We start from the raw sequence: 144,179 nt of genomic DNA on the forward strand, positions 1-144,179 counted from the left end.
CCACACACCACCATGCAATACCAGCTGGATGTTCCACAATTTAACTTAATTCTGACACTATCTACCCAGAGATAGCATCAGATCCCACAGGTAAGGGGTCAGTCCTACAAAACTGCTCCTCACCCCCTTCAGATGCCAGTTGCAAACCCAGGTTATCACCTGTGCTTCTGGCTGACCAGCTATAGTTTGGAGGTTCTAAAGACCTCCTTCAACTCAGGATGCCAATTCCAAGTCCAGGTTGTTACTGGTACTTCTGACAGAGTAGGTATAGATCAGTGGTTCCCATGACCCACTCCTTGGGTTTGATTAATTTGCTAGAGTGGCTCACAGAACTCAGAGAAACACTTTACTGACTAGATAACCAGTTTATTGTAAAAGCATATATCTCAGAGACAGCCAGATGGAAGAGATGGATAGGGCAAGGGATGGGGGAAGGGTGTGGTGCTTCCGTGCCCTCTCCAGGTAGGCCACTCTCCCCAAATCTCCATGTATTCACCAGCTCTGAAGCTCTCCAGACTGCATCCTTTGGGTTTTTATGGAGGCTTCATTACATAGGGATGAATGATTAATTCATTGGGCATGGGTGATTGATCAACCTCTAGCCCCTCTCCTTCCCTGGAGGTTAAGGTGGTGGGACTGAAAGTTCCAATTCTCTAAGCACACAGTAGGCTGCACTGGCAACCAACCCCCATCCTTCGGAGCTTTCCAAGAGTCAGCTCGTTAACATGACAAGAGACACGTTGACTGCACTCAGCACTTCGGAAATACCAAGGGTTTTAGGAGCTCTGTGCCAGAAATGGGATGAAGACCACATATATGTATATTTCTTATATAAATCACAATATCACACATGCATATGTGTGTATATACACAGTCCTATTTATCAAATATATCGAATATACTGTATATATCAAAATTTTGATCCATCATTGGTTGATGTGAGGATGCAAAACCCGTGGATGTAGGCCAACTGTATCTATAAATTTGCATGTCCTGAGATGTGATATACAATGTTTTTCTTAATATGTGACATGGTAAAAAATAGGTTTGAAAATCCCTGCTTTGGATGATATTTTTCTTCTATACTCCGTAAGTTTCATGTTAAAAGCCCATTGTTTTAAGTGTTCATTTTGTGGTAATTCAGATTGTATAAAAAGAAATATTGGAGGTGAATGGTCGCTCATAGCACACGACCTAATTTATCTGAATCAGAAACTTGATAGTGGCCCAGAAGCAAAGTTAGAAAATTCTGTGATGACATTAAACTCAAGCAAGGAACAACTATTCTTAACTGTTATTTTAACGTTGTCCAAAAGCCACAAAGTGACACACAGCTGAGAGCAAGGTCTGTGCCAAGGCACACTGAAGACTAATCCTCTAACTGATCCTGACACCACCAGACTCTAGAACCACTCAGGTCACTGACCTTCAGTTAGATGTTGACCAAAAAACCTGATGAGGAAGCAAACACTTCTTCACCACGTCTTCTAAATATTTCTCCTTACTTAATTTAGGAACTCCTTTTATTTTAGTGTTCTCTGTTCACCTTTGTCCCTGTGAATGAAAAATGTTACCAGCCATGTAAGCAAACTAAGGATGTTGCAGCCATCAAGCCATCAGCCACTACAGCTGTCCCCAACAGTGTACCCTGAGGCGACTCAGGATGGGAAAGAATGGGATACTGGCCCTAGATAGCTAAGGTGCATATGAGAGGAATGATTTCAATGAACCCTGATTCTTGCATCTTCCCATACATAGAAAAGTGCTAAATTCATTAACTTGAGATGTCTGGTTTTCTTTAATTAAACAGTAATCTTTTGAAGTTCCAACTACCTGGTCATCACTCCTATATATCCTGGCTTCTCCCCTACCACTTTGGAGCAGTGCCTCCTAGCTGAGAGGCTGCCTCCTGGGCTTGAAGTCCTCAGAATGTCTACCAAATAAGACATAATTCTCAACTTTAAGCTTGTGCATTTTTTTTTAGTTGACATCCCTAATGGCACAGGGGTTAGTTTCATTTCACATATGAAAGAGATTTTAAAGTTACCTTGACTCCGAATATTTCTCTTTCTAGCATAATGATCTTATTTATATACTGAATTATTTGGGGTCTATGAAAAAAACTCTTTAATATTATTAAAACAAATTTAAAAAGAGACCCAGGAGTATCCAGAGGTAAATCTTCCCTTACAAACTATATGTAAATAAAAGTTTTGTAAATTGATTATTTTTCCATTGCTTCATTGCTTAAGAGCACCTGACATTTTAACTTCACGCTTCCAGTCTTTTGTCTTCTTCAAGAAGCTAATGATAAAGGAATTCTGATGTGAATAACCACTCCCTAAGCAATCTATTTGACACACTTGAATTTTTTTTTTGATTGCTATAAATGAAGACAAAACTATATTCAGTTATTACATTTGTGGTAAGAACTGCTTGTCTATTGGCCCAAAGCTTAACACAAGTGCAGAAGCACATAATATGTGTATGTTATGAAGCTTTGTGAAGTGATTTGGTAGAGATAAATAGGAATAAAGACAAAATTCTGCTTGTGAACATAAATAGGCTAGGTCTCTTTTGAATTTCTTATGAGCACAAGCAATGGCCTGGCTGAATCCTGGATGGATGTAAAAGAGGCAGACATAGATTGAAAAGCAGGGAGAGCTGAATTTTGTATCTGATTCTACACAGAATCGATTACCCTTGATCAGCAGGACTTCTTTTCCTCAGAAGTTTCCATGGGAATGACATTCATAAAACGTTTTAACTTCTGAGAATAGTTTGCTCCATTTCTGAACTATGGAGCTGAATACTGCTGATGAAAAGAGAGGAAACATTTGGAGGGGAGATTAACTGTTTTTGGTTTTTTTTCCCCCAAAATACAAACACTACTGCTAATTTCTTACAAACTTGCAGTCTCCAGGAAGAGGATATAGTCCTGTTTTTAGACTTTAACAGGTACTTCCCTGGTGGTCCATTGGTTAATACTCCGCACTTCCACTGCAGAGGGCTCAGGTTCGATCTGTGGTCGGGGAACTAAGATCTCGCATGCCGATGGGCACCACCAAACTAAGATTAAAAAAGAAAAGAAGACCTCTGACAGGTTAGCACAGCATCACTGTCAGCTGCCTCCTCACAGAAGGCTTACCCATGTGCCAGATGCTGAGTAAGTCTTGCATCTGTGTATTTCCATTTTGTTTTCACAAGAAACTTATGAACTAGAAGTTGTTATTCTTATAAGGCTAGTTAAGCTCTGGATCTTCTTTTCTAACTCATGAATTTCTATACAACTCCAAAGCCTTATACTGCCATTTGACAGCATTTTGCTTCTCTTATGATGCTCTGTGCTACCAAAAAACAATTCAGAAACTTCAAGTAACTTAAAGGCAAGATGATATTTGTATCTAAAAATCATAAACTGCCCCTATATAATTATGTATTTGTTGGAAGGCCATCCTGTACACATAGCTATTATTTATAAGCTGTACAAATTGATGCAACATTTTACATTATTATTCAGAAATTTTATTAAGCACCTCATATTCTAACAAACTGTTAGAAAAAAATTATTGAAAAAAATTACTAGGTGATTTTTTTCATGCTGAAGTTTTTGCTTACTCTTCAAGTACTAATTTTAGGAGAGACTGCTGTTCAACAACACTCAGTGTAGGCTCACCACTAGACAGGACCCAGCATAAACAAGTACTGCGTGTCTTATTTCTTGTAGGGTGGATGATAGACCCTTTCATCTCTGAGATTATGTGTACTCAGCAGTGAGCTCATTATGTAAAACAAACTTGATAGCATGTATTGGCAGAAATTGGAAACCAAGAAGAAAATCAGTTACCTTTATACCTAAAAATTCCAAATGCATGTGGTTGTAGGATCTTTCTCTATTTTTTAAATTTACTTATTTATTTATTTATTTATTTATTTATTTATTTATTTATTTATTTATTTATTTATTTATTTATTTTGGCTGTGTTGGGTCTTTGTTGCTGTGTGCGGGCTTTCTCTAATTGCGGCAAGCGGGGGCTACTCTTCATTGCAGTGCGCGAGCTTCTCATTGCGGTGGTTTCTCTTGCTGCACAGCACGGGCTGTAGGCGCGTGGGCTTCAGTAGTTGCAGCATGTGGGCTCAGTAGTTGTGGCGCACGAGCTTAGTTGCTCCGGGGCATGTGGGATCTTCCCGGACCAGGGATCGAACCCGTGTTCCCTGCACTGACAGGCAGATTCTCAACCACTGTGCCACCAGGGAAGCCCCTCTCTATTCTTTATATTAGAGAATTCTTATCCTTCCTGATGAAAAAAAAAAAAAATAAGAGAAATACTCTCAAAGTATACTCTCAAGTATACTTTCAAAAGTCAAGTATTTGAAAAGTCAGAAAACAGGATCAGAAAGAATGTTAAATATTTCATTAGGCTACATGAGTATTCTCCTAAGATTTATTTTTTAAGATACTGGTCACTCAAAAGAATGCTTAAAGTGAAACTAGACATAATAGATCCCCACCCCAACTGACCAGAGTCTCAATTTAACCATAACAGTCTGACAGTGACATATTTTCGGAGAAAGGGGTAGATGATAAGAACAGGATGTCAATTTAAGTATTTTGTGAAAAAAAATCCCTAAATGTCAGGTGTTTCCTTGAGGTCAGTACACACTGTTTACTCTCTTACTGCTATACTTCTAGAGATTGAAACTTGGTATCAAGAATGGTAATCCTGAATCCTTACAAAATACTTCATCAGGAAAAAAGAGAGAGAGAGAGATTTAGTCATCTTTACTGTAATGAAGTATGCTATAACATCTTGAAATCATTTTTTTAATTGAAGTATAGTTGATTTACAATGTTGTGTTAGTTCTGCTGTACAGCAAAGTGATTCAGTACAACAAAGTGATTTAGTTATACATATATATACTCTTTTTCATATTCTTTTCCATTATGGTTTATCACAGGATATTGAATATAGTTCCCTGTAGGACCTTGTTGTTTATATATTATCTATATATAATAGCTTGCATCTGCTAACCCCAAACTCCCAATCCATCCCTCTTCCACCCCCCTTCCGGGTTGACAACCACGAGTCTGTTCTCTGTGTCTGTGAGTCTGTTTCTGTTTCCTAGATAGGTTCATTTAAGTCATATTTTATATTCCACATATTAGTGATATCATATGGTATTTGTCTTTCTCTTTCTGGCTTACTTAGTATGATAATCTCCAGGTCTAATCATGTTGCTGCAAATTACATTATTTCATTCCTTTTAATGGCTGAGTAATATTCCATTGTGTGTGTGTTTGTGTGTGTGTGTGTGTGTGTGTGTGTACACACACATATCTTCTTTATCCATTCATCTGTCAATGGACATTTAGGTTGTTTCCATGTCTTGGCTATTGTAAATAGTGCTGCTATGAACATAGGGGTGCATGTATCTTTTTGAATTGTAGTTTTGTTCAGATATATGCCCAGGAGTGGGATTGCTGGATCACATGGCAACTCTGTTTTAGTTTTTTGAGGAACCTCCATACTGTTTTCCATAATGACTTCACCAACTTACATTCCCGCCAACAGTGTAGGAGGGTTCCCTTTTCTCCACACCCTCTCTAGTATTTGTTATTTGTAGACTTTTTAATTATGGCCATTCTGACCAGTGTGAGGTGGTACCTCATTGTAGTTCTGACTTGCATTTCTCTAATAATTAGTGATGCTGAGCATCTTTTCATGGGCCTATTGGCCATCTGTGTATCTTCTTTGGAGAAATGTCTATTTAGGTCTAATGTACATTTTTTGATTGGGTTATTTTTTTGTGTTATTGAGTTGTATAAGCTGTTTATATATTTTGGAAATTAAGCCCTTATTGGTTGCATAATTTGCAAATATTTTCTCCCAGTCCATAGGTTGTCTTTTTGGTTTGTGGTTTCCGTTGCTTTACAAAAGCTTATAAGTTTGATTAGGTCCCATTTGTTTATTTTTGCTTTTATTTCTATTGCCTTGGGAGACTGACCTAAGAACACATTGGTACAATTTATGTCAGAGAATGTTTTGCCTATGTTCTCTTCTAAGAGTTTTATGGTGTCATGTCTTATATTTAAGTCTTTAAGCCATTCTGAGTTTATTTTTGTGTGTGGTGTGAGGGTGCGTTCTCACCTCATTGATTTACATGCGGCTATCCAGCTTTCCCAACACCACTTACTGAAGAGACTGTCTTTTTCTCATTGTATATTCTTGACTCTTTCGTCGAAGTCCACAGGTGTGTGGGTTTATTTCTGGGCTATTCTGTTCCATTGATCCATATGTCTGTTTTTATGCCAATAACATGCTGTTTTGATTACTGTAGCTTTGTAGTATAGTCTGAAGTCTGGGAGGGTTATGCCTCCTGCTTTGTTTTTTTTCCTCAGGATTGCTTTGGCAATTCTGGGTCTTTTACGGTTTCATACAAATTTTAGAATTATTTGTTCTAGTTCTGTGAAAAAATGTCATGGGTAATTTGATAGGGATTGCATTAAATCTGTAGATTGCTTTGGGTAGTATGGCCATTTTAACAATATTCTTCCAATCCAAGAGCATGGGATATTTTTCCATTTCTTTAAATGATCTTCAACTTCCTTTATTAATGTTTTATAGTTCTCAGTGCATAAATATTTCACCTCCTTGGTCAGGTTTATTGAAGTTATTTTTAATACAAGCATTGGTTAAAAAGCATTTTTTTTAGATTAACCAAAATTTATTCTGGGAAAAAAATCAACCAGAGCATCCTTCATTCCCCCAATTGAGAGGCTGTCTCATTAACAGCCTTTTTTTTGGGGGGGGGGCAGGGCGAGGGTGGTGGGTGGGGGAGGGGTGGTGTTGGTGGTCTGGGGCTTTCCACAGGAAGAATTAACAAATAGTTTCTACATTCGAGATTAAAGTCCTCCTCTTCTGGAGCCAAGGCAGGTAAAAGAAGCCTGTCACTGTTATCCATTATATTTTCCATGAGATCCAAAATTATTCAATAAGCAACAACAGTGTACTTTGTTTCATTATAAAGCTACTATTAATTATTTGTTATTGACAATCTCAAGCTGATAAATCAAAACAGTACAAGGATATTTACTAAAACCAGGCCCATGGGATACAGAGTACTTTTGTGGTTTAAAACAAAACAAAGCAAAACAAAACAGCAAAACACCTATACCCGTGAAGCAAGTACAAAAGTCCAAATCTCACAAGTGTATCTAGTCTCTGACAGAAGATATGTTGAATGACATTGTGGGTCTGGCTTTTTCCTGCTGTGTAACCAACCCTGGCATAGTCCCCAGAGCACAAGATTCAAAAGGCACTAATTCTCCTTGTGCAGTGTTTCAGGGCCGCAGCAGCTTCTGACAAGAGCACAGGGGTGGTGCCCACAGCCCACAGAATGAGGCAATCCAGGCTCTCTTGGACCTGACGCTGCATCTGGAAAATGGGAAGAAGGGGGTGTGATGTTTCTCCATTTCACCCCCATCCAGTGTTTTTAATTGCATACCCCTAACATGTAAAAATGATTGAGCACATCCCCCCAACATAGGTAGATGTATTTATTTACAAATTGTATACATACGTTACTATATTAATAAACGATGCACATAATAAAACTTATACAAATAGAATTTTTTAATAAAAATACATAAACCAAATTTCTCCTATTTTCCAGCTGTATCTCAATGGGTTGTTTTCAGCAATCCCTGGAGTGCACACACCCACCCTCCTCCCACTGAGTGCACCACTGGCCTGGATGGGACAAGTACAGGCTGGTCTGTCCTTCCTTTCAAATCTACGAGTTCCCTGATTAGCAACTATCTTGATGGCTTCAATTGTTAAGAACAATATGAAGCAACATTTGAAAAAATTACCACACTTATTTATTCAGGAACAACATTTCTAGAGACTGTGTGCCATGGTGAAAAAGAATTTCCCTGGTATCTAAGCTATTGGTCACATTGTGAAACATTCTGCTCAAGACAGAGTTAAAGCCAGTTTGAGAGCAGCCAGTAAAACAGATTCAGGGCTATACAAGATTTTAATACAAGTTTAGTAAAAAGAATGTACTGGACAGTTACAGAACGATAGAGAAGATGAAAAGGCAGAGGGCTATGTACCAGATGAAGGAACAAGAAAAAACCCCAGAAAAACAACTAAATGAAGTGGAGATAGGCAACCTTCCAGAAAAAGAATTCAGAATAATGATAGTGAAGATGATCCAGGACCTCGGAATAAGAATGGAGGCAAAGATTGAGAAGATGCAAGAAATGATTAACAAAGACCTAGAAGAATTAAAGAACAAACAAACAGAGATGACCAATACAATAACTGAAATGAAAACTACACTAGAAGGAATCAATAGCAGAATAACTGAGGCAGAAGAACGGATAAGTGACCTGGAAGACAGAATGGTGGAATTCACTGCTGTGGAACAGACTAAAGAAAAATGAATGAAAAGAAATGAAGACAGCCTAAGAGACCTCTGGGACAACATTAAATGCAACAACATTCGCATTATAGGGGTCCCAGAAGGAGAAGAGAGAGAGAAAGGACCAGAGAAAATATTTGAAGAGATTATAGTCGAAAACTTCCCTAACATGGGAAAGGAAATAGCCACCCAAGTCCAGGAAGCACAGAGAGTCCCATACAGAATAAACCCAAGGAGAAACACGCCGAGACACATAGTAATCAAAGTGGCAAAAATTAAAGACAAAGAAAAATTATTGAAAGCAGCAAGGGAAAAACGACAAATAACATACAAGGGAACTCCCATAAGGTTAACAGCTGATTTCTCAGCAGAAACTCTGCAAGCCAGAAGGGAGTGGCATGATATACTTAAAGTGATGAAAGGGAAGAACCTACAACCAAGATTACTCTACCCGGCAAGGATCTCATTTAGATTTGATGGAGAAATCAAAAGCTTTACAGACAAGCAAAAGCTAAGAGAATTCAGCACCACCAAACCAGCTCTACAACAAATGCTAAAGGAACTTCTCTAAGTGGGAAACACAAGAGAAGAAAAGGACCTACAAAAACAAACCCAAAACAATTAAGAAAATGGTCATAGGAACATACATATCGATAATTACCTTAAACGTGAATGGATTAAATGCCCCAACCAAAAGACATAGACTGGCTGAATGGATACAAAAACAAGACCCATATATATGCTGTCTACAAGAGACCCACTTTAGACCTAGGGACACATACAGACTGAAAGTGAGGGGATGGAAAAAGATATTCCATGCAAATGGAAATCAAAAGAAAGCTGGAGTAGCTATACTCATATCAGATAAAATAGACTTTAAAATAAAGAATGTTACAAGAGACAAGGAAGGACACTACATACTGATCCAATCCAAGAAGAAGATATAACAATTATAAATATATATGCACCCAACATAGGAGCACCTCAATACAGAAGGCAACTGCTAACAGCTATAAAAGAGGAAATCGACAGTAACACAATAATAGTGGGGGACTTTAACACTTCACTTACACCAATGGACAGATCATCCAAAATGAAAATAAATAAGGAAACAGAAGCTTTAAATGACACAATAGACCAGATAGATTTAATTGATATATATAGGACATTCCATCCAAAAACAGCAGATTACACGTTCTTCTCAAGTGCGCACGGAACATTCTCCAGGATAGATCACATCTTGGGTCACAAATCAAGCCTCAGTAAATTTAAGAAAATTGAAATCATATCAAGCATCTTTTCTGACCACAACACGATGAGATTAGAAATGAATTACAGGGAAAAAAACGTAAAAAAGACAAACACATGGAGGCTAAACAATACGTTACTAAATAACCAAGAGATCACTGAAGAAATCAAAGAAGAAATTAAAAAATGCCTAGAGACAAATGACAATGAAAACACGACGACCCAAAACCTATGGGATGCAGCAAAAGCGGTTCTAAGAGGGAAGTTTATAGCTATACAAGCCTACCTAAAGAAACAAGAAAAATCTCAAGTAAACAATCTAACCTTACACCTAAAGAAACTAGAGAAAGAAGAACAAACAAAACCCAAAGTTAGCAGAAGGAAAGAAATCATAAAGATCAGAGCAGAAATAAATGAAATAGAAACAAAGAAAACAATAGCAAAGATCAATAAAACTAAAAGTTGGTTCTTTGAGAAGATAAACAAAATTGATAAGCCATTAGCCAGACTCATAAAGAAAAAGAGGGAGAGGACTCAAATCAATAAAATCAGAAATGAAAAAGGAGAAGTTACAACAGACACCGCAGAAATACAAAGCATCCTAAGAGACTACTACAAGCAACTTTATGCCAATAAAATGGACAACCTGGAAGAAATGGACAAATTCTTAGAAAGGTATAACCTTCCAAGACTGAATCAGGAAGAAATAGAAAATATGAACAGACCAATCACAAGTAATGAAATTGAAACTGTGATTAAAAATCTTCCAACAAACAAAAGTCCAGGACCAGATGGCTTCACAGGTGAATTCTATCAAACATTTAGAGAAGAGCTAACACCCATCCTTCTCAAACTCTTCCAAAAAACTGCAGAGGAAGGAACACTCCCAAACTCATTCTATGAGGCCACCATCACCCTGATACCAAAACCAGACAAAGACACTACAAAAAAAGAAAATTACAGACCAATATCACTGATGGATATAGATGCAAAAATCCTCAACAAAATACTAGCAAACAGAATCCAACAACACATTAAAAGGATCATACACCACGATCAAGTGGGATTTATCCCAGGGATGCAAGGATTCTTCAATATACGCAAATCAATCAATGTGATACACCATATTAACAAATTGAAGAATAAAAACCATATGATCATCTCAATAGATGCAGAAAAAGCTTTTGACAAAATTCAACACCCATTTCTGATAAAAACTCTCCAGAAAGTGGGCATAGAGGGAACCTACCTCAACATAATAAAGGCCATATATGACAAACCCACAGCAAACATCATTCTCAATGGTGAAAAACTGAAAGCATTTCCTCTAAGATCAGGAACGAGACAAGGATGTCCACTCTCACCACTATTATTCAACATAGTTCTGGAAGTCCTAGCCACGGCAATCAGAGAAGAAAAAGAAATAAAAGGAATACAAATTGGAAAAGAAGAAGTAAAACTGTCACTGTTTGCAGATGACATGATACTATACATAGAGAATCCTAAAACTGCCACCAGAAAACTGCTAGAGCTAATTAATGAATATGGTAAAGTTGCAGGATACAAAATTAATGCACAGAAATCTCTTGCATTCCTATACACTAATGATGAAAAATCTGAAAGAGAAATTATGGAAACACTCCCATTTACCATTGCAACAAAAAGAATAAAATACCTAGGAATAAACCTACCTAGGGAGACAAAAGACCTGTATGCAGAAAAGTATAAGACACTGATGAAAGAAATTAAAGATGATACCAACAGATGGAGAGCTATACCATGTTCTTGGATTGGAAGAATCAACATTGTGAAAATGAGTATACTACCCAAAGCAATCTACAGATTCAATGCAATCCCTATCAAATTACCAATGGCATTTTTTACGGAGCTAGAACAAATCATCTTAAAATTTGTATGGAGACACAAAAGACCCCGAATAGCCAAAGCAGTCTTGAGGCAAAAAAATGGAGCTGGAGGAATCAGACTCCCTGACTTCAGACTCTACTACAAAGCTACAGTAATCAAGACAATATGGTACTGGCACAAAAACAGAAACATAGATCAATGCAACAAGATAGAAAGCCCAGAGATTAACCCACGCACCTCTGGTCAACTAATCTATGACAAAGGAGGCAAAGATATACAATGGAGAAAAGACAGTCTCTTCAATAAGTGGTGCTGGGAAAACTGGACAGCTACATGTAAAAGAATGAAATTAGAATACTCCCTAACACCATACACAAAAATAAACTCAAAATGGATTAGAGACCTAAATATAAGACTGGACACTATAAAACTCTTAGAGGAAAACATAGGAAGAACACTCTTTGACATAAATCACAGCAAGATCTTTTTTGATCCACCTCCTAGAGTAATGGAAATAAAAACAAAAATAAACAAGTGGGACCTAATGAAACTTCAAAGCTTTTGCACAGCAAAGGAAACCATAAACAAGACGAAAAGACAACCCTCAGAATGGGAGAAAATATTTGCAAATGAATCAACAGACAAAGGATTAATCTCCAAAATATATAAACAGCTCATTCAGCTCAATATCAAAGAAACAAACACCCCAATCCAAAAATGGGCAGAAGACCTAAATAGACATTTCTCCAAAGAAGACATACAGACGGCCACGAAGCACATGAAAAGATGCTCAACATCACTAATTATTAGAGAAATGCAAATCAAAACTACAATGAGGTATCACCTCACTCCTGTTAGAATGGGCATCATCAGAAAATCTACAAACAACAAATGCTGGAGAGGGTGTGGAGAAAAGGGAACCCTCTTGCACTGTTGGTGGGAATGTAAATTGATACAGCCACTATGGAGAACAATATGGAGGTTCCTTAAAAAACTAAAAATAGAATTACCATATGACCCAGCAATCCCACTACTGGGCATATACCCAGAGAAAACCGTAATTCAAAAAGACACATGCACCCGAATGTTCATTGCAGCACTATTTACAATAGCCAGGTCATGGAAGCAACCTAAATGCCCATCAGCAGACGAATGGATAAAGAAGATGTGGTACATATATACAATGGACTATTACTCAGCCATAAAAAGGAACGAAACTGAGTCATTTGTTGAGACGTGGATGGATCTAGAGACAGTCATACAGAGTGAAGTAAGTCAGAAAGAGAAAAACAAATATCGTATATTAATGCATGTATGTGGAACCTAGAAAAATGGTACAGATGAGCCAGTTTGCAGGGCAGAAGTTGAGACACAGATGTAGAGAATGGACATATGCACACCAAGGGGGTAAAACTGCGGTGAGGTGGGGATGGTGGTGTGCTGAATTGGGCGATTGGGATTGACATGTATACACTGATGTGTATAAAATTGATGCCTAATAAGAACCTGCAGTATAAAAAAACAAACAAAACAACTAATACTAAACTTTTATTGGGTTATTTGTATGGAAATATGTTAATATAAATGTTTCAGACATTATATGAAATTTCTAAAAATCTTAAAAAAAAAAAAAAAAAGAATGTACTGGATAGAGATGGGACTAATGTGTGGAATTCCTCAGTTTTTACTTTGAAAGTAATTTTTGGCTAATTATATATTATAGTGAGTTTAAAATGTATGTATTTTGGGTTATATCAGATCATAACTTTTTCACAGCATATTCATTTGGATATTTCACAAAATATAAACAATAAAATGGCAGATTTATGTATATATGTAGTCGTAAAATAACATTTATATCATTTAAATGTTTAAGTCAAATAATAAGGCATAAATATTTTTAAACTTTGAGTTTTATTCATAAACCAAACAATATTGTTTTTCTCCTGGCCCCGTTGCAGTTCCACCTTCTGTAGTCGTAGCCATGTTTCAAAGTTCCCCTCTAATTTTATTTCTTTATCAAGTACTTTGAAATCCCTCCTCACTATAGTCAGAACTAGTCACTTCCCTCTAGTCCACATGTTGCATATTGTGGCACTTTTCATCATCAGCCTGAATAATATCAGCTATTTTGCTCAAGATCATAGTTTGTAAATGACAGATCTAAGAAGAGCTCGAGTCTATGTGACTGCAGAGGCCAAACCCCTCTGCATACAGCATCTTATGAAGTACAGTGACTATACTGGGATCCCCAAAGGCCTGGCATGGTAGTATTGCAGCATCTAACCATCTAACCACTAATGTATCATTAACCATCTACTGTGAATTGGGAAGAGTCAAAGAAGAACAAAAATTTTAGACATAGATTGTAAAATGAGCCCATTCTCTCAAGTAATGAATTTATTTTCTTTTCAGTATCTCCCCATCTAAATTGTATTCCCTTGTTTCCTAATATTTTTCTTTAGAATAGTACATTACTGTAATCCACTGATTTTCTCCCCATGTTCCTTTCCATATTCTTTTCCTTAAAAAACTAACAAGGGTGTCCCTGGTGGCGCAGTGGTTAAGAAACCGCCTGCCAATGCAGGGGACACGGGTTCGATCTCTGGTCTGGGAAGATCCCACACGCTGCAGAGCAACTAAGCCCGTGCGCTGCAACTACTCAGCCTGTGCTCTAGAGCCCGTGAGCCACAACTACTGAGCCCATGTGCCACAACTACTGAAGCCCGCGCGCCCTAGAGCCTGTGCTCTGCAACAAGAGAAACCACCGCAATGAGAAGCCCATGCACCGCAATGAAGAGTAGCCCCCGTGCGCCGCAACTAGAGAAAGCCCGTGCAGAGCAACAAAGACCCAATGCTGTCAAAAGAAAAAACTAAGACAAGTATATTTAAGGAACAATATGAGTTTTAAGTGCCAATGCAATGACTTATTAAATTAAACATTAATACATATAATTTGAATATATATATTCAAAGTAGTTTTTTTTTTTTTTTCATTTATCATTTCAAATTACCAAACATTTGTGATTCCTCATTTTGTACAAGGTCCTATGCTAGAAGCCTGCAATACCTTGCCAGGCCTTTGCGGACCCAAATCCAGTCATTATATTTCATAAGTACTAGATATTAGTACTTGAACATATCTTTTGGGGGGATATAATTCAACCCACAATAGTTCCCAACAGAAATGTGAGTTTAAGAGATGTTGAGTTTATTTACATGATTATTTTTATTATTATCATTTTTCCCTACTGACTGTAATGTGTATTATATATTTTGACCCCTCTCTGGCAGGGGCTGACAAATTACAGCCTACACGTGAATTCCACCCAACCACTTGTTTTGATAAGACTCATAAGCTGAAAATAGATTTTTAAATGATTTTAAACAAATCAAAAGAAGAATATTTTATAACACGTGAAATCCCAAAATAGGTGCCCACAAATATTGTTCTATTGGAACACAGTCACTCATTTATTTGTGTATTTTCTATGGCTGTTTTTGTTCTGCAATGACAGAGTTGAGTAAATACAAGAGACTGCAGGCCCACAAAGCCTAAAATATTTACTGTGTCTTTACAGAAAAAGTTTGCCAATCTCTGATTGACAGTGATGAAGAAGAAAAGGGGAGGAATATAAAATGATGAATATGAATGCATAGAGAATTCTCCAGTGAGTTCATGTATTCATATTTAAGACTTGAAAAAATGTGAAAAGAAATATGAGGGAAAGGTTCATAAGAAGGAGGAGAGGAAGAAATAATTTGGAGAAGTAGCAGGAAATGTATGGAAATGTCAGTGAGGCTAAAAGCTCAGAAGATTCTGAAGCTTGTGACAACTATAAACAGCAAGAAAAATGACTCTTGTTTATAAGTTAACAAGAATGGTGTATAAGGCTACCACTTGGGGTGAATGGCACAATGCTACTGAATAGAGAAAATTAAGCTGATTACTTAACTCTCTAACTCTACTACCTCCCTAAGTATGTTTCTATCTTTTATATGACGATTTATCATCATCTGAGAAGAACAAAATTAATAGTAATAAGAAATGGAGATTAACAGAGTAAAATAGTGAAAAATACCCATCTTCTCTAGTTTACCTCGGGCTTGGGTGAACAATATCTCAAGATACCAAAAAGATATCATCATCTCAATCTACCAGAAAGCTATTGGTAATCTTCAGGAATTTGGAGAGAACTGAAAAGATGCTTAAAATATAGAGTTAGATTAAAAGTCTCATTAAAAAAAAAAAAAAAAGATGCTGCAAACTATGGGACTGAGAGCTTGCTATGACTCCCAGTAAAACTGTACAATAAATTGTTGAGTCTTTAAGAACTGAGGAAGGAAACTTGTGATCAGGAAGAGGATAGGTTTATTAAGAAAATCATACCAGATAAAACCTCATATCAGTTTTAGATAGGATTATAATATATATATCTTGATTTTAGAAAATCCTTTGATAGGTTCTCTCAAAATATCCTTTGTAGAAGATTTAGAAGGGATGATGTTTGCAGATTAGGAAGTATCATCAGTGCAGTTATGTGGATTTGTAATTAAAGTACTTGATTAACAATATTCTCCAAAGTGCTGATTAATGAATTAATGCCAAGCTATGGAGAATTCACCAGGAGTATGTTACTATTTCCCTCTCTCTCTCTCTCTCTCTCACACACACACACACAAATGATTTGGTTAAGGATATTGCTGCACGATACCTAAATTTGCAGAAACTCAGTAGTAGCAAGGGGTAGCTAGCATGTCTCATGGTAAAATCAAGATCCAAATAAGATCTTCAGAACCTGATGCAAATCCTACAATTAGATCCCAAACAAAACAAAGCAAAACATGAACAACAAAACCAAAAGCAAACAAGCAAAACAAAATTGTGGTTCTCAATGCCAGTTGCACATTAGAATTAGAGATTATTATTTAATTGGTCTTGGGTGCAGCCTGAGCATCAATGATTTTTAGAGGCATTCCAGTTGATTCTAAGTTCAGCCAGAGCTAAGAATAACTTGGAATACACTAACTATGAAAGATGAGGAGGGCGTGGTAAGTGGAATAACCACAGTCCAGTGCAAGTATGGAAATGTTTAGAGGATTCTGTGGACCGTAAAATCAATGAAGCAATGGCGAGATGCGGCAACTGAAAAAGCTAAAATGACCGTAAGTTATAAATATTGAACAGAATTAGGAAATGGTAAAAGTAGCACCCATTTGTCAGGCAATTACTCTTGTATCAGGCACAGTAAAAAGGACTTTTAGTGCATTATACAGTCATCCCCAATTTACAGTGGAGAAAACTGAAGTTTAATGAGGTTAACTAACTTGCCTAAATCACCCAGCTAGCATCTAGTGTGGCTAGAGTTTACTGAATTACTATATAGTAATGAATTGATGGCCTGAAGAGACTAATTGCACTGGGAATTTATTAGAAAGGGAAAATCTAAGTGACATTTTAATGAAGAATTGGTATTAAAGTGAATATAGATAATGAATATAGAATGTAGATAAATACAAAATTCAAATATTTTCCCAAGATTTTCAGTCTAGGAGATGGGAATATTTGTAGGACCTATGAAAAGAAATGTGGTGGTAGGCAAGAGGGTTCATTTCTTTGTAGAAAAATAATTTTGGTTTTTAATAATAGGTATTATTTATAAAGTACGTGTGCCAAGCATTTTACATTCATCTCATTGAAACCTCGTACAACCCTAGGTACTATTAGCATTATTCTATTTTAGGGAAGTTGTCCAGATGGAATAAGTGGTATAGCCAGGATTTGAACCTAGGTCTTTGTGAGTTAGAGCCTGCACTCTGAATCACCTGGCTATACAGTATCACACAGTGAGTGTAAGGTGACTGTGTAATATCTAAGCAGAAAAATGCCAGAACAGTTGGAAATATGGGAGTAGAACACAGGCAAAATGATTGGATTATATGTTCAGGTAACTAATAGTTTATAAATATATCTACTAAGTCCTTTTATTTATTTATTTATTTACCTATTTATTTAATTGAAGTATAGCTGATTTACGATGTTGTGTTAATTTCTGCTGTACAGCAAAGTGATTCAGTTATACATATATATACATTCTTTTTTGTATTCTTTTCCATTATGGTTTATCACAGGGCATTGAATACAGTTCCCTGTGCTATACAGTAGGACCTTGTTGTTTATGCCTTCTATATATAATAGCTTACATCTGCTAACCCCAGCCTCCCAATCCATCCCTCCCCCACCCCCTCCCCCTTGGCAACCACAAGCCTGTTCTCTATGTCTGTGAGTCTGTTTCTGTTTCATAAAAGTTCATTTGTGTCATATTTTAGATTCCACATACAAGTGATATCATATGGTGTTTGTCTTTCTCTTTCTGACTTACTTCACTTAGTATGATAATCTCTAGGTCCATTCATTTTGCTGAAAATAGCATTATTTCATTTTTTATGGCTGAGTAGTATTCCATTGTATATATGTACCACATCTTTTTTTTTCTAATTTTTTTTGTTTATTTTAATTAAATTAATTAATTAATTTATTTATTATTTTTGGCTGTGTTGGGTCTTCGTTTCTGCGAGGGTTTTCTCTAGTTGCGGCAAGCGGGGGCCACTCTTCATCGCGGTGCGCGGGCCTCTCACTATCGTGGCCTCTCTTGTTGCGGAGCACAGGCTCCAGACGCACAGGCTCAGTAGTTGTGGCTCACGGGCCTAGTTGCTCTGCGGCATGTGGGATCTTCCCAGACCAGGGCTCGAACCCATGTCCCCTGCATTAGCAGGCAGATTCTCAACCACTGCACCACCAGAGAAGCCCCTGGACCCTCCTTTATTAAGTCTATATTAGTGTACCACATCTTCTTTATTCATTCATCTGTCGATGGACATTTAAGTTGTTGCCATGTCTTGCCTATTGTGAATAGTGCTGCTATGAACACAGGGGTGCATGTATACCAACACTTGGTATGATCACCCTTTTTGATTTTAACTATTCTGATGCAGTAGTGTCTCATGTAGCTTTAAATTATCTTTCCCTGATACTAATGATATTGAGTGCCTTTTCATTTGTCATCCTGTAGCTTCTTCTGTGAAGTGTCTGGTCAAATCTTGCTCATTTTTAAGCAGGGATTTCTGTCTTCTTATTACGGAGTTATATAAGTTCTGAATAAAAGTTCTGAATAAAAGTCCTTTGTCAAATATATGTTCTACAAATATTTTTTCCTGTGTTAAGTCTTGGTTGTACTGTTAAAAGAAATAGTTTGCCCCAATCAATAAACATTTTCTTCTAAACCAATTCTAGGCTGCAACATATCTTAAGCGTTAATAACTACATCCATTATAACAAAACTCTCACATTTAGAAATTGTTGGAAAAATATTATTGCATTCTCCATGAAGTAAGAAGAGTTTACCTGATCACATAGAAAAGTCTGTATTTTCCAAAATGATATAAATAGAGCAAAAACACATTTTATATAATTGGCAACTTTTTTCTAGAATGTGATATTTTTACCACTTTATCTAATAGTATAAGTAATAATGATGGACTTATTTCATTGTATAAATATTCATTGCTGAGGGAATCTCAGTATCACTTCATTAAACTTCTTTTCACTAAAGTTCGTATTTTTCCCCTGCCTCATTTTTTTTCAGTTTTTTCCAATCCCTGATCCTGTGGGCTAATGATTTCTCTTTAATTAGTCTTTCACACCTTTTTTTCCCCCAATCAAAACTTTCACTTGGTGGTAAGCAGAATATCTTTTTAAGCAGTGCTTCAAGTCATCAGCAAACATCTGTATTTAAAGCAAAATGCAGCATTTTCTGAATTCTAGCCTTTTCTTCTGCCTCCTTCTGCCAAAACTGATAACCAGCTTTACATATGTAAAGTTATATTTTTAGTTGTTTGGAAATCCTGGACAGTGCTTTTATAAATTCATATCGGAAAATGTTACGATTTTAAAATGCCAGATGATGGTTAATACTACTATAAAAGTCAAAAGTGAGAATGAAATGGAAGATATTCCAAATGAAGCAACTTTGTTACTTTGTAATTTTCACTAATATGATGCAAATGTATTTCTTTTTTTTTTTTTTAATTAATTAATTATTTTATTTTTGGCTGCATTGGGTCTTCGTTTCTGTGCGAGGGCTTTCTCGACTTGCGGCGTGCGAGGGCCACTCTTCATCGCGGTGCGCAGGCCTCTCAGTGTCGCGGCCTCTCTTGTTGCGGAGCACAGGCTCCAGACGCGCAGGCTCAGTAGTTGTGGCTCACGGGCCCAGTCGCTCCGCGGCATGTGGGATCCTCCCAGACCAGGGCTCGAACCCGTGTGCCCTGCATTGGCAGGCGGACTCTCAACCACTGCGCCACCAGGGAAGCCCCGCAAATGTATTTCTAACTCTAAAAAAAATAATTCCTTCATAGGGTAACAATTCCTTCATAGAGTAACAATTAAATTTGATTTAGAGTGCCACTAAAAATTAACCAAGAGCTTCTAGCAGTTGTTTAGAAGAGAGTAAATCATAGAAAAACTCTAGTTGCTGGGCTGTTTTCAATCAAATGGAAATCTTCTTAAGATTAGTGTTATATAGCATTTACTTCCTTTAGCATCTAAGTTGAATTCAGTATTGACAAATGGTCTGTAACAGGAAGCATTTTGTGTCTGTTTATTTGTGTGCAAAGCTGTCTACACTGAAATGCAAATCAGAGCTGCCCTTTTCCTCCCTCATTAACATATCAGCTTTGACATTCAACAAAGAACTATGTTTCAGAAACTAATAACTAGTTGAATAAATAGCTCTATTTTCTTTATTTCCTTTAACTCAATTTATAGCAAATGTATGAAGTAAGCACAGTCCACATTTACTTAGCATAAGGCTGTGCTAAAGTGAACATCAAATAAACTTATTTTCTACCAAGACTCTCCTCCTCCACATCACCCATTCATCATTCAGTTCAGAAAAAAAAAAAAAAAATTACCAATGGAACAGTGATTTCCAAATTATGTTTTATGGTACTCTCATCCCTTGAGATGATAATAGGTAGGACCTTAAAAAATTCTACACTTGAATATGTCAGGTAGCTGCACACTTGTATTAGTCAGCTTGGGCTGCCATAACAAAATACCATAGAGTTCTCTTCCTGGCTTTCAGATGGCTGCCTTCTTTCTGTGTCTTCATATGGCAGAGAGAGAGGGGGGGTGGGGGGGAACGCTCAAACCGAACTTACTTTGGAGGGAGTTGTCTACTTTGCCCGCTGGAGACTCATGCATCCTTGCCACACTAAATGGAGGGAGTTGGTGGTATGACGGTAACAAGTCATTTCTAAAAGGGGTGATTGGCACTCCCCTTGGTGTGTGTCTTTAAAAATAGGAGGGAGTGCAGCTGCTACAATGCAGTACCCCTCTCTATCCTCCATTTCTCTTCTTTCCTCCTCAAATGGGCACAAATAAGTAGGTGGCCAGCCAAGGGATGAATAATCTGAAGCTTTGAGGCTACCAAAGTGAAATATTTGTTTCTTGTTTTGTTTTCCAATTACTGCTTTCTAACACACTCCATCAAATATTTTCCTTCACCCGGAATAACATCTTGGGCAAACCTCAAAGCTTTCAAGGTCCTTCTCTTCCTATAGGGATTCTCATTTCCTCTGAGTGGTGGGTTTTTTTGTTTGTTTAGGGTTTTTTTTTTTTTTTTTTTTTGAGTGGGAAGGGAAGGAAAGACCCAGCACCCAGCACTCTGCCAACTAATAACCATATTTCTCTTAGAATCCTCTCTTCCCACGGTGGTCCTGATATAGACAGGAGGGTGTGCTTGGCACAGTGTAGACACTCAATAAATGAGAAACAAGTTAAACTACTGGTTGATATTTGAAGAACCTCCCAACAGCTTAAAAGACTCCATTTTTTTTTTTTTTTTTACTTTTATCAAATTTCTTATCTCAGTCTTGCATTATAACCACTAAATAGAAAGAAAATTCTTAGAGGATAGCCTTATCTAGACTTATTTCCTTTTGCACTTAACATTAATTTAGCATTTACAGATCCTTAAAGGAAAACATTTTCCCACTGTTTAGCAACAAGCTATATTCAGTGATACACAAATCAAATTTCTAAGTGGTCAAGAATACAAAATAAAATTAAGTACTATTGAGTGCCTATTACGAATTTGGCATGGGCTAAGTACTTGAAAGAAGCAGAAGTGACTTCAAGTTGGTATAAGCTCTTAAGGAACTTAACACTGTAGTTGGAGACTAGCATATAAACACTATGATTGGTTCAAGATCTTAGAAAGTGAGATAGGGGAGGTGGGAGGCATTCCAGGTAGGGAGAGGCATTCCAGTACAGAGGTTTGGAGTATGGGCTCTGAAGCAACACTGCCTGGGTTTTCATCCTGACTGCTCTTTATTGCCGATCTTTGGCAAGCTACATAACCAATCTGTGCCTCTCATACTTATAAAGCAGATTAAATGAGTTAATGCAGCACCTCACCTATAAGTAAGTGCTCATTATTATGATGACAATAATGATGTACAAAAACTTGGAGCTGGTTCTTTGAGGTACTCAAAAAAACTGACCCGAGCAATTCCTATACTGTATTAGAATAGTGGGAGAAAGATCAGAAAGGGTTAGGGACAGATGAAGGAGGTCACTGATTGCAAACATTTGGACTTTATTTAGTAGCAGAAACCTGCTGGACTTTTAAAATTGGTGAGTAGCACTATAAAAACAATGTTTTGGGAAACTCTAAACTGGCTATGTAGGATGGTTTGGGATAGGGACAAAACTGAGAATGTAGTGATAATAACAATAGCCAACTTTTATTAGATGCGTTCCATGACCTTTGTAAGTATGCAAAAAAATTAGTTATAAATATTATTATTATGTTCTGGACAATGTGCTGAGCACTTTATATGGGATATCTGTTATGGACTGAATTGTGTCGTTCCCGCCCCCCATTCATATATTGAAGCCCTAACCTCCAGTATGACAGTATTTGGAGATAGGGCCTTTAAAGAGGTAATTAAGGTTACATGAAGACACAATAAAGGCTAAATGAGGTTAAAAAGGTGGGGCCCTAATCCAGTATGATTGGTGTCCTTATAAGAAGAGAAAGAGATACCAGGCTGTGGGTGCATAGAGAAAAGGCTTTGTGAGAACAAAGTGAAAAGGTGGCTGTCTGCAAGCCAAGGCCTCAGGAGAAACTCATCTTGCTAGCTCACTGACCTTGGACCTCCAGCCTCAAGTGAGAAAATAAATTTCTGTTGTTTAAGCCACCCAATCCGTGGTATTTTGTTATGGCAACCCTGGCTGACTAAGGCAATAGCTAAGTTGACTCTTAAAACAGCCCTATGGGGAAATACTCTGATGATCATTGTGCTACCCGTGAAGAAAGAGAGGTTCAGAGAGCTTAAAATGAATTACCTACAACAGCTAATAAGTGGCAGTAAACAGGATTTATATTTAAGCTAACTACAAAGATTATAGTTCAGTTGGAAATTGATAAATGAAAGATTTGTACACACAAAAGGAAAAAACATGACTTGGTTCTCATTAGATTCAGGCTAAAAAAAAGGGTTATCACTAGATGATTGAGACTTTAGGCCTTGGGGTTCACACAAGATAAATGACTGGCTTGTTTGTGTGTGATGTGTGTGGGGTGTGTGTGTATAGTTTATATTAAATACTGTGAAAAGGTTGTTCAGAGCAGAAAGGAATTGTGGCTGAAGCACTCATGGAACCTAATAATAGCTAACTTGGGTAAAGTAGAGGATACACGTGGGTAAACGAGTAATGAGGGGAAATTTAAATATGAATTACGAGGTCAGAAAGTGTTTCATCTATTTTGTTATTGCCTATAACTATGCCTGTCTTTTCTAAGACAGTAAATAAAATTTGGTGAATATAGGAAAGAACGGTAAAGAAATGTTGAGATTTAATACCTGGAAGAAAGGAGCTATTTAAATTCTTTTTTCCCCCAACTAGAGCAATAACAGATTTAGACTGAATTTTCCTCGTCTCTTAACTGGGCTTTCTCTCTCTCTCTTTTTCTTATTTTTTATTTTTAGGAAGGCCAGCTCCAATTCGAATGAAGGAGATAAAAACGTGGATACTGAAACACATGATTCGGTATTTCCGATTGCTGTGTGTGTATGTTTTAGGGAACAATAAAATAGCTGCAGGATTATTAATTCCACAAATGCTGAATACAGAGAGTAATCGTTTAGCTATTCCAGATAAAAGGAATAAGCCCTGAATACAATCATCGGTCATCTGCCCTTGGTCTTACTATGGTCCTTCTTGCTTTAGGGGGCTGGCTCCTCAATGCACGTGGGGAGTGCCCAGAAGAGGCTCAGCTGCCTTCGGAGGATGAGGTGACCATCACTCTCATGGATTAGTGCTAGGAAGCCGCTACTAGGCCTCTGCCAAGAACATCAACTCATCCGCAATGCGCCTGCCCAGACCATAGCAGCCTAGCTCTGCAGACACCCCACAACAGCCAAAAACAACTGGAAGAGAAAATTCGAATCTGCTGCAGAAACCTAGTCCACCGTACTCCAAAGGATTTACTCAACACAGCTGCCTCGCCAGACTACCAGACTACAAATCCCAGCATTCACGACTCCCATGGAGCCAATGAGGAAGCTACAAGTTCCTTCAGCCAATCATACCTTGACCCAGTGTAACATGCGGGCTGAATTCTGGGATTTGTGGTTTTCACGTGGCAACATTACACCATCGTGGTTAAGGCAATGTAGGCCACGCGTCCGATTCAGAACGAAAGCTCCTTCTAATAACTCTTCTGTTGGCCCCGAGTCTAACCTGTTAATTAGCTTTACTCCTAGGCCTTATGCGCCTTAAAAATCGTAATCTTTTTCTCTTACTGTCGTACAGGAAAAACAAGTTATTTTCGGAAGAAGGCATCCTCGTCCCACTGGTCCCCAATCCTTTAACCGCCGCTTTCAAGGCTCGCGAGAACAGCGCCTTTTGGCCGTTGTCATACCTCCTGAAGGGCGGGCCACGCAAAGATTGACACAGGCTTCAGCCAACAGGATTGTCCTTTACCTAGCGTCTCCGCAGCGTGCGTGGGGAGACTTCCTTGAACCCTGACCTCAGCTTTCCGTAGCGTCCCGCGTCTGCCGCGCCCTCCCCCGGAGTGAAGGAGGCGGGTTTTGGCCTCTTGCCATAGGGAGCGAGTGCGGAGGCAGTGGGACGGCCCCGAGTGGAAGTGTCTGCCTCTCCTGAGAGAGCCTGCTGTACTCTTCGCTGCTCATGAGCTCGTTTTCCGGCGAGCAGCGCCGTCGTTAGGCCGGCCCGGTAGCCTCTGCTTCCCCCGGGACAGGCCCACGCCTCGCCGGGGAGGGGCAGCCCGTCGAGGCGCCTCCCTTGTCAGCGTCTGCGTCGCGCTGCGACCGTGGAAGCGGGAGCCGCGGCGAGCGAGAGGAGGAGCCCCAGCGGCGGCGGCGGCGGCGGGCAGCAGCACCAGCAGCGCCGGCGGGCGGGATCGAGGCCGGCAACATGGCGAGCGCCTCGTACCACATTTCCAATTTGCTGGAAAAAATGACATCCAGCGACAAGGATTTCAGGTGAGGCCGAAATCCGACCCTCAGCTCCCCTCGGGGTCCCCCATCCGCGGCCCTGGCCCTCACACAGGCCTTGCCCCAACCCTTTGGCCTTAACTGGTTGCTCGGCTTTGCGGAGGTCTCTAGGCCATCCTCCGCTCCCCTATCCCGGCAGGTCCCTTTCCTCGCCCACCTTCTAACCCCCTTCCCCCATTCTTTCCTCTAGGCCGTTGACCGTCTCCGGTCCTAGGCCTCTTCTGCGTCCCCCACCGCATGCTCTGCCCTCCCAGGACGTGACTTTCGCGTCCCAGGTAGCGTGAAGGGGCGAGATCACGCACCATTGTGGGCAAGGGAGTCGCTCTAGGCTTGGAGCCCCGGAGGCCAGGCCTACCCGCCAGCCTGCCCGAGGCGCTAGGCCGTTATGCTTCCGGGGCCAGAGCTGCTGTTGCTGCCCACTCGGGGTCCCAGCTGCCGCCTCCTTTCCCGCAGATGTGAGCGGGCCTAGGTGCATTCAGCTCGAACGATTTGCTTGCTTTTCCAGCCCTTCGGGGATTGGGCTATGAACTTTTCTTTGGATTATCCCTTTCGTCAAGGTGGGAAGAAGGTGGAGGGGGAGCCAGGATGGTGGAAACTTGACTCGTAGGGTTTTCCCGCCAGCATTTCTTGTCATTTTCCCTCGTCAGGTAAAAACCCAAGCAGGATCTCGGGGTTTCAGTCTCGTTTCCTTATATCCAAAATTACTGCCAGAAAGGTGAATTACTGAACCTGAAACAAAAAGGTGCAACAAGCAAATGGGTCTTATTGAAAGGAGTTTTCTAATATGGGGATGGTGAATGTGGAGGTTTGTTATAAAGTTCTGTTCCAGGAGACTTGTACGGTTGGTTCCAAACCTTGGTCACATCCATATTGAAGAATTGTTATATTTTCACGGGTAATCTTGGTTTCTCTCCCTCTTTTTTTTTTTTTTTTTTTGCACTACAGTAATTGTTACATTCCTTCCTTCCCGCCTTCTATCCCATCACAAAATCAATCAACTCCCGATCTAATTAGCTTTTTATAGCTTTGATACTTGTTTTGTTCTCTAGTGGTTTTATTTTCTGCATTTTAAAGGGAAGAACAAATAGTCTTCAATTTAAATTGTGGCTGACGGGCTTATTTGTTTTTTTTGTGTGTGAACGGTACGTTTTAACACCTGAAAACACGCCCAAACCTTATGTACTGGGGAAAAATTTTTTGATTTGTGAAAGGAGAACCAAGAAAAATGTAATAATCTGTTCCTAATTAAATTAATATGCTGGCATATTAAAATGGCCAATGAAATACATTTTGGTTCTGTGACTTCATAGCCAGAAATGATTCTCAAAAAGTTTTGCTATCTAGGGAGTTTTTAAGGATTGTATTCAAAAGTTTTAAAATTAGTTTGCTAATAATAAAGGTTCGAGTGTTCGTTTTTGGAAGAGACGTGTTTATTTTGGGCATTAATATTTTTAGATTTGTTAGTTTTAGGGTCAAAATCAAGATTAAAATAAATAAAAGGTTTTGTTTTTAGAATGCTGTTTACTTCCCTTTGGAGCTTTGCTTGCTCCCAATGCAAGCCATTAAAATTTAAATAAACATTTGAATGGAACATATATAAAAAACTTTAAGTAGTGTAGAATGTGTGGTGTGATTTTACCCCCTCCCATTTCTGTCAGTTTGGCTCATTCTTTAAAAGTACTGAATTTCATTCTGATGGTGTTCAGTTTTAGTCTAAAGATAGGACTTTCCGTATAATAGTACAGTTTTGTTCCACTAGTCAGACTTGTGTATGGATAATATGTTTAGAATAAAGAAGTCAAGTCATGTGATAATACTGCATATGTGATTATTGACTGAAGCTTCCTTTCTTATGTTTCTTCTAGAGGAAAGGTAATACGCACATGCTTGAGGAGTTTTTTGTTTTTGTTTTTTGTTTTTTCTAATTATATGGAAGAGTAATGCTCTGATGTTAAGGTATACTAGTGTTGAACTTGAGAAGGATTATCTACTAATGTGGGCTTGAATAAATTAAAACATTGCTTGGAGGATTACTCCTAAAAATGTGATACTGATATATTTCTAATAGTTGATGAATATTATAGAAGATATGCCTAAGAACAGTAAGTGACTTCCAGTAGTTTGTCATTAAGATATTTTTAACAACTATGTTTTTAAGACTTAATACACTCAAGCCATTCAGTAATAGACAAGTCTTGGGAACCAAAGCACTATATATATTAAATTACTGACATTTAAGAGATTAATTAAAATAGCATTTGCAGTCAAGTATCTTGAAGATTTTACTGTATTTGAATACATGTGTTCTATTTTTAAATGATGCTTTCTAATTTCTCATTAGAAATTTATTTACTTGTTTATTTTGCTGGAAATATCATAGCTGTTGTTACATGTTTTAAAATACCTAGTGCTAGAAGGATCTTGAGGACAAGATTAATTAACATTATAGAAAATCTAACATGTGCAGACCACTGTACCTTGTGCTAAGGGGAGAAGAAGATAGTACATCTAAAAGGAAGAAAAAAACATTTTTCTCATGGTGGAATCCAAAGAGAATATGACCTCCCAGTTACAAATATGGGTTCTAGTCCTGTAGGATTCTTTGCTGTGAACTATCTGATATCTTGGGCAGGCTACTTAGTTTGGGATTAAATTCACTTTCGAGAGACTTGTACATGCGTGATTACAAAAGGTCCCTTATAGGCCCAAATTTTCAGGTCTCTGAATAACTAAATAGTTTTTTTAATGTAAAGAAGGTAAAGAAATGGATTCAGACTTCAAAATTTTGGAATGTCAACATTTTTCAAGATTTTTTTTTTTCGGTAGGACTTAAATTATATAGTGTCCTTTTTTCTTTCATGTTTTAGTGTTCTGTGTTCTTCGAAGGTAGGATACTATGGTTTAGTGCCAGTAAGTAGTGATTCTGTAGATAACAGAATGAAAACTTTAATGTGTATAAACAAAGTGAACGCTGCACCTATAAATATTAATACTGAATATTCAGTGGGTTGAGGTAACTAATAAGGTTCTGCTTTTATTTTCATATGCTTCATCACCAGCTGAATTCCAGTATTCCAAGGAATCAAGAGCTAAAAAAAAATTTTTTACCGTTCTTTTATTTCTCTGTACATAATTGTTAATGCTTTCTGTGGACTTTATACACTTGATCCTTACAGCTTTAGTAAAGTGGATACTAGCAATCTCTGTTTCAGCTGAGGAAACTTCAATCTGGTGATGCTAAGTGCTTGCCCAAGGCCAGTTAAACAGTAGTAGATCAGGGATTTCCAGATACCCCCAGAGCGTGAACTCTAAACTACCATATTCTACTTCTGCAAGATTTTGACTAGGGGACATTAAGAGTAAGACCTTAAATTTCAGTTCCCTCTAAGTTAGGCTTAGGGAGTATTTTGTGCTAGAAGATTAAATAATTCCCTGAGAGGGACTACAAAAAGTTGACGATAGTGCTTGCCTTCAGTATTGTCTGCATGCTTGTTGAGTGGTTAAGGCATTTGTAAAAACATAAATAACCCAGGGCAGTATGTAGTGTTCAGGCTTAAGTGGCAGAGAAGATGAAAGCAAGGAGATTCATTCATGTTCAAGGAGTGATCTGAGCTAGGTCTTGAAGTTCTAGGTAGGTGTGAAAGCACACAATACAAACACCACTCTGGCGGTGGGGTAGGAATGGGTAGGGACCTTGTCTTACTGAACTGAATCCTCCACTTTATTTAGTGCCTTGGCCATGTGGGTTCTAAATAGATAACTTGTTTTAGTTGAATTTGATTTTAATTCCAGAGTTAAAAAAGCATGTAAGGATTGGGGAAGTTTAAGAAGTCATTGTAAAATCTACCAATCTATTTTTTTAAAATACCATTTGATACAATGTTAAAATAATTCACTGCATTGTAGAATTTCCTAGCTTGATTATGGTTTATGTCACCAAATATATTTATGTGTTTTGACTATTGGAAGGCATTTGCCCTTGGAAACTGTTTAAAATGCTAATAAAAATCTCGGGCCTGTTACAGAATCATCAGTTTTCAGAGTTGGAAGGGAGCTTAGAGATCCTATAACATAGCTGAAAGTACTGTGTGGGCACTTACAATAATGTAACAGGAAAGACTACATTATCTGGACTGCTTGTGCTTGAAGAAAAGTAAGTTTAATCAGAAGAAATAGGTTTGTAGAGATTAAGAAGGTGATTACTGAGCATTTTCTAAGTTCTTTGTGCATTGATGGCATTAAGTTACATGATTTCACTTGTGATTTGGTGGGGAGGGATACAGGTATAGTACTGCTAACACTCATTATCAGCAATCATTAGGGCTCACTACTGAAAAAGAGGAGAAAGGGACCTCACTGAGGAAACTGTGAAGAAGATGACTAAAAATTAGTTTTATTTACGTGAACGATATTAAGACTGTCCCAAGTTAATTCATAACTCTAAGAGAATAAATGAGAAAAAGTGAGACAGCAGTGGGGTGTGTACAAGATATATGAAAGATAATTGGTTCACTGGGTGATGCATTTGGCCCATAGCATGTAGATTTCTGTTGGAAACAAGGGTAAAATTGTGTTTATATATTAGGGGAAGGGTTTTGGAAACCACTCATTGTTCAGTACAAAGTATCTATTTCTACCATTATTTTTTCTTCTCTAATTGGATTTACTAAAGATGAATAGGTTCTCTTCTCAGTGAACTTTCAGTCGCCAAGTGTGTGTGTTGCAGTCTGACTGTCTTGCTCATACCTTTTGCAGAGCCTGGCACAGTTTCTAATGATGGTACCCCCCAAAATACTTGAATAAATGAATGAGATGGCACTGCCTGTAGGTTAATCCACCTGGGACTCCCATAAAAGTCTGAAAGTTAACATCTTAACTTTCTCCTCTCCCACCTTAAACCTCTTTTATTCTTATTTTGTTGTGTCACATTACCATCTACCAAATGTCCCAGTTGGAAAGCTTGATGTCACCCTTTCCTCTTTACCTTAGTTCCCTGATGAGTATTTCTCAAATTGGTCTCTCTATCTCAGGCCTCTTTTTAATCCAATCTTTTGGTAATTCTTCCATTAGAATTTTCTTCCTAAATATCACAGCTGATCATTGCCTTCTGCACTAATTCCCATAGACTATGAGATAAACTCTAAACTTAGAGGTTGCCCACCTAGGCTTACTGAAATTACTCTCCCTCAAATCCTTAACAATCTGCAGGTAACTAATTTAGTGGGTGTTTTCTTTGCTCTTTTATTTGGTATGTAATGATATGTAACGTAAGCACTGTTTACCACTTTTTTCTTCTTGATATTCTCTTATATGTATAGATGTCTCTCACACAGGTTTGGTTTGTTACCATTTAGTGAGGGAGAACACATACTATGGGATATCTTAGTAAGAGGGTGTTAGGACCTATTTGGGTAATTTTGGGAAGGAAGCAGAGGTTTGCTTTAGATTGGATGTTGTCAGAAAGGGGCAATTCTTTTTTTTTTTATACAGCAGGTTCTTACTAGTCATCAATTTTATACACATCAGTGTATACATGTCAATCCCAATCGCCCAATTCAGCACACCACCTTCCCCACCCCCCCGGGGTTTTCCCCCCTTGGTGTCCATACGTTTGTTCTCTACATCTGTGTCTCAACTTCTGCCCTGCAAACCAGTTCATCTGTACCATTTTTCTAGGTTCCACATACATGTGTTAATATATGATACTTGTTTTTCTGACTTACTTCACTCTGTATGACAGTCTCTAGGTCCATCCATTTCTCAACAAATGACTTAATTTCGTTCCTTTTTATGGCTGAGTGATATTCCATTGTATATATGTACCACAATTTCTTTATCCATTCGTCTGTCGATGGGCATTTAGGTTGCTTCCATGACCTGGCTATTGTAAACAGTGCTGCAGTGAACGTTGGGGTGCATGTGTCTTTTTGAATTATGGTTTTCTCTGGGTATATGCCCAGTAGTGGGATTGCTGGATCATATGGTAATTCTATTTTTAGTTTTTCCAAGAGGGTTCTCTTTTCTCCACACCCTCTCCAGCATTTGTTGTTTGTAGATTTTCTGATGGTGCCCATTCTAACTGGTGTGAGGTGATACCTCATTGTAGTTTTGATTTGCATTTCTCTAATAATTAGTGATGTTGAGCAACTTTTCATGTGCTTCTTGGCCATGTCTTCTTTGGAGAAATGTCTATTTAGGTCTTCTGCCCATTTTTGGATTGGGTTGTTTGTTTCTTTAATATTGAGTTGCATGAGCTGTTTATATATTTTGGAGATTAATCCTTTGTCCCTTGATTCGTTTGCAAATATTTTCTCCCATTCTGAGGGTTGTCTTTTCGTCTTGTTTATGGTTTCCTTTGCTGTGCAAAAGCTTTGAAGTTTCATTAGGTCCCATTTGTTTATTTTTGTTTTCATTTCCATGACTCCAGGAGGTGGTTCAAAAAAGATCTTGCTGTGATTTATGTCAAAGAGTGTTCTTCCTATGTTTTCCTCTAAGAGTTTTATAGTGTCCGGTCTTACATTTAGGTCTCGAATCCATTTTGAGTTTATTTTTGCATATGGTGTTAGGGAGTGTTCTAATTTCATTCATTTACATGTAGCTGTCCAGTTTTCCCAGCACCACTTATTGAAGAGACTGTCTTTTCTCCATTGTATATCTTTGCCTCCTTTGTCATAGATTAGTTGACCATAGGTGCGTGGGTTTATCTCTGGGCTTTCTATCTTGTTCCATTGATCTATGTTTCTGTTTTTGTGCCAGTACCATATTGTCTTGATTACTGTAGCTTTGTAATATAGTCTGAAGTCAGGGAGTCTGATTCCTCCAGCCCCGTTTTATTCCTTCAAGACTGCTTTGGCTATTCGGGGTCTTTTGTGTCTCCATACAAATTTTAAGATGATTTGTTCTAGTTCCGTAAAAAATGCCATTGGTAGTTTGATAGGGATTGCATTGAATCTGTAGATTCCTTTGGGTAGTATAGCCATTTTCACAATATTGATTCTTCCAATCCAAGAACATGGTATATCTCTCCATCTCTTGGTATCATCTTTAATTTCTTTCATCAGTGTCTTATAGTTTTCTGCATACAGGTCTTTTGTCTCCCTAGGTAGGTTTATTCCTAGGTATTTTATTTTTTTTGTTGCAATGGTAAATGGGAGTGTTTCCTTAATTTCTCTTTCGGGTTTTTCATCATTAGTGTATAGGAATGCAGGAGATTTCTGTGCATTAATTTTGTATCCTGCAACTTTACCAAATTCATTGATGAGCCCTAGTAGTTTTCTGGTGGCATCTTTAGGATTCTCTATGTATAGTATCATGTCATCTGCAAACGGTGACAGCTTTACTTCTTCTTTTCCGATTTGGATTCCTTTTATTTCTTTGTCTTCTCTGATTGCTGTGGCTAACACTTCCAAAACTATGTTGAATAATAATGGTGAGAGTGGACATCCTTGTCTCATTCCTGATCTTAGAGGAAATGCTTTCAGTTTTTCACCATTGAGAATGTTTACTGTGGGTTTGTCGTATATGGCCTTTATCATGTTGAGGTAGGTTCCCTCTGTGCCCACTTTCTGGAGAGTTTTTATCATAAATGGGTGTTGAATTTTGTCAAAAGCTTTTTCTGCATCTATTGAGATGATCATATGGTTTTTCTTCTTCAGTTTGTTAATATGGTGTATCACATTGATTGATTTGCGTATATTGAAGAATCCTTGCATCCCTGGGATAAATCCCACTTGATCATGGTGTATGATCCTTTTAGTGTTTTGTTGGATTCTGTTTGCTAGTATTTTGTTGAGGATTTGTGCATCTATATCCATCAGTGATATTGGTCTGTAATTTTCTTTTTTTGTAGTATCTTTGTCTGGTTTTGGTTTCAGGGTGATGGTGGCCTCATAGAATGAGTGTTGGAGTGTTCCTTCCTCTGCAATTTTTTGGAATAGTTTGAGAAGGATGGGTGTTAGCTCTTCTCTAAATGTTTGATAGAATTCACCTGTGAAGCCATCTGGTCCTGGACTTTCGTTTGTTGGAAGACTTTTAATCACAGTTTCAATTTCATTACTTGTGATTGGTCTGTTCATATTCTCTATTTCTTCCTGGTTTAGTCTTGGAAGGTTATACCTTTCTAAGAATTTGTCCATTTCTTCCAGGTTGTCCATTTTATTAGCATAGAGTTGCTTGTAGTAGTCTCTTAGGATGCTTTGTATTTCTGCGGTGTCTGTTGTAACTTCTCCTTTTTCATTTCTAATTTTATTGATTTGAGTCCTCTCCCTCTTTTTCTTGATGAGTCTGGCTAATGGTTTATCAATTTTGTTTATCTTCTCAAAGAACCAGCTTTTAGTTTTATTGATCTTTGCTATTGTTTTCTTTGTTTGTATTCCGTTTATTTCTGCTCTGATCTTTATGATTTCTTTCCTTCTGCTAACTTTGGGTTTTGTTTGTTCTTCTTTCTCTAGTTCCTTTAGGTGTAAGGCTAGATTTGAGATATTTCTTGTTTCTTGAGGTAGGCTTGTGTAGCTATAAACTTCCCTCTTAGAACTGCTTTTGCTGCATCCCATAGGTTTTGGATCATCGTGTGTTCATTGTCATTTGTTTCTAGGTATTTTTTGATTTCCTCTTGGATTTCTTCAGTGATCTCCTGGTTATTTAGTAATGTATTGTTTAGCCTCCATGTGTTTGTGTTTTTTACGCTTTTTTCCCTGTAATTCATTTCTAATCTCATAGTGTTGTGGTCAGAAAAGATGCTTGATATGATTTCAATTTTCTTAAATTTACTGAGGCTTGATTTGTGACCCAAGATGTGATCTCTCCTGGAGAATGTTCTGTGCACACTTGAGAAGAAAGTGTAATCTGCTGTTTTGGATGGAATGTCCTATAAATATCAATTAAATCTATCTGGTCTATTGTGTCATTTAAGCCTTCTGTTTAAGGCTTCTATTTATTTTCATTTTGGATGATCTGTCCATTGGTGTAGGAGAGGTGTTAAAGTCTCCCAGTATTATTGTGTTACTGTCAATTTCCTCTTTTATAGCTGTTAGCAGTTGCCTTATGTATCGAGGTGCTCCTATATTGGGTGCATATATATTTATAATTGTTATATCTTCTTCTTGGATTTATCTCTTGATCATTATGTGGTGTCTTTCCTTGTCTCTTGTAACATTCTTTATTTTAAAGTCTATTTTATCTGATATGAGTATAGCTACTCCAGCTTTCTTTTGATTTCCATTTGCATGGAATATCTTTTTCCATCCCCTCATTTTCAGTCTGTATGTGTCCCTAGGTCTGAAGTGGGTCTCTTGTAGACAGCATATATATGGGTGTTGTTTTTGTATCCATTTAGCGAGCCTGTGTCTTTTGGTTGGAGCATTTAATCCATTCGCGTTTAAGGTAATTATCGATATGTATGTTCCTATTACCATTTTCCTAATTGTTTTGGGTTTGTTTTTGTAGGTCCTTTTCTTCTCTTGTGTTTCCCACTTAGAGAAGTTCCTTTAGCATTTGTTGTAGAGCTGGTTTGGTGGTGCTGAATTCTCGTAGCTTTTGCTTGTCTGTAAAGCTTTTGATTTCTCCATCAAATCTAAATGAGATCCTTGCCGGGTAGAGTAATCTTGGTTGTAGGTTCTTCCCTTTCATCACTTTAAGTATATCATGCCACTCCCTTCTGGCTTGTAGAGTTTCTGCTGAGAAATCAGCTGTTAACCTTATGGGAGTTCCCTTGTATGTTATTTGTCGTTTTTCCCTTGCTGCTTTCAATAATTTTTCTTTGTCTTTAATTTTTGCCACTTTGATTACTATGTGTCTCGGCGTGTTTCTCTTTGGGTTTATCCTGTATGGGACTCTCTGCGCTTCCTGGACTTGGGTGGCTATTTCCTTTCCTATGTTAGGGAAGTTTTCGACTATAATCTCTTCTAATATTTTCTCTGGTCCTTTCTCTCTTCTCCTTCTGGGATGCCTACAATATGAATGTTGTTGCGTTTAATGTTGTCCCAGAGGTCTCTTAGGTTTTCTTCATTTCTTTTCCTTCTTTTTTCTTTATTCTGTTCTGTAGCAGTGAATTCCACCATTCTGTCTTCCAGGTCACTTATCCGTTCTTCTGCCTCAGTTATTCTGCTATTGATTCCTTCTAGTGTAGTTTTCACTTCAGTTATTGTATTGTTCATCTGTTTGTTTGTTCTTTAATTCTTCTAGGTCTTTGTTAAACATTTTTTGCATCTTCTTGATCTTTGTCTCCATTGTTTTTCCGAGGTCCTGGATCATCTTCACTATCATTATTCTGAATTCTTTTTCTGGCAGGTTGCCTATCTCCGCTTCATTTAGTTGTTTTTCTGGGGTTTTATCTTGTTCCTTCATCTGGTACATAGCCCTCTGCCTTTTCATCTTGTCTATCTTTCTGTGAATGTCAGAAAGGGGCAATTCTATCATTTGACATCTTAATAAATGTTATAAGGAGGGCACAGTAAAGCAGAGGAAAAGCTATAATTGGTAAAGCAGTAGCAGTCACTCATTTAGTTAGGAGGATGTTTGGTGTTTTATGTTGCTAAGTGAACTTACCTGAAATGGATGTTCTGTGTGTTTATGCCCAGGAAAAAAATATGCTTTCCCTGAAAGCATCAGATCTGTTTGGGTTATTCATTTGGATGTTATCATTGAAGTTCAGGTATGAGCCTTAGAACAGTTCCTGGACTGTAGGGGCTGCTGGGTCACCCCCACCCCCCCGCCAGTCCTTACTTTTGGCCAAGGGCAGACAAAGTTGGTCTGCAGGGCACTAAGTCACATTGTTGATGTCTTCACTTTGGCTGGGATTTTGCTGATCAGGATCAGAGGAGTGGCCATTCAGTATAGTCTGTAGTTGAATCAGGCTTGTTAAATCTCTCTTCCTGTGTTGTAAGATGAGTGGTTGAACCGTCTAATGTGTGACAGTGGTTATTCAATAACACTAAGACTGGACAGGATGTATACCGACTATAACACCCAAGTCCTGTGGTTTCCCTTCTACTTCTTTGTCCTTTTCCTAACTCGTCCTTTACCATCTCCATATCTAATCCATTTCAAAGACCTATAAACTTTAACCTTGTAAATCTCAAATAGGGTTTGTTCTCATTATATTATTCGCAGTAGTTACTTATCTAACATGTATTTTTTCTGGAAGACACATCATGGCCTTCGTGTATTTAGGAACACTAGATAGCACTTCATCACCACGCTTGAGGGTCATTTTAAGCAGCACAATTACCAACAAAAAGCACAAACATGCAAAAGAAAAAACAACAAAAAACGTGGCACCAGAGAGACTGAGAAGAGGATGCTTGTTTACAGTATGAGAGCTGAAATAGGCAGAGTGTCACCTGGTGCAGTGTCAGCTGGGAGTGTGTGCGGAATGTGTGCTTTGGGTGATTCAAATATTTCCTGGTTCTTCGCATGTCTGCAAATGTCATGAAAGCGCTGGAGAATTGATTTGGGGGTTCCAACAAATTTTACTCTGCTAATAATGAGAACTGACTGTGTGTCCATTTTTTCCATCTCCATTTACTGTCGTAACCCTTATTCTGGCTACCATCATTTCTCACTTAATCTGCTCCCATAGCTCTCCTAACTGTTCTCTATCCAGTCTGCTAAATGAAGTTTGGTTCTCTCAAACTGTTTTCCACAGTGTAGCTGGAGTAATACTTCTGAAATGCAAATCTGATCATTCCATTTACCCCCCATCTCTACCTCAGATGAGTAGCTTTCCATCACTTTTATTTTATTATTATTATTTTTTTTTAATTTTAAAACATTGTCTGGCCACGCTGCGCGGCATGTGGATCTTAGTTCCCGGACCAGGGATCGAACCTGCTCCACCTGCATTGGAAGCGTGGAGTGTTAACCAGTGGACTGCCAGGGAAGTCCCTCCCATCACTTTTATTTATTTATTTATTTTAAAACATCTTGATTGGAGTATAGTTGCTTTACAATGGTGTGTTAGTTTCTGCTTTATAACAAAGTGAATCAGCTATACATATACATATATCCCCATATCCCCTCCCTCTTGCGTCTCCCACCCTCCCCATCCCACCCCTCTAGGTGGTCACAAAGCACCGAGCTGATTCCCTGTGCTGTGTGGCTGCTTCCCACTAGCTATCTATTTTACATTTGGTAGTGTATATATGTCCGTGCCACTCTCTCACTTCATCCCAGCTTACCTTTCCCCCACCCCGTGTCCTCAAGTCCGTTCTCTGCGGCTGCGTCTTTATTCCTGTCCTGCCCCTAGGTTCTTCAGAACCATCCTCCCATCACTTTCAGAATAAAGACTAGAATCCTAGTAAGATCTTCAAATCTCTTTAATCTTTTGGCCCCTGCCTACTTGGCCATAACCTCCCCACTCCCCACACACAGTTCCTTTTCATGCTTAAGATCTCAGTCTTCCCTGATACACAACTTTCATTCCAGTCTAGGTCATGTTACTTTGTTATCCCATTATCTTTTCTTTGTGCCACATTCCTTTCCTTCATAGCATTTATCTCAGTTCATAACTACGTATGTAAGTACTCATATATGTAGTTTTAAAAAATCAATATGCCTCTATTCAACTGTTATGTAAGTTCCAAGATAGCAGGAAGCAATTGTGTTTGCTTTTGCCAGCCCTTGTATCCATAGCACCTAGCACAGTACCTGACAAATAAAAGGTTCTCAGTACATAGTGAATGAGTATATACAACCTTTCCCATCTTGACCTCAGCCTACATTTCCATCTTCCTGTTAGGTTTCTATTTCCCTGTGCCTCAGACACGCTGAATTGCTTCACTCTGAGGTATTATGCCCCTCACCACCACCACCACCACCACCATGCACACAAATACACTTAAAATCCCGAACCAGCTTTCCCCATGCAAGCCCTGGTAATCCTTTGAGATCCAAACTAACTATCGGTTCTTTGGTGTGATCATTGCCAAACACCCTTGAGTGTTTTAGAAAATTTGTGTGAGATTCTTCCATTTACCTGTCTGCTGTGTTAGATGAATAAGTTAAGAGGAGGGGACTGAGTATAAATTTATCATCTCAGTCCTTAGCCCCATACCTAAAGCAGTAAATGCCTAAGAGATGTTTTACAAATTGACTTTTGAATCTTCCATAGACAGCTTTCAAACTGGTCAAACAACTTCCTTATAAGATTTATAGTGCAAACCTTTTAACACATGAACAGAAGGAACTTTCTGGTTTCAGGGTCACAATTAAGTTCTTCTTATAACCTCATAGTATCTCAATCCAGGTTTTCTGAGTTTTAAAAATATTATCTATTGCTAATTTTGCTGGTGCTCATTTCAACTTTTAAAAAATGTTTAACCGTTAATTATTGATTTTTGAAAATCAGTAGACTTCTTTATTAGAGAATAAGCTCTCTGAGGCTAGGAGTCAAGAGACTCCTATCTTATCTGTTCTTTGCTCATAGTCCAGCCTTCGTAGCATCATAACAGGCAGTGAATAAATAAATGGTAAATAAAGGAAGGATTCTGTGTACCGGTATAGTTTCTTCAGAACTATAAAGTAACTTTTTTTTTTTTTATTGGGATTACATGCTTTTTTACTTAAATTGATGATCACTCTGTTTTCTCTTCAACCAGATGATTAACATTTCAGGGGTTCTTAGAGGTCCTAACTGGTATGGTTGTTTAATGGATTTTATCTAAGTAAAATAGTTAAGGTGCTTTTCATGCTTTGTGTGTAGACGTGCCTGCATTAGTGTTCTATTCAGTTTGTTTTTTTAACTTTCTGGAGTATTGTGTGGTTTTAATTTCATTTTGTCATCATATAAAATGGGGAGGGGCTTCCAATTAGGAGAACAATGTTAATTTTTAAAAGGCTCATGCTTAATTTACCTTGTATTATCCCAATTGGAACGTATGCTTTTCTTTATAAGCAGTTAAATAAGACTTGATAAGAACTGTGCTAGCGCATAGTTTAAAACTTTGTCCTTTGGTAGTGGTTCTTAAGGAAAGGGGGCTGGATGTCAGTTGGAATAACTTTTTGGAATCACCTCTTCATCGTTTTGAAAATACATTTGATCCTGGTGGTGGGAGTTGGGGTGGAGGTGAGAATTTGCATTTTGGAATTTTCCCAGTGATTTGTAATATGTAACCCCCAATCCAACACAACAGTATTACACAGGAAGGTATTCTTAATGTTAGTTAAAGACTTCTAGGTAAAATTCAAATCACATGCAAAGAAAAAGTAAAGAGAAGCTTTTCTTTCCCTAAAAGCAGTGATGCAATTACAGCTGACCCCTGAACAATGGGTTTGATCTGTGTGGGTCCACTTATATGGGAAATGTTTTCAATAAATACGTACTACATGTACTACACGATCTGTGGTCAGTTGAATCTGCAGATGCGGAAGTGCAGATGTGAACGGTGACTGTAAAGTTATACATGGATTTTTAGCGAGGTGGGGGGAGGGTGACCCCCTTGACCCCCACGTTGTTCAGTGGTCAACTTTATTAGAATGAAAGAGCATTCATTGAAGGTCCGGTCAGTAAATTTGAAATCAAGACTAACCCGGGGAAAATAATTTTAGCCATGATACCTTATTTAGAAGAGTAGATCAGGACTTAGATATGAATGATAGCATTGGATTTGAAAACGGTGATTTTTTTTATTAGTGCTTAAAAAATTTTAATTACCAACAAATTTTAATTTTTTCATAGGTTTATGGCTACAAATGATTTGATGACAGAACTGCAGAAAGATTCCATCAAGTTGGATGATGATAGTGAAAGGAAGGTAGTGAAAATGATTTTGAAGTTACTGGAAGATAAAAATGGAGAGGTACAGAATTTAGCTGTCAAATGGTAAGTTGTTTTTTACTTGCTTCCTACCGCCTTCACTTTCCGTTAAAAAATTCAGTATAACTGGTAAATTATCTTAGTCTTGTACTATGTCTTTCTGGAGTTTTTCTTTAGAATTTGTAGGTGACTTGGTTTAGTATTTGTAGTTGGTACATGAGACACATTTCCTTATATGTAGTTTCTGTATTGGCTGGACATGTTATTTTAATTCTTATGAAATACATGTAGGAAACTCCAGAAAGAGTAGTTCTCTTACTTGTTTGGCCAGGTTTTTAAGCTAGGTTAAAAGGCCTGTCCATCTCTGTATTAGTTAAAAGGCTCTCCATCTCTGTATTCCGGGGAGGAGGGGTGGTTTTAAGAACCAATGACAAGGAAGTAAAAAATAAGACTTGATAAAGGATAACAACAGTTAAAACCATAGTTAAATTAACACTGATGATACAATAGTTACAAAGAATCTTTCCTAAAAATTGAGAATTTCAGTTACCTTTGTGTGTATGGGGGAATTGATGGCATCTTGTTAGGTGTGATTTTGACAGCTGGACTGTTATTCTTAGTTAAAGGTACAGAATTTGAGTTCTTGGTAAATTGTATTAGTGCATCTATTTAATTTATGCATACCAAATATTAGAAACCCTTAAAAATTTACAAGTAAGTTATTAGTAAGTATAACTTCTGGTTTCATATAAAAATTAAAGTATAGAATTTTATGTCATTTTGTATGGCATATAATATCTGGTATCAATTTAAATAAAGTCTTGTCATTATTACCTTTGTTGGATTTTCTTATAAAGGTTTTACATTTATTTTAGGCTAAGGTTTTACATATCTGCTGTAAAAACAGGCAAAAGTATGAGAAATCACTGGTCAGCATAGAATTTCTAGACAGGTAGTACAACTTTCTTTAACTTGGGACATTAGCAAGTTTAAAATCAAACGGGTCTTCAGAAGATGGTAAGTTGCAGAATAATGCGAATGAGTCTAGTTTTACTTAATTATTTTTCATCTTTTGTTTCTTTTGCCATGTGCTTATTAATAAACAAAATTGTTTGGTTCAAATTATGTGCTGAGCAATAAGCAGCCTTTGAAAATGGTAATAAAATGTAGGCTTTGTCCCAGATTGAGAGGTGAGAGGTACGAGGTACACAGGTCTTCTTTATTCACTTGAGTATGAATCTTGTTAGAAACCCGAGCGTTTGAGCTTTTGATGATCTTTTGTACTTAAAATTTAACAGGTTGGGGGGAAAATGACGTATATTCAGGAAAATAAGAAAGGAATTAAGATATTAACAAAAGTAATATATTAGGTGATAAAACCCAAGAACTGATTCTTGGAGGAGGGAAAATCCTAATAGATAGAAATTGGAAAATTTATCAAAGACTCATCACCCAAAAGAAACTCATGCCCAGAAATCTTTCACACAACTCTTTGAAACCTCAAAGAGCAGACAATTCCAGTATAGATAGTTTTTGAACTATTTCAGAACATAAAGTATGAAAACCTTGCAGTCTTTTTTTTAAACCAAATACTGATGATAAATTCTGACTAAATACAACACTATAAAAGAAAACTACACACCAGTTTCATTTAAATGTTCAAAATAAAATCCAGCAATACATTAAGTATAGTATACTTTGACCAAGTGAGGTTCATTTATCCCAGGAGTATAAGGACAGTTAAATATTATGTGCTTTATTAATATTTTTATTCCATCATGTTAATAGATCAGAGGAAGAAAAAAATAATGTAAACGATAAGAATTCAGTGAAGGAACTGGATGTAAAATTAATGAACAAAAATAAGTAGCCTTCACATAAGCAAATAACCAGTTAGAAGATATGGAAGCAAATGTCCATTTATTATAGTAACAGAAAGGCAATTAATGCCTAGCAATAAATGTGACAAGAAATGTTACATTGGTGACCTTGGGTGAGGGTGTTGCGTGGTTTACGGTAAGGTTACAATTTTCTTTTTAAAAACTTTCTTTTATAGAAGAAAAACTTTACTCTTGACCAATAACAAAAACGTACTTGCAGAAAAATGTAACCAATGGAAAGACATCTCAGGTCCTTGGATGGGATAACTCAACAGGGTTGTCAGTTCTCTCCGGGTTATTTTAATGCTAACTTAATTCTAAAAATCAGTAAGTTTTTTCCACAAGCTAGACAAGTTGATTCTAAAGTATATTTTGGTGGAAGGGAGAAGAGGGACAGGGTGTTTGCTCAAGATAGACAAAAAATTCCCTGAAAATTTCTGGAGTTGGAGGTGTGTTGGCTAGCCCTACTAGATACGAAAACATACTCTTATGTTTATCTAAGGAAAGCAGTGAGGTAGTGAGGCATTAATAGACCAGTAGTGTAAAATGGAATGGAAAGTATTCGATACATGATGCAGTTGGTGGCATCATGAGAAAAGCTGGACCTTTTTTCAAAGCACTGGATAACCATTTGAAAAAGATAAAATTGTGTCCTTACCTCACAACTTCCCTACTTAAGGTCAACATTGTTCACCTTAAATTGGTTTTTATGTTGGATGTATTAGTGTTTTGTGACTTTTTATTACTGATTAGTAGTTCATTGATAGCACAATGATATCTTCCTAGGTTTGGCTATTGTGAATAAAGAGACAGTGAACATTCTTGTGTGAGTCCTTTTCAGGACATGTGTCTTTATTTCTTAGGAAGAGTGAAATTGCTGTTGTCCATTTAGATTTTTAAGAAACTGTGGAATTGTTTGCCAAAGTATTTTTACCATTTTACATGAAAGTACCAGTTTTTCCACATTATCATCAGCAGTTGGTTGTGTCACTCTTCTTTTTTTTTTGGGCCGCGGCATGCGGGATCTTAGTTCCCCTACCAGGGGTGGAAGCACGGAGTCTTAACCACTGGACCACCAAGGAAATCCCAGTTGTGTCACTCTTTAGTTTTAGCTATTCCAGTTGGTGTATAGGTGTAGTTTTAATTTACATTTCCCTGATGACTAATGATGTCTAATGTTATTTTGTTTATTGGCCATTTATTTATTTTTTTTGTGGACTTTTCCCTGTTTTTAAAATTGAGGCTGTCTTTTTACTGTTGAATTATAGGAGTTCATATATTCTGGATATAGGTCCTTTGGCACATATATGTCTTATAGTATTTTCTCCCAATTTGATGATCTTAAGTTTTTAATTTATTTTAAAATTTAGTTTAGTTTGATTTAATTTATAAATTAATTTCAACTTTTATGGTTATTGCTTTCTGTGCTGAAGAAATCTTTGTTTATGTTGCAAAGATTTTTCTCTTGTGTTTTCATCTAAAAGCTTTGTAGTTTCAGCTTTTATTTTTAGTCCTGTGATCTAGAATTAATTTTTGTCAAGTGGGAATTGAGCTGTTTTTTTTCCATATGGAAATACAGTTGTTGAAGTACCAATTTATTGAAAACATCTTCGTTTTGGTACTGAATTGCTTTGATATCTCTGTCAAAGTCAGTTGACTATAAAAGTGTAAGTCTATTTCTAGACTCTATTCTGTTCCACTGATCTATTTGTCTGTTCTAATGCCAGTACCATACAGTTTTATTAGCATAGCTCAGGCTTTTTCAGGCTTGGCGCTGTTGAGTTTTGGGGTCAGATAATTCTTTGTTATGGTGAGGTATCTTGTGTATTGCGTGTGTTGTTGGATGTTTAGCAGTATCTAAGCCTTTACCCACTATTTTTGCCAGTAGCATTCCTTCATCCTCCAGTAGGAACAACCAAAAATGTCTCCAGACTTTGCCAAATGTCTGTTGAAGGGCAAAAGTCATCCCTGGTTGAGAAACGCTGGTGTAGATCTATAGAAGTCTGAAGTAAGGTAGTGTAAGTTCTCTAGCTTCATTCTTTTCTCAAGAATATTTTGATTTTTTAAGTTCTCTGTATTTCCATGTAAATTTTAGAATGTTAATTTCTGTTTTAAAAGTAAGCTTGCTCAAATTTTGATTGAGATTGTGTTGACGCTATAGAAATATTAGAAGAGAATCAACAATTAACAATACTGAATCTTTTAACTGCAAACCGTAGTATCTCATAATTATTACAGTAATTTTTGTTGATTCCTCGGGATAGTCTGTGTAAACAATCGTCATCAGTGAATATCCCCCTCTTTCGATCCTGATTTTGGTAATTTGTGATTTCTCTTTTTTTTCCCCCTCAATTCACTTAATCAGGGATTTACCAACTTTACTAATCTTATCAAAGAACTGACTTTAGGGTTTGTTATTTTCCGTATTGTCTGTTGCCTTATTTAACTGATTGCTTCTCTTTTATTATTCCTTCCTTTCCACTCATTTTTTTCCTTTCTAATTCTTAAACATTTAAAGGTATATATTCTCCTCTAAGTAAATTGTGGTATTTTTATTATCATTCAGTTTGAAATATTTTTAATCTCCATTGTGATTATTTAGAAGCAATTTTCAAATACTTGGAGGCTATCTAGATCTTTATTTTTATTTTTAATGGTTTCTAACTTAATTGCATATGGTCAGAGAACCATACTCTCTAAGGTTTCAGGGAAATTTATTTGTTTGTTTTGGTTTCTTTTGTCTGCTCATTGAGATTGGTTTTATGGTTCAGCATATGATAGGTCTTGGTGGATGTGGATGTTCCCTGTCCACTTGAAAGCGTATTCTACAGTAGCTGGGTATGGTATATTATAAATGGTAGGTCAGGGTAGCTGGTAGTGTTGTTCAAATTTATATCCTTTGTGATTTTTTTTTTCTTTTCTTAATATTAAATACTGAGAAAAGAGTGTTAAAATTTCCAACTATAATTGTCAATTTATCTGTTTTTCTCTTTAATGCCAATTTTTGCTTCATGTATTTTAAAGTTGTATGATTAGGGGCATACGCATTTATAATTATGTCTTCCTAATGTTTGATGTTTTTATGAGTATAAAATGTTTCTTTTTAAATACATTTGGAATATATTTTTCCTTGGAATATATTTTTTCTTATGTTCATATAGCTGCTCCAGTTTTTTTTTAAGATTAGTGTATTCTTCTATTTCAGTTTTTAATCTGTGTTTGTATTTGTTTATTTTTTGGCTGCATTGGGTCTTTGGTGCTGCTCACGTGGGCTTTCTCTAGTTGAGGCGAGTGGGGGCTATTCTTCGTTGCGGTGCACCAACTTCTTTCTCATTGCGGTGGCTTCCCTTGTTGCGGAGCACCGGCTTTAGGTGTGCGGGCTTCAGTAGTTGTGGCACGTGGGCTCAGTAGCTGTGGCTCATGGGCTCTAGAGCGCAGGCTCAGTGGTTGTGGTGCATGGGTTTAGTTGCTCCGCAGCATGTGGGATCTTCCTGGACCAGGGATCGAACCCGTGTCCCCTGCATTGGCAGGCGGATTCTTAACCACTGTGCCAGCAGGGGAGTCCTGTGTTTTAAAATTATGTGTCTTGTAGACAGCAGATGGTTGGGTCTTGCTTTTTTTCCTTCTATTCAGTTTCATAATTTCTTCCCGTTGATATGAGTGTTTTAGTCCATTGTTGTTTATTGTAAGTATTGATGTAGTTAGATTTAGGTGTGCCATTTCACTTTTTTTTTTTTTTTCATTTGTTTCTTTTGTTGTGTGTTTTTTTGGGGGGGTTTGTTTTTAATTGTTTTTTTTCATGCCTTCTTTTGGGTTAATCAGATATTTTATAGCAGCAGTTCTCAAAGTTTGATTTGGGGGTCCCTGGGACATCTGTGACCATGAAAGTTCAAAACTGTAATATGAGTAATACTAAGGTGTTATTTACCCTTTGATGCTCATTTTCCCATAAGTATACGGTATAATTTGCTCATTTTCCCATAAGTATACGGTATAATTTCCACAGGCTACATGACATGTAATATCACAAAAAATTGAATGCAAAAGCAGATGTGAGAATCCAGTTGTTTTAAGCCGAAACATTAATTTGCAAAAATGTGAAACAGCTATTGTTCTCATTTTTTGTTTTTTGGAAAATATAGTTATTCCTTAAAAATGTTAAATTTATGTTAACATGTGCCTTTATTATTGTTACTTTTAATTTTTAATGTGGTAAGCATTGACAGATACATACAGCCCACGTAAAGAAAAATTCTTTGGGGTCTTCATTGATTTTCAGAGTGTTAAAAGGGTTCCTGAAATCAAAAGTTGGGAAGTGTCTTGTTTTATAATATTTAATTTTGATTTCGTCTTTTGACTTTTCAGATACATCATCTTTGTGTTATTTTTAAAATTGTCACTCTAGGCTATGGATTATAAATTGCATCTTAAATTTACCACAGTCTTAAAAGTTAATATTGTACCACTTGATATAAATTATGTAAACCTTGAAATAACATTTTTCCATTTACCTTCCTCCTGGCTATGTGCTACTATTGTTTTTTAAATTTGTGTGTGTGTGTCCATAATACAGTATTATTGATAGTTGGGAGAAAAAATATATAGTCTCTTAAATGTAGCCTTTTCTACACATTTACCATTTCTGGTGATCTTTATTCCTTTCTGTAAATCTGAGTTATCATCTGGTTTAATTTTCCTTTAGCCTAAAGAACTTCCCTTGGCAATTTCTGTAGTATAGGTCTGGTTGCCATGTAGTCTCAGCTTTTATCTGAAGTTGTCTTTAATATAAATTTTTATTATTCTTCATTTTTAAAGGGTGATTTCATGGAATATGGAATTCTGGGTAGACACTTTTTATCCGTTTTTTTTCTTTTTTAAAGTTAATTAATTAATTTATTTATTTTTGGCTGTGTTGGGTCTTCGTTTCTGTGCGAGGGCTTTCTCTAGTTGTGGCAAGCGGGGGCCACGCTTCATCGCGGTGCGCGGGCCTCTCACTGTCGCGGCTTCTCTTGTTGCGGAGCACAGGCTCCAGACGTGCAGGCTCAGTAGTTGTGGCTCACGGGCCTAGTTGCTCCACGGCACGTGGGATCTTCCCAGATCAGGGCTCAAACCCGTGTCCCCTGCATTGGCAGGCAGATTCTCAACCACTGCGCCACCAGGGAAGCCCCATCTGTTTTTAGTTCCATCATTATGCATTCAAATTGTTGTTTTCTAAAATACAGTTTTAGAGATTTTGTAATTGTTATCTGCAGGAGGTTTAGTCCAACAGAGCTGTTTTGCCATTTTAGAAGCTAGAAGTCTTTAAATTCATTTTTGGAATTCCTTTTATTTTCAATCCCAATTTGTATTATTTCACATTAGGTCTCTACATATATGCCGTGTGCCTTATTATCATTTCCATCCATTTGGATTGAGCTGTTCATGGATTTCTCCAACTTCTTTGTTTATTTTTCTTCTTTCTTAATTCTCCAAATCATACTGCCTACTACTTTTCTAGTCAAGCAGTCAGCTGTTATTTATTGAGAATCTGTATGTGAAACATTGATCTGAGCATTTATCAAATTAAATTATTTTCATCATGTCACTAATGCTTGAGAAAATGCATTGGCTCCCAACTTTACCATATCACATTTAAATTCATTGGCCTAACTTTAAAGATTCTCCTTAATGTCCCAGGTGTTTGCCTTTCCTATTTTGTGTTTCATCTGTCTTTTGCATCAAGCAATTCTTTTGACTTCTCATTTCTTTCAGCATGTATTCTATTCATTCTAGTCTCTCATTTGAAATGCTCTTTTTTTCTAACTATACCCCATAAATACAAGTACCTAAAAACTTGTCTCCGAGGTGCAGTCTCCTGTCTGTAAATAAATACTAACATTGAATTTAAAAGTTTTTTTTTATTTTTTTTAATTGTGCAGAGTAGTGAATGCCTGCATAATTTCTAAAGTAGTTATGTGAGTTCCTTACCTCACCAACCAGATGGTAAATTTTTGAAGATGGGGGCCATACTTTTGTTATTCAATACAGTCTTGAATACAGTGGCTCCTCAATGAATAGTCATGCACCAAACATTATCTCCGATGTGCTAAATTCTGTGGAAAGGACACAGTGGAAGAGCTTTTCCCAGTCACTTGATGCTTTTAAAATTTAAACAAGAAAATAAAAAGAATATAAATTTTTTGATTCATGAGTTGGAGTTGGTGATAGATGGTAGGAAGGAAAGGTCACAGTTGGCAAAATGTGATATACTGGATGGAATTTCTATTGCAGGTAAATCATAGGATCCTTGTTAGGAGCAGACTCCTAATTAGCCTTTTTATTATTAAAAGATGTGTGTATTTGAGGTGTTTGGCGGGAGAGGGTGAAAGCATCTTGAGTTTCATGATACTGTGATGAAAGTAAGTGGGAAAAAATTGGAAACTGCAAAGAGCTTATTAAGAATTTTTTAACACCCTTATTCGTATACTATCTATGTTACAGGCATAGCATTTATTTCGTGTTGACAGTTGCTAGGCAGAAAAGTTAATGTTTTCACTCATCTGTTTTTCTGTTTTTGTTTATCTAGATTAAAAAAATGTTTTTTCTTTTTTATGTTACAGTCTTGGCCCTTTAGTGAGTAAAGTGAAAGAATACCAAGTAGAGACAATTGTAGATACCCTCTGCACTAACATGCTTTCTGATAAAGAGCAACTTCGAGATATTTCGAGTATTGGCCTTAAAACAGTAATTGGAGAACTCCCTCCAGCTTCCAGTGGTAAGCAAGAATGCTTTTTTCTCCTATTTCCCTTTTATGAATGGAGGTATTTCTCCTCCACCTTTTTTTTTTTCCTCCTGACCGGGGAGGGAGAGAGGTATCTATCCCTAAAAGATCTTTGTGTAAGCATCCCTTTGAATAGTGAAGAAAAAAAAGTCTGGAGTCTTATTTTTGCTTAAAAATATTATTTTGATTGAATTTAAGTATCTCTTTGGAATACCAGTTCTGAAGGATTTTTATGTTGGAGCAAGATTTTATATTGTATTAACGTGACTTGCAGAGTAGAGTTAAGCCAGCCTATGCAATGAGAGAAAAGATAACCAAAATCATGAATTATTTCCGATTAGCTTTCTATTTTCAGTGTTAGTTTTGCTTTGCTTTAGAATTTATGATGTAAAACTTGGCACCATTAAGACAGCTGTGAAAGAGTTCAGTTTACTAGTATATTTAATTAAGGCTGAGCCTTTTATAGCTACTTATAATTTTTTTAAAATTTAAAACTACAATTAACGAATTTGTCAAGTAATTAGCTTTTGACCTCTGACAGATGTTTATGTAATGTAAGTTTTAGAATTTGTCTTGACTGCTAAGCTATAGGCTAAAATTGCAGGCTAAAGTTACTGTCTCATCTGCAAATGGGGTGAAATTACTCTCTCTTTCATGGAAAGATATATATTGGTAATAATGTAGTCTTCACTCATTTACTTAATAAATATTTATTATTCTCTATGCTAGGTATCATGCTAGATAGTGCGTGTATATTATTTCACTTTGTCTAAAAATGTCAGTCATATGGGAGGTCTTAATGTAGATTGTTGATAAGGGAACTGAAATTCAGAGATTAAGTTAATTCATCCAAAGTTTTGATTACCTGGTTGGATGAAGATTCATACCCATTATCTTTTTTAAAAAAATTTATGTATTTATTTATTTATTTTTTGGCTGTGTTGGGTCTTCGTTTCTGTGCGAGGGCTTTCTCTAGCTGTGGCAAGCGGGGGCCACTCCTCACCGTGGTGCGTGGGCCTCTCACCATCACGGCCCCTCCCGTTGCAGAGCACAGGCTCCAGACGCGCAGGCTCAGCAGCCGTGGCTCACTGGCCCAGTTGCTCTGCGGCATGTGGGATCCTCCCAGACCAGGGCCCGAACCCATGTCCCCTGCATTAGCAGGCAGACTCCCAACCACTGTGCCACCAGGGAAGCCCCCCATTATCTTTTAATGCAAAGGTGATGGGTTTTTTTCACTATATCATGCCAGTGTTACTTTATTTCACCAACTCTGAAGTATGTTATTTATAGTTGTATTAGCTACATTGATATTTTCCTCATTTTTTTCCCTCTCATTGAAACATGTTTGTTTTTAGCTGATTTCTGGCTCTAACAAGAATTCTATTAACCATTCAGATTTTTACTGTCACAGTTTCTTGCTTCCTTTTTTTTCCTCCCTGGTCAGTAACAACACAGATCTACTTTAAAATAGTCATAATCTTTATTGATGAGTCTCCTGGAACAACATTTCTACTTTGTTTGGATTGGAAAGGATCTTATTAGGTTATTAGTAAAGAGGACTTAAATAGAGAAAAATGTCATCGCTGCTTTCCAACCTAGAGGTGTAAGCACTACACTTACTATTAGCTCCATAGCTGGCATTCGTGCCAGTGCACAGAAATAGTTGTCCAGTAGAGTTTACTGAATCCATACTGTTTTCCCTGTGTCATGTACTTCTGCAGCGGGGTCTAATTCTTACTTATGTCTAATAAATTATTTGATTGAAAAACAACGTGTTTTGAAACATATTTTTCTTTTTTAAGATTTTTTTTGATGTGGACCATTTTTAAAGTCTTTATTGAACTTGTTACAATATTGCTTCTGTTTTATGTTTTGGTTTTTTGGCCTCGAGGCATGTAGGATCTTAGCTCCCCAACCAGGAATCGAACCCTTGCCACCTGCGTTGGAAGGCGAAGTCTTAACCACTGGACCGCCAGGGAAGTCCCTTGAAACATATTTTTCTGACATGGATCTCTTGAGTCAGTTTTAAAATCAAGTTTAGAGTTGCTGAATATTTGCTAACTAGCATGAATATGAGGTGGAATTCAACATACTTGCCTTGAAATCATAATCGGTTTCTTATTCATGCAGGCTCTGCATTAGCTGCTAATGTATGTAAAAAGATTACTGGGCGTCTTACCAGTGCAATAGCAAAGCAGGAAGATGTCTCTGTTCAGCTAGAAGCCTTGGATATTATGGCTGATATGTTGAGCAGGTAAACATGACTATTGTTTGTATTACTTATAATACAAATATTTGTGCATTTGTTAAGAACCCTTTCTGATAAATATAATAAAACTTGGTCTAAAATTATTCATGTTTAAATTGTGTCTGTTTTATAAATGTGTGTGGTTAGGAGTGAGGGAAGAAAAAAGCTAATTATATTATCATGTAATACTGCATAGCAAGCATATTTCTTGTAGTTTTGAAAAATAATAAAATTTGTGATTTAAATATTTCAGCAGAGTTTTTATATTTTGTTTTACTCTTTGGTATTCTTGAATACAATGATCTACTTGGATAAGGAGATGTGCTGGTAGGAGTGGCAAGTTTTCCAGTTAAAATAATGCTGGTATTCTTCAGCAACCATGTTTTTAGAGCATGTGTTGTGAGGGTGGAAGGAACTTGGCTTTATATATTTGTTGCTTTTCTACTTTTCCTTTGGAAGTCAAACTTCGGAAGATAGAAAGAGATCTAAGCAAGTCCAAGGGGGAAGTAACCGTAAAAGACCTGTCAGTTTCAGTTTGTCCCTGATTCTTATAATCATTATATGTCATCATTATTTGTCTGTTATTTGTGGCTAATTCACTTGAACTTGAAAATAATCAAGTGCCTTCATGTGGTAGAAATATATAGTAAAAGTGAAGAGCTATCATCCTAGCACACAAAGAGCTTATACTTTGCTATAGGAGGTAAGAACACAAATGGCTATAATGTAAGGCAGAATTGGACTAAATATTAACGGAGAGTATAGTGTATTTGGGGGTTTAAAATGGAAGGATCCAAGAAAGTTTGTTATGGAAACAGTGGCGTTTGAATTTAGTTTTGAAAAGTGGGTAGGGCAGTGGTGTCTATGCTTAAACATAGAATATATCAGAATATGTAAGTAGTCTTGAGTTGGGAAACATTGTATTCTAATTTTCCAGAATATAGAATGAATAGAAAAGTGGTAGGAGATCATTTTGATACATTGGAGTCTTGTTGAGGAGGGTGAGGAATTTATGCTTAATTTGATAAGTAGTGAAAATTCAGTTAGACCTTTTGTCCTGTGTGTGACTTGATCACTAGCACTATCCTGGCAGGACACAGATGTTTGACTGCTATTGAGTCATTGAACTGCACATGTGAAATGATTTGAAAGAGAGGGTTGGACCACAAGATCGTTGAAACTTAGTGCGTAGATTTGTAGAGGAAAGACAATAGGGAGAAGGGGTAATCAAGAGATGGTCAGAGGGCAGACATTTCAGTAGTACTTGGACATCTTGTATTTATTTGTTTTCTTTTTATTTTATTTTAAGGCAAGGAGGACTTCTTGTTAATTTCCATCCTTCAATTCTGACCTGTCTGCTCCCCCAGTTGACCAGCCCTAGACTTGCAGTGAGGAAAAGAACCATTATTGCTCTTGGCCATCTGGTTATGAGCTGTGGAAATATAGTTTTTGTTGATCTTATTGAACATCTTTTGTCAGAGTTGTCCAAAAATGATTCCATGTCAACAACAAGAACCTACATACAATGTATTGCTGCTATTAGTAGGCAAGCTGGTCATAGAATAGGTAAGAAATATTTATGTATTGAAAAGTTTTCTTTAAAAAATATTAACGAATGTTTATAAGAACTAATATGCTTTTCTTAGGTGAATACCTTGAGAAGATAATTCCTTTGGTGGTAAAATTTTGTAATGTAGATGACGATGAATTAAGAGAGTACTGCATTCAAGCCTTTGAATCATTTGTGAGAAGGCAAGTTTTTAAGATCTATATTTTTCAAATAAAAATTTTTCTTAAGAATAGAGTAATAATTAAGATCTAGATTAGGTGGGTGAGGAGAAATGGGTTTTACTGACAGCTGGGATTGAGTTTTGGATTTCAAATGTGTTTTAATTAAGTTTTTATTAAACAATAACTGATAACCAATACAGTATTTGAAGCGAATATCATCTTTATTTTAAAATAAAATCCTTACATTTATTTTGAAATGTTTCCTTCTTATTGTGTTAGGACTTTTCTTAAAAAACTTGGGAAAGGTATTTATAATTGTCTTTCAGTTTACTTTAATGATGTAGTCTTTATCCTGAGAGAGTACCAGGATAAATTAATTAATCTGGTCAGAATTAATTAATCTGGTCAGTAATGTATACTAGTGAATTTCATATCTCTTCAGCAGTTTTTGAGATGTGTTACAGCCATTTTGCTAGGGCAGTGATTCTCAGCTTTGGAACCTTGGTTCTAATAATAAAAACTGTATTTATGTACAAGAAGGCCATACTGGCTAAGTAGTGAGATTTGGGGTTTTTTTTTTTTTTTGCTTTTGGCTAGAATTGACAGTGTAGTAGCACAGTGTCTTGAGACTTCACTGTTGTTATTTTCAGTAATTATGAGTAGTTATTTGCCACTCATGGTTTTTGATCGGGAGCTTTTATAGTCGTACCAAATTGTTAAAATCAGAAATTGTGGGATTCAGTTCTGTCCTTTAATTGAGAAACACAAATTATTTATTGTTGGGCATTTATTATATGTTCTGTCTTTTCTCAACATAAAGTTAGAAGACCAAGCCTAGATGAATGTACACTGGCATTTTCACCAATAATCCTAGTTACTGAAGAATACATTTATCTGGACTTGGTGTTCTAGTCGTGTGTTGAGAAGCTGGAGCATATTCAGATTTCTCTCTGTATGACGCCACACTAACTACGTCATACCATTTATTATAGGAATCATCTGACTTGCGAGATGTTAAAGTGTGTGTGGGGGGGTGGAGTTCATCTTAAACTTGATTAAATAAGAGTAATTTGAAAAGTAAGTCTTTTTTAAAACCTGAAGTCAGTGGGAGGGAAGGATGAAGGATCACTGGTGTTGGGGGCTGGAAACCACTTTACTGTGTTAAAGGGAAGGGAAAAAAATCTGGTAGTAAAGCGAAATTGGCAGATACTGAATCAAGGAGAAAAGTATAATTATTCAAGGCAGCTTTTGGTTTTTTCTTCAGATGTCCCAAGGAAGTATATCCTCATGTTTCTACCATTATAAATATATGTCTTAAGTATCTTACCTACGATCCAAATTATAATTACGATGATGAAGATGAAGATGAAAATGCCATGGATGCGGATGGTGGTGATGATGATGACCAAGGTATTTCAAATTTTAAGTAGAAGGAATTCGTTACATTTTCATGAAAGACCCAGTGTTATAGATGGAGGTGATTCTTACCCAGATTGTACTGTGTTTGTTTGTTTGTTTGTTTGTTTATGATAGTGAAAGTGGAAGTAACCACAATATTCAACAAGAGCAAATTGATTTAAAAAGTTATGGGGCATCCGTGTATTGAACTGCTATGCAACATGTTCAAAATCATGTCCTTGTTAAAGCAGTTAATAAGTTGAATGAAAAGTGGGTAGCAAAAATTACTCTGTCCCACGTTTATTTTCTTAAATACGGTGAAAAAAATGTTACTAGTGTTTTTCTCTTGGCAAGCAATTGTAAGTGACTTTTGTTCTTTATTTTTCAAATTTTCTACAGTGTTTTTGTAAGGAGGGAAATGAATGTTACTTTAAAAATTATACCTATAGATAACATATTCATAGCAGTTTGGTTGGTTTCATACATAGTTACTTTAATGAGAAATCCTAAATATTGTTTGAGGCTCCATTTAACTTTCGTGAATAATTTAAGCATTTCTGAGGCTCGTATGATTGATGTCATTGTGCTGTGATTTGTGGTATTTACTCTGGAAAGGAGTAGCACTTCAAGGACACAGGGTTGCTCATGTTTAGTTGTTTCTGCTAGTATTAAAAGAATCATAATAGAAACCTTTAAGTTATTGGGTACATGCATCTGTGGATTTCCTGTTGTTTATACTTTTAAGTTTGATTCTTTGAATGAATTTAGGTAATGACTTTGCTCTAAAGTCTGTAATTTCATCCATCTTTTTTTTTAAAAAAAAAGGTGCAAAAAAACCTCTCTTAATCCCATTTTAGAGTCAAGCAGATACTGCCCAATTTCTTTCCACTACAACAGAACTCTTCAAAAGAATGAATGCTCTCCAGCTCCTTTTTTCCCCTTTTCTCTTAAATCCAGTCTTCCAGTGATTGCCAGTGACCTCAAATGTTTGAGTCTGCCTACTCCTCAGTTCTCAGCAGCATTTCTTTATTTAACTTCCAGGATACCACACCCTCCTATCTTTGTGATTACTCCTTTTCAGTCTCTGTGCTGGTTCCTCTTCATCACCCTGACCACTATACTTTGGAGTATTTCTGGGCTTAGTCCTTGACTTCTCTGTTATGTTCTTATGATCTTGTTGATCTCATCTAGTCTCTTAGCTTTAATATCAGTATGCTGAAAAGCCAAATTTTACCTTTATCCCAGACCTTTCCTGTGAATTCCAGGTTCATATATTGCAACTGCTCAATTGATTTACTGCTTAGATGTCTAAAATATCTTCTCTCCACCCTTCCCCGACTGCCTGCCCGAACCTGTTTCTTCTTTAGACTTCTCCATCTCAGAATGGCACCTCCATTCTTCTTCGTTTTTCAGGCCAAAAACTTTGGGGTTATACCTGATCACTTCTTTTACACACCCTCCTCATCCAGTCTCCCATCTCAGGGCTTTCCCCTTACTTCATACTCATATCTATCTCCCTTTGCAGCATTTTTATTTTCTTCATTACACCTAGTCATTTTCTGATACACTGAAATTATTTTCTACCGTACCAGGTTGTAAGCTTCATGAAGGAAGAGATTTTAATTTTAGTCTTCTTTATCAATTGCTTTATCCCAGTGCCTGGGACAGTGCTTGACACACATTAGACACTCAGTAAATGTGTTATATTAGCGAAGGGAAACCTTAGCTTATAATAGGAATATCCTTTGAAAAAGGAGTAGCATTTTATGTTCCAGATTTTTTGATTGTTGGTTTTTTTAGTGTGGTAAGTACTGATGCTGAATAACAAACCAGGTCCTTCGGCTGCTTTATCAGGTACGTGGATTATACCTAATATCTTTTTATCATAGTGTTATTGTAACTTATAAAACCAACATAATTTTCGTGATTAGGCTATTTCATTTTTTATAACCTTTAAGTATATTTCTGTAAAGTAATTCCTATAGTTGGGTTGCCATTGGAAATTTTTCATTTATTTATGTGCTTTAAAATAATCTATTTGGTAGTACCCTATAATTTTTCTTCAAATAGGTATTGGTGAATAAATCAAATGCCTTGGTTTAGCAGTATTTGGTTGGGTTTTACTATAAAGCGCTAAGATGAAATTAAGTGAGCCTTCTGGAGATTGGAAAATTTTCCAAGGCATAGTTGGCTACATTTAGCTGTCACTAAGCTAATTGGAATATAAGCCAAAGAAGTGATGATATCTTTTTTCCCCCACTGAGGAATCATTTCAGGACTATAGTTCTTACATCTAAGAATAACGAAATTATTGTTAGTAATTTTAGACTGTCCTGAGAACTGCTAATATGTAGGCCATCCTCCTGACTTCATGTTACCCAACTGATTCGGCTTGATGGTGTTAGAAGGAAATAATTTTCAGAGATTTCACACACACAGAAGTTAGCAAGAATATGTAAGTGAGAGAGAATTGTTAATGCTTATGCTTGGAATATTGTTTTAAATGTTTAACAGGAGTTTGGAGAAGCTGGTGCTCTGTTATGTGGGCAGAATTTTCTTGTTATAATTGAGAAAGTATAGTTTATTTAAGCTATATTAAGATAATATCTTGAAAGGTTGAGAATATGCATATTTGTTCCTAATAGCCCATCAACAAATTTAGTGAAAAGCCTTGTAGTCACAAAGAAAGCTGATGTCAGGATTCTTTTTCTCCCCTGAAAGATTAGTTTCACAGCATGACCTGGGATTGGTGATCATTCTTTTCAACACATCATCTATACCACAAATCTATTTTATAGTTTATCTTATAAACTCCCCAGTTGTTTGTTTGATTTTCCTGTAGTGTCAAGTGAACCTTTTGAATTGAACTTCTATTCACGTTATTTTAAAAGGCTGGGACATTTATGACTTTACAAATATTTATAATCTGAAGAAGTTTCATGTGTTAATAAATGATCTTAAAGAGTTAATAAGCAGCTCATTGCCCATAAATAAGAAAATGTTGAACAAATTAAAAACACAATCAGATAATTTTTCTTTAGAGGTTTGTTTATGTGTAAATTTTTATAAGTAAATTCTGCCTCCGATTTAAGTACTAGTTCTTTTTAAACCTATCTATTGCTGTATATCTTAGTGGAAAGTTAGAAAACTGTCTTAGTTATGAATATCAGTTCACTTTCTATATTAAACTTTTCTTATGATTAATAGCCTGTTAACATTAAAACTTCTCTTTAGGGAGTGATGATGAATACAGTGACGATGATGACATGAGTTGGAAAGTGAGACGTGCAGCTGCTAAGTGCTTGGATGCTGTAGTTAGCACAAGGCATGAAATGCTTCCAGAATTCTACAAGACCGTCTCTCCTGCACTGATATCCAGATTTAAAGAGCGTGAAGAGAATGTAAAGGCAGATGTTTTTCATGCATACCTTTCTCTTTTGAAGCAAACTCGTCCTGTGCAAAGTTGGCTGTGTGACCCTGATGCAATGGAACAGGGAGAAACACCTTTAACAATGCTTCAGAGTCAGGTCAGTTGAAAAGTGTGTTTTAAAAGTCATGCTAGTAAATGTGATCTTTTAAAGTGGTGTTTTTATATGGAAATACGAGTTCCAGAATAGCTTTAGAGAAACAGTTCTGGGATATGTTTGTATAGTAGTTTATGGATGCTCATATTACATTACTTGTAAATAATTTATTCTGATTGAAGTTTTCTTGATTTTTCCTGGCTAAACAATATTAGCTTTAAGATTCAGTGAAGTAGTCTTTATCTTTGATTAATGGAGAAGTCTTAAGGCGGTGGAATTAGACTACTTGTGTTCATAGCTTCCTTCCCTCCTAATTTAGCTGTGTGATCTTGGACAAGTTATTTAGACATTTTATTAAGGCTTACTCTTCTCATTTGTAGTTAGGGTTTACGTAGAACTGTCTACCCAAGGTAGAGATGATATGATCTATGTAAACATACAATGAAGCCTGCTACATAGTATTTATATATACCAGCTATTGTTATTGATAAAATACATATTTTTTTCACTTGAGGACATCTTTTCTGAGACCCTAAATGTTAGCTCTATATAGCCCCCATTTGTTGAATATTTAGTACATGCTAGGTATTTTCCTATCTTACATGCAGTCTCTACAGCAGCCCTATGGGGTACATATTTGTCCATTTTTGTAGATTACAAAACAGATCTTGAGAGGGACTAAACAACTAAACCAGAGGAGGGGGATGTACATGCCATATCTATCTTGTTTTCAAGTAGTAAAAATTTTAAAAGTTTGTGGTGAACTTAAAGGTGAACACTGAAGATTAATTGTAGAAGAAAAAGATAAAGTGTATGGAGGACATAAGCAATTGACTAAGTATATGGAAAGCAGATAAAAATCACAGGAAATTTTGATGATGCTGTGGTGAATTAATTAGATAGATGTTTTCTTTTGCCTCTAGTTCTCTCACATCATTGTTCGATATGGTATGTGTCTGTATCCTGGCATCCATAAGATTTATTGGTAAATTCCCTGTTTAGTATTTACTGACTGACATTAGAAAGTTTAGAAGCAGATGTCTTTGAATCTTATTCCTGCCGCTTATAACTACATTTGAAGTGAGGTTGATTTCATTGTAACAGCCAACAAAAAGCAAACACAAGGACCCATTTAATGGTTTCTTTTCCATAATTTGTCTTTTTTCTTTAACTGCTTGTATGTGCTATTTCAGTTTCAAAAACCATTTATAAATTATGCTCCTAAAGTTTTGGTTGAAAATTATTTTAGATCTCTATTTAGTCTTGTGCATTTCATAAGTAAAATTAATCAAGGAAGACTTTTGTTGCTCTGTAGAAAGCTAATGATAGCTTTTCTCTGCTCTCTTATTTATCAGTATCAAGCTAATATAGTTTCAAGAGAACATATACAGTAGATGCAACAAAGTTTGTATTGTACAAATTGTTGACAGTTAGTGGAATTAGGAATTTGACCAAAAAAATTCTTCCATTTGTCCCCATCCCCTGTAATTTGTGTTAAGTGTACTGAGGAAGTAGCAATAGCTGAACCAGCTAATAAGCACTTGATAATTACAGGTTCCCAACATTGTTAAAGCTCTGCACAAACAGATGAAAGAAAAAAGTGTGAAGACCCGACAGTGTTGTTTTAACATGTTAACTGAACTGGTAAATGTATTACCTGGGGCCCTAACACAACACATTCCTGTACTTGTACCAGGTATGAAAGAAATAGTAAATCACTCTTGGGACTTATTATGGACTTTATTAAGACTTAGATAAGCTTAAATAATTGTTTCCTTGAAAAGGATAATTTGTGACAACTTTGCACATGGAACTAACTTTTTTGCAGAACCACTGAATACCTAAAGTTAAAAGTAAAAAGTTTAAAATCGTACCCTAAAATTTTTTACTTTAATATTTATCATAGCTTGTGGAATTTCAACTGCTTTAGAGAGGATATATAGTGGGAACTTTAGCAATCTTTTAGGGATTAGTTTTAAATTTTAAAACTAGCTTTAAATTCATAAAGGTGCCATGGATAAAAATACTGGATTTTTCTTTTTTGGTTGGGTTTTAGGAATCATTTTCTCACTGAATGATAAATCAAGCTCGTCAAATTTGAAGATTGATGCTTTGTCCTGTCTATATGTAATCCTCTGTAACCACTCTCCTCAAGTCTTCCATCCTCATGTTCAAGCTTTGGTCCCTCCAGTGGTGGCTTGTGTTGGAGATCCATTTTACAAGATTACATCTGAAGCGCTTCTTGTTACTCAACAGCTTGTCAAAGTAATTCGTCCTTTAGATCAGCCTTCCTCGTTTGATGCAACTCCTTACATCAAAGATCTATTTACCTGTACCATTAAGAGGTTAAAAGCAGCTGACATTGATCAGGAAGTCAAGGAAAGGGCTATTTCCTGTATGGGACAAATTATTTGCAACCTTGGAGACAATTTGGGCTCTGACTTGCCTAATACCCTTCAGATTTTCTTGGAGAGGCTGAAGAATGAGATTACGCGGTTAACTACAGTGAAGGCGTTGACACTGATTGCTGGGTCGCCTTTGAAGATAGATTTGAGGCCTGTCCTGGGAGAAGGGGTTCCTATCCTTGCTTCATTTCTCAGGAAAAACCAGAGAGCTTTGAAACTGGGTACCCTTTCTGCTCTAGATATTCTAATTAAAAACTATAGTGATAGCCTGACAGCTGCCATGATTGATGCAGTTCTAGATGAGCTCCCACCTCTTATCAGCGAAAGTGATATGCATGTTTCACAGATGGCTATCAGTTTTCTTACCACACTGGCAAAAGTGTATCCCTCCTCCCTTTCAAAGATAAGTGGATCCATTCTCAATGAACTTATTGGACTTGTTAGATCACCTTTATTGCAAGGGGGAGCTCTTAGCGCCATGCTGGACTTTTTCCAAGCTCTGGTTGTCACTGGAACAAATAATCTAGGATACATGGATTTGTTGCGCATGCTGACCGGTCCAGTTTATTCTCAGAGCACAGCTCTTACTCATAAGCAGTCTTATTATTCCATTGCCAAATGTGTAGCTGCTCTTACTCGAGCATGCCCTAAAGAAGGACCAGCTGTAGTGGGTCAGTTTATTCAAGATGTCAAGAACTCAAGGTCTACAGATTCTATTCGCCTCCTAGCTCTACTTTCTCTTGGAGAAGTTGGGCATCATATTGACTTAAGTGGGCAGCTGGAACTAAAATCTGTCATATTAGAAGCCTTCTCATCGCCTAGTGAAGAAGTCAAATCAGCTGCGTCCTATGCATTAGGCAGCATTAGTGTGGGCAACCTTCCTGAATATCTACCATTTGTCTTACAAGAAATAACCAGTCAACCCAAAAGGCAGTATCTACTGCTTCATTCCTTGAAGGAAATTATTAGCTCTGCATCAGTGGTGGGCCTTAAACCATATGTTGAAAACATCTGGGCCTTATTGCTAAAGCACTGTGAGTGTGCAGAAGAAGGAACCAGAAATGTTGTTGCTGAATGTCTAGGCAAACTCACTCTAATTGATCCAGAAACTCTCCTTCCACGGCTTAAGGGGTACTTAATATCAGGTGGGTACCTAGATTTTCTTATCTAAAGAATTTTTGTTTATTAGCAGTTGTTGCCTGGAAAGATGGGCCGAAGTTAAAACATTTCTGTATCTTGTTATATGTAGAACCTGTTGCCTTATGTTACGATATGGAGCCATATTCATACGACACCTTGTTGTTTAAAAGGATGAAGAGAGTGTAGTTAGATAATGATTAAATAAATCTGTTGTAGTTTCTAGTGTTTAATGTATTTTAATGTTACTCTTGTCTTAATGTGGGACAGATGTCTCTTGAATTAATATAGCCAGAGGAGCTTGCTAGAATTAATTACAGTACTAAAATTGGTGAACTAACCTGGTTCAAATGAAAGATTCAAGAAGAGTTTTCAGATTACCAGTGTCAACCCCTGTTGCCCAAGGAGAAGGTAATAAAGGCCATTCATTCTTAGAAATTGCTTTCGTTTTTAATAAAAAACTTGACAGTCATACAGGGGTTTAACCAGTTCCCTTTTGTGAGGGATAGATCCTCCACTGCTGGTCTCTCAGGCCGCCTCCTTCCTGGAAGAAATTGTTCCTTTCGAAATCTAATGGGATTATGTTTCATAAGATGAGTAAACTTTGCTTCATTAGTATCCTGGAAGTAATAAGAAATACCCCTCTTGACCAAAGAGAGGTTTTTTTTTTGTTTTATATTATTTTTGGCTGTATTGGGTCTTCATTGCTGTGCGTGGGCTTTCTCTAGTTGTGGCAAGCGGGGGCTACTCTTCGTTGCAGTGTGCGGGCTTCTCATTGTGGCGGCTTCTCTTGTTGCGGAGCACGGGCTCTAGGCACGTGGGCTTCAGTAGTTGTGGCACATGGGCTCAGTAGCTGTGGATTGCGGGCTCTAGAGCACAGGCTCAGTAGTTGTGGCGCACGGGCTTGATTGCTCCGCAGCATGTGGGATCTTCCCGGACCAGGGATCGAACCCGTGTCCCCTGCATTGGCAGGCAGATTCTCAACCACTGCGCCACCAGGGGAGCCCAACCAAAGAGAGTTTTAAGGAATTAAAGACCCTGGTGTTATTTGAAGTGGTTTGAAAATGATAAAGGTGTCCATGGATTTTAGTTGACTTAAATACCAATAGACTTACAATTTATTTTTAATTAGGCTCATCATATGCCCGAAGCTCAGTGGTTACAGCTGTGAAGTTTACTATTTCTGATCATCCACAGCCTATTGATCCACTATTAAAGAACTGCATAGGTAAGTGGAAATGAAGATGAACATACTGAATAACTAGTTAATAGTTAACTGTCAAAAACCGAATCATTTCAATAGCTAAATATATCACCAAGGAACTAAAATGCTTTTAAGGGTCTGGTAATTCTTGCATTAAAAAAATAATTTTGCAAATAGCTGGAATTAGTAAATATGCTAGGATGTCTTTAAAGTCAACTACACATTTGATAATCACATTTTGGGGATGACCTAAAGTAAACTAATGGGTAAAGGAAAAAGATACATGATCTATCTGACTAATCTGAAGTTCTTCCCAGCTGTAAATGAATCTCATTTGAGCTTCTGATGGCCCCAGTTCTTCGTTATTACTTGTATCCCTCCAGCTCCCAAGGGGATCTTTGGAGGCTTTTAAATTTAAGGTAGAAATTTAAGAATAAAAAAGATAATTCGTGTGGTAATTAGTTCTACCAACCTAAGAGGAGCTATCCAAGAAAGAAGAGGGCCATCTCTTTCTATGAAGACAAGAATTAGCTTTTAGTGTTATTTTTCATGATTTTGTAACTTCCCTGTGTTGTTTTCATCATCAGTTTTCCTAGAGCTTTTAGTAACCAAACTCTCTGGTGTTTTCTTGAGGACAGAAGAATGGGGATACCAGCAGAGAGGATAGAGGGATATGGCAAAGAAGCTTTGCAGTTTCATGCCATTTAAAAAACACAGTCTAAAAGAAAAGAACTACAGCAAAGGGTTACCAATTCAGAGTAAGGGGGACACGGGGGATAAATGGGTGCCAATGCTGAGACCTAGAGTTAATTCAAAGAAAGTCTCTATCAGAAGATTCTTGCCTTTGTTCCCCTCCTCTCTTTTTGCTTTGATATATTTACTCACATTTTTGTCATTGTACAAGATACAGCAAAGGAAGAGACCTGTGCCAGATCTTGAGAGACATCTTTCTAGGTTGACAACAGTCAACCAGTGTGCATCGTTGGTATAGTTATTCAGTCAGATGATTATCATTCTGTTTGTTTAAAATTGAAATTCCTAGACCACGTCACCATCTGTCTATCATAATAGCAATACTTTTTGTGCTTTACTGAAAGCAATTCACCATGATAGTACTTCTAAGCAAACAGAGGTGAGGAGGTTTAGTCTGGTACATTTAAATTCTTTTTGAACCCAAGCTACCTCTTAACCTTTTTTGTAGTCAGAACTTTCCTGGGTGGTCAGCCTTGAGTTTACCAACCTATGGTGTCTGAAGGGGTTTTTTTTTCCCTCCCATTTCTTCAAATTGCTGTTGTGATACATTTAAGTCTTCTCATACCTTTTTTCCCCTGTGTATTATAAAAGATTGCTTATGGTAGGGTTGAGATTACATAATGATGAGTAGCTCTGTGTGAATATCACATGTGTACCAGACACTGTGTTCAGTAATGTACGTATAAAATTCTCATTTTATAAACTGGGAAACTGAAGCTCTTGCCTACAGTAACTTGCCAGAAGTCGGTCATACAGTTGACAAGTGAAGCAGTGTGGATCACCGTCTGGATGACTCCAAAGGTCTTTGCGCTATAATTTCTTTCCCCCGTGTGGAAGAACAACCAGACTTATATCTGTGTTTAAAGTGGCTAGGTGCTTTCTTTAGCTTTTTGTCCTATGGTAGGTTTCAGTTTCCTCCTTTTTGTATCCTTAGACCTCTTACCTATTTCTTGTTAAAGGTAAAAATAGGCTTTTGGAGGCACATTTCTCCGTCATCTGATAAATTGTATACTTGTTAACAGTATTCCATCTTTATCAAGCAGTGGCTCTGTCTCCACCTTGCTTATCTTTTGAACGCAGGTTTTTAAATTTCACTTTGGGAATTTAAAATTTAAAGTAAATATAATGTAAACTTCATCTGAGCATAAATTTATTTGACTTGTCCACAGCTGTATCCCCACTGCCTCATGCCATAAATGCTCAATAAATGTTTTTTGAATGAGTGAAAAAAAGAAAATTCCACTTTTGTTGGTGCTTTTTTAGTGCGAGTACTAATTTTGAATTTTAAGGAGAATCATTCAAATTAGTAGTTCTTGTGGTTGCTGGCTCCGTCACTTTTCTGTGTCACCCACCTGTTAAATCAACTATCTTTAAAAGTAATGGGGAGCTTTTGGGGCTCTCACTCCGTACCTTTTGCATTTAAAGGTGCTGAGAATAGGTTTATCAATTAAGTCCACTCACATTCAGACGTAATAGTTTACCTGTTGTCAAAAGAAATTACATAGCTCACTTAGGATTTCATCATATTCCATGACCCACATTGAAGAAATAACAATAATACCAACAATAATAAACTATCAATTTAGGAAAATAATATAATGCATATTTTATTTTAAGCTTACCATAACTGTGTTGCCTTCTCTTTCAATTTTTCAGGTGATTTCCTAAAAACGTTGGAAGACCCAGATTTGAATGTAAGAAGAGTGGCCTTGGTCACATTCAACTCAGCAGCACATAATAAGCCATCATTAATAAGGGATCTTCTAGATACTGTTCTTCCACATCTTTATAATGAAACAAAAGTTAGAAAGGAGCTTATAAGAGAGGTAAGTTAGATTGCACTGTTTACCTAAGCTTGTCTTTTACTTTCTAGTATATCTACGTATTCTGTTCTATTTCAACAGGTAGAAATGGGTCCATTTAAGCATACAGTTGATGACGGCCTGGATATTAGAAAGGCAGCTTTTGAGTGTATGTACACACTTCTAGACAGTTGTCTGGATAGACTTGATATCTTTGAATTTCTAAATCATGTTGAGGATGGTTTGAAGGACCATTATGATATTAAGGTAAGATGTTTGTGCCTGTTTATAGAATGTTTTAGAAGAAGACTTTACTAGTGACTTTCACCTTTGTAATTTACTCTTGTTATTAAGTGAGAAAGATTGGTTTGCTTGTCATGATTTTAGTGTGTTATAAACTAATATGCAAAAGTAATAGTGTTGCAATGTGACATCGGTTGACAAACAGGAAAAATCCAGAAACCTTTTCATTGGAGGAGGAAGTCAATATCAAGAGTTTTGTTAAAGGATAAGAGGAAGAACTGTTTTCCGATACACAAAGCAATCTGTAGAAGCAACCATAGAGAAATTATACTGCTTCTTAGGTTTAGAGCATGAACTTTGTTCATAACTGCTTTTTGTTTTCCTATTTGCTTAAGTCCGTTTAAAATGTGAACTGTAAAAGGGTGATTTGAAAAATCTTTTTCTTTTACTCAGGACCTTTGATCAAGCAGGGCGAAAGTGGTAGTTGAGCAGTAATTCATCCATACTATCAGAACTCCAACTTTCATGTTTCCATAATGTAATATGGAATAACCTGACCCCTCCGGAACTCAGTGAAAAGAGCCCTGAAAGAATAGGATCCTTTTATTTCTACAGTTTATGGTCTAAGAGAAAAGATAATGGGTTGCTGGACTTTATATGGATTAATCTGAATAAGCAGGCTTTTTGTTTTGTTTTTTTAGTGAAGTTTGCAAAGACAATAGAAACTTCTTATAAAGCTTTTCTTCTAGTTCAATTATTTTCTTATTCACTGATTGTTCCATCTGGTGCACATGAGCTTTTTAAAAAATACTGAGTCTGTGGCCCTATCCCGATGAGTGAAGTAAAAATAGATATATTTGTAAAGCTCCCCAGCTGTAATGTGTGGTCAAGATTGAGAAGCACTTTTTTAGTTCTGTACTCTAGGACCGTGACCATCTATCAATCATGATAGATAAGGTAACGCTAGTACTTGTAGGTAAAATTCCCTAGACAAGATTTGAGGCAATTCTGTGTGATTCCAATGGCAGATTACATTAAAATGAAACTTAATGGTACAGGTTAGTCATTTTCCTTTCAAAAGCTTTGTCAGAATTTGGGATTTGTCTTTAGAAAATAATGCAAAATCTAAATTTTGTCTCTTTTATTCATAATAGATGCTAACATTTTTAATGTTGGTGAGACTCTCTACCCTTTGTCCAAGTGCAGTACTGCAGAGGTTGGACCGACTTGTTGAGCCATTACGTGCTACATGTACAACTAAGGTAATACTGATGTCATCGATTTAGGCCAGACTTAGTATGTTCAGGATCCCTAGTTGGTTCTATACTGTGGTTTTCCAAATTTAACTACGCTGGCACCCTTATGTAGCAGTTTGTTTCAAAGGTTAAATTATTATTCCTATTCCTCACTTCCTTCAAATGTGGATGTTTTAGAAAGCTTAGCACTGTTAAATGCTATTCTTAAAAGTTTGTTAAAACCATCTGACACATATTTTTAAAGTACTGATACGGGTTAAAGTGTGATAGGGCCACAAAGGAGGAGGAAATGTTTAATTCTGGTGGAGGAGGGGGTGGGGGGTCACAGAAGGCTTCATATGCACATGACAGCATTTAAAATGCACCTTGAGAAGTCAGGATTGTTTTAGGTCCAGAAGGTGAAACAGGACTTTTCATACAAAAATAATTATGTGAATTAAGGCACAGAGATGTCAGTACATGACATGTTTGAAGAATAATGAATAAACAAGGTAGCTAGAGGGGTAGTTTCTTGATGGAGGACAAAGTAGGACTTGCTAATAAGCAGATCCCACTCTTGGTTTTTATAATGGGCCTTGTATAGAATACTCCCTTGAAAGGAGATACATAGCTACTACTAAAAAGAAGTTTCAGAGCAGCTCTGCTTGAAGAATAATGTGCCTTTTGGATCTATGAAAGAGTAGCTTTGCTTTATTTATATGTGCTTAAGTTTTGTTTGTATAAGAACTGCCTTTTATAGCATGTAATATAAATTTACTCATTGTTACAGGTAAAAGCAAACTCAGTAAAGCAGGAGTTTGAAAAGCAAGATGAACTAAAGCGATCTGCCATGAGAGCAGTAGCAGCACTGCTGACCATTCCAGAAGCAGAGAAGAGTCCCCTGATGAGTGAATTCCAGTCACAGATCAGCTCTAACCCTGAGCTGGCAGCCATCTTTGAAAGTATCCAAAAAGATTCATCATCCACTAACTTGGAATCAATGGACACTAGTTAGATGTTGGTTCAACCTGGGGACCATTACATTGACCATATGATGCACTGAATTGACAGGTTAATCATAAGACATGGAAAGAGAAGTAAAGCTTCAAAATGTTCCACTTTTTTTTTTTTTTCCTTCATGGAGACAGTTTGACTTTCTTCCATTGTTGTTTTTGTAGCATTTATTTCAGAAATAACATATTTCCATAATCCAGAGGTTGTAAAACCACTAATGTTTTAGTGGTTAGGGCAACATTTAAAATGACATCTAAAAGTTAGGATTGATGGAGATAGGGTCCAGTATCTATTTACCCTGTAATGTTTAGGATTAAAATGTTAAAATTCTGTGACCATGAATTTTCTTTCTTTTATAAATTTTCTCTTATTTAAAAATCAAAAATTCTGCAAGACAAAAACCATGTTTCTTTTTCTTGTATAACTTTTTGTTTCAGCAACACAAATTGAGTTTTAGCTGGCAGACAGACAAGAATATCTGTGTAAGATTTGTTACATTTCGGAGGGGTTGGCAGTTTAAAAGAGATAATAAGGTATCATTTTTTTAGGTATGGGGATTAACAGTATCCCTGTTGCGCACACTAATTTTGCATGAGCAAGTTTACAAATATGTATTGTCTGTAAAGCAGCATGTGCAGATTATTCATAATACAAAAGTAAAAATAAGTATTACTGTATTAGTGCAATTTTCAGATATTTATTTTTGCACAGAAAACATATCTGGAGAGAAAGAGAGGAGTAAATTTTTGAAACTTTGGTTTTCTTAATGCCAGTGTGAATTTGCAGATGTTTTCAGCAAATCAAGTCATAATAACAATTCGCCACTTCTTTTTCTATTATAAATTTTCGTATACATTTAAAATTTGAATATTTAAGTAAGTACTCAGTTTTGCTCAGTAACCCATTTGTGTGCGTGTGTTTCCACTTAGAAATTCTTAAAGCCAGATTTTTCTTTCATTTCCTTTGGATCTCTACGTTCCTTATCAAAAGAGTCAAATAACTATATGCTTTTGAATTTTACTTTTAGGACAATTCTGAAGCTGGCCATCACAGGTTTGTTAGCTAGTAATAGTATTTTCTTTCAGTTGAGTTAGATTTTCCCCCTTTCTTGTAGAGCTCACTTACATGTTGTATTCGGTAAGCGTTGACTACTTTTCCTGATTCAAGGGTCTGTGCTTGGGGGAACAGTACCTTATATTGTAGTTGAAATTTTATTTAACATATCCTTCAGTGAGCTCATTTCACACTGTAGCCTCTTCCTTCAAATTTGTGGTGCTCCTGTAACAGTAAGAACTAATTTCTGAAATAAAAGACATCTCCTAATGCTGTGCAAACATAGTTTACATGTATTGAAGGAGGCAGTTGTTAAATTGAGTGACCAATTTTAAGCATTCAGATATTTGAAAACTGCACCCTTTATTTTTGAAACTGTGAATTAGAAATATTTTTCCTGCTGTATTACTTAACCTGCTTTAACATCCAAATATGCGGTGATTTTAATTGGTGGTAACATACTGTGGTTATTAGATTAACAGCTTGACTTCAGATATTCAGATGATAATGCATAAGACATCATTACCAGTAAGGATTTTGATTAGGACATGGACATGGACCGTTACATGAAGTTGGTGCCATTTCAGAATGTGGCAGGTGATAATCATACCATAATTTGCATAAAACTGTAATAGAAATTTATTTTGAGATGTTGGTATATTATGTACTATGCATTACCGTGATATAGATGTTGTGGATATATTTAAGTATTTGGTTACGTGGTTTCACAATAAATTACAATACTGCAGGCTCTAGGACCATATAGGAGACTGACATGCATATGTTGTGTGAATGTCTTAGTTAAGTGTCCGAAGTTAAATCCAAATACTTTTCATGTATTTTTGATTTCTCCATTCTGTAACTTCTAAAATGCTTACAGTTTTTTTTTTTTTTTTTTGAGTCTTGCAAAATGGCTAACTTTTCTAATATAGCTGAAATTCTATCTTCTAACAGAAGAAAGATTCTGCTCTTTTCTAGTAGTAGATATGGATTTAGTGTTTATATATGTATAATATATATTATATGTATATATTCACATGTATAACAAAATTAGTAAAAGTAGAATACTCAGATTTTAAATGCTGAGTCATACTGATTAACTTCATACTTCTAGTGGTAATGTCCTGATATTGGAATGGAAGTTGCAAGGTGTGGCGCTCAGTCATAATCTGCCACTCATACTGCTTACTGGTCTTTAAAATATTATTAGGAAGTTCTGCTTAGCAATTCTGCATATGTAGGTTCCTCAGGAGATCTACAATAGTAAGAGAACAGCTGCTCTCTGATTTTCTTGAGAATGTTTAAATTGTTTAGATCTACCCAATTTCTTTTTAAAGAAAGCTCGGTATGGGGTTGTGTTTTTAGGTTAGGTTATTTTATGAAACTAAGGTAGAAAGGAAATTCGGTATGGCAAAGCCTAAACTAAAAATTTAAAATCAGCACTGAATGATTTTTTTAAATGTGGCCATGTATTCATTAATGAATCTAAATCTGCTTAACCCCTGGGAATTAGAATTCTTAAAAAACTGGAGTATGGAGACTTCAACAAATGTTTGAATATTTATATAATTTTTATGTAACCATAAGTAACCAAATCATGGGTTTTTTTACACTTTTGTTGGGTAAATGGTAAAGAAATAACATATGGGCATATCTAATTTAACCAGTTTTAAGGGATGTTCTGATATCTTTATATCTAGCTCAGTCTCAGATATATGAATATGATTATATAGGCATGATTGAAGCTTAAAATGATGAAATATACAAAATCCTCAGTCACTGAAAAATTCAGTTAACTGGTTAACTAATAAACCTTGTAAGGTGTGTTTAGCCACATGTCGAAGTATGTAGTAATACTTGACAATTTTTTAGAAGTTGAAATAACATTTTCTGCCCAAATCAAAAATTTTACCAAAAGTTTCAGTTGTTAAAATTAACTGCCAATCTCTAGATAAATTATGCTTAGTAAATATTTTGATATTAAAGAGCTTAAAAATTTCAGTAAATGTTGATTCTAGCTCTATCTTAAATACTGAATCCCAATTTTCAAACTACTGCCACCCCAGATTCACATCTGTTTTTGAAATCTTAATTAATCCTCTGTGAAATGGAAAATGGACAAGAACAACAGTTCATTTTACTGTTTGGGGAAAGGATATTCTGGTTTTAACTGGTTTTCTTCCAGTTAATTAAGTAAAACTCCTCTGATGCCTTCGGCTGCAAAATGCAACACACTGGAAGTATTACGTGGCAAGCTGCCAAAATCTCACCAGCTATGGCCATTTTCTTAAGAAACATGTACAATGAAATTACATATTTTCCCTTTACAATACAGTAAGTTGCTTATTTTCCTATTAATACTAGAAAAATAGGACTTTGTGAACACCTACACTGTAATTTAGGACAAGAGTTACCAACAACATGTTTTTGGCTCTTTGTAACAACTTTGAAAGTTAGCACTTTTCATAAAAACCAACTTCAATTAAAACGAAGGGGAGTATTGCAGATAATTTTACTTTGTTAGACTCTGTAATGTTAATGTGTCAGAGTGCTTTTTTAGTAGAGGGAGTCTCAATACCCTGACCTCTTTGTACTTTTTAGTTCTGATAAGTGATTATCAGTGATTTTGGCAAATTGAATTGTTTCACTTAAGTCTTAGATGAGACAAAGCTATCTGTGAACTGAAATTCTTTCTCGATTAGGATGTATTGGAATTAGTGTGTTTAGCCATTATCAGTAAATAATGGCTGATGCACACTGCGTGATTTTATTCTAGAATGCTCTCTCACTCACAAGAAAAATCTGAAGAACTGTATTTTAGAACTGGTTAATATATGATAACCATGATAACCTCATGATTTAGTAGCCCGTAATAATCCTGTTACTTTGAAAAACTATTTTACTTGTTTCATAGACATTTCACTTTTAATATAAACCCAACTGCTTACTTAGGTAAGAGCAGCTAAATGTGTGTGATGGTATTTTACTGTAATCCTAATGTAGTATTTTTAAGACACCAAATGTGTACTTTACTTGGAGTCCTTACCATCCATGAACTAAATTAGGCTTTCCTAAAAGGTCTGGAAATAAACACCTAGTTTCTTATTCTAGAAATAAAACCCATGCTTTCCTCCAGACTTTAGACTTAAGTAGGAAAACGCATGTTCTTTTTAGATCAGGATTTCTCAACCTAGCACTATGACATTTTGGACTGAATAATTCTGTCATGGCGGCTGCCCTGTGCATTGTAAGATAATAACATCCCTCGCCTCTACCCACTTAGATACCAGTAGTACCATCACCACCCCCAGTTGTGACAACCAAAATTGTCTCCAGATATTGCCAAATGTCCCCAGTGGAGTAGGGGAAGAGGGAGAGAGTACAAAATTGCCCCAGTTAAGAACCACTACTCTAGAGAGCTTTTTCTTGTTTCTTGTTAGTAGGTAAAACCAACTGAGATTCTATATATGCAGAAGTTTTCAGACAGAATTTAGTGTCGGTTCTTCATCTTCCTAACTAAATTTAAGTACTGTTTTTAACCTGTTTTCTTCCTCCAGTTAATTAGAACTATCATGATTTAGTGAAAATAGGTTTCTATTCTATATATTACCTCCTCTGATTTAAATGGATGGTCTTTATTAAATCCCTTAACATTTTTTTTTTTTTTCTGGCTATAAAATGCTTTCTCTTACTTAAAGAAATATGAGTATAAAGGGGGCTTCTACTACACAGGGGAATATGAGGCAATGTGAGTGCTTTGCAATTGGTGTACTATATAAAAAGGCAACTAGTACATTTTACTTGAATTCTTAAAAAAGAATAAGTGGATTTTCAAAATTACTCATTTACATTCTCTTCAAGAGAACAGTTTGTTCCTTAATTTACTTTCTTGAACTAAAGACTTGCTTTCAGTACAGGTAATTTCCTGTTTAGCTGTAATATTTAAAGACATGCCAAATAGTGATGGGGGGGGGTATTAGGTATTATTTCAAAACTATATATTTGAACTTTGAAAGTAAATTGTAAAAGTAAAGGTGACTCTGGCAGATTTTTACTATTTTTCTAGGATTAGTTGATGTTTAGAGACAATAAAATCCTTCTTATGAATCTTGATAACCACCCACGAGATTTTAAAGACTGAATGGTGGTAGGCAAGTGGCAGAAAAACTTATCACAAATCAAATTGCTTACTCTTTGAAACAAGACCATTGAATGAGTCATCTTTCAAGCTTCTGAACCATTTTAGTCCCACTTAGCAGAATTGGCATAAACAAAAATAAAAGTTAATTTCCTTTTACATGATTTTTTTTTTTTTTTGAAGTATTAATGAGGCTGATTGGTCAGCAGTTTTAGTAAGTTCAGAATGCTGAGCTTGGAAACCTTGGAAAATCATAGTCTTTAAAACCTACATTTAAAAGACTTTGAAATTTGTTTCAGCATCAGTTGCCCTCTGAAGTAGAGTCAAGCATTGTCAGATGACCACGTGTGTATGAGAGGCCCCCCTGCTAATGTGCATTGCTGTAGCCCCTGCTCACAGTGCTCTACGTGTCAAGCTTTCTGTAAAACTACTACCGTGCCTCCATCCTTGTAAACGGATCAAAGGCAAAGCTAATTACCTTTTTCCCTCCTTCCTTCGGTGCCTCTCTACTCTTTAGTACTATGTGCTTAACACTGGGGACAGTATGGGGGAAACACTACATAATTACTATTAAGTAGTGTTTCAATAGGGGAAATACTGTTAGGGCTCTGTATGATTTGTGGCACAGATTCCTGGTCTGGGGATCAGGACAAGCCTAAGCCAAGGATGTCGTGTGCTCCATGTAGTGGGAACAGAATTAGCAAAAGCATAGAGACAAGAGGTCATGCTGTATTCAGAAGCTGAATATGGCTGTAGTCTGGAATATGAGGGAGAACAGTAAGAAGCTAGGAAGGGCAGATTATAGAGGGCCTTGTAAACATTTTGGATTTAATTTCAGGGATGATGGCAAGCCTAGAAATACTTAAAAGCCAGTCATGTGATCAGATTTGTAATTTTGAAAGATGAGCTGCCGTATAGAGAATGGACTGGAAGGAAGGAAGGACATTTGTTGGTGAGTTCGGATGTTAATGGAATAATATATGTCAAAGGGAATGTTGTGCTGAACCAGTGTAGATTCGGAGGGGAAGTCAGGGTGTTTGAGAGAAAACTGACGGGACAACAATTGATTGGATGTTGGAAGTACGGACAATTATGCTGCAATACATACGGTCCCCCAAATAGGTGGTTTAGAATACATTATTCTACATAGCCATGGTGGATAGCATGGGGGTCTGCTTCCCACCTCACTGGGACCCTGGATAACGAAGCTGCCACTGGGAATGTGGTCAGTTGCTGTGGCAGAGGGAAAGTGAGAAGTGAGTCACATCTGTCACACAGTGCTTTTGCTTGACAATGACACACACCACTGCTGATCACATTTTGGTGGCCAAGAAGTCTTATGGTCATACCTAACAGCTGAACACTCATTCACGAGGCATTGGTAAGAATAGTCAGCTCAGTTGAGCTGTGGAGCGGTCCTTTTTTGAGAGGCGAAATGTGGGCAGAAGAGTTAGGTCACGTTGCACACCCCACTGCAAACAACTCAAAATTAGATGTTCCCACCTATTCTTACAAGTTCTTTTCAACCACCCTGCCACTGAGTTTCTCCTAAGCTCCTTCTCCACTCACTGTCTGGCTCCTCTCCTTCCTTCATCTTTTCTTTCTTCCGTACCCTCCACAACCATCCTCACACCTTCCAGAGTAACAATCAAATTTTGTTAGCAACTTTTTAAGCTGTGGCACCCAGGGCCATGGGAAGTGGCTCATCTACCTCAAGCATTTCCCCCCACCCCGAGTTCAGCTGTATTTTTCCAAACAAAAACAGTCTCCTAAAAGTGCCAGCAATTTTGATATTTTCTGAAATGTACTTATGTAGGTATCATTCAATATTCCAACCCCATAATTCTTGCTTTTATCAACGTTTATCTCTGCTATTTCGACCAACCACTCTGAAGGCTACAAGCTAAGATACTTTCATCCAGAGCTGTTTGAAACTCTAATATCCTACTCTAACTATAACATCAAGTTCTGCCCTCACTTGCTCTCAACTGATTTTTGACCTCACAGAGTCCTGTGATCGATATTTCCCACCATTTTCTCTCAGTTTCTGTCAGCCTTCTGTCATTACCTAATCTGGATCTCCTGGTTTTTGTAAATGATTTATGCATAAAATTACTTGTCCTTTTACTGCATCTAGGGATGCTCCCTCTCTCACTCCCTAAATCTTGCTTTAAGTGTTACGCTTAAGCCTGCCTCCACACCCAGTGGGCTGCCATTAACATCATTTTGTCAATAAAATTAAGGCCATCGCTCTTGTCCCTCCACCTAAGAATCTCCTATCCATTCCCATCCTCATGTCCTCATCTCAGAGGCTGAGTTGGTTGTTCTTTGCTCAAGTCCAACCTTCCTCCCAGAGCCCAGCTTCCTCTAGCCTCTCCCAGGTTTTGGTTAAATTGGTCCTCCGTCTCTTCCCTTTATCCTCAATACCACTTCCCCTAGTTCCATCCGCTGAACTCTCAAAGATACATTGAAGTCTCGTCTAAAAAGACAAAAAAAAAATTTTTTATTGCATCTTCCACAAGATGTCATCTCTCTGTAGAGAATTAGATATGCTTTCCCAATTTCTTGCCTTCTTTTCACTTCTTAACCTATTCTAATCTGGCTCTCATCCCTCTGTAGGTGGTCATAGCAAACCAATTTCAGTGAAGTCCTTTATGCCAAAACGGCCTTCAGTCTTTTTCTTACTTGAACTCATTGATATCAATACTGCTGGATCACTCCCTCCATGAGACTACCTGTTGCCTTAGCTTCTAGGATGTTACCGTCTAGGGGCTTCCTTATACCTGTGAGACCACTGCATCTTAGTTTCCCTTAAATATTGTTCACTAGGGCCTTCAGTTCACATGTCTTCTCATTTATAATCCTTCCTGGATCATCTCATCCATTTCTCATGGTTTACATGTTGATTTCTAAATCTGTATACCCAGCTCAGTCCAGTATTTCAGACTATGATATCAAACCACTTGCTGGACACACCATAAATATATCCCAAACACAGCATAGCTAGAGCTGAACTCAGCATCTTCCCCTGGTTTTTCCCTGTCTCTATGTCTTTGCTGATGACACCCCATTTACCCAATCACTCAAGCTGGAAATCTTAACACAAATTTGGAGGCAGAAACTGTAAATAGCAAAGAACACAGACACGTCTGCTGCCAGACATCGTCTGGGTTTGAATCTCGGCTCAATATTAGCTATTTGACTTGGGTAAATTACTTAGCCTCAGTTTCTTCGTCTAAAACATGGGGATAAACGTAGTAGCTACCTCATAGGATAATTGTGAGGATTAAATAGGAATACTTGTAAAGCACTTAAAACTGCCTGGTACATAGTTTGTGCTATATAATTGTTAGCTCTTGTTAACATTCTGCCCATTTTATTTCCTAAATATTTCTCATGTCCATCTCCAGTACTCTTCTGGTTCAAGACCTCATTTCCTCGCCTATTGACTGGACTACTACAGATGCCTCCTAGCTGGTATTTAGGTTCATTCATCCAGGAAGCTAATTTATTAAGTACTTTGCTAGGTCCTGCCAGACCTGCAAAGCCAGACCTGAGAGGCCATACCTGACATAAAGAAGTGTGCCGGTTTCCAGGAGAGACCTGACATAGGAAGCACCATAGAGTTCTACTGTATGAGAAGTATATTCAGGAGACAGAGTAGGTGACAATGGAATATATGATCCATTCTACATTGGTGGGGCAGGAAAGGTTCTTGGAAGAGATGAAATGTCTTGAGATAAGAGGTATTCTACCTTAGAACGGTTGTTTTCAAATGCTTGCGCAGGGCCCAATAATTCGCTTTTTTTTTTTTTTTTTTAACGTTCCCAGGTCCTGATGCCTTCCCAGACCACACTTTGGGACCCGCTGCCTTAGGATACCCAGAGAGCATGCATTCCCAGGTCCTCTCAACTGCCAAAACGATGGTCTTGACCATTTCATACCCTTGCACTACATCCTTCAATGGCTCCTTTTTGCCTGTAGGGCAAGTACAAGCTCTAGATCTGGCTACTGTTTGCTCCTCTAGCCTCAGCATCTGTCACACCTAAGACTGACCTTTGTCCTCGGGCAAGAGTGAAATATTTTCCTCAGCCACCATGCTGCTCCTAACCTTTATACCTTTGCTCAGGTTATACCGTTTGCCTGGAATATCTTGCTTTTTCTTCCCTTTACGTAGCTGGCTACTATCTTGTAAGCTGAGTCAAGGATTTCAAAAGCCTCCCATGATGCCAGGTGACAAGAAGGACATAACCTAGGGGCCAACTCCCATCTTTAAAGCCTGTCCCCTTTTCATGCATGTAATATAGTCCAATTTCTTTAAAAAGCACCTCTCTGTTAACATTGTACAGATATTGCTGAGTGGGGGAGGGTAGGTGGGAAGAGCTGACTGGTCCAACTGTTCACAGACAGCCCTTGAAGTAAAACTGAGTACTGCCAGCAACCCTGTCCCTCTCTGTACCTAATGTCTCACAGGTTGGAGTCCTTTCTGGGGCTTGGCTGGACTAAAAGGATCCCTGCTTTTCTGGTTTGTGACTTCTCTAATGCCTCCTGCTTCTTGTCTTCTAGGAATCTGTCAGAATTTTTGAACTACGTGGGCCTTCCCTTCTGCTCTCTATATTATTTTGGATTTATTTCCATTTATAGATGTTTACTGTCATTTCAGTAAAATTTGGAGACTGAATAAATAGCACACTAAATTTGTCTGCCATCTTGGAGCTTCTGTTATTTTTTGATCTTCTCTAATGCTTTAATGAGAAACATTATAATATGGTTGTTAAGAGTTCAGGCTCTAAACCTGGGTTCAATCCTACCACTTCTCAGCTGTGGGACTTTGGGCAAATTGTTAACGTCTTTAGATCTGTTCTCTCATCTGTAAAATGCAGTTGTATGCACCAGCCTCAAAGAATTAAGAAGGTTAACACACATACACACAATAAAGAGGATGGTACATAGTAAGCACTCAAATATATCTGGAAAAATATATTAATTCTTGAATGACTGACTATAGGAGCTTAATAGTCCACTCAGATTTTTCCTATGTTATTCTCAATGATTAATTTGGCTTTTTCTAGAGGGGAGAGAGGGATGTTATGAAATGTACATTGAAAGAAACTTTTTACCCGATATTTTGAGAATGCTAGGATGACTCAATGTTAGAAACTATCAGCATAAACTTATATTAGTAAACTAAAATAGTAAAACTATGAAGAAGGGTTATCAAAAACCAATAAATAGTATCCTAAATGGTGAAACATTCAGCTAATTTGATTTAAAGCCAGACGCTAGACTGCCAGCATTATATGCCATGTCTTGGAAGTTTTCAAAAAACAAAACAAAAGGTAATGAATGACATGAATTAGAAGAGGTACAGGAGGGCAGTCCAAGATGGCAACACAAGAAAATCATGGACTTAGCTCCTCCCACTGACACGCCAAGTCTACAGCTACCTATGGAACAATTTCCTCTGAAAAAGACCTGAAAACTAGCGGAGCAGCTCCTTCACATGGGCAAATGAGAAAAGGGTCACGTTGAGGTGGGTAGGAGAGGCTGAGACGTAGTCTAGCCATCAACCCTATCCCTGGTATGGTGACCTACAGTGCGGAGGGAACTCAAACCTGGAGCTCTTCCCTGGGCCACCCCACATGAGGCACCCCAACTTTTAAAGACCTGCACCTGAGACAAGCCCCCAAAACACCTGGCTTTGAAAACCAAAGGGGCTTCACGAGACACAAAGGGCTGTCGTGAACAGAATCACTCGCCTCAGGGCCCAGCGAAAAGGCAGCTGTTTGAAAGTGCCTAAACTTGATGTGAAAGAGAATCATTAGCTAATCTTAAAGCAACCACCAGAGGGGCAGGGGCCTGCAGGGATACTTTTCCAGGGACAGAGGCCCTGGCAGGTGCCGTATTTTTTTTCTTTTTCCTCAGTGGGTGCCATCCTCGCCTTCTCCCTCTGGCCCGCTCCATGGCACCAGTATCTCCCAGAAGGGAGCCTTTACACATGTCTGGTGCCCCAGTTTTTGTGGCTGGAACCCAGAGAATGCCCCTGATCACCTGGCTCTGGAGGCCAGGGTGGGGCTTGCATTCCTGAGTCCCTTGAGACTGTGACAATCGAAGAGACAGTTCTTGGAAAACTACCATCCCCAGGGCACTCTGCAGACTGAAAAACACCCTGTCTTTCTGAGAAAGAGGCCCAAGGGGCAGGCTTCTGGGCTGACACTTCTAGAGGCCAAAGAGGTGCTCTCAGGGAACAGAGGCTGGTAGACCCAATCTTTGTGCTTTACCTTGGCCTTGCTTCGTCTCCCAAAATTCAGCTTAGGCCCTTATCTGGTGCCCTCAGTTTTGCAGCTGCTGCCCTGGGACACCTCTGCACGGCCCGGCTCTGGTGGCCAGCAGGGCTTATGCTCGTAGGTCCCACGGAACGGTAACAAACAGAGAGAGAATTCTTCAAAAGCTACCATCCTCATGGCACAGCATGAAGCAAAGGATCCAGGGGTTCAGTCTTTCTGTGAAGGAGGCCTATAAGCTAATCATCATGACTGCAGCCTGAGGGGCAGGCTTCTAATTGAACGCACATCAAAGGGCTGACTGTAAAGCTTTCCTGAGACCTTGGAAGGTGAGCGCTATCTTTGTACTCTCCCTCTGCCCGGCTCCAGAGCACAAGCATCTCTTGGAGGGGAGCCCTCACACATGTCTGATGCCCTGGTTTTTATGGCAGGGGCCTGGTCTGTGTGGCTGCCGCCCAGGAGCCACCCTTTGAACAGCTGGATCTGGTGGGCAAGGGGGTTGGTATTCCTGGGTCTCATGGGGACTGCACAGTCAGAGAGATAGCGCTTGTCAGAGCACTGCACAGGTGGCAGACTGAAACACACCCCTAGGCTTTCTGTGAAAGGGGCCCATTGGCTTGTCCTAGAGTTTTGACCTGAGGGGCAGACTTCAGGTTTGACAGACATCTAGAGGTCTACAGAGGTGCTCTCAGGGAACGTAGGGCGGGGGATGCCATCTTTGCACTCTCCCTCTGCCTTGCTACAGCTCACCAGTATCTCTCAGAAAGAAGCTTATCTACTCACCTGGGGCCCCAATTTAGGTGACTGTAGCCCAGGGCCCACTTCCAGATTGCCTGGTCTTGTGGCCAGGAGGGCTTACACTTGTGGTCTCACAGGACTGTATTTATTTGCATACTTTAAAAGCTGCTGCCTGAGTGTCTGGCTTCCAATCAGCCTGAACCTAGGTGCTGACTGAGAACCCTACCCTTTTAGCACGTCCACAAGTGGCAGTGATTAAAAATAAAATAGACTGCTTGGACAATCACAAAGGCTCTAGAGACAACCAAGAGCTAAGGTGAGGTTGAATAAGTTCAACTAATACATATGACCACTCCTTCAAGACTGGGAGCGATGGCTGTTTCATCTAATACATAGAAACCAAAACAGAGACTCAAGAAAAATGAGGACATAGAGGAATATGTTCTAAATGAAATAACAAGATAAAACCTGGGTGTGGGGGGAACCCTTATGATACAGAGATAAGTAATTTACCTGATAAAGAGTTCAAAGTAATGGTCATAAATATGCTCACTGAACATGGGAGAAAAATGGATGAACACAGTGAGAAATTCAGCAAAAGACAGAAAATAAGTATCAAAGAGAAGTCACAGAGCTGAAGAATACGATAACTGAACTGAAAAATATGCTAGAGGGACCAATACAGGCTAGCTGAAGCAGAGGAAAGGATTAGTCAACTTGAAAACAGGGCATTGGAATTTACCTAATCAGAGCAGCAAAAGGAAAAAAGAATGAAAAAGTGAAGATAGCTTAAGGAACTTATGGGACAACATTAAATGGACTAATATTCATATTATAAGGGCCCCAGAATGAGAAGAGAGAAAAGGACAGAAAACTTATTCGAAAAAATAATGGCTGAAAGCTTCCTTGACCTGGGGAAGGAAACAGACATCTAGATCCAGGAAGCCCAGGGAGTTCCAAATAAGCTGAACCCAAAGAAACTCACATCAAGACACATTATAATTAAAATGTCAAAAGTTAAAGACAAGGAGAAAATATTAAACTGCAAGGGAAAAACTACTTGTTACATACAAGGGACCCCTCATAACAATGAGCAGATTTTTCACCAGAAACTTTGTAGGCCATAAGGGATTGACATGATACACTCAAAGTGCTTAAAGAAAAAAATCCTTCTAAGCAAGAATACTCTACCCCACAAAGTTATAATTCAGAAGTGAAGGAGAGAGTTTTTCAGACAAGTGAGGGCAAAGGAATTCATCACCACTAAACCAACCTTATAAATGTTAAAAGGACTTTAAGCTCAAGAGCACTAATTAGTAACAAGCAAACATATATGACAGTATAAATTTCACTGATAAAGGTAAATAAATATATAAAGCTAGCATTAAGGTTAAAAGACAAAAGTAGTAAAATAACTATAATTACAAAATCAGATAAGGAATACACAAGATAAAATAATGTAAAATGTAACATTGAAAACAAAATGTGGAGGGGGAATAAAAATGTAGAGCTTTAGAATGCATTCAAACTTAAAATAGACTGTTTTAAATACAGGTTATATGTAAGCCTCATGGTAATCACAAAGCAAAAACCTATGGCAGATACGCAAAAGAGAAAGGAATCTAAGCATACCACTAAAGAAAGTCATCAAACCACAGAAGAAGAGAGCAGGAGAAGAACAAAGGAACACAGAGGAATTACAAAACACCCAGAAAACAGTTATTAACAAAATAGGTATAAGCACATACCATCAATAATTAAATATAAGTGAACTAAATTCTTCAAAAGATTAAGCAGCTGAATGGATTTTTAGAAAACCTGTCTACATGCTGCCTCCAATAGATTCACTTCAGATTTAACAACATACACAGACTGAAAGTGAAGAAATAGAAAAAGGTGTTCCATGCAAACGGAAACCAAAAGAAAGCTGAGATAGCTATAATTATCAGACAAAATAGACCTTAAAACAAAGACTCTAATAAGAGACAAAGAAGGACATTATATAATGATAAAGTGTCAATCCAGCAAGAGGATATAAAATTTGGAATATTTATGCACCCAACCTAGGAGCACCTAAATATACGAAGCAAATATTAACAGAACTGAAGAGAGAAAAAGGCAATAATGGTAGGGAACTTTAATATTCCATTTATATCAATGGATAGATCATCAAGCTATAAAATCAATAAGGAAACATCAGCCTGAAATGACATGTTAGACCAGATGACCAGGTTAGACCAGGTTTCTATGTATGTATTTTCTTGCCATACATAGAAAATCCCACCCCAAAGCAGCAGAATACACATTTTTCTCAAGTGCACATGGAATATTTTCCAAGATAGATTATATGTTAGGCCACAAAAAGTGTAAATAAATTTAAGAATATTGAAATAATATCAGACATCTTTTTCAACCACAACGGTATGAAAGCAGAAATTACACAAAGGAAACTAGAAAATTAACAAATAAGTAGAGATTAAATGACATGCTCTTGAACAACCAATGGGTCAAAGAAGAAATAAGAAATTTAAAAAATACTTTAAGGCAAATGAAAATGAAACTAAAACATACCAAAATTTATGGGATACAGCAAAAGCAGTTCTAAAAGGGAAGTTCATAGCAATAAATGTCTACCTCAAGAAACAAGTCTCAAATAAACAACCTAGTTTTACACCTCAAGAAACTAGAAAAAGAAAAACAAATGAAGCCCAGAGTTAGTAGAAGGAAGGAAATAAAGCTTAGAGCAGAAATAAATGACATAGAGACTAAAAAGACAATAGAAAGGCTCAGTGAAACTAAGAGCTGTTTCTTTGAAAATAGAAAAACAAAACTGACAAACCTTTAGCTAGACTAACCAAGAAAAAAAGAACTGAAAATCAGAATTGAAAGAGATGTTACAATGGATACCACAGAAATACAAAGAACCATAAGAGACTACTATGAACAATTATATGCCAATAAATTGGACAACCAAGGAGAAATAAATTCCCAGAAACATACAATGTCTAAAGACTAAATCATGATGAAATAGGAAATCTGAATCAACTGATAGTAAGGAGACTGAATCAGTAATCAAAAACCTACCAGTAAACACAAGTCCAGGATCAGATAGCTTCCCTGGTAAATTCTACAACACAATTAATTAATACAAATTAATACAAATTCTTCTCAAACTCTTCCAAAAAAAAAAAAAAAAAAAGAAGAGGTGGGGCTTCCCTGGTGGCGCAGTGGTTGAGAATCCGCCTGCCAATGCACGGGACACGGGTTCGAGCCCTGGTCTGGGAAGATCCTACATGCCGCGGAGCGACTAGGCCCGTGAGCCACAACTACTGAGCCTGCGTGTCTGGAGCCTGTGCTCCCAACAAGAGAGGCCGCGACGGTGAGAGGCCCGCGCACTGCAATGAAGAGTGGCCCCCGCTCGCTGCAACCAGAGGAGGCCCTCGCACAGAAACGGAGACCCAACACAGCCATAAATAAATAAATAAATAAATAAATTTTAAAAAATAAGAAAAGATGACTACTATCTTAAAAAAAAAAAAAAAAAAAAAAAGAAGCGGGAACTCTTCCAAACTCATTTTATGAGGCCAGAATTACCCTGGATCCAAAACCAGACAAGGATGCCACGAGGAAAGAAAATTACAGGCCAGTATTCCTGATGAACATAGATTTAAAAACTCTCAGCAAAATATTAGCAAACCAAATTTGACAGTACATTAAAAGGATCATACACCATGATCAACTGGGATTTATCCCAGGGATACAACAATGGTTCTACATCAGCAAGTCAGTCAATGTGATATGCCACATTAACAAAATGAAAGATAAAAGTCAGATGATCATCTCAATAGATGCAGAAAAAGTATTTAACAAAATTCAACATCCATTTATGATAAAAACTCTCAACAAAACAGGTGTAGAGGGAATGTAACTCAACATAATAAAGGCCATATATAACAAGCCCATAGCTAACATCATATTCAGCAACAAAAAGCTGAAAGCTTTTCCTCTAAGATCAGGGACAAGACAAGGATGCTCACTCTCACCACTTTTACTCAACACAGTATTGGAATTCCTAGCCAGAGCCATTAGGCACAAAAAATAAAAGGCATCCAAATTGGAAAGGAAAAAGTAAAACTGCACTATTTGCAGATGACACGATATTATATGTAGAAACCATAAAGACTCCACCAAAAAACTGTTAAAATAAACATATTCAATAAAATTGCAGAATATAAAAATCAACACTCAAATAAGTTACATTTTTATATACTAATAACAAACTATCAGAAACACAAATTAAGAAAACAATATCATTTACAGTTGCATCAAAAACAATAAAATACCTAGGAACAAATTTAACCAAGGAGGTGAAAGACCTGTATATATTGAAAAGTACAAGACATTAATGAAAGAAATTGAGGAAGACACAAATAAATGGGAAGATACTCTCTGCTCATGGATTGGAAGAATTAATATTGTTAAAACGTCCATAATATCCAAAGCAAACTATAGATTCAATGTAATCCTTATCAAAATTCCAATGGTATTTTTCACATTAATGGAACAAATAATCCTAAAATTTGTCTGGAACCATAGCCAAAACTCTGAATAGCCAAAACAATCTTGAGAAAGAAGAATAAAACAGGAGGCATTATGCCCCCTGATTTCAAACTATATTACAAACCTATAACATTTAAAACTGTGAGGTACTGACATAAAAACAGACACATAGATCTTGAAACAGAATAGAGAACCCAGAAATAAACCCACACATATATATCAATTAATATTTGACAAAGTAGCCAAGAATATATAAAGGAGAAAAGACAGCCTCTTCAACAAATGATGCTGGGAAAATTAGACAGCCACATGCAAAAGAATGAAACTGGACCACTATTTTACACCATACACAAAAATTAATTCAAAATAGATTAAAGACTTGAATGCAAGACCTGAAACCATAAAACTCCTAGAACAAAACATAGGCAGCAAGCTCCTTGACACAGGTCTTTGTGATGATTTTTTGAACCTAAAAAAGCAAAGGAAAGGCAACAAAAGAAAACAAAAAATGAACAAGTGGTACCACATCAAATTAAAAAGCTTCTGCACAGCCAAGAATCCATCAACAAAATGAGAAAGTAACCCACAGAATGGGAGAAAATATTTGCAAATCATATATGACAAGGGGTTAATATCCAAAATGTATAAAGAACTCGTATAAAGCAACAGTAAAAAAAAAAATCTGATTAAAAATAGGCAGAAGAGGGCTTCCCTGGTGGCACAGACATTAAGAATCCGCCTGCCAATGCAGGAAACATGGGTTCAAGCCCTGGTCCGGGAAGATCCCACATGCCGCGGAGCAACTAAGCCCATGCGCCACAACTACTGAGCCTGCGTTCTAGAGTCCATGAGCCACAACTACTGAAGCCTGTGTGCCTAGAGCCCGTGCTCTGCAACAAGAGAAGCCACTGCAATGAGAAGCCTGCACACCACAACGAAGAGTAGTCCCCGCTTGCCACAACTAGAGGAAAGCCCGCGTTCAGCAATGAAAACCCAATGCAGCCAAAAATAAAATTAAAAAAAAAAAATAGGCACAAGATGTGAATAGACATTTTTTTCATAGAAGACATACAGATGGCCAACAGGCACATGAAAAGATGCTCAATGTCACTAATCATCAGGGAAATTCAAATCAAAACCACAATGAGATATCAGCTCACACCTGTTAGAATGGCTATTATCAAAAAGATAAGAAATAAGTGTTGACAAGGATATGGAGAAAACGGAATCCCTGTGCACTGTTGGTGGGAATGTAAATTGGTACAGCCACTATGGAAAGCAGTATGGAGGTTCCTCAAAAAATTAAAAATAGAACTACCATGTGATCCAGCAATACTATTTCTAGGTATTTCTCAGAAGAAAATGAAAACACTAAACAAAATATATGTACCCCCATGTTGAATGCAGCATTACTTATAATGGTCAAGATATGGAAACAACTTAGTGTCCACTGATGAATGAAATACACACACAAATACACACACACAGAGAAATATTATTCTGCCATTAAAAAGAATGAAGGACTTCCCTGGTGGCACAGTGGTTAAGAATCCGCCTGCCAATGCAGGAGACAGGGGTTCAAGCCCTGGTCCGGGAAGATCCCACATGCCGCAGAGCAACTAAGCCCATGTACCACAACTACTGAGCCCGCATGCCACAACTACTGAAGCCTGCGCGCCTAGAGCCCGTGCTCTGCAACAAGAGAAGCCACTGCAATGAGAAGCCCACGCACCGCAACGAAGAGTAGCCCCCACTCGCTGCAACTAGAGGAAGCCCACGTGCAGCAATGAAGACCTAACACAGCCAAACATACATACATACATACATAAATAAAAAGAATGAAATCTTGCCATTTGCAACAACATGGATGGACCTCAAGAGCATTGTGCTAAGTGCAATAAGTCAGATAGAGAAAGACAAATGCTGTATACTATCTCTGATATGCAAAATAAAATAAAACAAAACAAAACAAAATAAAATAAACCAGGCACATAGATACAGAAAACAGATTTGTGGTTGCCAGAGGTTGGGGAGTGGGAGAAATGGGTGAGCTGCTTTTTTTTTTTTCTATTTTTTTGTAATTTGTAAATGAGATGTTCTTTTCTTTCCTTTTTGGTTTGTTTTGACCACATTAAAATGTTCCCATGATAAGTACAAGATATTTAGCCTTAACTCCTCATCAGCTACCATCTCTAGGGTTTGAATCAGGTCAGTATGGGTCAGATGGTCTCTGCGATTTCCCTGTTAGTATTTAAGCTCCTTCCTTACTATGGTCCATCTGCCCTCCAGTGCTCAAATGGTCTACTCTGCCTCACCAGGGAGCTATCCTTCAGGCGAGCTGTATAACCAGGTGGTTACTGTACTGTCGTCCACCATTCTAGGCAAACTGTCTGCACATTCTTTTATCCTGAACTTTTTGCAAATTACCTTAGTTCTCTTTTAAACTAACTAATATGCATTTTTACTAATGAGTTACTGCTTTATGAAACATTCTGTTTTTAATCTGAAAATCATGACACTGGATTCTAGGTTCTAGGAGTCATGATTATATTATTGTTGAACTTCTTACACCCTGAGGGTGAGAAGTTGGGGGCTGGACCTCTGGAGCACAATATGATCCCTTATTCTCAAGTCTGGATGGCACAGGCAATCCTCAGATTTCTTTCTTCTTTTTTTTGGCTGCGTTAGGTCTTTTGTTGCTGCGTGCGGGCTTTCTCTAGTTGCGGCGAGCGGGGGCTACTCTTCTTTGTGGTGCGCGGGCTTCTCATTGCGGTAGCTTCTCTTGTTGCAGAGCACGGGCTCTAGGCGCGCGGGCTTCAGTAGTTGCGGCACGTGGGCTCAGTAGTTGTGGCTCGCGGGCTCTAGAGCACAGGCTCAGTAGTTGTGGTGCACAGGGCTTATTTGCTCCGCAGCATGTGGGATCTTCCTGGACCAGGGCTCGAACCCGTGTCCCCTGCATTGGTAGGCGGATTCTTAACCACTGCGCCACCAGGAAAGTCCCCTCAGATTTCTAAGAGATGCCTTGTTTCTCTAAGCTATAAACCTGCTTTATAGTTAAGATTCAAAAACTCTTTTAAAATTGTGTTATGGGAAAGAACTGTGACATCCTTGGAGGCTAATTCAGCTTTAACAGACCTAAAATATAATATATACTTTATAACGGTAATGACACATACTGTGAAAAATATCCAGACAATAGAGACTTAAGGAAAATAAAAGTCTCCTACAGTCAGGGTTGAGTAAATGCATGCAGTAAAAAGTCAGCTATGCCTGTTTCGCATATTATTATTTTTGAAAACCCAGAGATTTATGTTTTTGATGGGGCTACTTTGATTCAGGTGTGGCAAAATGGACTGGTTTGTCAGCATTTTATTTTGGTGACTGCAATAACAGCTTTAGGTGTAGGGATATGAGAATAACTAAACAATTCTAATTAACTATGGAGGAACTGAAGTGATTAATGGGGATAGAAAGGAGTTTTCTCTAGAAATAAACATCAGAAATAGTTTATGCCACCCAATGTGATACTAAACTCTTGGAATTCATATGTTTAACATAGTAATGAAAAAATGGAAAAAGAATATTGTTTATTATGTGATATTTAAAAGTTAAAATGAAGTATTTTCTAGATTAAAGGAATTCTAGAACATAATAATTATATGATATTGGTATGTTTCAAAACCTGGAAAATCTTAAGGCTATTTCAGAATGCTTACAGACTTCTTAAAATTATTTTAGAGATCTCTAACAGTTTTTGCTTATTGAGGTTAATTTTTCCTTTAAGGAAATGATAGTAAAAATGTATATATATGTATATATATATATATACATTTTTAATAAATTTATTTATTTACTTTTGGCTGCATTGGGTCTTTGTTGCTGCAAGTGGGCTTTCTCTAGTTGTGGCACATGGGCTCAGTACTTGTGGCTCGTGGGCTCTAGAGTGCAGGCTCAGTAGTTGTGGCACACGGGCTTAGTTGCTCCGTGGCATGTGGGATCTTTCCGGACCAGGGCTCGAACCTGTGTCCCCTGCACTGGCAGGCAGATTCTTAACCACTGTGCTACCAGGGAAGCCCTGAAAATGTATATTTAATATTATGCTATAAAATACTTATAGGAAAAGAATGACTTAGAATGTTGCTTATATTTAAAATTCTATAATTCCATAAGACAAATAGGGCTAAAAATACCTAACTGAAACAAAAGTATGCCGAGGAGGATGATATCCTATGTTATTTATTTCATTAAACCATTTAAATGGCATTTGAAAATTATTTATCAACTTTTGATTAGAAGTTGCCATAAACATCTACATGTAAAAGAATGAAATTAGAATGTTTTCTCACCCCATATACAAAAATAAACTCAAAATGGGTTAAAGACCAATGTAAGACCAGAAACCATAAAACTCCTAGAAGAAAACATAGGCAGAACACTCTTTGACACAAATCGTAGCAATATTTTTTGGGGTCTCCTGAGGCAAAGGAAATTAAAGCAAAAATAAACAAATGGGACCTAATTAGACTTAAAGCTTTTGCACAAAAGAAACTGTCAACAAAACAAAAAGAACCTACTGAATGGGAGAAAATATTTGCAAACGACTGATAAGGGATTAACATTCAAAATATATAAACAGCTCATACAACTAAATATCAAAAAAGAAAGCCAAAACCAAAACCAAAACAAACAACCCAATTAAAAAATGGGCAGAAGGGCTTTCTTGGTGGCGCAGTAGTTAAGAATCTACCTGTCAGTGCAGGGGACACGAGTTCGAACCCTGGCCAGGGAAGATCCCACATGCTGCAGAGCAACTAAGCCCGTGCGCCACAACTCCTGAGCCTGTACTCTAGAGCCCGTGCTCTGCAACAAGAGAAGCCACGACAGTGAGAAGCCCATGCACCACAACAAAGAGTAGCCCTTGCTTGCCTCAACTAGAGAAAGCCCACGCACAGCAACGAACACCCAACATGGCCAAAACAAACAAACAAACAAAATAAATCAATTTATTTAAAAAAAAAAAAAAGGCAGAAAACTGAACAGACATTTTTCCAAAGAAGACATACAGATGGCCATCAGGCACTTAAAAAGATACTGAACATCACTAATCAGAGAAATGCAAGTTAAAACCACAATGAGATGTCACCTCACACCTGTCAGAATGACTATCATCAAAAAGAGGACAAATAACAAATGATGTGGAAAAAAGGGAACCCTTGTACACTGTTGATGAGAATGTAAGTTGGTGCAGCCATTGTGGAAAACAGTAAGGAAGTTCCTCAAAAAACTAAAAATAGAACTACCATATGAACCAGCAATTCCACCCCTGGGTACATATTCGAAGAAACAAAAACACTAATTCAAAAACATACATGCACCCCAATGTTCATAGCAGCATTATTTACAATAGCCAAGGTATGGAAACAACCTAAGTGTCCATGAACAGATGCATGGAGAAAGATGTGGTATAAATAACACATACATGTATACACACACACACAGACTACTACTCAACCATAAAAAAGAACAAAATGTTGCCATTTGCAACAACATGCATGAATCTGGAGGGCATTATGCTTAGTGAAATAGGTCAGACAGAGAAAGACAAATACATTGCTATCAGTTACATGTGGAATCTAAAAAATAAAACGAATGAATATAACAAAACAGAAACAGACTCACAGATACAGAGAACAAACTAGTGGTTGCCAGTGGGGAGAGAGAACGGGGGATGGGCAAGACCGGGGTAGGGGATTAAGAAGCACAAACTACTATGCATAAAATAAGCTATAAGAATACACTGTACAGCACAGGGAATATAGCCAATACTTTATAATAACTTTAAATGGAGTGTAATCTATAAAAATGTTGAATCACTATGTTGTACACCTGAAACTAATATAATATTGTAAATGAACTATACCTTAGTTTAAAAAAGTTGGCATGAAAGTTCATTGTTTTTATTTGATAACATTATTAAATGTTTTAATATAACAAAACAGCTTCATTATCACAATGCTCAGAAGCTTTTATTTAATGGTTCGAGGCAAGTGTAGTCTAAAATAATAGTCTAAAATAATGTTTTTATTCTAAATATACTAATGTCATTGAAAATTTAAAAATACAAACAAAAAAATAATTTTAATTTGATCCCTTAAAATAAGTTACTGTGGTGAATCTGTCCAGAATTTTCTATGAATAGATTTTTTATACAATTGTCAACAGTGTAAACAATTTTAAACTGTACTTTTTACATTTACCATTATATATATAGTAATAATTTTCCCATTCATTAAAACCTATTTTTAATTTAATTTTAGTAGATCATAGAATGGATGTCCCACTGTTTACTTACTGATTCTCTTAGTTTGGTTAATTATATTGTTTCAATTTACTCTTGCATACATGAAAAAAATCTGTCATCACTCTATCTAGTTATGGTTATAATGTGCATGTTTCAGGCTTTTGCTGTTAGAATAAACTTCCATAAAATTACTGGGTCAAAATGGTTTAATAGTTTATACCACCAGCAACTACACAATGATACCAACTATAGATCAAAATGCTTCTAAATTTGGCTTGTAGAGACTAAACTCATAAGCAAAGACTGTATCTTCAGTTTTATGATCCATATATCAATTTCAAATATTTGTCTTCATTTCAGTGCAAAGAATAAAGATGATTGTGTTATCCTACAAAAAAAAACTGGTATTCATTTGCTATTATTGCTTTCTTATGAATATGTGAGATTTTGATATTTTACCCACTAAATCACTTTCATTGTTTCTAGAAAATTTTATACTTTCTAAATCTTGGAAGTTTTTCAAAGGGACCAGAGCTAATCCTGTAGCAGAGACCAAACATTTGTGCTCCTCCTTCCACATTGTGGAATTGACATTGGGAAGCAGCTGCCATGTACTACATTTCAGTCCTGTCTTCATCCAGGTATGGCTGTGGATGAGCTCCTGCCAGGAGGATGTGAGCAGAGTGGACTATGCCCTTTGGGCCTCTTTGGCTTTATAAGAGGCAGATATGCCTTCTCTTGGCCCCTTTCTCCATCTTCCATGAGAAATCTGAGTAGTTGCAGCTGTGCACTCACCCCACACCTCTCTGCTTAGTGCTCCTTCATCCTGGGGGCAAGACCCTGGGCAGACCCACTAATTTTTTCCTTCCTCTCTCCTGGGGCTTGACAATGATACTCTCACATCAGCCCTTGAGTGCCACCCAGAGTGTTTCTGCAATGAGGGAAACGTGGGAGGAGGTTTTGCCCCTCTCGTGGCTAGCCTCATACTATGGTCCTTCCTTTGCCTTTGTGGGGCAGAACTGCGACACCGAGGACTGCCAAAATTCAGACGGGAAGATGAGCCCCATCACCCTACTCTCAGATCCCCCGATGTAAGAGGGAGTCTACCTACAGTATTCAGCCCACGGAGGACGGGCAGCCGGCAGTCGAATCCACGTTCCATCCTTCTTGAATCCTCTCTTCCTCCTTTCAGCCCGAAGTCTTTTCTTGAAGGGACAGGAAAAAAGCTGCTTTGGCCACCTCATATCCATTTCCAAATCTTCACTTTCTCATTCCTAAAACTTTCCTTTTTGAGCTTAGAAGATTTTCTTGTTTTTTTAAATTTATTTTTTTGGGGGGAGGGGTTGTTTCTTTCTTAGTCTATTTCTAAAACTTCTTTTTGTGTATTGATGGCCCAGCATTTTAGACTGAGTGGGAGATAGTCACAGGGGTGGGTAATTGATATTTCCAATCAGTATTCTACTTTACTTTTTCTTTCAAGAAAATAGCACTAGACTGTACCTCTGTTCTTAATGTGTCGTATCTTTCCTAAAATGTCAAAAATTCCTCGTCATTAACACATATACATCTCTATTTTTACTGTAATATCTTCATTGAAAGTGGTTATCTGAGTGAAGTCTACTACATTGAAAATAATCTACATATTTTTATTGTTGGATATTTAGGTTATTTCCAGTATTCCTTTATGATAAATACCCTTGGATGTGCATGTAATAAATCTTTGCACATTTGCACAGTCCCTGAAAGTGGAATTGCTAGAGAAAAGCTTAAGTCCATATGAAGGCTTCCTAACACATATGGTCAAAATGGCCACAAAGGCTCAACAAATTTGCACTTGAACCTGCAATCTGGAGAGTATTCATTTCCCTCCACTCCCACTAACATTGGGTATTATCATGAATAACTCCTGAAAAACAGGATGCTATTAGGTAAAATTGATTGAAAAGGCAAATCTTGATGCCAGGATAACATTTAATAGTGTTCTACCAGGAGTGTGATTCCCCCATATATACAGGGGATTGGTTTCCATCAACTCCAAACAGGAAGTTAATCCTTCCAATAAAAGTGCTTTAAAATCCCTCCCATTAGCAGTTGGTCAAGATGGCAGAGTAGAAAGACCCTGAGCTCACCTCCTCTCATGGGCACACCAAAATTGCCACTGTTAGCATAGCAGCTACTGATGAGAAAGACCAGACTACCAGAAAAGATTTTCTACAAAGATATAAAGAAGGAACCACAATGAGATGGGTAGAAGGGGCTGAGTCACCATATAGTCAAGACCCATACCCCTGGCTGGGTGATCCACAAACAGGAGGATAATTACAATCACAGAGGTTCTCCCCCAGAACCGAGGAGTCCGAGCCCCACATCAAGCTCCCCAGTCTGGGGGTCTGGCACCAGGAAGAGGAGCCCCCAGAACATTTGGCTTTGAAGGCCAGCAGGGCTTAACCTTGGGAGACCTAGAGAGCTGTGGGAAATAGACTCCACTCTTATAGGGCACACACAAAATCTCACATGATCTAGCACCCAGGACAGAAGCAGTAATTTGATAAGGGCCTGGGTCAGACCTACCTGCTGATCTTGAAGATTCTTCCAGAAAGGCAGGAGCAATTGGAGCTTACTCTGGGGACACAGACACTGGTGGCAGCCGTTTGGGGAGCTAGTTCTACCACGTGGATATTGGTGCTGCCATTTTGGAGTCCTCTTATAAGCCTTGGGATCCAGCCCGGTCCCTGCCCACCAGCCTGTAGACACCAGTACTAGAATGCCTCAGACCAAGCAACTAACTGGGTGGAACATGGCCTTACCCACCAGAGACAGGTTGTCTTAAGACCCCCTAAGCCCTCAGGCACCCCTGGATATAGCCCTGTCCACCAGAAGGCCCAGGACCTGGTCTCACAAACCAGTGCGCAGGCACTAGACCTTGGACCCCCAGGGCCCTGCAGCCAGAGATGCTAGGACCCAGCTCTACCAACCTATGGGCAGGCACCAGCCCCAGAACCCCCTGGGCCCTGACTCTGCCCACCAGCAAGCCAGCTCTAGCCTTGGGACCAGCCTCACCCCCCAGTGAACAGGCACCAGCCCCAGGACACCCTGGGTCCTGGTCCTACCCACCCTCAGATGGATATCAGCCCCAGGACAAATGCAACCCTGCAGCTACCCTGGCAGGACCCAGCCCACTCACAGCAGGTCAACACCAGCTCTGAGACACCATGGGCCCTTCAACCAGGTGTGTCAGGAACTAGCCCCACCCACAAGCAGTTTGACACCAGCTCTGGGACCCATGGGACCTGCAGCCAGAGACCCCCCTAGGACCTGGCTCTGCCTGTGAGTGGGCTGGCACTAGCCCTAGGATCTGGCTTCACCCCCAGGGGTTGGACACCAGCCCCAGGACCATTGCAGTCCTGCATCTTGCATTGTCAGGACCCAGCAAACATGCCCACCCCAGGCCTTGGCCCTACCCGCCAGCAGGCCAATACCAGCTCTGAGATACCTTGGACTCCTCAGCCAACTACCCTGGAATACAGTCCCACTCATCAGCACCAGCTTTGGGACACACCAAAACCAGGAACCAGCCACACCCACCACTAGGCTGACACTAGATCGGAGAACCCTGGCCATGCAATGACCCACCCCAGAACCCAGCTCTGCCCACTAGAGAACCAGAACTAGTCCCAGGACCCACCAGGGCTCTGCAGCCAACTGCCTCGTGACCCAGGCCTGCCAACCAGTAACTGGCAGCCTTGGCACAAGGCAGGGCCTGGCAACCAACTGGACTGGGGGCCAGCCACGCCTACCAGATGGTGCACCGTAGTCTGCCCACCACAACAGAAGGACCCATGCAACCCACAGAGGGGGCCCCTGTAGAGCATACAGCTCTGGTGACCAGAGGGGAGTGCACTACTGGGACACAGAGGATATCTCTTACAAAAGACCACTTCTCTAAGGTTGGGGAACATAACCAATCTACCAGATATAGAAATAAAAGCAGTGAATGAGGCAAATTTAGGTGATAGAGGAACATGTTCCAAACGAAGGAACAAGATAAAACCCCAGAAGAACTAAGTGAAGTGGAGATAGGCAATCTACCCAATACAGAGTTCAAGGTAATGATTGTAAAGATGATCAAAGAATTCAGGAGCAGAATGGATGTACAGAGTGAGAAGTTGAAGTTTTCAACAAAGAGTTAGAAATATAAAGAAGAACCAAACAGAGATGAAGAATACAATATGTGAAATGAAAAATACACTAGAAGGAATCAATATATACACAATGGAATACTACTCAGCTGTAAAAAAAAAAAAAAAAAAAGGATGAAAGAATGCCATTTGCAGCAACATGGATGAACCTGGAGATTATCATACTAAGTGAAGTAAATCAGACAGAGAAAGACAAACATTATATGATACCGCTTATATGTTGAATCTAAAAAAATGATACAAATGAACTTATTTACAAAACAGAAACAAATTCAGATGTAGAAAACAAACTTATGGTTACCAAAGGGGAAAGGGGTGGGGGGAGGGATAAATTAGGAGTTTGGGGTTAGCAGATGCAAACTATTATATATAGAATGGATAAACAACAAGGTCCTACTGTATAGCACAGGGAATTACAACTATATTCAATATGTTGTAATGAACTATTATGGAAAAGAATCTGAAAAAGAATACATATATATGTATAACTGAATCACTCTGGTGTACACTTAAAATTAACATAACATTGTAAATCAACTATACTTCAATTTAAAAAAAAAAAGAGCACAAGGAACATTCTCCAGGATAGATCACATGGGAGGCCACAAAACAAGTCTCAGTAAATTTAAGAAAACTGAAATCATATCAAGTATCTTTTCCAGCCACAATGCTATGAGACTAGAAATCAAGTATAAGGAAAAAACATGCAAAAACCACAAACATGTGAAGGCTAAACAATATGTTACTAAACAACCAACGGATCACTGAAGAAATCAAAGAGGAAATTTAAAAAGTACCTAGAGACAAATGAAAACAAAACATGGTCATCCAAAATCTATGGGAGGCAGCAAAAGCAGTTCTAAGAGGGAAGTTTATAGTGATACAGACCTAACTCAGAAACAAACAAAAAGAATCTCAAATAAACAACCTAGCCTTACACCTAAAGAAACTAGAGAAAGAACAAACAAAACCCAAAGTTAGTAGAAGGAAAGAAATCATAAAGATCAGAACAGACATAAATGAAATAGAGACTAAAAAAAAAATAAATAAATAGAAAAGATGAAACTAAGAGGTGGTTCTTTGAAAAGATAAAACAGAATGGATAAACCTTTAGCTAGACTAATCAAGAAAAAAAGAAGGCCCACATCAATAAAATTAGAAATGAAAAAGGAAAATTTACAACTGACACCACAGAAATACAAAGTTTCAATATCTGCAAATCAATATGATACACCACATTAACAATTAAATAATAAAAATCATATGATGATCTCAATAGATGAAGAAAAATTTTTGACAAAATTCAATATCATTTTATGATAAAAACTCTCCACAAAGTGGGTATAATAAAGGCCATAATAAAGGCCATATATGATAAACCCTCAGCTAACATCATACAGTAAGTGCCCTACATACAAACCTTCAAGTTGCAAACCTGTGTTCACATGTCCAATCAAGTAAGTTAGTTCACGTCTGGTGTACATTGTCACGTGAGTGCATCCTCTACAAGTGGTTATGCTTTTGTGTACTTTACCGTACAGTACTGTACAGAGTACAGTATCTTTATTTCAAGCTCAGGATGTCCAGAAGCAAGCATAAAAGCAGTGGTGATGTAGCTAGTACTGCTACTGGCCCCTGTATGCCTGCTGTTGTACTGTACTACTGTACTTTTCAAGGTACTGTAATGTAAGATTAAAAATGTTTTCTTTATATTTTGTGTTCGTTTTTTTATGTATTATTTGTGTGAAAAGTAATATTTTAAACCTATTACAGTACAGTACTATATAGCCAATTGTGTTAGTTGGGTACCTAGGCTAACTTTGGTGGACTTACGAACACGCTCTTGGAATGGAACTCATTCGTATGTAGGGGACTTACTGTACTCAGTAGTATGATGAGGAAGGAGGAAGTAAAACTCTCACTGTTTGCAGATGACATGATGCTGTACATAGAAAACCCTAAAGATGACACTAAAAAACCAGAGCTCATCAATGAATTCCGTGAAGTTGCAGGATATAAAGTTAATATACAGAAATCTGTTGCATTTCTATACCCTAACAATGAATTATCAGAAAGAGAAATTAAGGAAACGATCCCATTTACAACTGCATCAAAAAGAATAAAATACCTAGGAATAAATCTAACTAAGGAGGTAAAACATCTGTACTTGGACAACTATAAGACACTGATGAAAGAAACTGAAGATGACACAAACGATGGAAAGACATACCATGTTCAGGAATTGAAGAACTAATATTGTTAAAGTGACCATACTACCCAGAGCAATGTACAGATTCAATGCAATTCCTATCAGTATACCAATGGCATTTTTCACAGAACTAAAAAAAGTAATTTTAAAATTTGTATGGAAACACAAGAGACCCCAAATAGCCAAAACAACCTTGAGAAAGAAGAACAGAGCTGGAGGAATCACACTCCACGACTTCAGACTATGCTACAAAGTTACAGTAAAAAACAGTATGGTACTGGCACAAAAACAGACACATTGGTCAATGGACAGAATGGAGAGCCCGGAACTAAATCCACACACTTATGGTCAATTAATCTATGACAAAGTAGGCAATAATATACAATGGGGAGAAAGTCTCTTCAGTAGTGCTGGAAAAACTGAATAGCTACATGTAAGTAAGTGAAATTAGAACATTTTCTCACACCATATACAAAAATAAACTCAGAATGGATTAAAGACCTAAATGTAAAACCAGAAACCATAAAACTCATAGAAGAAAACATAGGCAGAACACTTTTTGACACAAATTGTAGCAATATTTTTTTGGATCTGTCTCCTAAGACAAAGGAAATAAAAGCAAAAACAAACAAATGGGACCTAATTAAACTTTTAAAAATTTGATTTGCACAGCAAAGGAAACCATCGAGAAAAAGAAAAGACAATCTACTGAATGGGAGAAAATATCTGCAAATGATATGACTGATAAGGGGTTAATATTCAAAATATATAAACAACCCATACAACTCAATATCAAAAAAACAACTCAGTTAAAGAAAGGGGCAGAAGACCTGAATGGACATTTATCGAAAGAAGGCATACAGATGGCCATGAGGCACATGACAAGATGCTCAACATCCCTAATCAGAGAAATGCAAATCAAAACTACAATGAGATATCACCTCACACCTGTCAGAATGGCTATTGTCAAAAAGAACAAAAATAACAAATGTTGGTGAGGATGTGGAGAAAAGGGAACCCTTATACACAGTTGCTGGGAATGTAAATTGGTTCAGCCACTGTAGAAATGGTATGGAGGTTCCTCAAAAAACTAAAAATAGAACTACCATATGATCCTGCAATTCCACCCCTGGATATACAATATATCTGAAAAAAAAGAAAACATTAATTGAAAAGATACATGCACCCCAACATTCATAGCAGCACTATTTACAATAGCCAAGATATGGAAGCAACCTAAGTGTCCATCAGCAGATGAATGGAGAAAGATGTGGTAATATATTATATACTTATATATACACACATATATATGTATATATACACATACATACAATGGAATACTACTCAGCCATAGAAAAGAATGAAATTTTACTATTTGCAGCAAATAGTATGGACCTGGAGGGCATTATGCTAAGTGGATGGATGGACCGGGAGGGCATTATGCTAAGTGAAATGAGTCAGACAGAGTAAGACAAATACTGTATGTTATCACTTGTATGTGGAATCTAAAAAGTAAAACAGGGAGTTCCCTGGTGGTCCAGTGGTTAGGACTCGGCACTTTCACTGCTGTGGCCTGGGTTCAATCCCTGGGTGGGGAACTAAGATACCACAAGCTGTGTGGTGTGGCAAAAAAAAAAAAAAAAAAGAAAAAGAAAGAAAAAGAATAAAAAGTAAAACAAATGAGTGAATATAACAAAGCAGAAACAGACTCACAGATACAGAGAACAAACTAGTGGTTGCCAGTGCAGAGAGGGAAAGGGTAGGGTTAAGATAGGGGGAGGGGATTAAGAGGTACAAACTAGGGGCTTCCCTGGTGGCGCAGTGGTTGAGAATCTGCCTGCCAATGCAGGGGACACGGGTTCGAGCCCTGGTCTGGGAAGATCCCACATGCCACGGAGCAACTGGGCCCGTGAGCCACAATTACTGAGCCTGCGCGTCTGGAGCCTGTGCTCCGCAACAAGAGAGGCCGCGATGGTGAGAGGCCCGCGCACCGCGATGAAGAGTGGTCCCCACTTGCCGCAACTGGAGAAAGCCCTCGCACAGAAACGAAGACTCAACACAGTCATAAATAAATAAATAAATAAATAAATAAATAAATAAATAAAAGAACGTAAATTTCTTAAAAAAAAAGAGGTACAAACTACTTTGTATAAAATAAATAAGCTACAAGGATATATTGTACAACACAAGGAATATAGTCAATACTTTATAACTTTAAATGGAGTATAATCTAAAAACGTTGAATCACATTGTACATCTGAAATGAATAAATTGTACATCAGCTATGCCTCAATAAAAGCAAAATAAGATCCTTCCCATCAATAGAGCACCCAGAGTGCCCTGTCAGATGAGAATCCTACAATACAATACTCTAACAAAAGTCAGCTATTGTCAGCTAATGCAGGATTAGAACTCACCCTGGCTGCTGTCCCTCATCTCCTCCATTGCAATGACTTGGTCTTATGGTTAGATTTCTCAAACCTCCTATTTCCAATTGTGCTCTCCTGGGGAAAATTATACCTCTATACAGGTGAATTTATGCCAAAACCCTTCTTTACAGGTTTCTAGAAACCTCATTCCATATTTATCCTTGGAGCCTTGGCAAGATAGTTATCAATTTGGGGGAGATCTTACATAACCATGTTGCACATAGTAGGTGTTAAATGTTTCCTTGAATTGAAAAAGCAAAGCAAAAAGAAGGAAAAAGAGGCATATTTCAGAATGCCTTCCTTTTTCTGTGTTCCTTATCCTTGTTGCTGGCACTGTCATCTACCTTGTCAGACAATCTGATACTTTCCTACATTCTCTCATGTGTCCATCTCTAAGTGCATGTGATCACTATCAGTTCTTAATTTTACTTCCTAGAAATACTTCTTGATTTCCCTTATATTCTCTGGATCGATTAGGTATCAGTCTCCTAATTGGTTTCTTGACTCTCACAGCAGTGGGGAGGATAGATTGGAAGAGGAAAGAAATCAATGTTGTCTTTTAAAGTAAGATACTCAGTTATATTAATCCTTCATTCAAAATCATGCAGTGATTCTCCGTTGCCTAGAGATACATACAAATCTTTAGGTTTTTAATTATTTATTTATTTGTTTGTTTGTCTTTAACAAGCTGCCCGCAATCTCCTTGTCCTGTTCCATCTCCTGCTAATTATCTCCTGCTTCTCCTAATCTAGATGATTTAGGCTTAAACGTTCCATGCTGGCCTATGTGTTTTCATAGGCTATTACTTCTTTCGGATGCCCTTCCTGCTATTTACCCCGCTCCTGGTGCGCTCACACTCATTGCCAGACCTGTCTGAAGGGCTTCCTCCTCCTGGAAACCTCCCCCAACTTCCCCAAGCAGTTAGTTGCTGCCTCTACTGTTTTCCTATAGGCATGTTGTTCATCCAATACATGCTACTGAGTGCTCAATATGTTTAAGGCATTAAGGTACTAAAATAAAAAAGATATAGCCGCTGACCTCAAAGATCTCAGTCTCGTGAGGATGCTTAAACTGAGTCTTAAAAAAATAATAGGGCTTCCCTGGTGGCGCAGTGGTTGAGAATCTGCCTGCCAATGCAGGGGACACGGGTTCGAGCCCTGGTCTGGGAAGATCCCACATGCCACGGAGCACCTGGGCCCGTGAGCCACAATTACTGAGCCTGCGCGTCTGGAGCCTGTGCTCTGCAACAAGAGAGGCTGCGATGGTGAGAGGCCCGCGCACCGCGATGAAGAGTGGTCCCCACTTGCCGCAACTAGAGAAAGCGCTTGCACAGAAACGAAGACCCAACACAGCCATAAATAAATAAATAAATAAATAAATAAAAGAATGTGAATTTCTAAAAAAAAAAAAATAATACAGTGGATAAATGTGTTTTAGTCATCTAGTAGCCATTTGCCTTACTTAGGGTAATAGTCCTTGGTTTTCATCAGGGCATCCATCCCTCTTCCATTCTTGGTCCTTGTGGTCTGGGGGAATAATGGGATAGGACCATGGGTGACAAATAGTGTGTAACCAAGATCTAAGCCAATAAATGCTTTCTGTTTCTCTGGGCACAGCAATTGGGTCAGGGGTGGCCATGTGATTGAAGTCAATCAGAACTGCTTAGATGCCTGGAAAGAGATATTCTCTCATCCTAGCTGGACTTGAACCTCAAGAATATGAGGTTGGAATTATCACAGCCACTTGGCAGTGCAATGACACTGAAAATTAAGTCAACACATGTCAAAAAGCAGAGATAAGCAGAGAGATGGAGAAAAACAAGAGTCCCAATGACAAGTTTGGAGCCATGAATCCAGTTATTCCTGAGCCAGTTTACCCTGTAAATTCAGCTCCATAAGCCAATCCATTCTCTTTATACACGTAAGCCAGCTTGAGTGGTCTTTTCTGCCGCTTGTAATCAATAGAATCTTAACTTATACAACAATATTTTTCAGGTGGATAATGAAAGTAATGTAAAATGAAAATAGCATATGAGGGGGCATGGAGGAATAAAAGAGAAAGCTAAATTACAGGATGCGGAAGGCAGCATAGGAAAGAGACAAAATGGGGGAAAGGGACTAACTGAAAATTGACAAGGGCCGGAAGTAAAAAGCTAAACAGACTGAAGAATCATCCATTTTTCTGGGATCTGTAAGAGAGGTGAGGACACTGGGCAAGCCACTGCCCCTAAGATTGTAGAGACAGGCAAATATAGGGAGTCACGGCTTACCGGAGCAGAGACGAGTGGAAACCACCTGCAGGAACCAGAGCTGGGGGAGGAACGCCTGAACGGTAACTGACGAATTGCCAGAGACTCAGCGTGGACAAGCGTGAGAATTAAAATCTCCAGGAGAACCCAGGCACAGAGGTGGCTCGCACTTTTGTGGAGCTCCACCAGGTTCTCACAGCAGATGTTCGAGAAGAATGTCCCAGCGCTTCCAGCAAGGCGAGGGGAAAAGGAGCCATTTTGAAATACGTCAGAGCATTCTGTTCTTCTTAATAAGGCCTGTTCTCAGGGGAAACTAGTTAACTAAAGACTCATCTGCTGGGTATTATTATCAGAGACTAACTGGCCTGGGGGAAGGGATATACTCAACTCCAGCTGACTCTAGCCTTTCACGTGGGAGAAGAAAAATACCTGACTTCAGCCCAATCTATGCATCCTGTCCCACCTGAGGGGGAGAAAACACTGAGAAACACGTGTGAAGTCGTAGAAACATAGGCTCACTAAAAAGCTGAGATCTAATCATAGGATTGTAGAACAAACCCCCCCCCGCCTCCACTTCACCTCACCTCACCACCACATTACTAAAGGTCTATTTATAGCAGTTCAACATTCCTGGTCCATCATGTCCAGCTAGAAAGAAAAAAATGACAAGGCATATCAAAAGGCAAAACACACAATTTTAAGACAGAGCAAGCCTCAGAACCAGACATGGCAGGGGTGTTAGAATGATCAGACAGAGAATTTAAAACAACTGTGATTAATATGCTAGGAGCTCTTAATGGATAAGTAGACAGCATACAAGAACAGAGGGTCAATGAAAGCAGAGAGATGGAAATACTAAGAAAGAACCCAAAACAAATGTTAGAGATCAAAACCACTGTAACAGAAATGAAGAATGCCTCTGATGGGCTTATTAGTAGACTGGACACAGCTGAGGAAAGAATCTCTGAGCTTGAGGATATATCATAGAAACCTCCAAAACTGAAAAGCTAAGAGAACAAAGACTGAAAAGAACCGAGTAGAATATCCAAGGACTGTGGGACAACTACAAAAAGTGTAACATATGCATAATGGGAGTGGAAGGAGAAGAAAGAGAGAAAGGAACAGGACAAATATTTGAAATAGTAATAACCAAGAATTTCCCCAAATTAATGTAAGACACCAAGTTACAGTGCCAGGAAGCTCAGAAAACATCACGCAGGATAAATGCTCCCTCCTTTCCCCTCCCCTCAAGCAAAAAAACAAAAAAACTGTATCTAGGCATATCATTTTCAAACTAAAGAAAGCAAAGATAAAGAAAAAATCCTGAAGAATGCCAGAGGGAAAAAATCATCTTACTTATAGAAGAACAAACATAAGAATTATATCTGACTTCTGCTCAAAAACCCTGCAAACAAAAAGAGAGTGGAGTGAAATAATTTAAGTATTGAGAAAACCACTGACCTAGAATTTATACCCTGCAAAATTAAACGAACAACGTGATTTTAAAAATTGGCAAAGACCTTAACAGGCATCTGATCAAAGAAGATCTACAAATGGTAAATAAGCACATGAAAAGATGCCCCACATCAAATGTCATCAGGGAAATGCAAATTAAAACAACGATGAGATACCACTACTATCTATTAGACTGGCCAAAATCCAGAACACTGACAACACCAAATGCGGGTGAGGATGTGGAGCAACAGGAACTCTCATTCACAGCTGGTGGGAATGCAAAATGGTACAGCCACTTTGTTTTGTTTGTATTTATTTATTTATTTATTTATTTATTTATTTATTTATTTAACATCTATATTGGAGTGTAATTCCTTTACAATGGTGTGTTAGTTTCTGCTTTATAACAAAACGAATCAGCTATACATATACATATGTCCCCATATCTCCTCCCTCTTGCATCTCCCTCCCACCCTCCCTATCCCACCCCTCTAGGTGGTCACAAACACTGAGCTGATTATTTTTTTTAATTGAAGTAGCGTTGATTTACAATGTTGTGTTAGTTTCTGGTGTACAGCATTGTGATTCAGTTATATATATATATATATATATTCTTTTTCATATTCTTTTCCATTATGGTTTATTACAGGATATTGAATATAGTTCCCTGTACTATACAGTAGGACCTTGTTGTTTGTCTATTTTATATATAGATATATATGTGTATGTGCTAATCTTAAACTCCTAATTTATCCCTCCCCCATCCTCAGTTTGATTACTTTAGTTGTCTCATGTTAATGGAATATTTTATAGAATAGATACTTAAAAGTGGAAAGTTAGGTTCAAGTACTATGCACAATTTTAGATTTGGTAGTATGGCCAAATTAACCTCCAAAATTATACATTTTTACATTCCCTTTGTATGAGGATTCCTCTGGTGTCACCAAGGCTGGGTGCTCACATGGTGGAAATCTGGATATTTGAGTCTGTGGTTCCAGAGGAAAAGGTACAGCCACTTTGGAAAACAGTTTGGTGGTTTCTTAAAAAATTAAACATACCTTACCATGCAATCTAGCAATCATGCTCTTTGGTATTTACCCGAAGATGTTGAAAACTTATGTCCACACAAAAACCTGCGCATGGATGCTTATAGCAGCTTTATTCATAGTTACCAAAACTTGTAAGCAACCAAGATGTCCTTAAGTCAGTGAATGGATAAGTAAACTGTGGTACATCCAGACAATGAAATATTATTCAGTGCTAAAAAGAAATGCGCTATCAAACCATGAAAGGACATAAAGGAAACTTAAATGCATATTACTAAGTTAAAGAAGTCAATCTGAAAAGTCTATAAACTGTATGATTCCAACTTTATGATATTCTGGGAAAGGCAAAATTATTTGGACAGGAGAAAGATGAGTGTTTGCTAGGGGTTGTGGGGGAATTATGAATAGGCAGAGCACAGAGGATTTTTAGGGCAGTGAAAATACTCTTTATGATACCACAATGTTGAATACGTGTCATTATATATTTGTCCAAACTCATAGCATGTACAACACTAAGAGTGAACCCTAATGTGACCTATGAACTTAGGGCGATTATGATGGTCAATGTAGGTTCATCAGTTGAGACAAATGTATCACACTGGTGGATGTTGATAATAGGGGAGGCTCTGCATGTGTGGGGGGCAGGGTATGTATGGGGAATCTCTATACCTTCCTGTCACTTCTGCAATGAACTCAAAACTGATCTAAAAAAGTCTTAAAAAAAAAAAAAAGATACGGCCCTGAACTAGAGTTATGTTAGTAGGGATGGAGATGGAAGGAGATATGTGAGAAATATTTAGGAGGTGGACCTTATGGAACTTAGTGCCCTATAGGGAAATAGGTGAGAATTCTTTTATTTTTAAATTTATTTTATTGAAGTATAGTTGATTTAATCTGTTGTGTTAATTTCTGCTGTACAGCAAAGTGATTCAGTTATACATATACATACATCCTTTTTCACATTCTTTTCCATTATGGTTTATCAGAGGATATTAAATATAGTTAGTTCCCTGTGCTATGCTGTAGAACCTTGTTGTTCATTCATTCTATGTATAATAGTTTGCATCTGCTAACCCCAAACTCCCAGTCCATCCCTCCCCACCACCTTGGGAACTACAAGTCTGTTCTCTATGTCTGTGAGTCTGTTTCTGTTTCATAGATAAGTTCATCTGTGTCATATTTTAGATTCCACATGTAAGTGATTTTATATGGTATTTGTCTTGCTCTTTCTGACTTATTTCACTTAGTATGATAATCTCTAGGTCCATCCATGTTGCTGCAAATGACACTATTTCATTCTTTCTTATGGCTGAGTAATATTCCCCTGTATATACAGGCCACATCTTCTTAATCCATTCATCTGTCAATGGACATTTAGATTGTTTCCATGTCTTGGCTATTGTAAATAGTGCTGCTATGAACATAGGGATGTGTGTGTCTTTTTGAATTACAGTTTTGTCCAGATACATACCCAGGAGTGGGATTGCTGGATCATATGGTAGTTCTAATTTTAGTTTTATGAGGAACTTCCATACTGTTCTCCATAGTGGCTGCACCAGTTTAAATTGGGTGAGAATTGTTTTAGAGGTTGATTCTCAGGTTTCCAGCAGGAATGAATAGAGGGACGGTAGTATCTTGGAGGAGAATGCAGGGGGAGGAGCAGACTTTATAAGTAAACACACACTGTACTTGATGTGTTTGCAGGGACTAGGAGAGAAGACATTAGATGTCACCATGGAGTTATTTGAAGTTGTGGGCTTGCAATGGAGATACCGGAGAGGGGTACAGAGTGAGTTGGAACCCCAGCATTTCATGAACTGGTGGAAGAAGATTTAGTGGCTAGGGATTTCAAAGGCAAACCTTTCAAAAGCTTTGGATATTGAAGCCACAAGGGAAGTGAGTTTCAAGAATAGATAACTGTTCGACTTTGTCAAATGGTGGCAGAACTATCAAAAAAAAAAAAAAAAAAAGAATAGGGGACTGAAAAGCACTCAAAGCTTTGGTGATACAGTGAATAGTTTTAGTTATGGGTGTAAAAGGTAAATGTGATAAAAGCAAAAATGGAAATAGGAAGTGTAGACTACCCTATAAAAACTAGTCAAAACTAGGCCTAAAAAGAGGAGAAACCACTATGTTGTACACCTGAAACTTATATAATATTGTACATCAATTATACCTCAATTAAAATTTTTTTAAAAAAGAAAGGACAGAGAGATTAGATGTCAGAGGAGGATTCTGTTTGAGATAGCAAAGAATTAAGCAGCTTTATATGATAAACAGGGAAAAAAAAGTAGGGAGACTATCTTAGGAATTAAAAAAATATATAAAATTGTATGCCTATCTCATTTAACTGCAATCCTGTGTGTTTACTTCTCCAGTTATACTGTAAGTTCTTTTGAGGACAAAGCCAGCTTCTCATTCATCTTCATATTCATGATGCCTGGCACATGGCAGGTGAACACATAATAACATGTCTATTACTTTAGCAACAAAAGGAGACCCCATCTTTCCCTGCTATAATATTCTTTGAGATGCTCAAATATAATACAATGCAAGAGGTGGATTTCGCTATATTTTCACCTGAGGCGGTGCTTTCCTATTTTCTGTTTTCTCTTTTTGTCTCAGATATTTTAAAATCATTTATATTTTTTATTAAAGTAATATGTACATAGTTTTAAAAAGACAAAGAGTACTTAAAGCTTATAATAAAAATGTCAACCCTTGGCAGCATCTGAATCTTCAGGGGCAATAACTTTCAGTACTCTTCTCTCTTTCTTTTAATATTTACTTCCAGATTTCTCATTAATGCACTGAAACTGCAACCGCCTGATTATCCAGTTCTTTACCAATTTCTTATTAGGGAAGATGTGGATTGAGCTTTTTTAGGCCACCCTTCTCCCCCACTTTCCTTCCCATTATCTTCCCCAAAACAGTTACCTCACCACTTTTGGACAGAAAACTGAGCGCAATTCCCACCCAACAGTCAGCAAGAAAAATGGGTACTTAGTACTGCAATCACAAGGAACCGATTCTACCACCAACTGGTGAGCTTGTCAAGGGACCCAGGGAGACTGCAGTCATGACTGATGTTTCAGGCTGGTGAGACCCTGAGGGGAGTACCCTACTCACCTGTACCTGGACACCTAACCCATAAAAACTGTGATGTAATAATCTGTATTGTGCTAAGCCACTAAATTTTGGTAAATCATTGCGCAGCAATAGAAAACTAATAGGTTGGCCACGCTTTGTGTTCTTTTGCGTTGAGGTAAATGGATATTAAAAAAAAAAATTTTTTTTTTTTCTCTGAGATTTGGATATGATGTGGGGTCTGGTAGGGCCCAGCCCTGATGATGGGTTGGTTGTTTTATTTAGTATATATGCTATTTCTGCACATGAAACTATTAGGTTGCTTTCCTTTTACATGTTTCTAAATTACAATAACAATTTAAAGACCATTATCAAGTCTTTATCATTTCTGTATTTGCTGAGACTAATTCATTTGGTAATGAAATAATAACAGCAACAACAATATCAATCACTCCTAACGTTTGCTGAGTGCATGCTACATGCAAGCGTTGTGCAAAATGCTTTTTATTTAATCTTCACAAAGACCCAATGAGGTAAGTACAGTTGGCTCTTGAATAACATGGGTTTGACCAGCAGGAGGCCACTTATACGCAGATTTTTTTCAATGGTAAATACTAGAGTACTGTATGGTCTGCAGTTGGTTGAATCCACAGACATGGAGAAACCTCAAAGTTGGAGGGACGCTGCACGTGGATCTTCCACTAGGACAAGGGTCAGCGCCCCTAACCACCCTGCCTCCTGCTGCGGGTTTTTCAAGGGTCAAGTTTATTATTATTCCCCTCTTAAAGTTGAGGAAATAAAGTCCTAAGGAATTTGTTCAAGGTCACATACCTTGTGAATGGCCAATCCAGAATTCTATCCCAGGCTGCCTAACTGTTCAGCCTGTGTATTTAACAACTGTTATACTGCCTGCAGGAACTTACAGAACGTCACATCACTGAAAATAAGACACTGGACCCTAAGCATCTCGTGTTGACATACAGTCAGCCCTCTGTATCTGAGGATGCTTAACCCGTGGATAGGAGGGCTGACTGTAAGGGACTCGAGCATCCCTGGACTTTGGTATGGTATCCTCGGGGATCCTAGAACCAATCTACCCCGAAGACTGAGGGACAACCGTATGCAGTTTTGGCTGCTCGCAAGCAGTGCTGTAGGTTCACGTGACTTTGTTGTAATGTAGTTTCATATCATTTAAATGTGGGAGAGTGGGTAACTGGTAAGGGTACCCAGCTGACGGCCAAGTGGTTCTCAGCCATGGGTAATGTGTGCTCTGACGCTCATTAAGGGATTGTTTCAGAGTTTATACGCTTGCTTTTATACTGTAGGGTGAAATTATATGGTTAGTGAAGTAAAAGGCAGAGTTTTAGTAGTATTTGGCAGGAGGGACCCAGGAAGGTCTGAGGGAGATACACAGAAGGACAAATAGCAGATGGGAAACAAAGGATCATTTCTTGACTGGGGAGAGGGGGGGGACTAGCTATGAATGGAGGGAGCTCTTGGCTTCAGTTTGAGGCCTAAATGGAACTGCCTAGCTGCCTTCAAACGTACATCCAAAGTCTGGAATCTTTTACCACTTCTGCTTGGCCTCCTGGTGGAGGAACTTTCATCAGTGACCAACAGGTTGGGGGTGTGTGATGGGAAGGAGTGAGGCTGCTGGGTTCCAGGGGCAGCCCTGACTCAGCGACTGTTCCTGCTGTAGAGAGTGAACAGGGGCTAAGGATTAGTACAGGGCAAGTGGACATTTAACACCTGTTCATAAACGTGTCCCACTGAGTATCGTGGATTCTGACTCATTGGATTACACTTCCTCCTCTCTTAAGAGTATCTAGGAAGGGCCTTTAAGTATTCCTCCTCTGACAATGGCAACTACAGATATGGGGATTTGAAGAGTCTAGAGGCATCTCCCAAGATGTGAGTTGAATTTGTTCTGTGCTATTTATCACATTAATGTATGTCCAGCAGTGATAATTAGCTGAAGACACTTCGTTTAAGCTTGTTTAAGAACGGACACAATCATTCTTTCCTTTGCTTACGTTTGGCTTTACAAGTTCTAAGCCTATGGTAAGAGTGATACAAGTAAACAAAGGATAATGACTTGATGGTTTAAACAAAGGTGAAACTGACAGCCCTTACAGCCTTACCTGTACTCAGGTGTGGAGCATGATCTGACCTCTGAAGGTCAAGGGAATCATCATCAGAGCAAGGGATTGAGAAACACTTTCATTCCGAGCTGCACTCTCTAGCCTGTGTTCCCACATCGTAACTTCTGTTGTGAGGCCGCCTATGTTGTGACCCATAGTCACAGCCTATTAAAGCTTAAAGTTGGAAATGGAAGAGATTTTGAAAACTAGGATTAGTTTTGAATTCCTTGTAAACAACTAAAGCCTAGTCCATCTTATTACTGCATTAAAAATAGTTTAGTGCAGTAAAAAATATTTTAATATCTGGTTCCAAACCCAGGCTAAATTGCCCAGCTAACCTTTTGAGATTAATTATTAAGTCCAGAGCTGTCATAACATCTTGACTGGTTTCTCTGGTCAGGAGCAGTGTACCTTGTGCTTTTGACTCTCTGGTTTGAAAGGTTTTGAAGTTCTGCAGGAAATCTGTGCTGCTGCCTTCCTGGTGAGCTCATCTCCTTCCAATTTTTTTTGATGAGGGTCACATGGGATATTGGATTTATGAACCCAGAGCCTATGGTTTCATTGTTTATATGCCCCAAGACAAAGATACTGAAAACAGTTTAAGTGGAAATAACTTTAGAGGCAGAATATAGCAGAAATTTTGAATTCATTCAGTCAAGAAAGATGTCTTGAGTGTTTCCTATTTGCCTGGCCCCTATAGGTAGTGGGGACACAGGAATGAACCAGACAACTCCCTGCCCTCAAGGTGCTTCTGTTTTAATGGGGGCAAGAGGAGACGATGATCACAAATTAACAAGTGCATAACAAGTAAAGGGTGGTAAGTGCTAAGAAAAATAAAGCAGAGAGGGGAGATAGTGCTATTTTACATAGGATATTGAGGAAAGGCTTCTCTGTTAAGGTGATTTAAGATCAGGGACCTGAAAGAAGTAAGGGCATGGGAGGAGGAAGAGCATTTCAGTCAGAGGAAGCAGCAAATGCAAAGGCCCTGGGGTGAGTGAGCAAGGGTGTTCAAAGAACAGCAAGGAAACCAGTGGGGGTGGGACAGAAGGAACGAGGGAAGAATAGTGGGAGATTAAATCAGAGAGGAAGTGTCAGGTTGGAAGATGCTAAGCTATGGTGAGGACGTCAGATTTTAGGACTTCTGATGGGGAGGCTTTGGAGAATGTATTAGTTTCCTACTGCTGCTATGACAAATTACCACAAACTTAGTGGCTTAGAGCAATACAAATTAATTATTTTACAGTTCTGGATGTCAGACATCCCAAGTGCGTCTTACGGGGTAAACTAGCTCACTGGGGCTGCCAAAACAAAGTACCACAACGAGGTGCCTTAAACAATAGAAATGTATTGTCTTACACTTCTGGAGGCTAAAGGTCTGAGATCAAGGTGTCAGCAGGGTTGTTTCTTCTGAGGGCTATGAGGAAGAATTGTTCCAAGCCTCTCCCCTAGCTTCTGGTGGTTTGCTGGCAATCTTTGGCATTCCTCGGTTGGTAGAAGCACCTCCCTGACATCTGCCTTCTTCTTTACCTGGTGTTCTTCTTGCGTGCATGTCTGTGTCCAAATTTCTCCTTTTTATAGACATACCAGTCATATTGGAATAGGACCTGTCCTAATGACCTCAGTTTAAGTTGATTACCTCTGTAAGGACCCTTTGTCTAAATAGGACACATTCTGAGGTACTGGGGGTTAGAACTCCAAAATATTTTGAGGGGAAGACCCAATTCAATCTGTAACATGGGGCTAAAATCAAAGTGATGGCAAGCAGGGCTGCTTTTCTTCTGGGGACCTTAGGGGAGAGTCTGTTCCTTGAATTTTCCACCTTCTAGAGGCTGCCCACATTCCTTGGCTTATTGCCCCCTTCCAGCAATGGCACCCCTCCAACCTCTCCTTCTGTTGTCACATCTCTGACTTCTGCCTCCTTCTTATAAGGACCCTTGTGATTACTTCTGGAAAATCAAGGATAATCTTCCTTCACCTCAAGATCCTTAATCACATCTGCAAAGACCCTTTGGCCCTGTAAGGGAACATATTCACAGGTGCTGGGGATTAGGACTCAGATATTTTTGCAAGGTCAGTATTCTGCCTACCTCAGAGGGTTTTGAGCAGGGAAGTGGTATGAGCTGCATTGTATCGTAAAAGAATCACTCTGCCTCCTGTGTGGAGGAGGAAAAAGTGTGAAGTGGGAGACCCACTGGGAAGCTGTGGCAGTGGTCCTGGTGAGAGATGATGGTGCCCTGCACCAGGGAAGAGGTGCTGAAAAGTGGTCAAATTCTGGCCTTATTGTGAAGAGTGACTTGCCAGCAGAATGCATGAGAGGTGTAAGATGATAACAAAGAACTCCTCCTTGTCTCTTTTTCAGAATAACAATAACCAACATTTGTTTACCATATCAAAATGTTCTACATGATTTTACATGAATTTTTTCATTAGAACTGCCTACAAGCTTGTTATGTAACATTATTTTTAGACTCGTTTTATGTAAGAGGGAGTTGAGGCTCAGAGAGGTGATTTCTAATGATTTGATTTTTAGTGCATTAGAATTATTTTTTGAAATTGGCTATTTCAATGCTTTGATGGGTTTTAAGCACAGAAATGATGAGTAAGCTTATACCAGTGATAAAAGGAGGCAGATGTCCTTTGAAGTTACCAATGTTTTCTAAATAAGTTCACTAATTCCAAAGCCAGAGAGAGTTCCATATTCAGTTTCAGTAAGGATTAAATGAGTTAATATATATAAAGAGTCTAGAACATTGTGGGCCTGTATAATGTTAGCAGTCATTACAGTTATTATTTACGACTTAGATCCAGTACCTCCAAATGGTACTCGAAATAGCAATTTAGAAAAAAGCAAAACAAAATAAGGAAATAAAGCGGAGGAAAATTTTGTTCTGCAAGTAGCTAGAATCAGTTGCTACAGTCAAACATTTATTTAGTTCTGAGCATCCAGGCAGCTAGATCAAAAAAAAAAAAATTATGTAATGTAGTTCTTGTTGATTTGTAATTGAAATCATAGTAGGTTGTCGAAAGAAACAGAACTTTTCACCATGTGTTTCTCAGTTTCCCTTTTTATTTATTGGATTGTTCCATGGCCCCTCCTCCTCACCTTACCACCCTTGGACTGTAATGTAAAATTGTTTTACCATGTCAAAATATTATTAAAAATAGTTACTTTGACCTCTTTCCAAAAAAAAAAAAAAAAAGTAAAAGGAACAGAACTTTTCATGGAATTATAATCATAACTCATTGTGCAGATCTTCACAGGAGGGGCTTTGGAAACATGATTTTTTGGTCATTTGTAAGAGGGAGAATGGACACTTATGAAAAATACACACTGGGAAATGTGGATTTAGCATAAATCCCAGTGTTGACTTTTCATAAGTGTCCATCCTCCCTCTTGTTGCCAGAGTGACTTTTAAAAACGTAAACCTGATCGTGTTACTCCACTGCTTAAAATTCATCCCTGACACTCCATTGCCCACGGCAGTGTTTTCAAGCTTATTTTTAGCCAGAGGACCATTCCTTCAAATTAGAGCTTACATGGAAATCCAATAGGTAAGACAGATATAAGCTGAGCTGCTCTGGATGGAGTGGGGGTGGGAACCTGACAGCCTGCCTGCCGGGCTGCACCTACCTCTCCCCTCGTACACGCTGTCCCATCCTCTGAACCCTCTGGATGGAATCAGTACCCCTCAGTGTGGCCTTAAAGTCCCCTGTTCCACCCTCGTATGTTGCCACACAGTCTGCACTTTGGCTGAACTTAGATGAGAATCTAGTTTATCAACCAAACTATTTTTGAGGTAAGACTTGTTAAAAATAACTAAAATCATATGAATTTTAAATATATACTTATTAATGAACAAACAGGTTTTTATGTTATTGTTGGACATAAAACAATTCCATTAAAAATTGTTTTTAAAAGTCTCCCTAATGGATAAACAACAAGGCCCTACTGTATAGCACAGGGAACTATATTCAATATCTTATGATAAACCATAATGGAAAAGAATATAAAAAGAATGTATATATATATTTAGAACTGAATCACTTTGCTGTACAGCAGAAATTAACACAACATTGTAAATAACTATACTTCAATAAAATAAACTTTAAAAGTCTCTCTAAAAATATTAAAGCAGATATATTGATTATCTGAATGTTAAAAAAATATGAGCATGATAATTATTCTTGAACCATATTACTATACTTTAATTACAGTTGTTCCCTCGGTATCCACGGGGGGATTGGTTCCAGGAGTCCCCGTGGATACCAAAATCCAGGGATAGTCAAGTCCGATGAATGGTGATAGTACTGGCTGCCCTCCGTATCCATGGGTTTTGCATCTGTAGATTCAATGAACAATTGGCTCCAAATTTTGAAATTTCAGTTGGTTGAATCCACAGATGCACAACTCTTGGATACTGAGAGCCCACTGTAGTTTCTTAGTTGGCTCCGTCCTTAACTCTGTGACATTTTGTTTCTCCTCCCCTCTTGCTCCTCCTTTTTCTTTGAATAAATAATGCATTTTCCCCAATATGGTCCTAAATTTTTTAATAAAATTGCTTATTATATTCAAAATTGGATTTTCTGATGTGTAAATTGGAGATTTTTGACACCTTTAATTGACTTTTCTCTGAAGACCCTATTTTTAATGAGAATATATTTATTCTCTCTGCAGAGTTGAAGTACGTAGTAAGGTCAGAGCAAATTCTGCTGAAGGGAGGATGTTCTTAATTCTCTTTTTTTTTGTATATTAAAATGAGTAAAAATTTTGGCCCAGGTATTTTTGCTTCAATCTAGAGTATTTTTTTTTTTAAGGAAGTTTTATTTGTGTTGAACCGAATAACATTTTTTTTTAATTTAATTAATTAATTTATTTATTTAATTTATTTATGGCTGTGTTGGGTCTTCGTTTCTGGGCGAGGGCTTTCTCTAGTTGTGGCAAGCAGGGGCCACTCTTCATCGCGGTGCGCGGGCCTCTCAATACCGCGGCCTCTCTTGTTGCGGAGCACAGGCTCCAGACGCGCAGGCTCAGTAATTGCGGCTCACGGGCTTAGTTGCTCCGCGGCATGTGGGATCCTCCCAGACCAGGGCTCGAACCTGTGTCCCCTGCATTGGCAGGCAGATTCTCAACCACTGCGCCACCAGGGAAGCCCCTAGAGTATTTTTTTTTGACATGAATTTTTATAAGACAAAATTTGTCAAAAAGGGTGTCTTTATTTGAAACGTTTTACCAAATTTAAATGATGCAAAAGTGTAGGCTTCTCAACTCTATTTCATTCTATTCTGAAACAGAATGCCAGTTTATCCAATTAAAAGTAGGGACTCCATTAAAAATCTTCCCCAAGTTGAGATTTTCCAAATTGCAATTATGGACTTTTAATATTAAATCCTGTATACCGTTTAAATTTTTATTGCTACATTTGTTAACTTCCTTGCTTTTGTAGGGACAAATTTCATTGCTTCTCTGTTTATAGAGTTTGTTTTAAAAAACTTTAATTCCCTAAAGCGTTTCACAAGCTGAAGTTTTTTTGGCCCTCCATTTGTCAAATGCCTTGATTCTAATATTTTAGAGTAAAATGCAACCAAAATGTAGAGGATTTGTTTACAAAAACATCTAATACCACTGTCGGCTGCTCAAGTTGATTTAAAAAGTGACTTATTTAAAGAGAAGAGCGTTTAAAAAATTCAACTGATAACAGGCAGCAAACAGAGAACACAGTGCCATGCTGAAATATTGTTTTTATTCAACACCAGCTTCATCACAACAGTTTTCTAGTTCAGTTATTTTAATTACGTAAACAGGCAAAGCTCGTCTATTGTGCTTCACTTTATTGCGCTTTGCAGATATTGCATATTTTACAAGTTGAAGGTTTGTGGCAACTGTGTCATCACCATTTTTCTAACAGCATTTGCTCACTTTATGTCTCTGTGCCACATTTTGGTGATTTCGCAATATTTCAAACATTTTCATTATTAATATATTTGTCAGGGTGATCTCTGATCAGTGGTCTTCAATGTTACTATTGCAAAAAGATTATGACTTACTGAAGGCTCAGATGATGGTTAGCATTTTTCAGCAATAAAGTATTTTTGAATTAAGGTATGTACATTGTTTTTTTAAAATGTAATGCTATTGCACACTTAAGAGGCTACAGTATAGTGTAAATATAACTTTTATATTCACAGGGAAATAAAAAAATTGGTGTGACTCCCCTTACTGCGATATTCACTTTATTGCAGTGGTCTGGAACTGAACCTGCAATAGCTCTGAGGTATGACTGTAGTTATATAGCATATGTAAAAGTCACTCTGTTTTCATTGGCAGATTATGGAAGTGTATTTTGGACAGATTTATATATTATATGTGAATTACATGTGAGTGCTCCATGGATTTCTTAATTTAACACATATTGTTTTTACTGCAATTTTGATTTTGGACTTCTGGTCTCCAGAGCTGTGAGAGAATAAATTCCTGTAGTTTTAAGTCACAAAGTTTATGGTAATTTGTTACAGCAGCCTCAGAAAACAAATACATATATCTTTCCAATAGTACTTATCACATGTGACTATAGGGTCTCCTGCACTAAACCATAACTTTCTTAAAGACAGCTTATTTATCTTTGTATCTCCAGCTTTCAGCGTAGTGCTTGGAACAAACATTCGGTTTTTATTTGAATGAATAAATGATAATGCATTAGGTTTTCATTTTTATAGAGTAAGGACTTGGAAAATTATAAATATACTTTAAAATATATTCTTGAAAAAGTATAAGTTTCTTTCATTAAAATTAATGTAGCTTAGGGACTTCCCTGGTGGTCCAGTGGTCAAGACTCCGTGTTTCCACTGCAGGGGGCATGGGTTCGATCCCTGGTTGGGGAACTAAGATCCCACATGCCCCGCAGCATGGCCGAAAGCAACAAAAAACAAAACAAAACAAACAAAAAATTAATGCAGCTTATAAGCCTTCATGTCCACTGGGTAATGGTAAACTCAGTCCTTCCAATTCAAAGTAACTTAGTCTGTTCAGGTTTGTCTCCGTCTCTTTCAGAATTCTCTACCCATTTCCTCAGAGGTAGCTCAGGGGGCCCACGTACCTAGGGGCCTGCAATATATTGAGTGTTTGTGTCTCCACAAAAATCATATGTTTAAACCTAATCTCCAATGCACGGTGTTAGGAGGTGGGGTCTTTGGGAAGCGGTTAGGTCATGAGGGTGGAGCCCTCATGAATGGGATTAGTCTCCTTATAAAAGAGACCCCAGAAAGCTCTCTCATCCATTCTGCCACGTGAGGACATAGCGAGAAGACAGCCATCCATCAGGAAGTGAGTCCTCACCAGACACCAAATCTGCTGGAGCCTTGATCTTGGACTTCCCAACCTCCAGAACTGTGAGAAATAAATTTCTGTTGTTTATAAGCTGCCTAGTCTATGGGATTTTGTTATAGCAGACTGAACAGATTACGGCAGGGATCATACATCCTGCCGGCATTGGAAGTCAGTCCCTTCTGTGGCCTCCTAGAGATGTGGCACTCTCTGCCTGAACCTTGGACTTCAGCTCTTAACAGCCATTCCTTCCCTTAACAGTGATCCCGCTGAGGCAACGGGTCATCACAACCGCTCCCTTCACTCTGCACAGGCTCTCAGGAGCTGCTGGCTGGTTCTCAGCTACTCTGCACACTTCTCGGGAGGCTTGGGAATGCAGAGAATGAGACTTGGTGGTACTTCCCTCAGGTCAACAGCCTACACATCTTCTCTATTTATTGCTGCAGATTAAATGTGAATGTCTCCATAAGATTGGTACATTTCTGGACAATACTCGGAGAAGCTGGGCACTGTCCCTTCTACTCTGGGATCCCCTCCAGCTTTCCTGGGGTCACTATTGCAGGTTCTATAATCCAGCTGCCCCTGTGCTTCCAGGACTCCCAGATCTGTGACCTCGAGGGCCAGACCCGTTCTCAGGGATCTTCCAGCTTATTTATGCTGTCTCAGCCTCTCTGATTCTCCCTTTTCTACTCTCTAGTCAAACTCTTATTTTATTTGGGGAGTAAGATAGCAACTCCTATCATCACACTGTAGGGTTTACTGTAAAGTCTGTGCCCTAGGTCTGCCAGGATTCAGCTTGTGATATTTAAGGCTCAGTTTCTTAGAACTTAAAAAAAAAAAAAAAAAAAAAGACCAAAAAATCAACTCCCCTCCTCCAGAAAACCAAAACACAAAGCCATTCTTCCTCAATTTCCTGGCCTTTATAATTGGAAGGCATGGTTTTTATGACTAAGGGCAGTACATACAGAAAACTCCAGCTGCTGCTTGAGTGTTGGCATGTGAGACTGGGAGCAGTGGTGGGGATGAGAGGAAATGAAAAAATATATAGGTTGATATTAAAATATTACTCAATAATTATATAATATGGCAAAAGTGTAATATTAAGAGAATACAAAGTAAAATAATTAGTTGGGGACTTAAAAAAAACTTTTCTGAAAGAGGGGATATTTGAACCAAGTGTTAGTGATGAATAGACAGAAATTGACATTTTAAAATATGATACATATACACCTTCTGATCTTTATATAGGTCATGTCTCTGCAGATCATCAAAATTTGTCAAAGGAGTAAGCGGATACTTCCTAATCTAGAATATTGAGATCATAAGTAATATTGGAAACTATATATCAAGTCCTTATTCTAAACAGACCAATATTCTTTCTGACATTGATACCAAAGCACCTTATTTAGAAGATGGAGTTGCTCTGTGTTACATGGTCTTCAGAAGTTAAGGGATCTGCCTGATTATTCTTTTTCCTTGGACAAAATAATGGCGCCTTCGTAGAATCAGTGAGAAATTTAAAATATGAAGTGATTGATTAATTGCTAGCCTGGAAACAAAACAGAACTCCCTTTATAACAAAGATGACTTCAGGAGAAAAAAATAACAAAGCCTTACTAAAGGTCTTTAGTAAGTTGAGTTTGGAGAAAAGGGCAAGTTCTACAGCCATGCTGAGGCCATGACTGAAAAATTCAGACCCATACAATACCCAGGTGTCAACTGTCCGCCTAGCACAGTGCTGCGTGACCACATGTTTGGGGAGACTGGTCATGTGGGTCCAGGTGGCCCATTCGTTGCTGGACTTCAGAGAGAGTCAGGAGTTCCCCAGGGAGGCCTGGGAAAGCTGAGGAGTTGTAACCTGCTTCAATTAAAGGTTTATTCTTTTTTTTTTTTAATTTAAAATTTCTATTTTATTTTATTTTTTCTCATATACATGTATCTATTCTTTTTCAAATTCTTTTCCCATTTAGGTTGTTACATAATATTGAGCAGAGTTCCCTGTGCAATACAGTAGGTCCTGTTGGTTATCCATTTTAAATATAGCAGTGTGTACATGTCAATCCCAAACTCCCTGACTATCCCTTCCCCCCCACCCTCCCCCCTGGTAACCATAAGTTCATTCTCTAAGTCTGTGAGTCTGTTTCTGGTTTGTAAATAAGTTCATTTGTATCATTTCTTTTAGATTCCACATATAAGTGATATCATACAATATTTCTCTTTCTCTGTCTGACTTACTTCACTCAGTATGACAATCTCTAGGTCCATCCATGTTGCTGCGAATGGCATTATTTCATTCTTTTTAATGGCTGAGTAATATTCCATTGTATATATGTACCACATCTTCCTTCTCCATTCCTTTGTTGATGGACATTTAGGTGGTTTCCATGTCTTCACTATCGTAAATAGTGCTGCAATGAACATTGGGGTGCATGTATCCTTTCAGACCATATTTTTCTCCAGATTTATGCCCAGGAGTGGGATTGCAGGATCATATAGTAGCTCTACTTTTAGTTTTTTAAGGAACCTCCATACTGTTTTCCAGAGAGGCTGTACCAATTTACATTCCCAACAACAATGCATGAGGGTTCCCTTCTCTCCACACCCTCTCCAGCATTTATTGCTTGCGGATTTTTTGACGATAGCCATTTTGACTGGTGTGAAGTGATATCTCATTGTAGTTTTGATTGGCATTTCTCTAATAATTAGCAATGTTTAACATCTTTTCATGTGTCTCTTGGCCACCTGTATGACTTCTTTGGAGAAATATCTATTTAGGTCTTCTGCCTAATTTTTGATTGGGTTGTTTATTTTGATGATATTAAGCCACATAGGCTGTTAGCAAATTTTGGATACTAATCCCTTGTTGGTCACATTATTTGAAAATATTTTCTCCCAATCTGTGGGTTGTCTTTTCATTTTGTTTATGGTTTCCTTTTCTGTGCAAAAGCTTTTGAGTTCAATGAGGTCCCATTTGTTTATTTTTGTTTTTATTTCCATTACTCTGGGAGACAGATCAAAAAAGATATTGCTGCGACTTATGTCAGACAGTGTTCTGCCTATGTTTTCCTCTAAGAGTTTTATAGTGTCCAGTCTCACATTTAGGTCTTTAATCCATTTTGAGCTTGTTTTTTTGTATGGTGTTAAAGAATGTTCTAATTTCAGTTTTTTACAAGTAGCTGTCCAGTTTTCCCAGTACCATTTATTGAAGAGATTGTATATCCACCCCACCATTGTATATTTTTTGGCTGCTTTGTTGTAGATTAATTGACCATAGGTGTGTGAGTTTATTTCTGGGCTTCCTATCCTGTTCCATTGATCTATATTTCTCTTTTTGTGCCAGTACCATACTGTTCTGATGACTATAGCTTTGTAGTAGAGTCTGAAGCCAGGGAGCCTGACTCCTCCAGCTCTGTTTTTCTTTCTCAAGATTGCTTTGGCTATTTGGGGTCTTTTGTGTCTTCATACCAATTTTAAGATTTTTTTGTTCTAGTTCTGTGAAAAATGCCCTTGTTAATTTGATAGGGATTGTACTGAATCTGTAGATTGCCTTGGGTAGTATAGTCATTTTGACAATATTGATTCTTCCAGTCCAAGAACATGGTATATCTTTCCATTTGTTTGTGTTGTCTTTGATTTCTTTCATCAGTGTCTTACAGTTTCCTGCATACAGGTCTTTTGTCTCCTTATGTAGGTTTATTCCTAGGTATTTTATTCTTTTTGATGCTATGGTAAATGGGATTGTTTCTTTAATTTCTCTTTCTGATCATTCATTGTTAGTGTATAGAAATGCAACAGATTTCTGTGTATCAATTATGTAACCTGCAAACTTTACCAAATTCATTGATGAGCCCTAGTAGTTTTCTGGTAACATCTTTAGAATTTTCTATGTATAGTATCATGTCATCTGCAAACAGTGACAGTTTAACTTCTTCTTTTCCAATTGGATTCCTTTTATTTCTTTTTCTTCTCTGATTGCCATAGCTAGGACTTCCAAAACTATGTTGAATAAAAGTGGCAAGAGTGGACATGGTTGTCTTGTTCCTGATCTTAGAGGAAATGCTTTCATCTTTTCACCATTGAGTATGACTTTAGCTGTAGGTTTGTCATACATGGCCTTTATTATGTTGAGGTAGGTTCCCTCTATGCCCACTTTCTGGAGAGTTTTTATCATAAATGGGTGCTGAATTTTGTCAAAAGCTTTTTCTGCATCTATTGAGATGATCATATGGTTTTTATTTTTCAATTTGTTGATGCGGTGTATCACACTGATTGATTTGCAAATATTGAAAAACCTTTGCATCCCTGGGATAAATCCCACTTGATCATGGTGTATGATCCTTTTAATGTACTGTTGGATTTGGATGGCTAGTATTTTGTTGAGGATTTTTGTGTCTATGTTCATTAGTGATATTGGCCTGTAATTTTCTTTTTTTGTTGTATATTTGTCTGGTTTTGGTATCGGGGTGATGGTGGCTTTATAGAATGCGTTTGGGAGTTTTCCTTCCTCTACAATTTTTTGGAACAGTTTCACAAGGATAGGTGTTAGCTCTTCTCTAAATATTCGATAGAATTTGCCTGTGAACCCATCAGGTCCTGGACTTTTGTTTGTTGGGATTATTTTAATCACAGTTTCAATTTCAGTGTTTGTAATTGGTCTGTTCATATTTTCTATTTCTTCCTGGGTCAGTCTTGGGAGATTGTACCTTTCTAAGAATTTGTCCATTTCTTCCATGCTGTCCATTTTATTGTCATACAGTTGCTTGTAGTAGTCTCTTATGATCCTTTGTATTTCTGTGGTGTCAGTTGTAACTTCTCCTTTTCCATTTCTAATTTTATTGATTTGAGTCCTCTCCCTTTTTTTCTTGATTAGTGTGTCTAAAGTTTTATCAATTTTGTTTATGTTTTCAAAGAACCAGTTTTAGTTCCATTGATCTTTGCTATTGTTTTCTTTGTCTCTATTTCATTTATTTCTGCTCTGATCTTTATGATTTCTTTCCTTCTACTAACTTTAGATTTTGTTTGTTCTTCTTTCTCTAGTTGCTTTAGGTGTAACGTTAGGTATTTTGAGATTTTTCTTGTTTCCTGAGGTAAGATTTTATTGCTATAAACTTCCCTCTTAGAACTGCTTCTGCTGCATGCCGCAGGTTTTGGATTATTGTGCTTTCATTCTTATTTGTCTCTAGGTATTTTTTGATTTCCTCTTTGATTTCTTCAGTGATCCATTGGTTGTTCAGTAGCATATTGTTTAGCCTCCACGTGTTTGTGTTTTTTACATGTTTGTTAGTTTTTTTCTTGTAGTTAATTTCTAATCTCATAGCATTGTGGTTGGAAAAGATGCTTGATATGATTTCAATTTTCTTAAGTTTACCAAGGCTCACTTTGTGGCCCAGCATGTGGTCAATGCTGGAGAATGTTCCATGTGCACTTGAGAGAATGTGTATTCTGCTGCTTTTGGATGGAATGCTCTATAAATATCAATTCAGTCCCTCTGGTCTAGTGTCATTTAAGGCCTGTGTTTCCTTATTGATTTTCTGTCTGAATGATCTGTTCATTGACAAAAGTGGGCTGTTAAAGTCCCCACTATTATTGTATTACTGTCAATTTCTCCTTTTATGGCTGTTAGTATTTGCCTTATATATTGAGGTGCTCCTATGTTGGGTGCATATATATTTACAGTTGTTATATCTTCTTCTTGGATTGATCCCTTGATCATTATGTAGTGTCCTTCTTTGTCTCTCACAACAGTCTTTATTTTAAAGTCTATTTTGTCTGATATGAATACTGCTACTCCAGCTTTCTTTTGATTTCCACTCGCGTGGAATACCTTCCTCCATCCCCTCGCCTTCAGGCTGTATGTGTTGCTAGGTCTGAAGTGGGTCTCTTGTAGACAGTGTATACGCGGGTCTTGTTTTTGTGTCCATTCAGCCAGTCTGTGTCTTTTGGTTGGAGCATTTAACCCATTTACATTTAAGGTAATTATTGATATGTATGTTCCTATTGCCATTTTCCTAATTGTTTTGGGTTTGCTTTTTGTAGGTCTTTTTTCCTCCCTTCCTCTTTTGTTCTCTTCTCTTGTGGTTTGATGACAACCCTTAGTGTTGTGTTTTGGTTACTTTTTCTTTTTTGTGTTTGTATCTATTGTAGTTTAGGGGTTTGCTGTTCCCATGGGGTTTTGATATAGCACTCTATTTATGTACAAGGTTGTTTTAAGTTGTGGGTCTCTTTTCCACCCAGAGGAGTTCCTTTCGATTTGTTGCAGAGCTGGTCTGGTGGTGCTGAATTCTCTTAGCTTTTGCTTGCCTGTAAAGCTTTTGATTCCTCCATCAAATCTGAATGAGAGCCTTGCTGGGTAAAGTATTCTTGGATGAAAGGTTCCTCCCTTTCATCACTTTAAATATATCGTGCCACTCTTTTCTGGCCTGCAGAGTTTCTGCTGAGAAATCAGCTGATAACCTTATGGGAGTTCCCTTTTATGTTATTTGTCATTTTTCCCTTGTTGCTTTTAATAATTTTTCTTTGTCTTTAATTTTTGTCAATTTCATTATTATGTGTCTCGGTGTGTTTCTTCTTGGGTTTATCCTGCTTGGGACTCTCTGCACTTCCTGGACTTGGGTGGCTATTTCCTTTCCCACGTTAGGGAAGTTTTTGACTATAATCTCTTCAAATATTTTCTAGGGTCCTTTCTCTCTCTCTTCTCCTTCTGGGACCCCTATAATGTGAATGTTAGTGCATTTAATGTTGTCCCAGAGGTCTCTTAGACTGTGTTCATTTCTTTTCATTCTTTTTTCTTTATTCTGTTCTGCAGCAGTGATTTCCAGCATTCTGTCTTCCAGGTCACTTATCCATTCTTCTGCCTCAGTTATTCTGCTATTGATTCCTTCTAGTGTATTTTTTATTTCAGTTATTAATCATTCTTCTCTGTTTGTTTGTTCTTTAGTTCGTCTAGGTGTTTGTTAAACATTTCTTGCATCTTCTTGATCTTTGCTTCCATTTTTTTTCCTGAGATCCTGGATCATCTTCACTAGCATTATTCTGAATTATTTTTCTGGAAGGTTGCCTATCTCTACTTCACTTAGTTGTTTTTCTGGGGTTTTCTCTTGTTCCTTCATCTGGGGCATAATCCTCTGCCATTTCATTTTGTCTAACTTTTTGTGATTGTGGTTTTCATTCTGCAGGCTGCAGGGTTGTAGTTCTTCTTGCTTCTGCTGGCAGATGGTGGATGAGGCTATCTAAGAGGCCTTGTGCAAGCTTCCTGATGGGATGGACTGGTGCTGGGTAGAGCTGGGTGTTGTCCCTCTGTTAGGTAGGACCATGCTCAGTAAAACTTTAATCTGCTTGTCTGCTGATGGGTGGGGCTGTGTTCTCTCCCTGTTGGTTGCTTGGCCTGAGGCGACCCAACACTGGAGCCAACAGGCTGTTTGGTGGGGTTAATGGTGGCCTCTGGGAGGGCTCACGCCAATGAGTACTTCCCAGAATGGCTGCCGTCAGTATCTTTGTCCCTGCAGTGAGCCACAGCTGCCCCCTGCCTCTGCAGGAGACCCTCCAATACTAGCAGCTAGGTCTGGCCCATTCACTTATGGGGTCACTGCTTTTTTTCCTCTGGGTCCTGGTGCATACAAGAGTGGAGTGTGCCCTCCAAGAGTGGAGTTTCTGTTTTCCCCAGTCCTCTGGAAGTCCTACAGTCAAATCCCACTGGCCCTCAAAGCTAGACTCTTTGGGGACTCCTCCTCCCGTTGCTGGACCCCCAGGCCAGGAAGCCTAACATGGGGCTCAGAACTTTCTCTCCAGTGGGAGAACTTCTGTGGTATAATTGTTTTCCAGTTTGTGGGTTGCCTACCCAGTGGGTATGGGATTTGATTTTATTGTGATTGCACCCCTTCTACCATCTCATTGTGGCTTCTCCTTTGTCTTTGGATGTAGGGTATCTTTTTTTGGTAGGTTCCAGTGTTTGTTTTTTCTCTTCTCTCTTCTTTCTATATCAGTTTTGGAGAGCAAGGTGTTTGCTGAAGATTACCAAAATGACCCTTTTAATTCTTATAGCCACCTTACTAGAGAGGTAGTGTTTACCATGAGTGAAGCACTGACCACAAGCCACATGTCAGCAGCCTAGACCACTTTTGCACCCAGCTCACCTAAAGGTTTATTCTTGATGGATCTGAAACTTTGGCTAATAGGAAATAGAGCTGTTTAGAACACGAGACAGATGACAAGAAGGGGAGAGAAGAAAGGAAGTGTTCATGTCTTTCTGCCTGTCTGAACTGGCCAGGAAGCCACTCTCCTGTCTGTCTGCAGTGCTGTGTGCCACTGGAAATCAGCCCCTTCCTTAGTGTCTCAACAATCAGGAATGGCCATCCATCTGGCCAACATTTGCAGAGTGCTTGCTATGTGTTAGACTCAACCCTGAGTGCTGGGTACAGAGTGAAGCTCTTAATCACTTCCCAGAATGAATGTATAGCTTGTGGAAGGGGGAAATAATTTTACTAACATGTGATGGTGCTGTGATGGAGGTATAAACAGGGTCTTTGAGGAGCACAGAAGTGTCAGGGACTCCAGACTGCCTGGAGGAGATAAGAGAAGGCAACTCCTAGGCTGAAGTTTAAAGGATAAGTAGGTATTATCCAGACTGTCAAAGGCAAGGCATATGAAGTAGAAGCATATATGAAGGCTGGTCACTCGAGGGAGCTTGGCACGTTTAAGGGAAACTTACAAGTAGTTCTGCATTCTGAAAGTTGAGTTTGTGGTGGGAGAGTGGGAGATGAGAAATTGCCTAAAATCAACTCATTAGAGACTGGTGAAATCTACAGGGAAAAGATCAGTGGCAGTTGAGACATAGTTTTGAAATTTTGAAATGAATTTTATGAAGGTGGCCAGCCTCTCAGTTTCGTTTGGTGTCATCTTACAAGTTAAGAGCACGGGCTATCTCATTTTGATGAGAGATTGCAGGACATTGAAAGACAACTGCTGAACTGATAGAATCAAAACCTTGTATATCTTGATCAAGTGTTGGAGCTCTATGGATTTGTCATTGAACACAAACTATACAAGTGTTCAGCTGGAAAAATAGCAGAAAGATAAACAGGAAGGTATCCCAAACTGCTTGAGCATCAAAGCAACCAAGACTCCAACAGTGAGGGAGGAAGAGGAATGAAGGGGAGGAAAGGATGGACTTAAAAGATCCCAAGATTTGGTTGTGGACCATGAAACATTTCCAATTTCTGGATATTTATGAAGACTGGACTTCTGACCCCAAATGTAGATTCACTGGGAGGTTGGGATGCTGTAATTTTATTGTTGATGTGTGGGCAGAGTTCCTGCCCAAAGAAGTCTGGCAGTAACAAGTGTTATTTCTCCTCTTAGCCATCAGTTTTGGAAAGAATTGCCATGTGGTGATTAACTCTATCAAGTAACCCTAGTAAGTATCATGTTACATGAGATACATTGTAAAGAGGCAGCGCTGCAGGGTAGGATGAAGCTTCTTTGTAAGATATCAACTTTTCTGTTGAACCATGATACTTTCCCTTTCAGTTTCCTTTCAGTTTATGGGTAGCTTGGGAACACAGAAGCAGACAACTAGTCAGCTTTTTGGAAATAGAAGTTATATCTATGTTCCTCACCTTGCTTTTTACAGGTTAGGCCCTCAAGAGAAGCTGAATTAAGAAAAAAAAAAAAAAAAAAAAAAAGCCTGACATTTCAATGCTTAGTTCAAACCTGCCATCTTCCAAAATAGGCCACCAGGTATCACCAGCAAATCACTTTTATCAATTATTTTAAAAAAGTCTCTTCCAGCTCTAAAATCCTAAACCTGTGTTCCATTTTATGTGTTTTATGAATAAGCATAATCAGTATTCAGAAAGGAAATCAGCAATCTCTGGTTACTTCAGGACACTGGTACGTTGTATAAGCTGTAAAATTCCCCCAAAGTCAGGACAGTGGGGCAGGATGGGGGCCAAATGTCTAGAAAGAACAGATGGTTTAAATTGTCCTTCATGATGATTAGTGGGAGTTGACCTTAGGATTTTGCCCTCACTTTGAATATAGCTTGTGATTTGGGACTGTGAAGTGGTTGGACTAAAATACTTTCTACTTTAAAGTGTTGTGGTTTTTTTTTTTTTTCACTCATTGCATGAGGATATTGATGGAGAAGACATAATTATCAAAATAAAAGTGTTTTAAAATAATATTTTTAAATGTTGCACAATGATCCTTTGTTGTTATGTAAACCAAACCTTGAGAAATAAATACTGAGGGGACCCAGTGTAGAGAAAGTCAATCATGCCAATTCATTTGGTTGTGTTTGTGCCATATGTGTAAATAACTGCAACACAAGCTAGCCTGGGGAATAAGAGTTAATCTGGAAAAAACGCTTAATCTCGTTAATAATGTTTTAAAACCCTTAGAACTCTTATCAAATTCTAAGACTTAAGAAGCAATAAGGATGATGACTTTCAAAGCTGAGTGTGGAAATTATTCATTTAGTGTCTCTCTGTGTTCCTGCAGTACTATTGACTCTTGCAAAATTGGATCTCATGTCTCTTTACTAATGAGAATTCAGATCTTCTCTGGGGACTGACAAGTCTAAAGGCTCATTACTCACTGGTTTGATGTTATCTCTTGTTCTCAAGTAACTGACACTAGAGTTCTGAACATTTACCTTTGAGCTTTCTTGGTTGCTCAACATTATGTTAATTCATTTGGAAGGGGATGCAAGTATGTATCTTCAGTGACTGCAGAGTCTTTACTTTTCTTGAGAATTAAAGAAAATTATCTCCACTAAAACCTGAAATCCTAGCACCCCTTTTTGTGTTCTTGGTCTTTTCTTCCAGGAGATGGCGACAGAACACCATAAATATCAAATTACAATCTGCAAGAGTTTTGCCCCTTGAGGTCTTCCATTGTCTGGCCTATGACCAGTGTGGACTACTGTTCAGGATTTGAGTCATGTGTGAGCTATTTCACTGCAATATTTAATTTCAATGTCATATGTAAAGAGAGGACAGAAATACTTTCAGCTCAGGTGCTCACTTCCTTTTCCACATCTTCTCATTTTCAGAGTTTGTGTTTTTGAGTGGAGAAAACAAATAGGATGGCCTCCAGTTGAAAGGTGCTGGGTTTTACTAGCTCTGTTGTGAGTTGGGCTTTTGAACCTAGAATGATTGCTTTTGTAGTAAACCAATATGGCAGCAGTGAAATGGCAGCATAGAAATATGAAGATACTACAGGCTCTATTAGAAACAAATTTTTACAATACTCCCTGGTATTCCTCACTCTTTATGTTTAGCACTTTGGGTAGTGTTCTTCAAGCTGGTATTTGGCAGTCCTCCTTCCCCCATTTGAGGGCAAGTAAAGGAAACAAAAAGATGTTTGCCAAGGAACAATTTCACATGACCTTGGTTGGATAATGGAAATTTCATATTCTGCTTGTCTATCTACCAGTTGACTTCTGGTATCCTTATTAGGAGAAAGAAGATGTTATCCCCAAGTCGTCACCAATAGCTGCCTGTCTAAAATTAGCTACCTTTCACAGTAATCTAATTTGAAAATATCCATTGTTTGATTACCTTGGAGATTTTGCTACAATAAAAAGTTCTTGATTTAGCAAAAACAATTCCAAACAAAATTAGAATTGGTATGCAAAAGGGAACTCAATGGAGAGTCGTGCGTAAGGAGCTAGAAGAAGAGAGAGAATGCATATCTAGAGAAGGGCAGCTTGGCAACCCAGAATGGGAAATTTCCATTGGGTGGCACTGAATGCTTTTTTATTCACAAAAAATATAACTATACTCCAGTACTCCACAACTGAAAAGTAGAAAAGAGAAATGCTTAATTCCAGGCCAGTGCTTTTGTAGATGTTCTTTCACTGAAACTTTTACACTGATGACATTTTTTAACATTGATTTCTTTTCAAGTATGTATAGGTAGAGTGGCAGCCAAGAAAGTGGAGTAGAAAGACCCTGAACTCGCCTCCTCCCATGGGCACACCAAAATTACAGCTACTTACAGAGCAACTATCTATGAGAATAAACTAAAGACTAGCAGAAAAGATTTTCTACAACTAAAGACATAAAGAAGGAACCACAGCAAGACACGTAGAAGGGGCGGAGATGGGATATAGTCAGGATCCACATCCCTGGGTTGGTGATCCATAAATGGGAGGAATATCACGACCATAGAGATTCTCCCCAAGGAGCAAAGGTCTGAGCCCCATATTGGGCACCCCACCTGGGGGTCTTGCATCAGGGAGATGAGCCCACAAAACATTTGGCTTTGAAAACCAGTAGGGCTCATCTTTGGGAGAGCTGAAGGACTGTAGGAAACAGAGACTCTGCTCTTAAAGGGTATGTGCAGAATCTCATATGCTCTGAGTCCCAGCACGGAGGCAGTAGTTTGAAAGAAGTCTGGGTCAGACCCACTTGCTGATCTTGGAGAGCCTCCCAGAGAGGCAGGAAGCAACTGGGACCGCCTCTAGGGATGGAGACACTGGCATCAACTATTTGGGAGAGCTTCTTCTACCACTATAACACCGGCACTGGCAGCACCAGTTTGGAACCCTCCCTCTAGCCTATAAGCACTGAGGACCTGGCCCCAACCAAGAGTGAGCTGGGACCAGCCCTGAGCTGCACACCCCACCCCCCCCCCAAACTGCATAGACAGCTACTTGGGGACCTGGCCCCACCCATTTGTGTGATGGCACCAGCCCCATACCCTTCCAGGCCATATAGACAGCCACTTGGGAAGCCTACCCCACCTTCCAGTGGGCCTGCAGTTACTGCATGAGTCATGACCTCTTAGCCAACTTGGCTGAGGACCAGCCTTCCCTGCCAGTATGCTCACAGTAGCCAGCCCTGTCACAACAGAAGAGCCCACACAGCCCACATAGGGGGTACCCCTAGAGCATACAGCTCTGGTGACCAAAGGAGCATGCTGCTGGGCCCCATAGGACGTCTCCTACATAAGGCCAAGAGCAGGAAACATAACTGATCTAACTAACAAATAGACATAAACACAGAGAATCAGACCAAATGAAGGAACATATTCCTTTTTAGAGGTTAACCTCAAAAAAAGAACTAAATGAAGTGGAGATAAGCCATCTACCCAATAAAGAGTTCAAGGTAATGATCATAAAGATGCTCACCAAATTCAGGAGAAGAGTGGATGAACACAGTGAGAATTTTAACAAAGAGTTAGAAAATATAAAGAGAAACCAAACAGAGCTGAAGAATACAATAACGAAATTGAAAAATACAGTAGAAGGGCTCAACAGCAGACTAGATGGAGTAGAAGAACAAATCAATGACTGGGAAGACAGGGCAGTGAAACTCACCCAAACAGAGGCGCAAAAAGAAAAAGGAATTTTAAAAAGTTAAGGTAAATTAAGGGACCTACGGGACAACATCAAGCAAAAAATATTTGCATTACAGAGGGCCCAGAAGGATAAAAGGGGCAGAAAACTTAGTTGAAGAAATAATAGCTGAAAACTTCCCTAACCTGGGGAAAGAAACAGACATCCAGGTCCGGGAAGCAAAGAGAGTCCTAAACAGGATCAACCCAAAGAGGTTCATACCAAGAAACATTATAATTAAAATGGCAAAATTAAAGATACAGAGAGAATCTTAAAAGCAGAAAGAGAAAAGCAACTAGTTATAGGAACTCCCATAAGACTATCAACTGACTTCTCAGCAGAAACTTTGCAGACCAGAAAGGAGAGGCATGATATATTCAAAGTGATGAAAGGAAAATACCTACAACCAAGAATACTCTACTCAGCAAGGCTATCATTCATATTTGAAGGAAAGATAAAGAGTTTTTCAGACAAGAAAAAGCTAAAAGAGTTCAGCACCACCAAACCAGCTTTATGAGAAATGCTAAAGAAACTTCTCTAAGCAGAGAAGAAAAAGTCACAACTAGAAATATGAAAATTATAAAAGGAAAAAATGTCACTGGTAAAGGCAAACATACAGTAAAAGTAGTAGAAAATTACAGGCCAAAATCACTAATGAACATATACGAAAAAATCCTCAACAAAATAATAGCAAACAGAATTCAACAATACATTAAAAGGGTCATATGCCATGATCATGTGGGATTTATCCCAGGGATGCAAGGATGGGTCAGTATCCACAAATCAATCAATGTGATACACGACATTAACAAACTGAAGAATAAAAATTATATGATGATCTCAAGAGATGCAGAAAAGGCTTTTGAAAAAATTCAACATTTATGTTAAAAATTCTCAGCAAAGTGGGTATAGAGGGAACATACTTCAAAATAATAAAGGCCATATGTGACAAGCCCACAGCCAACATCATACTCAATGGTGAAAAGCTGAAAGCACTTCCTCTAAGATCAGAGATCAAGGATAAGACAAGGATGCCTCCCTCACTGCTTTTATTCACCATAGTACTGTAAGTCCTAGACACAACAATCAGACAAGAAAAAATAAATAAATAAAAGGAATTCAAATAGGAAATGAAGAAGTAAAACTGTCACTGTTTCCAGTTGACATGATATTATATATAGTGATGAATGGAATATTTATAAATGAATGGAATATTTATAAATGGAATATTTCCTGCCATATCAGTAAACAAAGGATGTCACAGTCATCAACGATTGCAGCCCTCCAGCGTGAGCGGGTGAACCCTGAGGAAACTCAGGATGTGAAAACACAGGATACTGGCCCCAGAGAGCTGAGGTGCATATCAAAGGAATGATTTCAGTGAGCCCAGACTCTTGCAACTTCCCATACATAGAAAAGCGCTAAATTCCTTAACTTGAGATATCTGGTTTTCTTTAATTAACAATAATCCTTTGACCTTCCTGACTACCTGCCCTTTGTTGCAAAACTCCTATATATCCTGGCTCCTCCCCTCGCTTCCTCAGAGCAGTTTTCTCAGAGCTATCTGAAACGCTGTTTCCCAGGCTGCAGTCCTCATTTTGCCCCAAATAAAACTTTGGGGCAACTCTCACATTGTGCATTTTTAAAAAGTCAACAGTAGAAAAACCCAAAGATGTTACCAAAAATATCAGAACTAACAAATGAATTCAGTAATGTTCCAGGATATCAGCTTAATATACAGAAATGTGTTGCATTTTCACATACTAACAATGAACTATCAGAAAGTAAAATTAAGAAAACAATTCCATTTACAATTGCATCAAAAAGAATAAAATACCTAGGAATAAATTTAACCAAAGAGGTAAATCACTTGTACTCTGAAAACTATAAGACACTTATGAAAGACACTGAAGATGACACAAACAGATGGAAAGGTATACATTGCTCAGGGATTGGAAAAGTTAATACTGTTAAAAATAACCATACTACTCAGGGCAACCTACAGATTCAGTGTAATCCTTATCAAAATACCAATGGCATTTTTCACAGAACTAGAAGACATAATTCTAAACTTCGTGTGAAAACACAAAAAGAGCCCTAATAGCCAGATCCATCTTGAGAAAGAAGAACAAAGCTAGAAGTATCACACTCCCTGATTTTGAACTGTACTGCAAAGCTACAGAAATCAAAACGGTATGATGCTGTCACAAAAACAAACACATAGATCAATGGAACAGAACGGAGAGCCCAGAAATAAACCCATGCTCATATGGTCAATTAATCTATGACATAGGAGGCAAGAAAATACAATGTTGAAAGCCAGCCTCTTCGATAAATGGTGCTGGGGACTTCCCTGGTGGCGCAGTGGTTAAGAATCGCCTGCCAATCTCGCCTCGGGTTTGAGCCCTGGTCCAGGAAGATCCCACATGCTGCGGAGCAACAAAGCCTGCGAGCCACAACTACTGAGCCCATGTGCCACAACTACTGAAGCCCACGCACCTAGATCCTGTGCTCTGCAACAAGAGAAGCCACCTCAATGAGAAGCCTGTGCACCACAATGAAGAGTAGCCCCCACTTGCAGCAACTAGAGAAAGCCCACGCACAGCAACGAAGGCCAAACGCAGCCAAAAATAAATAAATAAATAAAATAAATTTATTAAAATAAATAAATAAATGATGTCAGAAAAACTGGACAGCTACATGCAAAAGAATCAAACTGGACTACTTTCTCACACCATATAAAAAAATAAACTCAAATGGATCAAAGATTTGAATGTAAGATCTGAAAGTATAAAACTCCTAGAAGAAAACATAGGTAGTATACTTTTTGACATCAGTCTAGCAATGTATTTTGGATCTGTCTCCTCAGGCAAGGGAACCAAAAGCAAAAATAAACAAATGGGACTATATCAAACTACAAAGCTCTTGCACAGTGAAGGAAACTACCAACAAAATAAAAGGCGTGCTACTGAATAGGGGAAGATATTTGCAAACAATATATCCAATAAGTGTTGATACTCAAAATATACTAAGAACTCATATGATTCAACATCAAAACCCAAAAAAACCTGATTAATATTAAAAATTTTTTTCCATTTTATTAAAAAATTTTCCATTTCCTGGAAATGGCAGTTTGGCAGTTTTCCAAAGACATACAGATGGCCCACAGACACATGAAAAGATGCTCAACATCACTAATCATCAGGGAAAAATCAAAACCACAGTGAACTACCACCTCACACCTGTTAAAATGCCTATTATCAAAAAAGCAAGGAATAACAAGTGTTGGTGAGGATGTGGAGAAAAGAGAACCCTCATGCACTGTTAGCGGGATTGTAAATTGGTGCAGTCACTATGCAAAACAGTATGGAGTTTCCTCAAAAAATTAAAAATAGAGCTGCCATGTGATCCAGCAATTTCACTTCTGGGTATTTACCCAAAGAATATGAAAACACTAATTCAAAAAGATATATGCACCCCAATGTTCATTGCAGCATTATTTACAATAACCAAGACATTAAAGAAACTTAAGTGTCCACTGATAGATAAATGGATAAAGAAGATATGGTATATATACATACAATGGGATATTACTCAGCTGTAAAAAAAAAAAAAAAAAAAAAAAATGGACTCTTGCTATTTGGGACAACACAAATTGGATCTAGAGGATATTATGCCAAGCGAAATGAGTCCGACAGAGAGAGACAAACGCTGCATGATCTCACATGTGGAATCTAAGAAACAAAGCAAACAAATAACAAAATGAAACAAGACTCATAGATACAGAGAGCAAAGGGTGGTAGCCAGAAGGGAGTTAGGGTGGGGCTGGAAATAGGTGAAGGGGATTGAGTTACAAACCTCCAGTTACATAATAAGTCACAGGGATATAATACACAGCATATGGAACATGGGCGATAATACTGTAATAATTTCATATAGGGACGGGTGACTTACCATGGTGATCATTTCATAATGTATGCAAATGTCAGATCCCTATGTAGTACACCTGAAACTAACATAATTTTGCACGTCAACTATATTTCAATTAAAAAAGTATGTATAGGTGATCAACAAGTGCTTATTTAATTCATTCATATGCAAACATTTTTGAGTTCCTACTGGATGCTGGGTCCTGTGTTAGGTAATAGGAATGCAGAACCTAATTAAGTTTGGGTATGCAGATATAAAGGAGACAGACAGTCCTGCTCTCTCAAGATGTGTGCTGTCTAGTAGATGGAGACAGACAAGAAAACAAACATTGGTAAATAATGCTTTCTAAAATACATGAATTTTTCAGCTTGTCGTATCACAGCATGAAAGAAAGTCATCCAGGCCAGCTGTATGCAAGACCGGGTTGCTGGGAAAGTATCCTAACAGCAAATCCCTGGTTTTAAATTCTGGCTTATCACTCATTAACTTTGTGACCTTGGGCAAATTATTAAACTCCCTCAACTTCAGTTTTGTCCTGTAAAATGGGAATGAGGCTAACTGGTGAATCTATTTAATGTGATCATTGCAGCTTGTCTCTCTTTAGTTGGCTCCCCTCCCACTGCCAAGGGCTTGGTGGCCTTTGCTTACTTGTTGCTGTGGTCCTAGGGCAACATCCCCCCTCAGCCCCTTCAAAAATGCATGCATGCTATGATGCTTCCTCTAGCCTGCTGTCTCCAGGGGCAGGGGCTCTATTTCTAGAACTTATCTCAGGCTCCTGATCCCTGCCAGACACCATCCCACTAATGTGAGAGACTAGCCTGTGCTGAAGAGGTCATGGTAAACGTCACATTTTACCTTGGTTAAGGGGGGCTGCTGAGACAACCTGTTAGCGTGTGTCCTCAGGCATCCCGACTTTTCTTCCTAAGGAGTCATGTGTGTGGTCCTGTAAGAGCTGCATTTCTGGTTCCAATGGAAGGACAGCCCATGTATTCCTTAAAACATGTTTATGGAGTAACTCTTCATTTCTAGATGTTTGGGTATACAGTGGTGGACAAAACAGCTCATTGAGCTTGGAGAAAAATGGGACATGAACATTACCCAAACAGACACATGGGAATAAAAATATACAGATTTAATAAGTACCATGAAAGAAGTGGTATGAAAAAGAACTGGGACTCTGATTTAGACTGAGGGAATGTATTAATTTTTTAAGGCTGCTGTAACAAAGTATCACAGACTGGGTAGCTTAGACAACAGAAATTTATTGTCTCACGCTTCTGGAGGCTAGAAGTCTGAGATCAAGGTGTCAGCAGGGTTGGTTCCTTCTGGGGTCTGTGAGGGAGATATGTTCCAGGCCTCCCTCAGAGCTCCTGGTGGTTTGCTGGCAGTCTTTGGCATTCCTTGGCTTGTAGAAGCATCACCCTGATCTCTGCCTTCATCTTCACTTGGTGTTCTTCCTATGTGCTTGTCTATGTCCAAATTTCCCTTTCTATAAGGACACCAGTCATATTGGATTAGGGGCCCATCCTACTCCAGTATGACCTCATCTTAACTTCATTACATCTACAACAACCCCATTGTCAAATAAGGACACATTCTGAGGTTCCAGGGGTTAGGACTTCAACATATGAATTTTGGGGGCACACAATTCAACCCCTAACAGGGAGTCATCAGGGAAGAGCTCTCTGAGGAAGGAAAGAAAGGGAGCTCTTTTAGGGGTAGAAGGTTCTACTGAGACTTTCCAATCATGCCATGGAACAGCCGCTGCTCAGCCCTGTCGCTGCAGGTCAGGCTGGGAGTGGAATCAGGAAGACACACGCTGATTATGTTTGCATGTCTTGCCACTCATCTGATACCATGCTTGGAAGCAGAAATTAAATCTCCCTCCCAAGAGATGGGGCAGGAGGCTTTTTTTATTGTTTGTGCTTTGACACTAATGTGACACGCACTCTAGCCTAGTCTTCTCAATCACAGGGCAGAGTTTGGAAATCTGGTTAGTGTGATGGATTTATATAATCATCGATCATGTTGGAGTTGCAGGGTAATTTTAGAGACTGAAGAAATTGTCATCTGAGTTTTCATTCATTCATTCATCCATCCATCCATCCCTCCATCCATCCATCCATCCATCCAATGCTATGTGCTGGCACTGTGCTAGCCAATGGCCATACAATCAGGTGATATGAAAAATATTTAACCACCTGTGATGGCATCACTGACCCAAACCAACAGCATCTATAAACAGGTGGTACAGCCATGTTGGTGCCAATGCACTGGATACCAGCCATGGGTACAACAATCAATGACCAGCAACTGTCCTGGGTTTCATGAGACTGGTATCTGGCTAACAGAAATATGGTGTGTGCACACATGTAATTTAAAATTTTCTAATAGTCACATTAAAAAGTAAAAAGAAAGTGGTGAAATTAATCTTAATAATATATTTTACTTATCCCAATACCTCCAAACTGTCATTTCAACACGTAAGCAACATAAAAATTATTAATGCAATATATTGCATTATTTATTAATACTCAGTCTTCAAGATCTGGTATGTAATTTGATACACTTACAGCACATCTTAATGTGGAGAAGCCAAATTTCACATGTTCAACAGCCACATGTGGTAGAGGCTGCCGTGTTGGACAGCACAGGCCTAGAGGATGTATGAAGGACAGAGGTCAGGCTCTCACTTTCTTAGAAATAGAATAGACTGAGACGAGAATAAATGTCCTTTGAGGGGCACATACTTGTACTAGAGGGAGCATGTAGTAGGAGTAATATATTAAAATATAAATGAATTATTTTTCATGCTTCTTTCCCCCAACTCGAAATCATGTTTTCCTCCTGCCTTTCTGTCAGTATGACTCCCAGGAGAATGATGAGTATAAATAACATTTTGCAGGAGGAGGAAATAATCTGGGGGCAAGTCCCTGTCAAATAGGACGAAGAAGTAAAAGAAACATTTTCTGATTTGAAGAGGAGGTGGATAGATTGGAGGGAGGGAGGGAGAGTAAGAGGGGGGAGAGTGAGATGCCAGTGTCCTTGCTTTATCCTACTCTCTTAGGGGTGAACCACGATGAGGCTTGAGCTATAGAAACATCTGTGTAAGCCTGAGGGAACATGGTGAAAGGAGTGAGCCACTTCCATGAGCACAGCCTAAAGAAGGCTGCAGGCTTCTAGACATCCTGTAGTTAAATCGGCACAATTTGCAGCCACTTTGGAAAACAGTATGGAGCCTCCTTAAAAAACTAAAAATAGGGTTTCCCTGGTGGCACAGTGGTTGAGAATCTGCCTGCTAATGCAGGGGACACGGGTTCGAGCCCTGGTCTGGGAAGATCCCACATGCCCCGGAGCAACTAGGCCCGTGTGCCACAACTACTGAGCCTGCGCGTCTGGAGCCTGTGCTCCGCAACAAGAGAGGCCGCGATAGTGAGAGGCCCGCGCACCGCGACGAAGAGTGGCCCCCGCTTGCCGCAACTAGAGAAAGCCCTCACAGAAATGAAGACCCAACACAGCCAAAAATAAATAAATAAATAAATTAAAAAAAAAAAACAGATCTATTGTTCTCTTTAAAAAAAAACAAAGAAAAAACTAAAAATAGAGTTACCGTACGATGCAGTAATCCCACTCCTGGGCAAATATCTGGAGAAAACTCTAATTCGAAAAGATACATGCACCCCAATATTCATAGCAACACTATTTACAATAGCCAAGACATGGAAGCAACTGAAATGTCCATCGACAGATGAATGGATAAAGATGTGGTATGTGGTATATATACACAATGGAATATTATTCAGCCATATAAAAGAATGAAACAATGCCATTTGCAGCAACATGGATGGACCTAGAGATTATAATACTAAGTGAAGTAAGTCAGAGAAAGACAAATATCATATGATATCACTTAATACGTGGAATCTAAGAAATGATACAAATGAACTTATTTACAAAACAGAAATAGACTCACAGGCATAGAAAATAAACCTATGGTTACGAAAGGGGAAAGGAGAGAGGAGGGATAAATTAGGAGCTTGCGATTAATAGATACACACTACTATATGTAAAATAGATAACCAACAAGGTCCTACTGTATAGCACAGGGAACTATATTCAATATCTGGTAATAAACCATAATGGAAAAGAGTCTGAAAAAGAATATATATATATATGTATGTATGTATGTAACTGAATCACTTTGCTCAACACCAGAAACTAACACAACATTGTAAATCAACTATATTTCAATAAAAAAAAAAACAATTGGCACCATATCCAAAATAAAGAAAGTGTAATAAAGAGGAATGGGTGTGATGGGGTGGAGAGAGGGAGAGAGGGAGAGAGGGAGAGAGAGAGAAAGTCCTGAGGCCATGGTGAACCACAGCTTGCAGGAGATTCCAGAGCCCCTGTGTGCCCTGATGAAGGGATTTGTAGCTGCTCAGAGGCCAGATAATCAGAGGCAGAGGCTTGGCAGCAGAAGAAATAAGTGCAGAATTTGAGGACCTGTCAACTGAAGGCAAATGGTTGGAATCACAGACTGTAGTAGTAGATGTCACCTCAATGCCCCTTAAGGCCAGAAGGGATGCAAGGGACCTCAGAGGACATTGTGGAGGATCATATAAGACCATCTATTCTTCAAACACCAGCAAAAACTTGGACAGCATGCAAATAACCATTATTGAGGTGTATTTGCATCGGTCATGGTCCAGTCAAGAGACCAGAACCCGTGACAGGTAGTAAGGGGTATTTATTAAGGACACTGGTTGAAGAGGTATTAGAAGAGTTTTAAAAAGGGGGGAAGGTGAGGTAACCTTGAGATTAACCAAGGCAAGAAGCCACTACCTCTCTTAGGGTTTCACAAGATGTCTAACCCAACTACTCAGTATTTCTCTAAAGCCTTGGGTGGGCAAGTAGCAAGGCAAAGAAAATGGAGATATTGGGGGAATAAAGGAGTTCAATAGAAAGAAGGGAGAGCCAATGCAAGGTCTGACCTAATTGTTAAGTCAAGGGTGGCGGTAGCAGCTGGTGGAAACACAGAGAACAGTGGCTGAGCGGTGTGGTCTTGCAGCTGGGCCTCAGCTTGCTTAGTCTGGGGTGGCCCATGGCCTGAGGGGCTGCTCCATCCCCAGGGAGCTGAGGACTTGGGCTTATCTCCCTTATCTCAAGTGTGGAGGAGGACCAGCTGTGTTTATTCATATTCTTGGGGGGCATCAAGCTCTCTGGGAGGCCATTCTTGCCTTTTAAACCACCTAGGGCACACTTCTTCCCAGAGGGTATCCATGAGGCTCTAACCAAGGTAGGGTGTGAAGAGGCTTTGAGGAAATATTCTCACTGTGCTTCAGAGGAGTGAGGGCTTATTTTCTGGGAGTGATATTTCAAGAATTGCTGGAGTCCAAAAAATGGTTTTTTCTTTCCCCTGTTATCTCACCTAACTTCACCGAAAGGGAAGACGAGTCTGAGAGAAGGTCTTCTGCTACTTACTGGGAAAACTTTTCCATCATTTTATTTTCTGCTTTGAGCTCTAAGAATTATGAGAAAAAATCATTACAGATAAGAGAAACAAAAGGAAGCAATTGTTTTATAAACGGTAATAGATTTTCCTACAGCACTGATGTGAAAATACTGTCTCTTGGAGTGTAAAAGCCAAGGTAGAAGATTTTATTTTAGGGAAAAATTGTAAGTGATTAATTATTCAAAAGTCATTCATTTTAATAGATTATTTAGGCCTTTGGATTTCCTCCTTTCTCTATTGACACTTTAAGATCTTTCCTCTTTAAAATCTCCACCAGTGTTAGAGCCATAATAATGCTTTTGGAAGAGTGTATTATGTTCTAGTATCCGTAAAACTGGCTGGCTTTACTACTTATTAACGTTTTTGATAAAATAATTGAGGTAGGGCAGGTTGAAAAAGATAGTCAAAAGTAAAATTCAAGTATTATTCCTGGATTTCACCATTCTGGGCCTATTCTCCATCGTCTGTAAGTGTCTATGATCAGGATATAAACAATTCCTAGTTTCTGGAAGTTAAATTACTTTTGCAGCTTAGAATTCAGTCATTTCTTACCTAAAAAATATTCTTCTATTACAAATTCCTACCTTAGGTCCAAAAAAGCTATTGAAGTTATTTAGATTTTTCTGCAAGATAAAACTTTGATTTTGGTACTTCTGACTGATGTTTCTTAGAGTCAGAGTGATGGTACTGAGGGAGTAAAAAGCATAGCCAAGGGGGTATCCAGAAGAAATGGTTCCCAAGTGTAAAAGTCTTTTCCCCACAAAGGAAGCCACACTGAGTGACCACTTTGTCCATTGTGCAAATAAGGACTCCCCGAGCAGCTTAAATGTCATAATTTAAGGAGTGTGGGTCCTAAGTCTGTCCCGGACTCTAGATGCCTCTTCCACACAAAAGAATTTCTTCTGTTTATTTTTGGCTGCACCATGTAGCTTGCAGGATCTCAGTTCCCCAACCAGGGACTGAACCCAGGCCCCCAGCAGTAGAAGCACAGAGTCCTAACCACTGGACTGCCAGGGAATTCCCATCACCCTGGGCTTTTTCAAAAAAATACAACTGTCTCTGGGTAGGTTAAATGGTCATTGACAAATAAGAAATGATTTAACTAGATTGCTTTCCAGTGAATCTAAGGCTTCTTGGAGATTATAATGCGCACCAATGAAGGACAACGTTTCTGGAGCCTCTGTGGAGCGGGGGAAAGAGTACCACGATACATGCAAGCAGCATGGAATAGCTAGGAAGACTTATTGGAAATTTTGCCCAGAACTCAGTCTGTCACTGATTCAACCTCGACTTCCAGAAAGGATATTTCTCATTTGCAGAATCAGTAAAAATTTCTTTGGGAGTCCCATTTTCAATAAATTGAATGAATATTTATTAAACCACCATCATGGGCTGGATATCGATTAAGGCGATGTTGGCATTTAATGAGCACCTATTATGTGACATGAGTTTTGCCTACATTATTTCACTTGATCTCCTCGTCAACCCATTGTGCAGGTGATGAACCTAAACCCAGGAAAGGATAGCCGCTAGGGTGGGAGTGGCAGAGCTGGAATTCAAATCCAGTTCTACATGTCCTCCATGAGCCTTGAACTTCTAGATACCACATTTCTGAGTTTTTATTTGGTTTGTGTACTAGAAGAGAGCTAATACTGTGGCATAATGGGATCATCTTTTTTTTGTTTGATTTTTTTGCTTGGTATAGCATGCATGTATGTCTAGTTTTATTAAATATACTATCAAACAGTTTTCCATAGTACTTATTCCAATTTCCACTCCCACCAGCAGTGCATGAGAGTTCCAGTTGCTCCATGTCCTTGCAAATATATGGTATTGTCAGTATTTTCTTTTAAACTGAGATATAATGACATTTTTCACTTGTTTCGGGTGTACAACATAATGATTCAATATCTGTGTATATTATGAAATGATCACCACAATAAGTCTAGTTAACATCCATCACCACACATAGTTACAAGTTATTTTTTCTGTGATCATCTTTCTATAGAATGTATAGAGCTTTTTAAAAAACATTGAATAATTACATGATGAGGAAATCTGATGCCAGGGCTCATGTGTCTCCCTAGAGTAAAATTATCTTCTGTAATAAGGTCAGGAGAATTATTTAGATGCAAATAACATGAACATGGGATATGAGAGATTGCAGAACTCACAGCTGATGTACATACATGCTACTGCTTAAAAACACTTAGGAACATTTTATTAAAATATTGAAGAATATATTTTTTACAAGCAAATATACTTAATGAAGCTGTAATTCCATTAAGTGGAATATGAAGAACCCATATTTCAGAACAAGCCTGACAAAAGACTAATACTTGCATGTAATTGAAGTTACTTTTTACTTTTTCCATGATAATTTCAGCGTGTCAGTACACAATAGGAATAACTTTATTCCCTGCTAATTGGAATGTGTAATTCTGAAAGAGGCATAGATCACCTTAATCAGAAATAAGGTTTATGATGTTGTGATAATGGCCTTTGGCTTAGTAATTTGGAGCAAGTTAATCTAGAGTGGAGAGCAGAAACCTGACCCTGGCTTGCTTCTGGTTTGGGTCTGTTAGCCCACGTGGTTAATTCACCTTCCAAGAACAAGGCAGATCTGCCTGCAGGCGGGAAAGAGTGTGGGCCAGCCGAAGGCAAGACCATGAAGGACGGAAGCAGTGGTCTTGTTACTGAGTCCTTCTCCTTTCCCTTTCTTTTCTTTTCTTTCTTTCTTTTTTTTTTATTGAAGTATAATTGATGTACAGTGTTGTGCTAATTCCTGTTGTACAGCAAAGTGACTCAGTTATACACATATATACATTCTTTTTTTATTCTTTTCCATTATGGTTTACCCCAGGAGACTGGATATAGTTCCCTGTGCTATACAGCAGGACCTTGTTGTTTATCCATTCTAAATGTAATAGTTTGCATCTACTAACCCCAGACTCCCAGTCTATCCCTCTTCCTGCCCCTCTCCCCCTTGGTAACCACAAGTCTGTCCTCTGTCTGTGAGTCTGTTTCTGTTCTGTAGATAGGTTCATTTGTGCCATATTATAGATTCCACATATAAACGATATCATACAGTATTTGTCTTCCTTTTTCTGATTTACTTCGAAAAATGGGCAGAAGACCTTAATAGATATTTCTCCAAAGAAGACATGCAGATGGCCTGTAGGCACATGAAAAGATGCTCAACATCACTAATTACTAGAGAAATGCAAATCAAAACTACAATGAGGTATCACCTCACACCAGTGAGAATGGCCATCGTTAAAAAATCTACAAATGACAAACACTGGAGAGGGTGTGGAGAAAGGCAACCCTCCTACACTGTTGGTGAGAATGTAAATTGGTACAGTCCCTATGGAAAACAGTATGGAGGTTCCTCAGAAAACTAAAAATAGAATTACCATATGATCCAGCAATCCTACTCCTGGGCATATACCCAGACAAAACTATAATTCAAAACGATACATATACCCCTATGCTCATAGCAGCACTATTCACAATAGCCAAGACATGGAAACAATCTTTTCCCTTTCTGAGCTGTGCCCCTGCCTCTTGGTGTCCCCTTATGATGGCCAGGGCCCTCAAGGATCCATGAGTTTGCCAATCACTATCACTTGGGGTACTCCAGGCACAGACGTAATACTGCCTTCTTTCACTGCACTCAAACTCTCTCTCACTGAGATATGTGGCTTCCACCCAGTTAGGAGGAAAAGACTGGACTATACCTAAAACCATGGAGGAAGGATGAGGGGTTTGTTGACTGACCCAACACACCCAGCCTGGGCGTGCTACATGGGCAGAAATCCAGCTGTGCTTCTCCCAGGATGTCCTATTCTTTTCTTTGCCTAGGGGCACCATTGCTCCTACTGTGTACCCTGCGGGGGCTGTGTCAGACCAGAGGGGGTTTGTGTAATTCATCTACCCAGAGGGAGTCTCCCTTTCTGTTCTGCACAAAAGACACTGTGCTGGCTATGGCTCTGCCTAACTTAATTACTATTGCAGTGACATAGACCTTCAAAGCTTTTATTTCAAAGTGCCCCTATATATATTATCTCATTTGAAAATTACAGTAACTCAGTGACTTAAAATGGGTCAGGAACCATTTATCTCTATGGTATAGATGAGGAAGGTGAGGTTCAGATTGCATGAGTTTCCCAAGGTGTTAGATCTTGATCTTGAACACTGTGCTTGTAACTTTATATTCGTTGTTCTTTCTTTTGTTGGATTTGTGAAAGACTAATTATATTTTTTAAACTTTCTATTATGAAACTGTGCATACATATATGAAAATACAGGGAAGAGAATAATGAACTCTCATATAGCTATTATCCAGATTCAACAATGACTAGGTTTGGGCACATCTATAAGTAAATCTTAAGTATCATGTCTTTTCACCTTGTGTATTTCAGTTTTTATATCTTAAAAAAAGTGGACATATTCTTGTATAGCCACAGTGCCATTATCACACCTAACAAAATTAATAACCATTCCTTGGTATTATTTAATAATCAGTTCATATTCAAATTATCCCATTTGCCTAAAACAAATTCTTTTAGAGATATATGTTCAAATCAGGCTCCAAAAAAGCTTTCATCCCATATCTTATCCCTTCTCTTTCTTTATTTTTAACTTCTTTACTGCTGCCTTCTCTCTCATTTGAAACCTACTGAAATATTAACCACTTTTAAAGACACACATACATATACACACACACACACAAATGCATATATTTACTTTTAGTCACTGTCTTATGACTCTCTTTACCTTCTCAACATAGCTCTACAAAACAGTAGCCTGCACTTGCTTATTTATTCATTTATTGATGTGACAAACATTGATTAACTGCTATGTGCCAAGTCTGTGGGAGAGTTTGAGAAAACAGAATGAAAAGTCAATTTCCATCACCCCAAAAGTTTTATGTTGTCCGTTTGTAATTTCTACCACCTGTCCCTCCAGG

General features: G+C 38.2%; 1 protein-coding gene across 1 annotated transcript; it reads left to right on the forward strand.

The window, feature by feature from the left end:
- Positions 1-24,670: 24,670 nt before the first annotated feature.
- Positions 24,671-67,549, forward strand: CAND1 (cullin associated and neddylation dissociated 1). Its single transcript, XM_068559911.1, has 15 exons — positions 24,671-25,116; positions 39,803-39,946; positions 48,360-48,514; positions 50,651-50,774; positions 52,078-52,334; positions 52,415-52,520; positions 53,764-53,909; positions 57,132-57,424; positions 58,976-59,117; positions 59,478-60,971; positions 62,096-62,191; positions 64,577-64,746; positions 64,825-64,989; positions 66,120-66,227; positions 66,991-67,549. The coding sequence occupies exons 1-15, from the start codon at positions 25,049-25,051 to the stop codon at positions 67,213-67,215; spliced, it is 3,693 nt and encodes a 1,230-aa protein (XP_068416012.1). The 5' UTR covers positions 24,671-25,048; the 3' UTR covers positions 67,216-67,549.
- Positions 67,550-144,179: the final 76,630 nt, after the last annotated feature.

The sequence above is a fragment of the Eschrichtius robustus genome, chromosome 13 (genome assembly GCF_028021215.1).
Source record: "Eschrichtius robustus isolate mEscRob2 chromosome 13, mEscRob2.pri, whole genome shotgun sequence".
NCBI lineage: Eukaryota > Metazoa > Chordata > Mammalia > Artiodactyla > Eschrichtiidae > Eschrichtius > Eschrichtius robustus.

Coding starts and splice junctions, on each gene's coding strand:
- CAND1 (XM_068559911.1), top strand. CDS start 25,049: ATGGCGAGCGCCTCGTACCACATTTCCAATTTGCTGGAAAAAATGACA. Junction 53,910..57,131: donor TGGTGATGATGATGACCAAG/GTATTTCAAATT, acceptor ACTTCTCTTTAG/GGAGTGATGATGAATACAGT. Junction 62,192..64,576: donor ACTATTAAAGAACTGCATAG/GTAAGTGGAAAT, acceptor TCAATTTTTCAG/GTGATTTCCTAAAAACGTTG.